Source organism: Anomaloglossus baeobatrachus, chromosome 2 (genome assembly GCF_048569485.1).
Source record: "Anomaloglossus baeobatrachus isolate aAnoBae1 chromosome 2, aAnoBae1.hap1, whole genome shotgun sequence".
Lineage (NCBI taxonomy): Eukaryota > Metazoa > Chordata > Amphibia > Anura > Aromobatidae > Anomaloglossus > Anomaloglossus baeobatrachus.
This window is the reverse complement of record NC_134354.1, coordinates 140,447,380-140,591,558: the sequence shown is the minus strand read 5'-3', so window position 1 is coordinate 140,591,558 and position 144,179 is coordinate 140,447,380. Positions and strand designations below refer to the sequence as shown.

At 48.1% G+C, this 144,179-nt stretch overlaps 2 protein-coding genes across 2 annotated transcripts in view; both read left to right on the top strand.

Annotated features, from left to right (window-relative positions):
* Nucleotides 1-42,060, top strand: part of EIF2S3 (eukaryotic translation initiation factor 2 subunit gamma) — an 83,070-nt gene extending 41,010 nt beyond the window's left edge. Inside the window, exons 6-12 of the mRNA XM_075335400.1 lie at nucleotides 12,167-12,325; nucleotides 20,796-20,930; nucleotides 29,431-29,525; nucleotides 29,964-30,108; nucleotides 30,790-30,959; nucleotides 31,070-31,242; nucleotides 41,647-42,060. Of these exons, the coding sequence (XP_075191515.1) occupies nucleotides 12,167-12,325; nucleotides 20,796-20,930; nucleotides 29,431-29,525; nucleotides 29,964-30,108; nucleotides 30,790-30,959; nucleotides 31,070-31,242; nucleotides 41,647-41,710 (941 nt within the window). The 3' untranslated portion in view covers nucleotides 41,711-42,060. The remainder of the gene's footprint in view (nucleotides 1-12,166; nucleotides 12,326-20,795; nucleotides 20,931-29,430; nucleotides 29,526-29,963; nucleotides 30,109-30,789; nucleotides 30,960-31,069; nucleotides 31,243-41,646) is intronic.
* A 28,002-nt stretch (nucleotides 42,061-70,062) lies between these two features.
* Nucleotides 70,063-138,353, top strand: ZFX (zinc finger protein X-linked). The gene is made up of 8 exons (XM_075335399.1): nucleotides 70,063-70,473; nucleotides 85,399-85,495; nucleotides 104,834-105,367; nucleotides 116,138-116,284; nucleotides 116,401-116,541; nucleotides 116,693-116,830; nucleotides 122,534-122,686; nucleotides 133,687-138,353. The coding sequence occupies exons 2-8, from the start codon at nucleotides 85,429-85,431 to the stop codon at nucleotides 134,877-134,879; spliced, it is 2,373 nt and encodes a 790-aa protein (XP_075191514.1). The 5' UTR covers nucleotides 70,063-70,473; nucleotides 85,399-85,428; the 3' UTR covers nucleotides 134,880-138,353.
* Nucleotides 138,354-144,179: the final 5,826 nt, after the last annotated feature.

Below are 144,179 nucleotides of genomic sequence, written 5' to 3'. Positions count from 1 at the left end.
AAATGGGAATATAAGTGAGATGGCACATTTACCGTATTTTTCAGACTATAAGACGCACCCTGGTTTTAGAGGAGGAAAATAGGAAAATAAAATTTTAAGCAAAAAATGTGGTCATGACACACTGTTATGGGGCGAGGATCTGCTGCTGACACTGTTATGGGGGTAATGTCCCCAAATTCTCTACTAAAGGTACCCCATCCTGGTAATGATCCTTGTATATGATCCCCATCCTTGTATATAGGTCTCCCATCCTGCTATATACCCCCATCCTTCTCTATACACCCATTTTTGTATATCTGTCCCTCATCCTGATATATACCCCCATCCTTGTATACATGTCCCTCATCCTGATAAATATCCCCCACCTGGTATATGGCCTGCATCCTGTGGCACAGAAAACCATAAACGTTTATACTCCCCTTTCCTCACTCCAGCAGCATCACTCACTCCAGCTGCAGCGCCGCTGACCTGTGTGGCGTCGGTCACCGTTCCCTGCAGCATCGCAATGACCTCCTGTCTGTCTGCCTTCTGATGTGTGTGGAGAGCGGTGTGCACAGTGATGACGTCATCGCTGTGTGCATCGCTCTCCACACACATTAGCGAGCCGGCAGACAGAAGGACATCGCGATGCTGCAGGGAACAGTGACCGGTGAATATACCGTACTTTTTCAATGCTCCCCGCGCTGATGATGATGCACGAGGGCAGTGAATATAGCCACACATGATCACTCCAGGCTGTAGTTGCCATGGGTAATCACGCAGGCTGGCTCCCTCGGCCATCATCCCGGCCACCTGTTAGCGCCGGCTTCAGCACTGAGAGATGATGGGCGGGAGGATGCATGCATATGAAATGAGCGGGCCCACGTGGTCACGTCAGGCGCTGCTACAGCCTGCACATGCCGCCGAAGACCCGCTCCACCGTAGGACCTTCATTCCCTGCAGCCATGCTCTACATTCAGACTGTAAGACGCATCCCCCACTTTCCCCCAACATTTGGGGGGGAGGAGTGTCTTACAGTCCGAAAAATATGGTAAATATTTGACCACATGAAAGGTGCACAGAGCACCTGTACTTATTTTGAATGGTCATGCTATGCTGAGAGACTTCTGTTAATGAGGAGATTGCTCTTTTTTATTGTGAACTTTGCCTCATATCTCCGTTAGGGGTTTTCTGCAGCTCTACCTGTCTCTCTGCTCTGGTCAGATGTCTTGTTTGTTACCTCAGTAGACCCTTGCTGAGGTCTGACTGCCTATAGGAGTACCATTGCTCGCTGGATTCGATCTGCCATTCCAGAAGATCAGTAGAAGAAGCCTCCAAGGTCATAGGCCTTTCAGTTGTTTATTCTTCCACCTTGTAAGGCCATTAGTCTTCAGTCCACATCTTTACAGAGTGCAGCGCTCTTAGCTCTACTAAATACAAAGCTAAGCCTTGGAAGAAGGGTACTGCAAGCAGCCATCACTTGGGTCGACAAACAGCCTTGCTGCATTATTAGTATTCCCTCCACATGGACTGCTTTGGGATGTCCCATGGTTTCCTTTTTACCACCATGAAGCATCTTTGAAATGAAGATTTTTGGCTCTTGCTATAAACTTTTTCCTTTTTAGTTTTCATTGTGGGACACAGAACCTTCTCTTGTTTGGGTAGCGTTTCTTTTGCTTATCCTACTGCTTTTGCAGTAACTGAATAGCTTAGTGCTGGTAGGGCAGATGTAGCCTGCTGGGGAGCAGCCAATACATTAATTTGTATATATTCAGTTAATATGGTTAAAGTACCACTCCAGTGGGTTTTGGGTTTTTTTGTGTTTGTTTTTTTTTTTTTTTCACCTCTGGAGTGGTGCTTTTAATCTTAGGTCTTTGTCCATAGTCTTATACTCTACCTCCAGCATCTTTACCTTTTTTTTCCGGTGTCACTCCAGTCTTGTGCGATCATCTTGTGAGCACAACTTATGACTGGCCAGAAGTCAGGAGATACGTCACAAGCGCCTAATGCATCTCTGAGAACCAGAACGAGGCCAGAACAGGCTCTCATAGAAATGCACTGAGTTGTGACCTCCAGCGCTGCATGTAGGTCATAAAGTGCCAGAGGCAGACAGGATTGACGGGGATAACAGACCTAGTCTCCCGGTACCTACCCGCACGCAACCTCAGATCCTCACAAGATCTCCTTCTCTACTCCTCTCTTATCTCCTCTTCCGACAATCGCGTACAAGATTTCTCCCGTGCCTCCCCCATACTTTGGAACGCTCTACTTCAGCATATCAGACTCTCCCCTACCGTGGAAAGCTTCGAGGAACCTCAAGACCCATCTCTTCCAACAAGCCTACAACCTACAATAGCCCTCAGTCCAGTACACCACTGTGCAACCAGCTCTGTCCTTACCTATTGTACCATCACCCATTCCCTGTAGACTGTGAGCCCTCGCGAGCAGGGTCTTCTCTCCTCCTGTACCAGTCTGTTTTTGTACTGTTAATGATTGTTGTATGTATACCCTCTTTCACTGTAAATCGGAATAAATGGCGCTATATTAATAAAATGGCGGAGGGTGAGCATGAGACTAAGGGCAGTGGTAAAATAGAAAAATGCTGGAGTGGTGCTTTAACATTAAGGTATCACTCTATCCAGTAACATGGAAGTTGTTGCTAAACCTTGGGAATCCTACCTGGAAGACCACCGCTTTTGTATGTACCATAGACTTCTCACTTTCGGTATAAAATATGTTCACATATTATAGCTGAATTAGCCACCTTAATAAATTCCCTTCTTCTGGGTGGCAATGGGTGAATCCAATGTAATGCTATATACTCGTATAATAAATGCCCAATAACAATCTTTCCAAATGTGTCTTGGTTGATTCCTTTACATAAGAATAAATGTCCGGGGGTCTCTAGTTATTGTAATTTCTCTATCGTTTCATTGGGGGACACAGGACCATGGGTTATGCTGCTGTCACTAGGAGGCTGACACTAAGTAAACATAAAAAAGTTAGCTCCTCCCTAGCAGCATACACCCCGAGCCGGAGGCGGGCTCAGATCAGTTTTTAGCTTAGTGTCGTAGGAGGCTGATGTGGGCCGTCTCGGCCCCCCTCAGCCATGTATTTTTTTGCGCTTTTTTCTTTTATTTCGGCGCCGCTCATCACTCTCATACCTGTCGTCTTCTTCTGTGCAGGTATTCGCTTCACTCATTCTCCGCAGCCCCGTGGGTACCGCTCCCCAGGGTCGCAGGGGCTTGAGACTTCGGGGCCCTCTCCCCCGCCCGTCCCCGTGGTACCACTCCCGGGGGTGCGCGTGTGGGCAGGTTGTTTTGTGGGCACCCCTGATTCGCCCTGAGGTATCACCCCAAAGGGCGTACAGGGGAGTACAGCAGGGATGGATCCTCCGCAGCGTGTGTGATAGGGGGCTGTCTACCCCCATCATGATGTCCACTACCCTGCCTTCAGCACGCTCTCCCCCGGAGCCTTCCTGGACGAGCAGCGCTGTTCACAGGCAGGGCAGGGAGCCCTGCCTGCACCGCATCCATCGCTGAGCCGGCGCCGCCGATTGCAGGTAGGACCGACTTCCCTGCTCTTTCCTCCGGCCCTCTCCATAAATTTAGTCCCCGGTCTCGGCCTAGTCGCTCCTGCGTCCTAGCCACGCCCCCCTGCAGCGCTATTGGCCGCCGGTCGTCTCCCTCTGTACCTCCCACTGCTCTGCCTCCTGGCTGATGGTGGGGGCTGTAAATCCTCCTGGTTTTTTCGCCCCGGAATCCTGCTCCTCCCCCAGCCTCCTCCAGCGTCCCCTCTCCATTTTAGCCTGCCTCTGGTCCCCTGAGGCTGCAGCGCGCCGGCGTTCTGAGTTTTTCTGGCCAGCTCATTCCTGGACTCCACTTCTGGACTGGTGGGCAGCACGCAGGACCTGGGTAAGCTCTGCTCCTAAGGAGTAGCCCTCACTAGGTAGCATTCTCTGAGTTTAGGGACGAGTTAACCCTCTCCTGTCTCCTTCCTAGCAGCCACCAGGGAGAGTACCTGTTTGCACCATGCCTAAGGCTAAGCCCACCCAATCCAAGCAGGCCCCCTTTGCACTATTTTTTGCATGCTCCTCCTGCAGCTCCAAATTTTCCCAGGGTCAGGACGCCCCACTATGCTCCGTCTGTTCTACAGACGCGCAGCCTCCGCAGAACTCCGCGGCCGACGTTTCTGATACCGCAGACGCCACAGCGCCATATGCTGCAGGGCCCTGCGTCCCGCCCCCCCCCGACTGGCTAGCGTCCCTATCCCAGTCCGTAGATTCCCTCTCTGAGGCTTCTCGGACCATCGCGCAAGCTCTACGCCTGCTGCCGACGCTCGCCCAGATTCCCGCAGACCCGGCGCAATTGCCTCCGGAGCAGGTGAGCCCCGTTGCAGGGTCCTCCTCTGCTGCTCAAAAACGGACCCGCCAGGTCTCGTCCTCAGACTCTTCCCAGGTTTCACCTTCATCCCCAGGTCCAGACCGTCAGTCCTCCAGGGAGGCTTCTGACTGCTCCGAGGATGATTCCGATGCGGTACCCCTGCAGGACTCAGAGCAGGCGGCCGATATCCGGCACATGGTAAATAGCCTGATAGAAGCAGTAAACCAGACCTTGAAGGTACAGGTGGACCCAGTCTCCTCCCAGATCTCCTTTAAGCGGGTGAAGCGGGCCCAGAACACATTCAGCGGACATCCAGAATTCACTGAGTTACTGCGCAGCCACAGGCAACAGCCGGACAGGGTATTTACCAGCGGTAAGTCCATCGATTTGCATTATCCCTTTCCTGAGGGTCTTAGAAAGGATTGGGCAGGTTCCCCTGTGGTCGACCCCCCCCCAATCTCCCGCCTGTCTTCTCACACAGTCCTTCCACTCACTAACGGTACGTCTCTCAAAGACCCCACGGACCGTACTATTGACAGGTTGGCCCGTTCCGCCTTCGAGGCAGCGGGCTCATCCCTCTCTCCGGCCTTCGCCTCGGTTTGGGTTGCGAAGGCCCTGATGTCCTGGGCGGACACGCTACGCTGCGGTCTCCGCGCCATTCCTGCCAATCCGGACCTGGTTCCCATCGCCTCGCAGATTTCCCTCGCGGGTGAGTACTTGCTCAATGCAGCCCTGGCGTCTGCAAGTTGCGCGACCCAGGCCGCCAGCAACAATGTGGCCATCCGTCGAGCCCTTTGGCTCCGGTCCTGGAACGCGGATGCGGCATCTAAGAAGTCACTAACTTCCCTGCCCTTCCTAGGGGAGCGTCTCTTCGGAGATAGGCTGGACCAGCTGATCTCCGATGCAACGGGAGGAAAGAGTACATCTCTCCCCCAATTGCGTCCCAAGCGCTTCCAGAATCGGCGCTCCACCGCTCGTTTCCGGCCCTTTCGCAGCTTCAGCTCCAATCCCCAGCCGCGGAAAAGCCGCTCTCCTCCGAGAGACAGGAAGACCCCGTCATTCAAGACCAATCCCGCCTGGCGTTCACGCCCCCGCCAGTCCACGAGATCCTCTTCCGGGTACCGCCGTCGTTCATCCAAGTGACTCGCGGTCGGCGCGCAACAGCGCCAGACTTGTGGGAGGGCGTCTGTCTCGTTTTCAGCATGTGTGGATCCCCCTGACCGCCGATGCCTGGGTCAGAGAGATCATCACATCAGGCTACAAAATAGAATTCGAGGCAAAGCCACCGAGACGTTTTTTTCGTATCTCACCCTCCCGAGTCTACCGCGCGGGCTCGCGCGTTCTTTCACTCCATAGACTCCCTCCTCCGAACCGGAGTCGTGGTACCAGTCCCTCCCGCAGAGCGTTTCAAGGGGTTCTATTCCAACCTTTTCGTGGTCCCCAAAAAGGACGGCTCTGTCCGTCCCGTCCTCGACCTAAAGCTTCTGAACAGGTCGGTGAGACCTCGGCCGTTTCGAATGGAGTCACTCCGGTCCGTCATCGCGTCCATGGAGGTAGGCGAATTCATGGCATCGCTGGATATTCAAGACGCCTATCTTCACGTCCCGATAGCCACCTCTCACCAACAGTTCCTCCGCTTTGCGATAGCGGAAGATCACTTCCAGTTCACGGCTCTTCCCTTCGGCCTCGCATCCGCACCCAGGGTCTTTACGAAGATCATGGCTGCTGCCATGTCCGTCCTGCATGCCAGGGGTGTCATGGTCATCCCGTACTTGGACGATATGTTGATAAAGGGCTCTTCCTTCGAGGACTGTCGTCTTGGGGTTCAGGTCACGATCGACACCCTTTCACGGTTAGGGTGGCTGATAAATCGGAAGAAGTCCTCTCTGATCCCGGCCCGTCAGATCACCTTTTTAGGCATGGTATTCGATACCATCCAAGGGCGAGTTTTCCTCACACAGGAGAAGATCTCCTCCCTACAACGAGGACTCCGCGCTCTCTGGCGTCAGCGCCAAGTGTCCATCAGGTTCGGCATGCGAGTCCTCGGTCGTATGGTGGCGGCGATGGAAGCGGTACCCTTTGCACAGTTCCATCTCCGACCCCTCCAGCTGGCCTTGCTGAAGAAGTGGGACAGATCTCCCTTTTCTCTGGACCGCAGGTTTCATCTTTCGCCGGAGACCCGCCACTCCCTCCGTTGGTGGCTCAATCAGCGCAACCTCGCATCAGGGAGGTCTTTCCTCCCGCTCCACTGGAAGATAGTGACCACCGACGCCAGTCTCCAGGGCTGGGGAGCAGTGTTTCGACATCACACAGCGCAGGGCCGATGGTCACCGAGAGAGAGTTGCCTCCAGATCAACATTTTGGAGATAAGAGCCATCCGGCTAGCCTTGCAGCAGTTTCGGCACCTCGTACAGGGTTGCCCGGTCAGGATCCAGTCGGACAATGCGACGGCGGTGGCGTACATCAACCACCAAGGCGGCACAAGAAGTGTCGGGGCGATGCGAGAAGTCAAGAAGATCTTGTACTGGGCCGAGTGTCATCACTCCCTGATTTCAGCGGTACACATCCCAGGCGTGGACAATTGGGCGGCGGACTTCCTCAGCAGGGAAGGCCTCGCCTCCGGAGAATGGTCCCTCAACCGGGAAGTCTTCAACCAGATCTGCGACAGATGGGGAGTTCCGGACGTGGACCTAATGGCCTCCCGGTTCAACCGTCAGGTTCCGCACTTTGTAGCACGGTGCCGCGACCGCTTGGCTTTAGGAGTCGACGCCCTCACCCTGTCATGGAGCCAGTTCAGTCTCCCGTACATCTTCCCTCCGCTCCCTCTAATTCCGAGGGTCCTCAAGAAGATCAAGGCGGAAGGGATACCGGTCATCCTAGTGGCTCCGGACTGGCCCAGGCGAGCATGGTTCGCGGAACTAACTCAGCTCCTCGCAGACGCTCTGTGGCGCCTTCCAGACCGTCCAGATCTCCTGCAGCAGGGGCCTCTCTTCCATCAGAACTCACAGGTCCTAAATTTGACGGCCTGGCCATTGAATCCTGGGTTCTAGCTAAGGCTGGTTTTTCCTCAAGAGTGATTCAGACAATGATTAGGGCCAGGAAGCCATCTTCATCAAAGATTTACCACCGCACGTGGAAGGTTTTCTTCAGGTGGTGTGAAGAGCAGAATATTTCTTCTCCTCTCGCCTTCTCCCTTCCTTCCCTATTGGCATTCTTGCAGTCAGGCCTAGATGCGGGTCTCTCGCTCGCAACACTAAAGGGCCAGATATCGGCGTTATCAATCCTGTTTCAGAAGCCACTGGCCGCTCGTTCACAGGTTAAGACCTTCATCCAGGGAGTTGCCCACCTGGCACCGCCGTACCGGCGGCCTCTAGAACCGTGGGACCTTAATCTAGTCCTATGGTCACTTCAGGGCTCCCCATTCGAGCCCTTGCGAGAATCTTCCCTTTCTCACCTGTCATGGAAGGTGGTGTTTCTTGTTGCCATCACTTCTATTCGCAGGACGTCAGAGCTGGCAGCTCTCTCTTGTCGTTCCCCCTTTTTGATTTTTCACCAGGACAAAGCGGTTCTCCGGCCAGATCCCGCTTTTCTCCCAAAGGTGGTCTCCCCGTTCCATCTTAACGAGGAAATCGTCCTTCCGTCCTTCTGTCCTGGCCCCTCTCACAGCTTGGAGAGGTCCTTGCACACCCTGGACCTAGTGCGTGCACTTAGAATTTATGTCTCCAGAACCGCGCCGTTCCGTAAGTCAGATGGTCTGTTTGTTCTCCCTTCTGGTCCCAAGAAGGGTGAATCGGCATCCAAGGCCACAATTGCCAGATGGATCCGTTCCGCCATATCAGAGGCCTATCGGATTCGGGACAAGTCTCCGCCGCGGGGGGTAAAGGCGCACTCTACCCGCGCAGTGGGAGCCTCTTGGGCGATTAGGCATCAGGCGTCGGCCGACCAGGTCTGCAAGGCCGCCACCTGGTCTAGCCTGCACACCTTTACTAGGTTCTACCAGGTTCACACCCAAGCATCGGCAGATGCTATTTTTGGGAGAAAGGTCTTGCAGGCAGCAGTTGCACACCTGTAATAGGGTGGCAGCATTCAATTATAGTGCAAGCCCGCCGAGGGAGGTTGTTGTTTTTCTTCCTCTGCGGGTTTTTCAGTATTCCCACCCAGGGACTGCTTTTGGACGTCCCATGGTCCTGTGTCCCCCAATGAAACGATAGAGAAAGTAGGATTTTTGTGTACTCACCGTAAAATCTCTTTCTCTGAGTCTTCATTGGGGGACACAGCACCCACCCTGCTTGGTTTTTTGGTTGATTCAATTGCATTTGCCGGCTATTTTTTCAGTGGTCTTATGTTCATAGACCTCTTGTTTGCACGGCTGCATTGTTTTAGTTACAACTTGTGTTTATGTATGGTGATTCTGGTACTCCTCCTACTGCTTGTGCACCAACTGATCTGAGCCCGCCTCCGGCTCGGGGTGTATGCTGCTAGGGAGGAGCTAACTTTTTTATGTTTACTTAGTGTCAGCCTCCTAGTGACAGCAGCATAACCCATGGTCCTGTGTCCCATAATGAAGACTCAGAGAAAGAGATTTTACGGTGAGTACACAAAAATCCTACTATTCCCTTCCAGCACTGATGGAGTGGTCGGCGCTCCCACAACATTGGATCAAGTCTGCTGGATCCATAAAACATTTAGCATCTGACCTGCAGTCAATTTTATTTTTCAAAAACTGAGTCCTATAGACGCTGTGTAAAATGTAGGTTTGTGAGAGAGAATATCACTCATTGTTCAGTGGTTATTTCTCCTATATCTCTTTCCTGTTTGTGCATTCTTACCAACGGCTATTTGTCTAACTGATATAATCCCTGCCTTTGGGCGCTCTCATAGAAAGTATGGCGTCCGTCTTTATAGCTTTGTTTTAATGCCAAGTCTCAGACATGTTGGACCTGATGATATTGAGGGGGTTTTGGTTTTTTTAGATGAAACTCCGCTTCTCATTACTTTTAAAGGTTGGTGTGACTGTAATTGAGCTATTTTGCCCACAGCCTTATCTTTCCATTCGATTAGTTATCCGAATCTGGGAAAATCGTGATATTGCCAAATTGGTGTGAACTTTGTGCACTCCCCTTATTTCATGGTTTCCCATGTATTGCACATGAGAATCATTGAGTGGTTTAGTTTTTGTTTGACTTCTCATTTCTAGGGAGGATGACAAATTCTCTCTTCTGAGATGGTGTTTTTAATATAGTCCTTGTAAGGCTATGTGCGCACTGACGTTTTTGCACTTCTCAAAAACGCTGCATTTTTGGCCGCAAAAAAAACACACGCGTGGCAAAAACGCATGCGTTTTTACCGCGTTTTGGTGTCTTTGATCACTGCGTTTTGCTGCGTTTTTCCAATGCATTGCATGGATGAAAAACGCAGGAAAGAATTGGCGTCCATTTTTTTTTATTTTTTTTATTTTTTTATTTTTTTTTTAGCTCCAAACGCAGCTAAAAAAAAAAGGTTCTCTGGGGACAGCAAAAAATGAAAAGTCATGGACTTTGCTGGGGAAGCAAAATCATGCAGTTTGGAGCCCAAAACACACCCAAAAAATGCTCAGTGCGCACATAGCCTAACACCTTCAATATTTTCCCTCATACCATCTCTTAAAATGTTGGTTTTGCACAGGCAAATAGTATTTCCACAGATTTGATAGGGCTAAAGGCCCATCAATACTTAGTTAAAGGGGTTTTCCACTTACCAGAAAGTGGATCCCAGACATAGTAAACTATCCAAAATAACAAGCAAAACATGTACTCGTCCTCTCTGGTGCCAGCGCTTTAGTGATGACAAGTCAAAGGTGCTCATCGCCGCTGCAGCCAATCGCTGAGCTCAACAGCTTGTGCCGTCAACTTTGGTCCAGTCACTGGGCTTAGTGTTGGAAAACCCCTTCACGACCGGCCAATTTTGCGTTTTCCGTTTTTTGGGGGGTTTTTTTGCCATTCTTCTTCCAAGAGACGTAACTTTTTTTTTTCATTTTCAGTCAATATGGTCATGTGAGGGCTCGTTTTTTGCAGAACAAGCTGTACTTTTAAATTAAACCGCGAGTTTTACGATATAGAGTACTGGAAAACATCAAATTCCAAATGCGGGAAAAATTGCAAAAAAAGTGCGATAGCACTATTGTTTTTGAGAGATTTCATTCACTGTGTTTACTGTATGGTAAAACTGTGTCAGTGGGATGCCTCAGGTCGGTGCGAGTTTGTAGACACCAAACATGTATAGGTTTACTTTAATCTAAGGGGTTAAAAAAATAATCAGAAGTTTGTCCAAAAAAAGTGGCATACGCTTTATTCCATATTCCGTAACCCGTAGTGTTATCATTTTTCGGGATCTATGGCTCAGTGACTGCTTTATTTTTTGCGTCTCGAGCTGACTTTTTTAACGGTATGACTTTCTCGCAGATGCTACATTTTCATCGCTGGTATACAATGGTATTTAGTGCAAAATTTGTGGCGACCAAAAAAATGTAATTTTGGTGTATGGAAATTTTTGTGACTATGCCGTTTACCAATCAGATTAATTGTTTTTATATTTTGATAGAGCGGGCATTTCTGAACGCAGTAATACCAAATGTGTTTTTTTTTATTTTTTATTTTTTTCAACCCTTTAATTTCCAATGGGGCGAAAGGGGGGTGATTTGAACTTTTAGGGGGATTTTTTTATTTTTAATTTATTTTACTAGGTCCCCTAGGGTACTATATGGATCAGCAGTCTGATCACTCTGCCATATCTGCTGATCACAGCTGTGAACACCAGATATGCTCATTTCCTGTCTCACCTAGCTCTCGGCCGGGTGAAACAGTAAGTGAGTCATGTGAGCTAGAGGAGTCCTCATATGACCCTGTGCTACCATGACAACCACTGGAAGTCATGTGATCACGTCACGTGACTTGCGGTATCGGGCGGTGAGTAAATGCTTTTATTGTGATTGATTTATAATGGCGCTGTCACTTATTGACAGCGCCATTTAAGGGGTTAAACTGCACGGGCGGATAACGATTCTGCTTGTACCTAGCAGGCACACGTCAGCTGTATAAATCAGCTGAGATGTGCGCCAATCAGCAGCAGGGGATTAACACTGTGACCACTAGGACATAATTTTACCGCCCGCGGTCGTTAAGGGGTTCACTCATTTGCAGCTAGCAATGTATAGGGAAGTAAACAGTGTTAAAAACAAAACAGTACAAAATCCAGCTTTTTGTTTTTAAGTGCTGGAGTAGCTCTTTAAATATAAACCCCCCTGTATTATACTCATTCTCCGGCGGCTTCATCTTTTTTCAGCGCCGCTCCGGTCTCGCAGTGCCATCTTGAAACCGTAGCTTCTGACTGGACGGTAATCAGTAGTTACATCACAAGCCAGAATGAGGCTACCATAGACTTACAATGAGTTGTGATATACGGAGCGCCTCATGAAACACTGGAGCTGTCGACAAGTCACAAAATGCCAGAGACCGATGGAGCAACACTGGAAAAAGATGAAGACTGCAGCAGAGGAGTATAATGCAAGGGTCAGGGGACTTGGATTTAAAGCAGCACTCCCATGGGGAAATAAACACTGGAGTGGTGCTTTATAATTAAACTCTATTGCAAAATATGTTCATGTGAATAATTGCCGCTAAAGGTGTCCATATTTTTTTTTAAGTACTTTTTGTGAATAATAAACTGTCTGATATCCTGTAATAGCACTGAACGTTGATTCCGTAACTTCCCCGACAGTCTGAATGTTATAAGCATTGACTTTCTCTTGTCTGATTTTTCCATTAAAGCTGGTAATGAATCCTGTCCTCAGCCCCAGACTTCAGAACATCTGGCTGCCATTGAAATCATGAAGCTAAAGCACATTCTCATTTTACAAAATAAGATTGATTTGGTCAAAGAAAGTCAGGCCAAGGAACAGTATGAGCAGATCCTGGCCTTCGTACAAGGTGAGTAATACAGAATCCCACCGGTGGGTGGCTATCTATATGGCGTCTATGGGAGAATGGAGGGTTGGTGTTCATTGTCCCCTTCCAAACTATATAAGGGTTGTCAGATGATTGACATAACTTTCTGCTGTGACCCCTGAGGATCCAGATTGCTCTGGTAGTCGGAAGTGTCTCTGCAGGAGATGACGGTGCTATCAAAACGTTACAGGACTACTGGTGACTGGAACAACACAAGCAATGTGACGACAAGCTGTTCCACTAACCTGACCGCTGCAGCCAGTCACATGCTTCAGCAGTCCTGTGACATCCAGACGGTGCATTAACCCCTTCAGCCCCCGGGCACTTTCCGTTTTTGCGTTTTTTTGTTTTTTGCTCCCCTTCTTCCGAGAGCCGTAACTTTTTTTTTATTTTTCTGTCAATCTTGCCATATGAGGGCTTGTTTTTTGCGGGACGAGTTGTACTTTCTTTTTCGCTCCTAATTGGGAGACCCAGACAGTGGGTGTATAGCTACTGCCTCTGGAGGCCGCACAAAGAACTACACTTAAAAGTGTAAGGCCCCTCCCCTTCTGGCTATACACCCTCCCGTAGGAGTACGGATTCCTCAGTTTTAGCTTTGTGCGCAAGGAGGTCAGACACGCACGCATAGCTCCATTGTTTTTAGTCAGCAGCAGCTGCTGACTATGTCGGATGGAAGAAAAGAGGGTCTATACAGACTCCCAGCATGCTCCCTTCTCACCCCACTTATGTCGGAGGTGTTTGTAAGGTTGAGGTACCCATTGCGGGTACGGCGGCAGGAGCCCACATGCTGATTCCTTCCCCATCCCTTTTTACAGGGCTCTGGGTGAAGTGGGATTTACCGGTCTCCAGGCACTGAGACCGGGCTCCATCTACAGCCCCTGGAGAAGATGCTGGATGGAGCGGAGTACATCAGGGACATGGCCCTGCTTCCTTAAGGTACTCTGTGTCCCCGTGCATTTGGCGCTCACACCGCAGCATGCTGGGTGTTGTAGTGCGCCGGGGGACATCAGCGCTGCGGCGCCTGTGCCATGGCCTCATTCAGCTTAGCTGAAGCAGGCACACTTATGGGAATCGGCCGCGCCGGCCGCTGGGACTGCGGCACGGCTGGCACTTGTAGTGCGCCGGGGACTTCAGCGCGGCCTGCGCTTTTACGGCGGCCGCGCTGATAACTACAGTCCCCGGCTTTTGCGGCCTGCTTCCGTTCGTTCCCGCCCCCAGACCTGCCAGCCAGGAGAGGGGCGGGACGCTGCCCACGTCTAGACTCGGTCGCGCCGGCCGCTGGAACAGCGGCGCGGCTGGCACTTGTAGTGCGCCGGGGACTTCAGCGCGGCCCGCGCTTTTACGGCGGCCGCGCTGATAACTCGAGTCCCCGGCTTTTGCGGCCTGCTTTCGTTCGTTCCCGCCCCCAGACCTGCCAGTCAGGAGAGGGGCGGGACGCTGGCCAGTGCATCAGCGCTGAGGGCTGGAGTCGTTTTTACATACTCCAGCCCTCACAGTCAGCACAGAGGGGACACTGTTCCCGCACTTTTGTTGGGGAACTCCCACGGACCGCCCCTCTCCACATAAGCCGGCAGCCATTCTTGCTGACACGCTGAGCTGCAGAGGGGAGCCGGGGAGACCCAGACAAGGCATTCTGCAGCCTCTTACCCGCTGTTCAGCGGGCGGTAAGCAGCCCTCAGGGCTCACCCCCTCTTGTGCTCGTAGTATTCTTAGTATTTTGTTGCTACAAATACTTGGTATTACATAGCGCTGGTCGCCCTTTGGCTATAGACTCTCTCACATGCAGAGAGCCAGCAGCATGTCGCCCGTAAAACGCAAGGGTGCCAAGGCACAGACATTATATGCTTCCTGCACCGCATGTGGGACTTTTCTACCGGCAGGCTCCACGGACCCCCATTGTGTGCAGTGCTCGGCCCCTGCGGCGCTTGCACAGTCGGGACCTCTGCTGGACGTGTCCCAGGGTGTACCACCTGTGAATGCTGTCCAGGTGACAGGAACTGAGTTTGCAGCTTTTGCTGACAGAATGTCTCTCACTATGTCACAAATTCTTGACACATTGCGAGCTAGGCCTGTACTTCAGACCATGGACACTGTGCATGTATTGCCCCCTGGTCCCCCTCAGCTCCTAGCTCCGGGACGGGCATCTACACCTCAGGGTGAAGACTCTGACTCGGACGATGGCCCCGGGCAGCCTAAGCGGGCTCGTTATGACGGGCCTTCACATTCATCTCAATGGTCTGGATCCCAGCGGGATGAATCTATGGGTGATGAGGCGGACGTAACTGATCAGGATTCTGATCCTGGGACCGCTCTCAATCTAGATACACCAGATGGTGACGCCATAGTTAATGATCTTATATTTAACATCAATAAGATGTTGAATATTTCCCCACCAGCTCCTCCTGTAGAGGAGTCAGCTTCGCAGCACGAGAGAATCCATTTCAGATACCCTAAGCGTACATTAAGCACTTTTCTGGACCACGCTGACTTCAGAGACGCAATCCAGAAACCCCACGCTTATCCTGAAAGGCGTTTTCCTAAACGACTTAAAGATACACGCTACCCTTTTCCCTCTGAAGTGGTCAAGGGTTGGACCCAGTGTCCAAAAGTGGATCCTCCAATTTCCAGGCTTGCAGCTAGATCCTTGGTTGCTGTTGAAGATGGAGCGGCACTTAAAGATGCCACTGACAGGCAGATGGAGCTCTGGCTGAAATCCATCTATGAAGCGATTGGAGCGTCATTAGCGCCTTCTTTTGCGGCCGTATGGGCACTCCAAGCTATCACGGCCGGGCTTGCGCGAGTCGACTCAGTCACACGTGCATTTGCCCCGCAGGTAGCACCATTGACCTCGCAAATGGCGGCATTCGCGTCGTACGCGATTAATGCTGTTCTGGACGCTACAAGCCGCACGGCAGTGGCGTCAGCCAACTCAGTTGTTTTGCGTAGGGCTCTGTGGTTGAGACATTGGAAAGCAGATTCTCATTCCAAGAAGTGCTTAACCAATTTGCCTTTTTCTCGTGACCGATTGTTTGGAGAGCGTTTGGATGAAATCATCAAACACTCCAAGGGTAAGGACTCTTCCTTACCGCAACACAGACAAAACAAGCCCCAACAGAGGAGGGGTCAGTCTGGTTATCGGTCCTTTCGAGGACAGGGCAGGTCCCAATTCGCCTCGTCAAAAAAGACTCAAAAGGACCAGAGACGTTCAAATTCTTGGAGGTCTCAGTCACGCCCAAAAAGACCAGCCGGAGGAACCGTTGCCAAAACGACGTCCTCCTGACTTGCGGTCTCCGATGCCCACACCCGCGGTCGGTGGGAGGCTGTCCCACTTTGGCGACATTTGGCTAGCAAACGTCAAGGACCGTTGGGTGAGAGATATTCTATCTCACGGGTACAGGATAGAGTTCAGTTCTCGTCCGCCAACTCGTTTCTTCCGAACTTCTCCACCACCAGACCGAGCCGATGCTCTGTTGCAGGCGGTGGCCGCTCTAAAGGCGGAAGGGGTGGTGACCTCCGTCCCTCTTCAGGAACAGGGTCACGGTTTTTACTCCAATCTGTTTGTGGTCCCAAAAAAGGACGGATCGTATCGTCCCGTCCTGGATCTGAAGTTGCTCAACAGACACGTAAAAGTCAGGAGGTTCCGGATGGAATCCCTACGCTCCGTCATAGCCTCAATGTCTCAGGGAGATTTTCTAGCATCAATAGACATCAAAGATGCGTATCTCCACGTGCCGATTGCACCAGAGCATCAGCGTTTCCTACGTTTCGTCATACACGACGAGCACCTACAGTTCGTAGCGTTACCCTTCGGTCTGGCAACAGCCCCCCGGGTCTTCACCAAAGTCATGGCAGCAGTAGTAGCTGTTCTGCACTCGCAGGGTCACTCGGTCATCCCGTATCTAGACGACCTGCTTATAAAGGCATCCTCTCAAGAAGCATGCCAACACAGTCTGAAGGTGGCGCTAGACACTCTCCAGACTTTCGGGTGGATTATCAACTTTCCAAAGTCTCATCTAACCCCGACCCAATCTCTGACTTATCTTGGCATGGAGTTTCATACTCTATCAGCGATAGTGAGGCTTCCACTGGACAAGCAGTGCTCGCTACGGACTGGAGTGCAATCTCTCCTTCAGAGCCAGTCGCACTCACTGAGGCGCCTCATGCATTTCCTAGGAAAGATGGTAGCAGCAATGGAGGCAGTCCCGTTCGCGCAGTTTCATCTGCGCCCTCTCCAATGGGACATTCTGCGCCAATGGGATGGGAAATCGACGTCCCTCGACAGGACTGTCTCCCTCTCTCAGACTGCCAAGGACTCTCTACGTTGGTGGCTTCTCCCCAACTCATTGTCACAGGGAAAGTCGTTCCTTCCCCCGTCCTGGGCAGTGGTCACGACAGATGCGAGCCTATCAGGGTGGGGAGCGGTGTTTCTCCACCACAGGGCTCAGGGGACGTGGACTCAGGAAGAGTCCACCTTGCAGATCAATGTTCTGGAAATCAGAGCAATCTATCTTGCCCTGCGAGCCTTCCAACAATGGCTGGAAGGCAAGCAGATTCGGATTCAGTCGGACAATTCCACGGCGGTGGCGTACATCAACCACCAAGGGGGAACACGCAGTCGCCAAGCTTTTCAAGAAGTCCAGCGGATTTTGACGTGGGTGGAAAGCAGAGCGTCCACCATATCTGCAGTTCACATCCCAGGCGTGGAAAACTGGGAAGCGGACTTTCTCAGTCGCCAGGGCATGGACGCAGGAGAATGGTCCCTTCACCCGGACGTGTTTCAACAGATCTGTTGCCGCTGGGGGTCGCCGGACGTCGATCTGATGGCGTCACGGCACAACAACAAGGTCCCAGTTTTCATGGCACGGTCTCACGATCACCGAGCGCTGGCGGCAGACGCCTTGGTTCAGGATTGGTCGCAATTCCGACTCCCCTATGTGTTCCCACCTCTAGCATTGTTACCCAGAGTTCTCCGGAAAATCAAGTCCGACTGCCAGCGAGCCATACTCGTCGCTCCAAATTGGCCAAGAAGGTCGTGGTACCCGGATCTGTGGCATCTCACGGTAGGCCAACCGTGGGCACTACCAGACCGTCCAGATCTGCTGTCTCAAGGGCCGTTTTTCCATCTGAATTCTGCGGCCCTGAACCTGACTGTGTGGCCATTGAGTCCTGGATCCTAGCGGCCTCAGGTTTATCTCAGGGAGTTGTTGCCACAATGAGACAGGCTAGAAAACCATCCTCAGCTAAGATCTATCACAGGACGTGGAAGATATTCTTAGCGTGGTGCTTGGCTCAAGGGTTTTCTCCCTGGCCATTTGCATTGCCAATTTTTCTTTCCTTCCTGCAGTCTGGGTTGGAAAAAGGTTTGTCCCTTAGCTCGCTTAAGGGTCAAGTCTCCGCGTTATCCGTATTCTTTCAGAAGCGCTTGGCACAGCTTTCTAAAGTACGCACGTTTCTCCAAGGAGTTTGTCATATCGTTCCTCCTTACAGACGGCCATTGGAACCCTGGGATCTGAACAAGGTTCTCCTTGCTCTTCAAAAGCCGCCTTTCGAGCCCTTGAAAGAGGTTCCCCTTTCTCGGCTTTCACAAAAGGTAGTTTTTCTTGTAGCGGTCACATCTCTTCGAAGAGTGTCCGAGCTGGCGGCGTTATCTTGCAAATCTCCCTTCCTGGTGTTTCACCAAGACAAGGTAGTACTGCGTCCAATTCCAGAGTTTTCTCCCAAGGTGGTTTCTTCCTTTCATCTCAATCAGGATATCACTTTGCCATCTTTGTGTCCGCATCCAGTTCACCAATTTGAAAAGGGTTTACATCTGTTGGACCTGGTGAGAGCACTCAGGATTTACATTTCTCGCACGGCGCCTCTACGCCGTTCGGATGCGCTCTTTGTCCTAGTCGCTGGTCAGCATAAGGGATCGCAAGCTTCCAAATCCACCCTGGCGCGGTGGATCAAGGAACCAATTCTTCACACATACCGTTCTGCTGGGCTTCAGATTCCATCTGGACTGAAGGCCCATTCTACCAGAGCCGTTGGTGCGTCCTGGGCGTTGAGGCATCAGGCTACGGCTCAGCAAGTGTGCCAGGCGGCTACCTGGTCGAGTCTGCACACGTTTACCAAACACTATCAAGTGCATACCTACGCTTCGGCAGACGCCAGCCTAGGTAGACGGGTCCTTCAGGCGGCGGTGGCCCACCTGTAGGAAGAGGCTGTATGACAGCCCGTTCATGTGGTATCTTTTTACCCACCCAGGGACTGCTTTTGGACGTCCCACTGTCTGGGTCTCCCAATTAGGAGCGAAAAAGAAGAAGGGAATTTTGTTTACTTACCGTAAATTCCTTTTCTTCTAGCTCCAATTGGGAGACCCAGCACCCGCCCTATCTGTTTTTAGGGTTTCGTTTTTTCGGGTGCACATGTTGTTCACGTTGTTTCTTAAGTTCTCCGATCTAGTTATCGGATTGAATTTGTTTTTGAAACTGTTATTGGCTTTCCTCCTTCTTGCTTTGGTACTAAAACTGAGGAATCCGTACTCCTACGGGAGGGTGTATAGCCAGAAGGGGAGGGGCCTTACACTTTTAAGTGTAGTTCTTTGTGCGGCCTCCAGAGGCAGTAGCTATACACCCACTGTCTGGGTCTCCCAATTGGAGCTAGAAGAAAAGGAATTTACGGTAAGTAAACAAAATTCCCTTCTTTAAATGAAACCATAAGTTTTACCATATAGTGTACTGGAAAACGGCAAAAAAATTCCAAGTGCGGAAAAATTGCAAAAAAAGTGTGATCGTACAATAGTTTTTGGGATATTTTATTCACTGTGTTCACTATATGGTAATACTGAGGTATCTCTGTGATGCCTCAGGTCGGTGCGAGTTTGTAGACACCAAACATATATAGGTTTACTTGTATCTAAAGGGTTAAAAAAAATTCACAAGCTTGTCCAAAAAACGTGGCGCACGTTTTGCGCCATTTTCCAAACCCGTAGCGTTCTCATTTTTCAGGATCTGAGGCTCAGTGATGGCTTATTTTTTGCGTCTCGACCTGACGTTTTTAACGGTACCATTTTTGCGCAGATGCTACGCTTTGATCGCCTGTTATTGCATTTTGCGCAAAATTTGCGACGACCGAAAAACGTAATTTTGGCGTTTGGAATTTTTTTGCCGCTACGCCGTTTACTGATCAGATTCATTGATTTTATAGTTTGATCGGGCATTTGTGAACGTGGCGATACCAAATATGTGTGTATTTTTTAACCCTTTAATTTTCATTGGGGTGAAAGGGGGGTGATTTGAACTTTTAGGGTTTTTTATTTTTTTTTTAATTTTTTAAAACTTTTTTTTTTTACTTTTTTTTTTTTTTTATTTTTATTTTACTAGTCCCCCTAGGGGGCTATAGCGATTAGTAATCCGATCGCTTTGCACTATCTGCAGATCTCAGCTACAGAGCTGAGAACTGCAGATTTGCTGCTTCACTTTCAATGCCGGCTGTATTCCGGCATTGAGAGGAAGTGAGTCATGTTAGCTACAGGCGTCATCACATGACCCTGTGCTACCATGGCAACCATTGAAAGTTACGTGATCATGTCACGTGACTTCCGGTGGGGGGCGGGGTAAGTGACTGTCATGGCGGCAGCCTTTTACATATCGCTGCCAGATTTTGGCAGCGAAATGTACGGGGTTAATGGCCGCGGGTGGAAGCGATTCCACCCGCGGCTAGCAGGCACACGTCACCTGTTGATAACAGCTGATATGTGCACGGATCGCCGCCGGCGGCAGGGGGCGGGGCTTACCGGCACACGATCCATGACGTACCCAGTACGTCATGGGTCGTTAAGGGGTTAATTGCTACCGGAGCAGCTTATAATAGATGCACTAAAGTAAGGCTATGTGCGCACGTGTGCGTATTTCATGCAGTTACGCTGCGATCTGCACCGCAGCGTAACTGCATGCGTCCTGCGTCCCTAGCACAATCTATGAAGATTGTGCATGAGACGTGCGCACGTGGCGTATTAGAACGCAGCGATTCGGCTGCTGCCCGAAGCGTGCGTTCTAAGAAGTGACATGTCACTTCTTTCAAGCGCTCTGCATGCTGTCTATAGGGAGAGGCAGCATGCAGAGCCCACGAATTCTGCAGGCACCAGGTGCTTTTGAACGGAGCTTTTCAGCTGCGCTCTGAAGCTGACCTTTTGTGTGCGGTGCAGAGCGCACACGTGCGCACATAGCCTAACTGCAAATATAACTAATTTTATTTTTAAATAATCCGTGCCAAAGGTGGTTGTTTTCTTTTTAACACTGGACTACTTTTTTTAAGGTCTTAGCAGTGTTACTTTTAGTGAAAAGCTTCTGGGACTCTTCAGAATATGGATGTAAATAATAGAATCTTCTCTTATACATAGATATCTCTATTAGTGTACGCTTCACCTTCTTCAGGAGTACTGTGATTACGACTTTTTCTGCCTCTACAGGTACAGTAGCGGAGGGTGCACCCATCATTCCAATCTCTGCTCAGTTGAAGTATAATATTGAAGTTGTATGTGAATATATTGTAAAGAAAATCCCAGTGCCTCTGAGAGACTTCACATCTGAGCCCAGACTTATAGGTAAGTCCTCAAATTCTAAAAAAAATGATGGCCTTTGGAATAAGAATAATAAGACCAAAACCATGCAGACATGAAAAAAAAACTTGGTTCTTTTAAAGGATTAAGGCTACATGCGCACGCTGTTTTGTTTTTTTTTGGTTTTTTTTGCTGGTTTTTTTTCTGCGTTTTTGGCTGCAGTTTTGTTGTTAGAACTTTATGACATTTGACTTCCCAGTAAAGTCTATGAGAAGTCAGATTTGCTGTGCACACATTGCAGTTTATTTGTCAGAAGTTTGTGACAAAAAAATGCAGCATGTTCTGTTATGATCCGGAACCATGGAAGACAACCATAAATCATTGGTAAAAGATGACAAGAGCATTGGCAACTAATCTGGCCGCCTTCCCCTTATTAACCATCACAACTAGAAGTAGCCGAGGGGTGAACTAACAACCTGTGCACCGCGAACCCAGACGGAGAACTAGCTATCCTAAAGGAAGGAAAGATGAATAACTCTCTGCCTCAGAAAATAGATAAAGAATAGCAAGCCCCCCACATTCAAAGACTGCGGTGATATAGGAAAACACAATACACAGATGATAGGATTAACAAAAGGTGAGGCCCTACTGACTAAATAGGACAGGACAGGAAAGGGACTGATGGTGGCCAGAGAAAAACCCTGCAAAAAATCCAACAACCTGATAGTACAAAAAGGCCCTCAGATCACTAGATCTGAACTCCGTTTTATACTAGGCGCTCTTGTCATACCAATGAACAGAAAGCAGGAACCATTACAAATTCAAGAAGCAACAAATACATGGACATATAGGAGTAATACTCCAAACATAGCTGCAGGGAGCTTCCCAGCTAAGCAACTGAGAGGGAAGATCCCTGCATGCAAATAAACTGAAAACCACCACAGCAAATGACAAACTCGGATAAGCACAAAAGGACCAAACAAAAATAAGAGCCAAGCACTTATCTGGGGTAGATGTGGTCTGGAGCAGGATGAAGCAGGCTGGTGAACAAAGAACTGACATCCGGCATAGCCTGCTAGCAGACCAGGGTTTAAATAAGCAGAGAGTTAGCAATGGAAACGCCCATTGCTCAACACACCTGGTCTCTGTCCAAACCATTCCTGGCCACAAGAGGGAGCCTCACAGCAGCCAAAGCATAACTGAGATTCACAACAATGTTCATTCTTCCTGCGTTTTTGTCAACATTTGTCACAAAAACGCATGTTGTGAAAAACGCACCTACAATTACAAGCATTTTTTGTGACATTTTCAGGCTCTCTGACAAGGTGCAGGTTTGGCTGCAGTTTGTGAACACAAAAAGATGCAGCGTGCGCATGTAGTCTTTAGATAACGAATGTTAAACTGGATCTTTTGCCCAAATGTGATGGTGGCAGTGAATCTGTGCTGACTCGTACCACTTTTATTAGGGAAATCAGTAGGGAAAATGTCATTAGAGGTAAGACATGTGCAGTCTACTCCGCTCAAAGAGAATTTCAAGCTGATAACCTTAAGGCTACATGCGCATACTGCATCTTTCTCTGACGCCTCATTGGGGGACACAGGACCATGGACACAGGACCATGGGTGTTTATGTTGCTTATCCATAGGAGGACACTAAGTAGATGCAAAGATGTTAGCTCCTCCCCTGCAGTATACACCCCCTGGCCCAGCCAGGCTACTTCAGTTTTAGCTTAGTGTTTATAGGAGACACATCTCTGCAGACTACTACAGCAAGAATTTTTTGTTTTTAGAGGGGGACGGTTCCTTTGGGGACAGATTTCCCAAAACCATCAACAGGCGGGAACGCGGAGTATCGCCTCCCCGTACCCCCTCCTGCGACGCTGAATCCTGGGCTGTTATTCACTGAACGACAGGTCTCATGGCACTGATTTTCCAGAGCCCAGAGCAGATGAAAACTTCCTCAGCCCTCTTGCAGGCTCTGAGTTGATACACGTTCTGCATCAAGTGTGACTAGGCATCAGACTGCCATCTCCATCAGACTGCTATCTCCCCAGGAGCTGAGGTGAGATCATTCCGATTTTTCCAGAGCACAGAGCAGATGAAAACTTCCTCACTCCCTCTGGCAGGGTCTGAGTTGATACAAGTTCTGCCAGCAGGCGTCAGAATCTGCACACTGGCTCCCTGACAGGAAATTGGAGCAAAGGTCACACTGACTGGATGCACATGGGCTGTGATTGCAGACTCCTGCATAGCATTCCACCTGTGGCGGGGGGAGGGGAGAGCTCCCAGGACTACACCTGCGGTACACTTAGAGGGTTTTTTTTCTGTCCACCATTGTTGTGCAGGGCTGGAGGGGGGAAGGGGGAGTCCCTTCCCTCCATTTTTTGTTTTTTTGTTTATTATATTTTCTCATGCCTTCTTGTCAGAGCTAAGCCCCGTCCCCTCCAACACTCGATAAGCCACGCCCCCCCCTCACACAGGATCTGCAGAGCATTGCTCCCTTTTGTTGTGATCAAAGCCTGTGGGCGTGTCTCAGAGCTGGCTTCCTCCTTCCCACAGGAACTGTGACACAGGAGGAGGGGGGGTAAGGGCTATCAGTTTTCTGGGTGAGTTATAGCCTCACTTGCATATTAGCTATGCAGAGCTTTGCTCCCTCATTACAATCAGTTTGTGGCTCATCAGCCAGGGGCTGCAGTCACATGTTTTATGCTCTGCACAACTACAGGAACAACTATAAGACGCTGATCTACTAGGGAATGATAGCACCTCTTCCTTCTGTGAGTCCGGTGCCCCTGTAGCTTACCCCCCACCACCACCACCGCAGCAACCGCTGCCAGCCCAGACCCTACGGCTCCCAGTCCCCCGGAATGGGCACAGTTCCCAGAACCTGGTGCTGGCTATGCAACATCGTCCTCACACCCCTCGGGGTCCCTGGACAGAACGCAGCCTGATGTCACCTCTATAGAGGGTCCTTCTGATAAGAATCAGCCCTCTGCTTCACCTGTTGCAGATCAGAAAAAGGACATGACCCCCATGGTTCTCCCTCTGGGGTACACAGATGGGGTTCTCCCACATGTTCCGCGGTCTCTGAGGAGCCGGAGGAAGGGGAATGATGTTTGTACCAGGATGATTCCTTGGTTTCAACCTCCCCGAGCGATCATGCTGCGATGCACTTATTGCAGCAATCAACCAAAACTCTGCATGTGGAAGATCTCCCATCCACTATTACTGACCCTGCGGTCTCCTTTTAAAAGGGTGAAGAAACCTCAAAAAAAAAAAGGGATTTTAACGCCGCTTCGGTATCCGTAAACTCATGGAGTCCCAGTACCCCTTTGGCTTAGCTGTCTCTAAGGGCTGGGCTGATCCGGACTCGGTGGACCCTCACCCGGCTTCCGCCTGCCTGAAGGACCACTCCTGTCTTTTACTTGATGGATCCTCCTTCAAGGAACCGACAGACAAGTGGAGCAGCTCGATCGCTCTGCCTCGAGGCCGCGGGTCCCTCTCCCTTTCCGTGTGGGTCGCACAGGCACCAGGACTACCAGTTTCCCTTAGACCGTCACAGATGTAACAGTTCACATTGCTGCGGCGGCAGAGTACCTCATGCAGGCCTCCCTTGGCGCTGCTACCTGCGCAGTTATTGCCGCCTCAAATACCATAGCCTTCCGTAAGGCCCTCTGGTTCCGATAATGGAGAGCAGACTCGGTCTCTAAGAAGCCTCTCACAGTACTCCTTTCCAGACCGATGGTTTGCCGATCATCTGGACAGGCTCTTTTTTTGTCTGATGCCACGGGAGGAAAAGAGTACCTCCCTCCCCCAACTCTAGCCCAGGATGTTTTCTACTAGACACGCAGGGCCCGACCTTCTCAGCCCTCCTCGAGTCCACATCGTCCTGGCAGTCTAGACAAAGACCGAGGAGTCTCGTCCTCCTCCATCTGGGCCGCCGCCTCGGACCACAAATGGGTGTGATACCCTGTGTCTTCCAGTTAACACATTGAATTCTGGACCCGATCCCCTGGTCAGTCTTTTCTCTCAAACCGCCCCCCCCCCCCCATCCTACCCCAAAGGCACCAAAACACCACGAGGCCTTCTCCTCAGCAGTCCACTCCGTCCAAACGGCGGGGGTGATGGTACCTATTCCGGACGGCGAGAGGTTCAAGGCCTTCTATTCCAACATCTCGTGGTCCTCAAAAAAGGACGGGTCAGTTCGTCCTATCCTGGACCTCTTACACCTGAGCAAACATGTGCACGTAAGGAGATTCAGAATGGACTTCCTAGGGTCCATTATTACCTTTTTATGGTCGAAGGAGAATTCCTTGCCTCCCTAGCTATCAGGGACACGTACCTGCACATACCCATCGCTCCAGCTCACCAAAAGTTCCTCCGCTTCGCGGTTCAGGACTTCTTTTTTTCTTTTCTTTTTTTTTTTTTTTTTTTTATTTGTGGCCCTACCCTCGGCTCTGCCACAGCACTAAGGGTCTTAACTAAGGTCATGGCAGCCGCCATGAGTGCCCTTCACGCCAGGAGAGTGGCTGTTCTGCCTTGCTTGGATGACCTCCTCATCAAGGGCTCAACCACCGTGCAGATCTCTGTGGGCACCCTATCCCGCTTAGGGCGGCTTCTGACTCCAGTCAAATCATCCCCGGTCCCGTCAAAATCCGTCACCTCCCTAGCCATGTCCCTGGACACTCTTCGGGGCTTGATATTTTACCCTCAAGACAAGGCGACTGCTCTACAACAAGCAGTACACTGCCCTCTACATACTCCTCTCGCTCCATACGATTCAGTATGAGAGTGCTAGGTAGGATAGCGGCGGCTATAGAGGCAGTGCTGCTCGCTTAGCCACACCACCGCCCACTGCAGCTTGCGCTTCTAGCTGCCTGGGACAAGAGCCTCTTTTCCTTGGACGAACTTTTCACCTGACACCTTCAGTCAGGTATGCGCTTTGCTGGTGGCTTCAGTCCTCTTCCATATCGAGAAGGAGTTTTTCTCCCCCAAGTGGACTGGCTACTCCTGACCACGGACGTCAGCCTCTTAGTCTGGGGAGCAGCGTACTGGCTCCACACTGCTTCGGGACGTTGGACACCCCAGGAGTCTTCCCTTCCCAGAAATCATCCTGAAAATCAGCGCGATCGTCTCGCGCTCAGGTCATTTCCCCCCTTCTGCTAGCAGGTAGTTTGATTCGGGTCCAATTGGACAATGCAACAGCTGTGGCGTAGGTCAATCGGCAGGGAGGTACCAGCAGCAAGACAGCTTATCTCGAGGTCCTTTAGGATCCTCATCTGGGCCGAATCGACGGTGGTCTGTGTTTTCAGCGTTACACATACCGGGAGTAGAGAACTGGGCGTCGGACCTTCTAAGTCGCCAAGGACTGGCTGCCGGAGAGTGGTTTCTCCACCCAGAAGTGTTCCCACACATCTGCACTCACTGGAGTACACCAGACGTGGATCTAATGGCCTCAAGGTTGAACACAAAGGTACCCGCGTTCTTAGCCAGGTCACGTGATCCACGGTCCATTGGCGCGGATGCTCTAGTCTCCTGAAGTCGTTTCAGTCTGCCGTACATGTTTTTCACCTCTGCCCCTGCTGCCGCGAGTAATCAGGAAGATCAAGGCAGGAGGAGTCCCGGTGATACTAATAGCACCGGACTAGCTCAGGTGCGCCTGGTATGCTGAATTAGTACAATTGCTCATGGCGCATCGTAAGCATCCCAGACCTGCTGACCCAAGGGCCCAATTTCCATCAGAACTCCAGAGCCCTGAAGCTGACGGCCTGGCCATTGAGACCTGGACTTTAACAAGAGCGAGATTCTCTCCTGCGGTCATCTCCACCATGTACAGTGCCCGAAAGCCAGCCTTCATCCCGTTTTTACCACCGTACGTGAAAAACTTTCCTTTCCCAGTGCAGGGAATCTAATGTCCAACCTATGCCTCTGGCGATCCAAAGAATTCTTTTTTTTTTTTTTTTTTTTGCAGTCAGGTTGCAAAAGGGGTTGGCCCTCAGCTCCCTTAAGGGGCAGGTTTCATCTCTCTCGATATTCTATCAATACCGCCTAGCTTGCAGTTCGTAAGTCAAGACTGTCCTCAAGGGTGTTTCCCATCTAGTTTCCCTGTATAAACGGTCGCTGGACCCATGGGACCTCAATCTCGTTTTGGACGGTATCCAGAGGTCCCCTTTTGAACCTCTTAAGGAATCTTCTCTTGCTCTTCTCTCCTGGAAGGTAACATTCTTAGTGGCGATTACATCCATCAGACAAGTTTCGGAACTGGCAGCACTCTTTTCGCGAACCCTTTCTGATCTTTCATCAGGACAAGGTGGTTCTACGTCCCCTTCCGGATTTTTTTCCGAAGGTTACTTCCCCGTTTCATATGAACGAGGACATTGTGCTGCCTTCCTTTTGTCCACATGTCCATGGGGTGGAAAGGGTTCTATATTCGCTAGACCTTGTGAGGGCTCTCAGATATTACGTACCTAGGACAGCCCCTTTAGGAACATAGCCTCCTTGTTCGTCATTCTTGAAAGGCCTAAGAAAGGAGAGGCAGCTTCATAGGCAACGCTGGCTCGCTGGATTCGCCCTGTGATCCAGAAGGTCTACCGCTTGCAACTCAAGCCCATTCCTAGTGGGCTGCGGACTCATTCCACGCGAGCAGTTGGCGCCTCTTGGGCCATTAGACATCAGGCTTCAGTGGAACAGAGGTGTAAGGCTGCGACCTGGTCTTGCCTATATACTGTTTCAGAGCATTACTGAGTCCATACCCAGGCTTCGGCTGAGGCGAACCTAGGTAGGAAAATTCTGCAAACAATAGTGGAGTACCTATCTCAGTAGGCGCTCCTGGCTATCTGGAACTGGTTCCTAGTCCTTGGGTTGCGTTGTTGTTTACCCACCCATGGACTGCTTTTGGACGTCCCATGGTCCTGTGTCCCCCAATGAGGCGTCAGAGAAAAACGGATTTTTGTGTACTCACCATAAAATCGTTTTCTCTTAGCCATCATTGGGGGACACAGCACCCTCCCTTTTGCCCTGTTGGGCCTTAGCTTTTTTCTGTCTCAGTACTTTTTTTGTTATGAGTATTCACTCACGTTTTTTGTTACTTGTTCTCCTACTGCTTGTGTACTAAAACTGAAGTAGCCTAGCTGGGCCAGGGGGTGTATACTGCAGGGGAGGAGCTAACATCTTTGCATCTACTTAGTGTCCTCCTATGGATAAGCAGCATAACACCCATGGTCCTGTGTCCATGGTCCTGTGTCCCCCAATGATGGCAAAGAGAAAACTATTTTACGGTGAATACACAAAAATCCATTTTTTTGTGTTCACAAACTGTAGCCAAAACTGCATGTTGTCAGAGAGAGCCTGGAAATGTCACAAAAAATGATTGTAATTGTAGGTGCGTTTTTGCTGCGTTTTCAGTGCGTTTTTCACAACATGCGTTTGTGCTGCGTTTTTGTGACAAATTTTGACAAAAACGCAGAAAGAATGAACATGCTGCATTTTTTTTTTTGTTACAAACTTTTGACAAAACGCTGACAAACTGCAATGTGCGCACAGCAAATCTGACTCCATAGATTTTGCTGGGAAGTCAAATGTCAAAGTTCTGACAACAAAACTGCAGCCAAAAACGCAGTGTGCGCATGTAGCCTTAAGGGAACCTGTCAAGTCCAATATGCACCCAGGACCACGAGCAGTTCTGGGTGCATATTGCTAATCCCTACCTAACTGTCCCTGTATCTAGTAGCATAGATTAAAAGATCTTTAAAAAAAATATTTCTAAAAATCTTTAATGTGCTAATGAGGCTAGGGACTAGTCGCAGGGGCATTACTTCCCTTAGTTAGTTGGCCCCCTTAGCATGTTGGCACACCCCTGGGGTGTACGAGCATGCTAATGAATGTGCAGCGTCAGAGACATGGTTGCGCTCATCTCTCTGCTGCCACCGCTGGTTTTCGCCTCAGTGCGCATGATCAGAAGTCCCTGGACTTCCAGTCATGCGTATTATGTACACAAGCCAGAGGAAAAGAACGCGATCAGCCACCCATGTACTAAAACAAGTGATGACCTTTATTAGACAAGTGAACAATGGTAGCAAGTAATACAAACAAACAAGGGGGCGCCATTCCAAAAGGGTAAACCTGAATATTAGTTAGCGTCAATGCTAGACAAAAAGTAATGACCCCAAAGTGTACTTAGTCTGTGCACTCACATAGGGAGAAATGATGAAGGTCCATTTAGGAGTAAATATACTTGCATAGAGGACCATTTAAAGTATTATACACTCACCTATATGAATCAGGGTAGACTGGTAGGAATGGCGTCCGCCCCAACGTCCATTTCGGCTGGACGTCCCCCCCCCCCCACTCCCCCCACCACCACCTCATGTTCAGGTTTGTAAATTTTTTGTCTAGTGGCATTGGATCAATGTATGATTTTTGGCTATGTGGTCCATATCTTTCTCTACAGCTGTGGTACAGTACAAGTAGCACAGCTCTATTGGCAGTACCTTGTGACCTCATTAGAAAGCTATTTTAACGGCCTCATATTTTTCTGTCATTTCAGTTATCAGATCTTTTGATGTGAACAAGCCAGGATGTGAGGTTGATGATCTTAAAGGTGGTGTAGCTGGAGGCAGTATTCTAAAAGGCGTATTAAAGGTATGGCTACTAGTATCTAATCCAGACTTGTACCCACTACCAGAGTAACGCTGGGACCCCAAATATGTGACATTAGTTGAGGTTTACGGTCTCATTGCCTGTGCATGTTGTAACGTGCCAAAATATTTATGACCTGGTTGTTTATACTAGAAAAATGTGTGGCATTTCCATAGGATAAAGGTTGTGTCATGGTGTGCACGCAACAAATGCAATAAACAAAAATAAGGCCTAACTGACAAATATTGGCAAATGGCAGACAGATGAACTACCCACAGCCCCCGGATGAGGGCAGGCCACCCACATCAGCCAATTATTGGCTTGCACTTTTTGAGCCTGATATTGTTCCATTTAGCCAGTTCAGCCATTGTAATGTGCTGTAATATTTTAAGGCTATGCTACAATTTGATATCTAACATATTTATTTCTTTTAATTCTTAGGTTGGTCAAGAAATAGAGGTTCGCCCTGGTATAGTTTCGAAAGACAGTGAAGGAAAGCTCATGTGCAAGCCTATCTTCTCTAAAATTGTGTCTCTGTTTGCTGAACACAATGATCTACAATATGCTGCTCCCGGAGGCCTTATTGGTAAGCGTCACTACAGCCAGAGATTTTCTACCTTCACCAATAGTGTGCTTATAGACTGCTAAATGTAGATTTAAATAAACAAAAAACAAACCTGCTCTTTACTGTGCCTGAATCCAGTGCTGTCTGTGCCGTTGCCCTGATCTCTGAAGTATTAATGTAACATTAACCGCGCTGCAGCTAAGCACTGATCTCAGCAGGTCTGCCAATGTTGCTGAAATCCATGATGGGCTGCAGCACTGTTGGTGTGATGGTCGTAGCAGCCAAACAAGAGAAATTAGGGCAGAGGCACAGACGCAGCACTAGACCCTGGGAGGGTAAAATTAACGCAATAAGAAGTGTAAGGTTAATATTGTTACGTGGCAGTAAAATACGGGTCCATCTGGTCTGTATAAACCCCAAGCCTCAGAGTATTTCATGTGTGCAGTATCCGTGGCTGAAATATCACTGTGAGACATATAGATTGGATAAGATCCATGTGATGATGTTATGGACGCATTACTGAGGCCGTTTGGAGACTAAAGAGCACTGTGATGTACCAAGTGACATTCAGTGGAAACTAAATTATGGTCCTTGACTCATGTGACAGCAATTTCTGTTGACTTAACCCTCTCTTTAGACTAGCATTGTAATGATTTATAACGTGCACTGAAGAATGATTTGTCTACTTTCCTTTTTATGCAGGTGTTGGTACCAAGATTGACCCAACTTTGTGCCGTGCTGATCGTATGGTTGGGCAAGTATTAGGTGCAGTTGGAGCGTTGCCTGAAATTTTCACAGAGCTGGAAATCTCCTACTTCCTCCTCCGGCGTCTCCTTGGAGTACGTACAGAGGGCGATAAGAAGGCTGCAAAGGTAAGGGCATAACCAGAACAAATGGCAAGCTTTCCAGGCTTGAGCTTCATTGTAGTGTGTCCATATTTGCATCTTTAATTGCTAAGAAAAATGTATATTTTGTCTTTCAGGTTCAAAAACTGTCTAAGAACGAAGTTCTGATGGTCAACATTGGTTCTTTATCCACCGGTGGTCGTGTCAGTGCTGTGAAAGCTGATTTAGGAAAAATTGTGCTTACAAACCCAGTGTGCACAGAAGTAGGGGAGAAGATTGCTCTTAGCAGAAGAGTTGAGAAACATTGGCGGTAAGATTAAATATAGTCAAAGTTGTTTTGGATTACTGTAAAAAAGAAAAAATGCATTTTAAATGGGCTTGGCACCTATAGCAACCATACTAGCACTGTACCTATCATTGGTGTAGTGCCTGAGAAAATAGCTTTAAAGGGGTGGTTCACTATTCTGCAGTAGTGACCACAAGTGTAAAACTGATAGGGAAGGCTTTTTCTAAATACGTTGATCAGCCAATCTTGCCTGTAAGCGGTGCTATTGCGGTCCGCTCATCCCCACGAAGTGACCCCCGAGGCTCTGTGATGTCAGGTTAACGGGACATCACCAGATCCCAGAGGTCACGGAGCCCAGGGGGACGGGGGGGGGGGGGGCCGCAATAACGCCGCTCACAGGCTGAAATGGCCGAACATGGTATTTAAAATAAGCCTCCCCTATCAGTCTTACAGAGGTGTTGTCACTATTGCAGAGTAGTGAACCACCTCTTTTTTTAATTGATATGCAAATGAGGAGGCTTTGGTTCACCGTTGGCCAAGAGTTTGGTGCTCCATTACGACACCCCATTTACATACTGGGGCCTTCCCCCCCACTTACCTGGAAGTGGTATAAACCAGCAATTAAAAGGTCGTGATTACTACAGTAATGTTTAACCCCTTCAGCCCCCGGGCACTTTCCGTTTTTGCGTTTTTGTTTTTTGCTCCCCTTCTTCCGAGAGGCGTAACTTTTTTATTTTTCCATCAATCTTGCCATATGAGGGCTTGTTTTTTGCGGGACGAGTTGTACTTTTAAATGAAACCATAAGTTTTACCATATAGTGTACTGGAAAACGGGAAAAAAATTCCAAGTGCGGAAAAATTGCAAAAAAAGTGGGATTGTACAATAGTTTTTGGGATATTTTATTCACCGTGTTCACTATATGGTAAAACTGATGTGTGGGTATGATGCCTCAGGTCGGTGTGAGTTTGTAGACACCAAACATGTATAGGTTTACTTGTATCTAAGGGGTTAAAAAAAAATCACAAGCTTGTCCAAAAAACGTGGCGCACGTTTTGCGCCATTTTCCAAAACCCGTAGCGTTCTCATTTTTCAGGATCTGAGGCTCAGTGATGGCTTATTTTTTGCGTCTCGACCTGACGTTCTTATTGGTACAATTTTTGCGCAGATGCTACGTTTTGATCGCCTGTTATTGCATTTTGCGCAAAATTTGCGGCGACCAAAAAACGTAATTTTGGCGTTTTTGAATTTTTTTGCCGCTACGCCATTTACTGATCAGATTCATTGATTTTATATTTTGATAGATCGGGCATTTCTGAACGTGGCGATACCAAATGTGTGTATTTTTTATTTTTTTAACCCTTTAATTTTCAATTGGGTGAAAGGGGGGTGATTTGAACTTTTAGGTTTTTTTATTTTTTTTTAATTTTTTAAAACTTTTTTTTTTCTTTTTTTTTTTTATTTTACTAGTCCCCCTAGGGGGCTATTGCGATCAGCAATCCGATCGCTTTGCACTATCTGCAGATCTCAGCTACAGAGCTGAGAACTGCAGATTTGCTACTTCACTTTCAATGCCGGCTGTATTCCGGCATTGAGAGGAAGTGACTCATGTTAGCTACAGGCGTCATCACATGACCCTGTCTACCATGGCAACCGCCGAAAGTCACGTGATCATGTCACGTGACTTCCGGTGGGGGCGGGGTAAGTCTCACTGTCATGGTGGCGCCCATATACATATCGCTGCCAAGACTTTGGCAGCGAAATGTAAGGGGTTAATGGCCGCGGGTGGAAGCGATTCCACCCGCGGCTAGCAGGCACACATATCAGCTGTTGATAACAGCTGATATGTGCGCCGATCGCCGCCGCCTGCAGGGGGCGGGGCTTACCGGCACACGATCCATGACGTATCTAGTACGTCATGGGTCGTTAAGGGGTTAATCACCTAGAGGGTGTATCATTTTATTTAGTATCTAGAAAAAGAACGTTGAGCGATAAAACGGGGCCCGTGATCTGCATTACCAGGCACCTTACTACTCTTGCGCCTACTTATTTGAATGGGTGCTTGCTTCTAGTACCAAATACAGCCATACAGATATAGATTGTGGTCAGTCTTCCAATGGAATAAGAACACCACTCCTTGTATTCATCATCAGTTGGGACACCAAGGTTTTAGTTTTTATTAAGGAGTTGTACACCCCTTCTTAATAAGCCTGTTTCCATATGCAACTAGCTAATCAGTGTGTCCATGCTGCAGTAACAACTATCCAGGATCTCTGTAAACCATCCTTTCCGTTTAGATCTCCAAAGCAAGATCTATTTGTTGCATCCCTGAAATAATAGTATAGAACCACCTCCATAACAAGACATATAAAGTCTAAAGAAATCAAAAACAGGTTAGCACCTTCTAACAAAATAAAGCAAGTGTGAATAGGTACAAGCTGCGACTGCATAATACACAAATAAAAGATAACAGCAGCACTCTGTAAGCGCTAAGATGTCTGCAAACCTTGAATATGGGAAATTTAACCTGCATTACTGCTATATAGAATTATAAATTTTAGGTACTTGATGCACAAAGTGGTCAATTCATGTGCGCCCACCAGCCACGACAAGGTGACCCTTTTTCCTTTAGGACCTTAAATCTAATACAAATCAAACATGCCTTTCCCGGGCCTAGAAATTCAAAGAGCAGGTAGGATTATTCACTAGCTAAAAACAGCATACCATGCTATGTTTATAAATACTAGGTTTAGGATCCTACTAGCGCAAGGTCGCCTTATTTTGGCTAGTGGGCACACACAAAATGGAGGTGCTTGGTTGACAAAGTGGTCATTTCATAAGTATTTCCTACATTGTAGTAATTCAGTTTTATAGTCCAAATATTCCATGTATACATTTGCATGTATTTCTTTTTCGCTCCTAATTGGGAGACCCAGACAGTGGGTGTATAGCTACTGCCCTCTGGAGGCCGCACAAAGAACTACACTTAAAAGTGTAAGGCCCCTCCCCTTCTGGCTATACACCCTCCCGTAGGAGTACAGATTCCTCAGTTTTAGCTTTGTGCGCAAGGAGGTCAGACACGCACGCATAGCTCCATTGTTTTTAGTCAGCAGCAGCTGCTGACTATGTCGGATGGAAGAAAAGAGGGCCCATAAACAGGGCTCCCAGCATGCTCCCTTCTCACCCCACTGTATGTCGGAGGTGTTTGTAAGGTTGAGGTACCCATTGCGGGTACGGCGGCAGGAGCCCACATGCTGATTCCTTCCCCATCCCTTTTTACAGGGCTCTGGGTGAAGTGGGATTTACTGGTCTCCAGGCACTGAGACCGGGCTCCATCTACAGCCCCTGGAGAAGATGCTGGATGGAGCGGAGTACATCAGGGACATGGCCCTGCTTCCTCAAGGTACTCTGTGTCCTCGTGCATTTGGCGCTCACACCGCAGCATGCTGGGTGTTGTAGTGCGCCGGGGGACATCTGCGCTACGGCGCTTGTGCCATGGCCTCATTCAGCTTAGCTGAAGCAGGCACACTTCCAGGAATCGGTCGCGCCGGCCGCTGGGACTGCGGCGCGGCTGGCACTTGTGGTGCGCCGGGGACTTCAGCGCGGCCCGCGCTTTTACGGCGGCCGCGCTGATAACTCGAGTCCCCGGCTTTTGCGGCCTGCTTCCGTTCGTTCCCGCCCCCGGACCTGCCAGTCAGGAGAGGGGCGGGACGCTGGCCACGTTTAGGAATCGGTCATGCCGGCCGCTGGGACTGCGGCGCGGCTGGCACTTGTGGTGCGCCGGGGACTTCAGCGCGGCCCGCGCTTTTACGGCGGCCGCGCTGATAACTCGAGTCCCCGGCTTTTGCGGCCTGCTTCCGTTCGTTCCCGCCCCCAGACCTGCCAGTCAGGAGAGGGGCGGGACGCTGGCCAGTGCATCAGCGCTGAGGGCTGGAGTCGTTTTTACATACTCCAGCCCTCCCAATCGGCACAGAGGGGACACTGTTTCCCGCACTTTTGTTTGGGAACTCCCACGGACCGCCCCTCTCCACAGACGCCGGCAGCCATTCCTGCTGACACGCTGAGCTGCAGAGGGGAGCCGGGGAGACCCAGACAAGGAATTCTGCAGCCTCTTACCCGCTATTCAGCGGGCGGTAAGCAGCCCTCAGGGCTCACCCCCTCTTGTGCCAGTACTATTCTTAGTATTTTGTTGCTACAAATACTTTGTATTGCATAGCGCTGGTCGCCCTTTGGCTATAGACTCTCTCACATTGCAGAGAGCCAGCAGCATGTCGTCCGCAAAACGCAAGGGTGCCAAAGCACAGACATTATATGCTTCCTGCACCGCATGTGGGACTTTTCTACCGGCAGGCTCCACGGACCCCCATTGTGTGCAGTGCTCGGCCCCTGCGGCGCTTGCACAGTCGGGACCTCTGCTGGACGTGACCCAGGGTGTACCACCTGTGAATGCTGTCCAGGTGACAGGAACTGAGTTTGCAGCTTTTGCTGACAGAATGTCTCACTATGTCACAAATTCTTGACACATTGCGAGCTAGGCCTGTACTTCAGGCCACGGACACTGTGCAATCATTGCCCCCTGGTCCCCCTCAGCTCCAAGCTCCGGGTCGGGCATATACACCTCAGGGTGAAGACTCTGACTCGGATGATGGCCCCGGGCAGCCTAAGCGGGCTCGCTATGACGGGCCTTCACATTCATCTCAATGGTCAGGATCCCAGCGAGATGAATCTATGGGTGATGAGGCGGACGTAACTGATCAGGATTCTGATCCTGGGACCGCTCTCAATCTAGATACACCAGATGGTGACGCCATAGTTAATGATCTTATATTTAACATCAATAAGATGTTAAATATTTCCCCACCAGCTCCTCTTGTGGAGGAGTCAGCTTCGCAGCACGAGAGAATCCATTTCAGATACCCTAAGCGTACTTTAAGCACTTTTCTGGACCACGCTGACTTTAGAGACGCAATCCAGAAACCCCACGCTTATCCTGAAAGGCGTTTTCCTAAACGGCTTAAAGATACACGCTATCCTTTTCCCCCTGAGGTGGTCAAGGGTTGGACCCAGTGTCCAAAAGTGGATCCTCCAATTTCCAGGCTTGCAGCTAGATCCTTGGTTGCAGTTGAAGATGGAGCGGCACTTAAAGATGCCACTGACAGGCAGATGGAGCTCTGGCTGAAATCCATCTATGAAGCGATTGGAGCGTCATTGGCGCCTTCTTTTGCAGCCGTATGGGCACTCCAAGCTATCTCAGCCGGGCTTGCGCGAGTTGACTCCGTCACACGTGCATTTGCCCCGCAGGTAGCACCATTGACCTCGCAAATGGCGGCATTCGCGTCGTACGCGATTAATGCTGTTCTTGACGCTACAAGCCGCACGGCAGTGGCGTCAGCCAACTCCGTTGTTTTGCGTAGGGCCCTGTGGTTGAGACATTGGAAAGCAGATTCTCATTCCAAGAAGTGCTTAACCAATTTGCCTTTTTCTCGTGACCGATTGTTTGGAGAGCGTTTGGATGAAATCATCAAACACTCCAAGGGTAAGGACTCATCCTTACCGCAACACAGACAAAACAGACCCCAACAGAGGAAGGGTCAGTCTGGTTATCGGTCCTTTCGAGGACCGGGCAGGTCCCAATTCACCTCGTCAAAAAAGACTCAAAAGGACCAGAGACGCTCAGATTCTTGGAGGTCTCAGTCACGCCCAAAAAGGGCAGCCGGAGGAACCGTTGCCAAGACGGCGTCCTCCTGACTTGAGGTCTCCGATTCCCACACCCGCGGTCGGTGGGAGGCTTTCCCACTTTGGCGACATCTGGCTGTCACACGTCAAAGACCGTTGGGTGAGGGATATTCTGTCTCACGGGTACAGGATAGAGTTCAGTTCTCGTCCGCCAACTCGTTTCTTCAGAACTTCTCCCCCACCAGACCGAGCCGATGCTCTGTTGCAGGCGGTGGCCGCTCTAAAAGCGGAAGGAGTGGTGACCTCCGTCCCTCTTCAGGAACAAGGTCACGGTTTTTACTCCAATCTGTTTGTGGTCCCAAAAAAGGACGGATCGTATCGGCCCGTCCTGGATCTAAAGTTGCTCAACAGACACGTAAAAGTCAGGAGGTTCCGGATGGAATCCCTACGCTCCGTCATAGCCTCAATGTCTCAAGGAGATTTTCTAGCATCAATAGATATCAAAGATGCGTATCTCCACGTGCCGATCTCACCAGAGCATCAGCGTTTCCTACGCTTCGTCATACACGACGAACACCTGCAGTTCGTAGCGTTACCTTTCGGTCTGGCAACAGCCCCCCGGGTCTTCACCAAGGTCATGGCAGCAGTAGTAGCTGTTCTGCACTCGCAGGGTCACTCGGTCATCCCGTATCTAGACGACCTGCTTATAAAGGCACCCTCTCAAGAGGCATGCCAACACAGTCTGAAGGTGGCACTAGACACTCTCCAGAGTTTCGGGTGGATTATCAACTTTCCAAAGTCTCATCTAACCCCGACCCAATCTCTGACTTATCTTGGCATGGAGTTTCATACTCTCTCAGCGATAGTGAAGCTTCCACTGGACAAGCAGTGCTCGCTACGGACTGGAGTGCAATCTCTCCTTCAGAGCCAGTCGCACTCACTGAGGCGCCTCATGCATTTCCTAGGAAAGATGGTAGCAGCAATGGAGGCAGTCCCGTTCGCGCAGTTTCATCTGCGCCCTCTACAATGGGACATTCTACGCCAATGGGACGGGAAATCGACGTCCCTCGACAGGACTGTCTCCCTCTCTCAGACTGCCAAGGACTCTCTGCGTTGGTGGCTTCTCCCCACCTCATTGTCACAGGGAAAGTCGTTCCTTCCCCCGTCCTGGGCAGTGGTCACGACGGATGCGAGCCTATCAGGGTGGGGAGCGGTGTATCTCCACCACAGGGCTCAGGGGATGTGGACTCTGGAAGAGTCCACCCTGCAGATCAATGTTCTGGAAATCAGAGCAATCTATCTTGCCCTGCGAGCCTTCCAACAATGGCTGGAAGGCAAGCAGATTCGGATTCAGTCGGACAATTCCACGGCGGTGGCGTACATCAACCACCAAGGGGGAACACGCAGTCGCCAAGCTTTTCAAGAAGTCCATCGGATTTTGACGTGGGTGGAAAGCAGAGCGTCCACCATATCCGCAGTTCACATCCCAGGCGTGGAAAACTGGGAAGCAGACTTTCTCAGTCGCCAGGGCATGGACGCAGGAGAATGGTCCCTTCACCCGGACGTGTTTCAGCAGATCTGTTGCCGCTGGGGGACGCCGGACGTCGATCTGATGGCGTCACGACACAACAACAAGGTCCCAGTTTTCATGGCACGGTCTCACGATCACCGAGCACTGGCGGCAGACGCCTTGGTTCAGGATTGGTCGCAATTCCGACTCCCCTATGTGTTCCCACCTCTAGCATTGTTACCCAGAGTTCTCCGGAAAATCAGGTCCGACTGCCATCGAGCCATACTCGTCGCTCCAGATTGGCCAAGAAGGTCGTGGTACCCGGATCTGTGGCATCTCACGGTAGGCCAACCGTGGACACTACCAGACCGTCCAGATTTGCTGTCTCAAGGGCCGTTTTTCCATCTGAATTCTGCGGCCCTGAACCTGACTGTGTGGCCATTGAGTCCTGGATCCTAGCGGCCTCAGGTTTATCTCATGAAGTTGTTGCCACAATGAGACAGGCTAGAAAACCATCCTCAGCTAAGATCTATCACAGAACGTGGAAGATATTCTTAGCGTGGTGCGTGGCTCAAGGGGTTTCTCCCTGGCCATTTGCATTGCCAACTTTTCTTTCCTTCCTGCAGTCTGGGTTGGAAAAAGGTTTGTCGCTTAGCTCTCTTAAGGGTCAAGTCTCCGCGCTATCCGTATTCTTTCAGAAGCGCTTGGCACAGCTTTCTAAAGTACGCACGTTTCTCCAAGGAGTTTGTCATATTGTTCCTCCTTACAGACGGCCATTGGAACCCTGGGATCTGAACAAGGTTCTCATTGCTCTCCAGAAGCCGCCTTTCGAGCCTTTGAAAGAGGTTCCCCTTTCTCGGCTTTCACAAAAGGTAGTTTTTCTTGTGGCGGTCACGTCTCTTCGAAGAGTGTCCGAGCTAGCGGCGTTATCTTGCAAATCTCCCTTCCTGGTGTTTCACCAAGACAAGGTAGTACTGCGTCCAATTCCAGAGTTTTCTCCCAAGGTGGTTTCTTCCTTTCATCTCAATCAGGATATCACTTTACCATCTTTGTGTCCGCATCCAGTTCACCAATTTGAAAAGGGTTTACATCTGTTGGACCTGGTGAGAGCACTCAGGATTTACATTTCTCGCACGGCGGCTCTACGCCGTTCTGATGCGCTCTTTGTCCTAGTCGCTGGTCAGCATAAGGGATCGCAAGCTTCCAAATCCACCCTGGCGCGGTGGATCAAGGAACCAATTCTTCACACATACCGTTCTGCTGGGCTTCCGATTCCATCTGGACTGAAGGCCCATTCTACCAGAGCCGTGGGTGCGTCCTGGGCATTGCGGCATCAGGCTACGGCTCAGCAAGTGTGCCAGGCGGCTACCTGGTCGAGTCTGCACACGTTTACCAAACACTATCAAGTGCATACCTACGCTTCGGCAGATGCCAGCCTAGGTAGACAGGTCCTTCAGGCGGCGGTGGCCCACCTGTAGGAAGAGGCTGTCTGACAGCCCGTTCATGTGGTATCTTTTTACCCACCCAGGGACTGCTTTTGGACGTCCCACTGTCTGGGTCTCCCAATTAGGAGCGAAAAAGAAGAAGGGAATTTTGTTTACTTACCGTAAATTCCTTTTCTTCTAGCTCCAATTGGGAGACCCAGCACCCGCCCTATTTGTTCTTAGGGTTTCGTTTTTCGGGTGCACATGTTGTTCATGTTGTTTCTTAAGTTCTCCGATCATGTTATCGGATTGAATTTGTTTTTGAAACTGTTATTGGCTTTCCTCCTTCTTGCTTTGGTACTAAAACTGAGGAATCTGTACTCCTACGGGAGGGTGTATAGCCAGAAGGGGAGGGGCCTTACACTTTTAAGTGTAGTTCTTTGTGCGGCCTCCAGAGGGCAGTAGCTATACACCCACTGTCTGGGTCTCCCAATTGGAGCTAGAAGAAAAGGAATTTACGGTAAGTAAACAAAATTCCCTTCTTTATTGTATACAGGGTGCTACTGTATTCTTTGTTCTCTAAGACATATAAAGTCAGTTCTTTATAGACAGCAGTAAATTGGGATATTTTTTGGGGGTTTTTTAATTAATTCACTTTTTTTTTTTTTTTTTTTGCAAAGAAAATTAAAAAAAAATTAAAAATGTATTTTTCTTTTAAACTTTATTAAATTTTGATATGACAAAAAACAAATGTACTAAAAACAATATCCTTTACAGATTTTACCCAACAAATCCACCCACCCCTCTCTGTGATTAATTTATACTAAGGACATTTCTCATGCACGCTGAATTGGCTGCATTGGTTTATTTCTTTGTGTTATACAAACACCATTCTGCTCCTTTAATAGAAGAAGAAAATGTTTGAGTTTCCCTTAAGGCTGCTTTAGACATAACAATATCGCTAGCGATGCCACTCATTAAAGCACCCGCCCCCGTCGTTTTTGTGTCACGGGCAAATCGCTGCCCGTGGGGCACAATATCGCTAGGACGCGTCACACTACTTACCTTACAAACGACGTCACTGTGACCGCCGAACAACCTCTTCTTTAAGGGGGCGGTTCGTTCGGCGTCACTACGACGTCACCATGCAGGACACCAATAGCAGTGGAGGGGCAGAGAGGAGGCGCTGGATCGTCACTCCCACCTCGTTGCCGGAGGACGCAGGTACGTTGTTCGTCGTTCCTGGGGTGTCGCACGTAGCGATGTGTGCTGCCTCAGGAACGATGAACAACCTGCGTCCTGAACGAGCAACGATATTATGGAAATGAACGACGTGTCAACGATATGGTGAGTATTTTTGATCGTTAACGGTCACTCGTACGTGTAACACGCAACAACGTCTCTAACGAGGCCAGATGTGCGTCACTAATTCCGTGACCCAACGATATCTCGTTAGCGATGTTGTTACGTGTAAAGTGTCCTTTAGACTTCCGCTTAGACCAAGTTGAGCCCGTCCGAGCGAATGATTGCTCATTACGCACATAAAGCTCCCAAGTATGGTGGTGCTCCCTCATCACTAGTGAAAACCTCCATATACTGAGAAGATTCACATTGTTAAGTGATTGCAGAACAATCGGGGTCTCGTAGAGTGATCTCCCTGTACATTTTCTCCTCCTCACCATGTGGAAGTTCCTTGTTGCTCTCGGCAGTGCAGCCTTCATGGGTGTCCAGATATCATTACCCTGATCACTTTTGTATTTTGCCATTTTATACATTGTGTTGACATCTTGTTTTTTTTTTTTCTCTTCTTCCCTCTGCAGTTTGATAGGCTGGGGTCAGATAAGAAGAGGAGTGACCATAAAGCCGACCATAGATGACGACTAGAGACAAACACCCCGATGCTGCTAAAATGTTTTTTTTTTAAAAAAAGAGACACTTGCTTTATATTTATTCGGCAAGTGCTACCTACACGGATAATTAACTCTTCATGCGCCAGAAGTCTAACATTTACAGGCCCCGATTTCTAATTTATAACTGAGCAGGCTCTCGGCACAAGAACACTTGATGCTGACCAGACACCGCCTGCCGCGTAACACTCACATTGTATGCTTTTCTTACAAAGTATAATACCAAACGTTTTTTTTTTCCCTTCTTATTTTGCCTGAGGTGGTCGGAGCCCTCAGGAATTCTCATCAATGAATGAATGTCCTCAGAATAAACTTAAAAAGACCAAACGATTTGTTATCCTTATTAACTGGGTTTAATGCAAAATGTCAGTACAATGGTTTTATTAGAATATAGTTTAGGCCACTAAATGAAGAGATTAGCTATAAACCAGATAAATGTGAGTGAACAAGAAAAATCATGAGTGGTGACCATTTGTGTCAATGGGGCCCTTGTAACAAATGGCCCTGAATCCACAAGACCTGGAGCTTTTCTTTGCTCCTCTAACAATGAAAACCCCTAAGGGTCTGTGCCCACGGGACATTGTACCTGCGGATATATCCGCAGGTTTCCCGCAGCTGATCCTCGGAATCCGCAGCTATCCATTGCTGCGGGGTTCCAGAGAAATATCTGTGGTAAACCTGCGGACATTCGTGTGACTTGTCTGCGGAACTCCCTGCCTCTATCTCCGTAGTGGAGAGCCGGGAATTCCACAGGTATTTCCTCAGGAATAATTGACATGCAGTTGCGTGCGGCTGTGGGAAATCCGCAGCATGTTCCGCAGCCTCACATACCGCAGCATGGACACAGCACTCCCCATGTCCCATAGGATAACATGGGGAGTGTCTGTACTTGCTAAAACCTGCAGATTTATCTAGAAAATCCAGATAAATCCGCAGGTTTTCTGTGGCAAAATCCGCGGGTACATTTTCTCGTGGGCACAGGGCCTTCTAGTAAGTTCTGTTCTCTGAATAAATGTCATTTCTTATGAAAATGGATAATGGATGTAGGTCTCCTCCTTAACTTGTTACCTAGTTACAAAGCTTGTTTCTTCCACACAACCATAGAAGTCAATGGGAGAAATGTATAAATCCCTTTTTAAAGCCTCATTCACATGACCATGTTGTATCTTTGTGAGGTTCTTGGGTTGTTTTTTTCCCCCTCGATACAACACATACCTATCATCTATAGTACGATTTGTGTCCACTTTTTTCCAGTAGCACCGATGACAAGGATCAATACAAGTCTATTGAGTCCGTGAAAAACACGTACGACACACTGAAGGCACCAGTATGCTGTCAGTGTTTAACATGGAAAAGTATAGGAGAAGCCTTGTAATTTATTTCTTTATCCATCCGTGAAAAACACTGATGGTGAAGACGGACACACTGATGTACAATACTCATTGACGCTGTATCATTGTTATTAAACAGACTTGTGAGGCCTCGGGCAGCTTCTGGCTTCAAAAATCTTGACATTTGTCACTTGTTTTTCCCGTAAAATTTTCAAAAGTTTGCAAAGCTTTTTCACAGGTTGTCCCCTTCCATTCTGTGACAGACTTGTTATACACTATAAAACTGGCATACGTTGATGATGAAATCTACACAAACCACATATGTGGTTTGTGTAGATTTATTTTTTGTGCAAAGACTGCATTTTTGAGATGTTCATTAGTTTAGTTAAAGGTTTGATGGTGGCATATGAAATGCCAATGTTAAAGGGAATCTGTCACCAGTGTTTTGTTCCCCCTATCTGAGAGCAGCATAATGTAGAGACCCTGATTCCAGTGATGTCACTTACTGAGCTGTTTGCTGTCATTTTGATAAAATTAATGTTTTCTCTGCTGCAGATCTAGCAGTTATACAGAGCTCATGAATATGCTGGACTACCTGGCAGCACTCCAAGTAGTCCTCTAATGATGATCTACATCTGATTAAACAGTGATTCTATCAAAACTACACTAAGCAGCTCAGTAAGTGACACATCGTTGGAGTCAGGATCTCTACCCCTACATTATGCTACTCTCAGATTAGGTGGCAAAAATCTGGTGACAGACTCCCTTTAAGTTCACCAGGATGAGTCCTCCCAAGATAGTTTTACTATGGCCATTTGGCTGCACTAAGGTAAAAAAATTTTTTTTTTTTCCTTCTTATTCATCAAATGGGTAAAATAAAAAATGTGATTTATAAAAATGTGAAAAATCCTCTCCTAAAGTAAAGGATTTTTTAATGCTATAGTTTATAGCTTGTTGCCAAGCAAGCTGGCCACCACCTGTAGTCTGAGGTGCTGAATTCCTAGTCGAGGAACGAGTGCTTGCAAGTAGTGATGAGCGAGCACTCCCATGCTCTGGTGCTCTATACTCAAAACAACCAGTTGGATGCTCTCGGGTGGGTGCGACGCGAGTATAATGGAAGTCAATGAGGAACTCTTGCATTTTTCTGGGAAACTGCTCATTATGAGAACCGCACACTTGAGCATGGTACTGATCACTACTTGCAAGCTCTTTCATGTTACAGTTTGCAAGAGTTTTATCAAGTGATTCACAGCCCCTGCGCTCCTTCGATGATGCCTCACACAGCAGTATGCAAGAACGCACAGTTTGGGTCAGCTGCTAATTTGAGCTGTCAATCATCAGGGGTGCACCCTCCCCCCACACAAGCAGGAAGACATGAGCGATGCACCACTGAAGATCAATTATAAGAAAACCCTGTTTACCAAAGAGCAGATTTGGGAAGATGTCACCCCAGTAATCACATGTGGAAAATAGAATTAAGAATCTTCAGTCAGAAAATAAAATTGAGAAAAAAAAGTTTGTTTCTGGTCTTAATAATCATAAACCTCTAGGAGCTGTTTTGGCACGTCTGGGTTCACTCTTAAAGGGAACCTGTCACCAGTGTTTCGGCCTATAAGCTGCGGCCACCAAGTGGGCTCTTATATACAGCATGTTAGAGTGCTGTATATAAGAGCCCAGACCACTGTGTAGAACATAAACACTTTGTAGCGTGACCGTTAGGTGAGTACTATAGTGGTGTTTGGCCATATGGGCATCTCTGTTGTCGGCGCTTCCTGTTTTGGCCATCTTTCTCCTCAGGGTACGCTCACACGAGCGACAAAAACGGACGAGAGCAATGCGAGAAATTCTCGCATTGCACTCGGACCAATACTAGTTAATGAGGGAGAGCTGTTGGTCAGCTTTTCTTGCATCCAGATTCTGGATGCGAGAAAAGCGGCAGCATGCTGCGATTTGATCCAGAATACGTCCGAGGCTCGCCAATACAAGTCAATGGGTGCGAGGAAAAATCGGATGTCACACGGACGGCACACGGACCATCCTAGTGACATCCGTTTTTCTAAATACAATCCTATCATGTAGCACAGAACACTGTAAATTCTCCTGTACATGACTGTAAATGAGTAACAGCTGCTGTGCAAAAAAACGGATTGCATACTGACAGCACACTGATGGCAAGTGAGAAAAATTCGTCCGACTCTCGCAAACGAGAATGGGACCGTTTTTTAATACGTTCGTGTGAGTCCAGCCTTATTCTGAAGCTTGTGTGCATGACGCATCCTACGTCATACACACTCACCGGTCCTGCGCAGGACCTCAATGTCGGTGAGTGTGGCTGACGTAGACGCGTCATGCACCCCGGCTACAGAAGGAGGACGAGATGGCCGAAAGAGCCGGCATCTGACAACGGTAACACCCATAAGACTCAAATCCACCACAGCGTGACCGTTAGGTAAGTATTATAAAGTGTTTTTTATGTTCTACACAGCGGCCTGGGCTCTTATATACAGCATTCTAACATGCTGTATGTAAGAGCCCACTGGTGGTGGCCGCAGCTAATAAGCCAAAAAAACGGTGACAGGTCCCCTTTTAATGATGAGTGAGTTTCGAAATACTTGTACTCACTACACTCATAACGAGTACTGTCTAATACGTATGCGTTCCGAACAATGTGTGCCATGCAAGTCAATGGGGAAAGCTCGCAATGTAGCGAGTAACCAAATGCCATACTATTCGCTACTCGCACGAATAGTACGGCATTTGGGTTACTTGTTACATTGGGAGTATTTCCCATTGACTTGCATTGCACACATTGTTCGGAACGCATACGTGAGTATTAGACCGTACTCATTACGAGTATAGCAAGTACAAGTATTTCAAAACGCACTCCTCATTAATCTTACTAAAGCCATTGGCCTATCACACAAGTATCTCCACTGACTGCATTCACTCAGCCGTATTTTCTGTCCAAGTGCTATCGTGGGAAAAAAAACAAACAAATATTCGGACCAATGTTAGTTATTAGAGATGGTCAGATGACACACGGGGATGGAATGTCCAAGTGAAAATTGCGATATGTACTATGTATTGAATATGCTTCTCATAATCTTCAACGCAGTGTGTTCAATAAAATAGTCTTAAGGGGGTGTTACACGCAGCGATATCGCTGGTGAAAGCGCCCGCTTCCATCATTTGTGCGTCACGGGCAAATCGCTGCCCGTGGCGCACAAAATCGTTTGGAGCCGTCACACGTACTTACTGGCCTAGCGACGTCGCTGTGTCCGGCGAATCGCCTCCTAAAGGGGTGGTTCGTTCGGCGTCACTAAGCAGCCGCCCAATAGAAGCGGAGGGGCGGAGATGAGCGGGACGTAACATGCCACCCACCTCCTTCCTTCCACATTGCCGGCGGCCGCAGGTAAGCTGTAGTTCATCTTTCCCAAGGTGCTGCCTCGGGAACGACGAACAACCTGCGAGATCAACAATCAACGATTTTTTTGAAAAGGAACGACGTGTCAATGATGGACGATAAGGTGAGTATTTTCCATCGTTAACGGTTGTTCCTTGCTGTCACATGCAACGACGTCGCTAACGATGCCGGATGTGCGTCACGGAATCCGTGACCCCGGTGATATATCGTTAGATACGTCGTTGCGTGTAACGGGGCCTTTAGTGCCTGTATGGCATTGCATTTTCCTCATATAGCAAAATCCTGCTCATTCTTCCTCTTTAAATTTATATTGACTTGCTATAAATGTAGAGGGGGAAAAAAAAAAAGACCTGGACTGCACATCCAAAAATCATACATTGATCTATAACGGCTGAGCAAAACTGTACAATAATGAACATGAGGTTCTTAATTTACCATTCTAAGGTGACTATAGGAAGCCCACTGCCACGTCACAGTGCCCTGCTCAGTGGCTCCCTGACCCACTCTGCACCTGTTAGGTCAGGGACACTAGGTGACGTGGAAGTGGACTTCATATAGTGTGATCACAATGTTACACTAAGAACCTCATGTTGATTTTTGCATAGCCACAATAGATCGATGTATGATTTTTATATTATATTTATATAGGTTTAGGGAATAAAAAAAAAAAATGAATGTGCTTCTTTGATAGTTGTCTCCGAGAAATGTTCTGCCGCACTGAATGTAGTTAGGGCATGGAAATGATCAACATCCGTTGCTGGAATCCCCCTTTGAAAGTGCTGACTAGTAATGTCCCATATGTGCGCAATGGCAGAGTCCTGAGACGCTGCAGGCCATGGTAGCACGTTAAGGCCACGTAGCCTGCTCACAATAGTACAAGCAAAAGGCGGCCTGGCGTTGTGTTAAAAAAGAACTCCTGAAACACTTGGAAAAAACAACTACATCATTGGTCCTATGACCAAATCAATGTTCGCCTCTTCATGGCGTTGTCCACACGGTCTCGTAAAAATTCAAAGAATGGCGCTCAATAGTCCATTGTACTGCCAGTGGTATTAGAAATCACACACCAAGCCTAAGGAATCAAATGGAGTATAAAAAACACATCAGAAGGTGTTTGCACAAAATTGAGCAAGAACAAGACCTCCAAATACAGATGTTCAATTCACCTCACGGCACTGCTCTCAGCGGCTCATGGTGCAGAGCGGGATAACAATGGAGACTGGAATGGAGGTCTATCAAGAAATAACGTCTGGAACACCATTCTGAGTCTGAACTGGGTGCATTTAGGTTTTTGCACCCAGTTCAGACTCAGAATGGTGTTCCAGACGTTATTTCTTGATTGATTTGTAGTTTTGCGTTTGTGAACCCGGCCCCACCCACACCTATTGCCAGTCCACATTATACGCATAAATAGCCTGGGTCTCAGCTTCCCATACACGGTAAGTTTTTTTAACTGCATGAGAGGACACACACAAGCTAGGGACCCCAACGTAGAGAAATACTTTGGCGTAGTGTTGGGGCTCTATTGCATTGATCAATTCAATAGCTAAATTTCTCTTTATATGTTCATGGCAGTAATGCAGATTCCATTTTTCATACTTTCATTCTTACATATAGCTATTAGATTGTTCATGTCAGTATTCACACAGCAGTTTCTGCTTTTCATATATTCCCTTTACATAGTCACTGGTGTGCATACCTTCTCTCCATATAGTGGAATGGAGGTCTGTCCTCTGCAGGGATGAGTCCTGCTTTTGTATTGGATGCAATGATAGAGATTGGTCTGGATACATTGGCAATGCCATGAAGAGGCCTTTAATGAGTAAATGTTAGTGTTATAACATAACAAGGCCATATATTGCTCTGGCTACTGTTAGCAGACTTCTTCACAACTGTAAAATTGTTTCGCAATCGCAAAAGAAGCTGCCAGCAGCTGATTTTGATGCGTTGTATGCGGAAATACATTGAGTGGCAGAACATTCCTCAGACATTTAATAACCACTGATTTTCATGCCAAGAGGATGTATGTATCTCTGAGCATGGCACTTATAATTGCTACCGAAATAAATCGAAATGAATTGAAAATCTGTTTCCATTTTTTTCACATTTGCATATCACTAGCATGTTTATCGATTCTGTGATTTCCAAAATTCATAAACTTTTCTTTTTTGATGTTGCCATTTCAATGTTCGCAAGTGTAAAATGTCAGTATTTTATTGCTCTATATAAATAAATATATCAAAACATACATGTGTATGTTTTGTATGGTTTTAATAAGAGGTTAGTGAGAAAATGTAGACAAGAAATCAAATTTTATAGGTTGGTATTTTTAGGCTAGGATAATACAGCAACTTTGAAAATATCGCTCTGTGCAGACAACTGCCTCATCCCAGCATAATACAGGTGAATAGGGCGGCACTACAACCTCAGATAGCAGGACCATTCACCTGAATTACGCTGTAAAGTAGTAGCTGCGTAGGACAATCTCTGGATTCGCTTCCTGTGTTGTGGTCAAAGTAGCAGCGTAGCTTTAGCTATTTCATTGTATTCCCTGTGTAGTGCTCGACTACTGTATGGTTCATCTGAGGGTAGTAAGAAAGGAACCCAAGAAGAGGTGGTTGAGTTGAGGATCTATTAATGGGGTTATCTGGCTTGTTTTGCCTTTTTCTTGTCATTACACTATTGGGCTACATTGGGGCAGGTAAGTAGATAGTGACTACTTACCTGCCCTGCTGTTAGCCCCTCTCCCCCGGCTCAGAGTGGTCATGTGACCGCTCCTGCCGCGATTTTACTGCCTCCTGTGATGTCACGACGACAAGTGCAGAAGCTTATGCTCACCTTGTAGATGGGCATCACAGCCGACGTTATGTAGCCGCTCTGCTGGGCAGGTACAGTGCGTGGTGTCCCTGCCCCCCCTTCCCTGCACGCTCCCACACACCCCATAGTGCAGGGGTCTCACTGTCTGTACACTGCATGCAGCCCCCATGCTACTGGCAGCGAGCAGGCTAATGGCTCCCTTGCTGAACGCTGCGCTGCCTGTGCTGTGGGCCCGTGCAGTCAGCGCTGTATATCAGATGACTTATTCACTAGTGCTGCGCAGATGGGAGCGCTGTATACAGCAATGATTAGCCGCCGGCCAATCAGAGGCCAGCAGCGGATGATTGCAGCAGCTGTATACAGAGCTCGGCTCTGCCCAGGAATATGTCATCTGATATAAAGCGCTGTCAACTGCGGCCCCAGATACTGCTTGTGGCATGCAGGCCCCTTGCTGATCGCAGCCTCATCAGGGGGCTGTGCAGTTAGCGCTTTATAACAGATGGCAAATTCCTTGGCACTCTGCAGAGCCAAGCTCTGTATACAGCTATGATCAGCCAGCGGCCAATCAGAAGCCAGCAGCGGATCGCTGGAGAAGCTGCATAGAGAGCGCGTCCCTGCAGAGTGCCTGGAGATCAGTCCTCTGATATAAAGCGCTGACTGCACGGACCCTGCACCAGCAGCGATCAGCAAGGAGGAGGCTGCGGCCGCAAAAGGCAGAACACGGCACCGAGGGACGAGGACAAGTGAGAAGGATTTGTGTTTGGTTTTTTTGTGTGTGTGAAGAATGGCAGACTATGGGGCAATTCTACAGGACAAAGCATTACTACAAGAAGAGGAGCCCAAGGGTACATTACTACAGAATGAGCATAAGGAAAGGGGACACTACTATAATATGGGGACAGGGATGGGCACAATACTATAGTATGGGGACAGGGATGGGCACAATACTATAGTATGGGGATATTACTGTAAGATGAGCACATTACTATAGTATGGGGAAAATTACTATAAGATGGGCACATTACTATAATATGGGGACAGGGATGGGTACATTACTATAGTATGGGGACAGGGATGGGTACATTACTATAGTATGGGGACAGGGATCGGCACATTACGACATTATATGTGAGGTGATTGTGCTGTCACAGATTAGAGAAGCAGGATCACTGCTCTGTACTACCAATGATTGGATATACAGAGCAGTGATATCTCATCTGTGCAGCACAATCACCTCACATCAACCGCACATAATATAGTAATGTGCCTTTCTGTGCTGGAGCGATGAGAGGTCAGTGCTGGGGCAGAATACGGACAGCTAATGAGTGTGCAGAGGGCGGGGCCGGACAGTGAGGCCGGGCGGTGCCAGCTGTGACTGTGAGGCTTGGCATAGGAAGATGTCATGTTGGGTTGAGCTGCAGAGAATAAAGGTATAATTCAAGAGCAACAAAAGCTAGAAAACAAAAAAAATAATGTAGGGATGTTTTATAAGACAATACAGCACAGATTAGCTTAACACAATGTTGGCGTTTATATCGAACAACTCCTTAAAAGGTCAATGTCATTGCAAACAATGATTTAAAGTATAACCATCATTTTAATTTTAATTTCATAAAACAGTAGTACACATTAAAATCAGCAACTTTGTAACATATCTTATCAGTAGTAATGGGCATTTAGGTGCTCAAGACGCTTGATCAAGTATCCTGCAAAGAGGACGCCATGCTCAAGTCCCTGGCATCCATGTTTTGCTGCTTTTTTCAGCCCCTAAATATTCAAGAATTGCCTGCCAATCAGATGGCTACTGGCATTACTGTGATTGGCTGGCCGCATCGCGACATCGGGTCTATTTAACACCTGGTAAACGCCATGCTCGGCGCACTGTACCCGGAAATAGTGTAGGGAGAGTTTCTGCTGGGGAAGGGACAGAGTGTTATAGCGTCACAGTACCTGCTCGTGCAACATTAAAGGAACCTGTCAGGTACAATATGCACCCAGAACCATGAGCAATTCTGGGTGTATATTTCTAATCCCTGCCTAGCAGTCCCTGTATCTAGTAGCATACATAAAGAGATCTTTAGAAAACTTATTTGTAAAGATCCTTTATGAGATGCTAATGAGCTCAAGGACTAGTCGCAAGGGCGTTATTTCCCCTGGCTAGTCCGATCTCTTAGCATGTGAGCACACCCACAGGGGTGTGTTAACATGGTATTCAATGCCCATTGCCCAGCATCATCAGCGGTGACGAGTGTATCTGTGTCCGTTGTCACCGCTTCAGAATGCCGGATTTAGGGTCAGTGCGCATGATCAGAAGTCCCTTTGTCTATCTATGTATCCTAGCTTTTTAAGCTGCGTGCTCACAATCAGGGTTTGAAGCATTTTGGAAGTAGTGAGTTTTCGCTACATCCAAAATGCTGCTATGTACAGTACAAGCACAGTGGATGGGATTTATAGAAAACCTGCAGTGGCCCAAACGCTGATCGTGGCCACAAACTGCTGCGTTTTTTGAATTGGACAACACTCGCATCATCGTAGGAGGGCTGGCACTGCGTCCTAAATGCAGTATCGCTAGATCCCGTACACATAACCTAAGTGAGAAATTTGGTGCTACAGCAACATTTTTGTGAAAAAAAAAATGTTTTCATTATGACAACCTATTACTATTAAATTATGTGAAGTACTTGTGGGTTCAAAATGCTCACTATACCCCAGACTAAAATCCTTGAGGAGTCTAGTTTCCAAAATGGGGTCACTTGTGTGAGGGGGTTATGATGGTGGGATATGGTGTACTGTGTATCATGTTCTAACAAAAAGGGGGGGAGGCAGCACTGCCTAAGAACGGCATGCAAAAAAATATTTTTTTTTAGTGTAAATTCACAATTATTCCAACTATACTATAATGCAAATTGAGACTTTTAGCAAATGATAGATCAATGATTTGAGCCGCCCCTGCCAACGTTAAGGCAAATCTCTATAGGGGGGTCCTACTCTATATTTATATTTTCAATGTGCCTTACGGCTAACTAATTAAATTAAAAGCAGAACCATATTAAAGCACACATATACCTGTTAGGCTATGTGCGAACGTTGCGTAATTACATGCAGTTACGCTGCGCTTTGTAGCGTAGCGCAACTGCATGCGTCTTGCGTCCCCTTCATAATCTATGAAGATTATGCAGGAGCCGTGCGCACGTGGCGTATTAGAGTGCAGCGCTTCGGCTGCTGCCCGAAGCGCGCGTTCTAAGAAGTGACATGTCACTTCTTCCGTGCGCTTTGCCTGCAGCCCCTGCTCTGTCTATGGGAGGAGCTGCAGGCAGAGCGCATGGAATCGGCTTTTTTTTTTTCACTACGGACATTTCTGCAGCGATTTGAAGCGCACGTGTGCTCTTCAGATCGCTGCAGAAATTTCTGCAGGGCCAGTACGCAACGTGCGCACATAGCCTTACATGTCAGAACCGCTCACATGCTGCAAAGACAGGCTAAACTGCAAATAAAGGCAGTCCACGTCCCAGCACGTGCAGCTAAGTGCTGCACACACTGGGACAATGTCAGAACTAGCCCTCACAGTGCCCACCCAGCAGCCATGAATAAAGTCGGAACAGGCCCAAGCATATGGTGCTTAAATAACAATGCCTGTGGAAAAGGGCAAGGTAGCTGTGTGTGAACAGACACCAAATTATATATATGTAGATAGAAACAGAAGGAATATGCAAAACAAAAGTCAGGCATGCACGGCATGGCGGCGGTCAGCCACAGGTGAGACAAGGCTGAAAGTTGGTCTCACGCTTTAACAGGCGGATACTGGATAGTGAACTATTGTCATTCAGGAAAAAAATAGTGCCCAGTTTTTCCCTTCTATTAATTGGATATATTCATGGTTCAGTTATACCAGTTCTGTCAGGAGGAATTAGCCCAAATTCCTACCAACTATTATGAGAACCTTGTGGAAGAATATCCAAAACAGTTCACCCAAGTCATACAGTTTAAGGACTCCTTCACACATCCGTGAAAATCACGCATGTTTTTCACGGACGTGTCAAAGGTGTGTATGACTCTCCGTGTGCCGTGTTTACGGCACACGTGTGTTCTCCGTGATAACACACGGAGAATGGGAACTTTCTGCTCACCTGTCCCTGGCGTTGCTGTCCGTGGTCCTGATCTGCGGTCTCCGGTCCTGCCGACTCCCCACTGCTGCAGCTTCCAGCCTGCAGTGGAGTGAATATGCAATGAGCATAATGAGCGGGGGTCGGAAGCAAGTGACAGCACCGGCAGAGACATCAGTGCTGGAGAAGGTGAAGGTGAGTATAGAAATTCATTATATGTCACAGACACGTGTTTTCTCCGATGCGTGTCACACGGATTCCATCCGTGCAGTCCGTGTGACACCCGTGATGCCAGAGAAAAACGGACATGTCTAAGTGTGGAGCACATGGTCCATGGCAAAACACGGACGTGAGCGCAGACCCATTGATTTTAATGGGTCTACGTGTGCCCGTGTCTCTGGCATGTGAGGAAACGGACCAAACATGTGCCGGAGACACGGACATGTGAAGGAGGCCTAAGGGAAATGCCACCAGATACTAATGAAATGTATATAAACTTTTGACTTTTCAGGAAGTGATAAAAATGCCTTAAAACATTCTCTCTCCCATTATTCTGGAATTTGGCAAATATAAATAGTTTTGGGGATCCTGGTTGATCTAAAACAGAAAAGGTTTATTTTGATTTCATGTCAGATTATTTTATTTTTTTTCCATTTTATACTTTGTAATTTTAGTCCCTATATGGGAAATTACCTTTTCCTTTCGTCACGACAGCACCCACGAGAGAGGGATCCGCCCCCTTCAGGACAGGAAACCTACAGATAAAAAAGGGGCAGTCCCCCTCCCTCATCAGTTGGTTTCCTGTCCTGAATGGAGAGGAACCTACAGTACCTGGGTCCGGTTGAGTCCGTGCGGTCTCCGTGGGAACGGCGGAGCTCTAGGTCCAGAAGCACGGTCGGTGGAGCTCCCCTCGTGGACTCCGTCCTCCAGTGCGCCTCGTCCTCTTCCCCTTGGTTCGGCTTTGCCTCCGGGGTAATGACGCCGGCACCTGCGCGCGCCTGGCTCTGTGAGACGGCAGGGGGGACCCTGCCGTGTCCGCGCGCTCTCTGCTGCCGTGACCCGGAAGTGCACTGGAGCGCTTCCGGGGGAGTGGACCGGGCAGGTTCCTTGGAAGGCCGTGGATCCCTCCTTCCTGTGCCGGACGCGGGGTAAGTTGCTGTACGGTGCTCGGCGACCGGCGCCTCTCTGTGGAGCGGGCTGCGCCTCCGGTTGCACGGCGGGTGCGCTGTGTCCGGGGCCGCGTCCCCGCTCTGTCTCCTCGGCGGGGTCCCGGTGATGCAAGGAGGATCGTCCCGGAGTCCCTGCCTGCGCTAGTCCTGGGTCGGTACGTGGCTTCGGGCCGGGCTGTGTGGCTTCTTGATCAAACTTTGGAGCTGGTTTCTGCCGCATGGCCAGGGGCCCCTGTAACCCCTGTGTTTACCTGGCACCCTGTGCCTCCGTGGACTCATGGCCCCTGTAAGGCTTCTGTAGACTCCGGGCCACGGTAACCTCTGTGGACTCCTGGCCCTCGTGGCCTCTGTGGCCACCGGGCCCTCGTGGCCTCTGTGGACTCCTGGCCCTTGTGACCTCTCTGAGACTCCTGGCCCTCGTGCCCTCTGTGGACTCATGGCCCCTGTAAGGCTTCTGTAGACTCCGGGCCACTGTAACCTCTGTGGACTCCTGGCCCTCGTGGCCTCTGTGGACTCCGGGCCCTCGTGGCCTCTGTGGACTCCGGGCCCTCGTGGCCTCTGTGGACTCCGGGCCCTCGTGGCCTCTCTGAGTCTCCTGGCCCTCGTGCCCTCTGTGGACTCCTGGCCCTCGTGGCCTCTATGGACTCCTGGCCCTCGTGGCCTCTGTGGACTCCTGGCCCCTGTGGGCTCCTGTGGGCTCTATGGACTCGTGATGGTCCCCTGTGGGTTCCTGGCCTCTGTAGGTTCTTGGCCCCTGGGGCCTCTGTGCCCTTCTGGTCCCTGTGGCCTCTGTGTCCTCCGGGCCCCTGTGTGTTCTGTATGTCCTGGCCCATGTGGCCTGTGTGTTTTTTCTGGCCTCTGGGTCTCCTGACCTCTGTGGCTCCTGAGCCTCCTGGTCTCTGTGGCCTCTGTGTCCTCTGGACCTCCTGTCTTCTGGTCTCGGGTCCTCCGGGCCTCGGGCCCTCCCAGCCTCTGAGCCTCCTGGCCTTTGCGCCTTCGGTCGTAGTGGCCCGGGCCTCCTGGCCTCGGGACTCTGTGTCTCTCGGCCTCATGTTTCCGGGCCGCGTGCTTCCTGGTTTGTGCCTCTGTTCCTCTATGTTGCCTGCCCTTGGTCCCTTGTACCTCATGGCCTTGGCCCTCTGTGTTGCCTGCCCTTGGTGCCTCCTGACCTGGGGCCGCTGTCCATCCTTGCCTTTGCCCACTGTGCTTCCTGGCCTTGGGGCCGCTATACCTTCTGACCTCGGGCCTCTGTGCCTTCTGGCCTCGGGCCTCTGTGACTTCTGGCCTCGGGCCTCTGTGCCTTCTGGCCTCGGGCCTCTGGGACTTCTGGCCTCGGGCCTCTGGGACTTCTGGCCTCGGGCCTCTGGGACTTCTGGCCTCGGGCCTCTGTGCCTTCTGGCCTCGGGCCTCTGTGCCTTCTTAGCCTGGGGTCTGTGTACCTCCTGGCCTCGGTGCCTCCTGCCTTCGGGCCTCTGTGTGTACTGTCGCTGCGCCTTGGGCTCCTGGCCACGCGCCTCGGTTGCCTCCTGGCCTCATGCCTCCTGCCTCGGTGCCTCTGGCCTCTCGGGTTCCTGGTCTCTGTGGCTCCCTGGCCTCTGTGTGGCTCCCTGGCCTCTGTGTGGCTCCCTGGCCTCTGTGTGGCTCCCTGGCCTCTGTGTGGCTCCCGGGCCTCTGTGTGGCTTCCGGGCCTCTGTGTGGCTTCCGGGCCTCTGTGTGGCTTCCTGGCCTCTGTGTGGCTTCCTGGCCTCTGTGTGGCTTCCTGGCCTCTGTGTGGCTTCCTGGCCTCTGTGTGGCCTCCTGGCCTCTGTGTGGCTTCCTGGCCTCTGTGTGGCTTCCTGGCCTCTGTGTGGCTTCCTGGCCTCTGTGTGCCTTCCGGGCCTCTGTGTGCCTTCCGGGCCTCTGTGTGCCTTCCGGGCCTCTGTGTGCCTTCCGGGCCTCTGTGTGGGGTCCGGGCCTCTGTGTGGTTCCGGGCCTCTGGGCCTCCTGGCCCCGTGCCTCTGTGCCTTCTGGCTCGGGCGTCTGTGTCTCTTGGCCTCTGTGCTTCTTGATCTTCAGTGCCTCTTGGCTTCTTGGTCTCTGTGCCGTCTTGGCCTCTGTGCCTTTCTTGGCTTCTGGGCCTTCCGGCCCCGTGCCTCTGTGCCTGCTGTGTCCGGCCTCTGTGCCTCTTGGCCTATGTGCCTCTTGGCTCCGACCTTGTGCCTCTGTGCCTCTTGGCCTTTGTGCCTCTTGGCCTTTGTGCCTCTTGGCCTTTGTGCCTCTTGGCCTCTGTGCCTTCTTGGCCTCTGTGCTTTCTGGGCATCTGTACCTTCTTGGCCTCTGTGCCTTCTTGGCCTCTATGCCTTCTTGGCCTCTGGGCCTTCCTGGTCTATGTCCCTGCTGGCCTGGGCCTCCTGACCCTGTGCCTCCTGGCTCCGGCCTCTATGCCTCTTGGCCTTTGTCGTTTTGGCCCTTGTGCCTCTGTGCCTCTTGGCCCCTGTGCCTCTTGGCCTCTGTGCCTCTTGGCCTCTGTGCCCTTTGGCCTCTGTGCCTCTGTGCCTCTTGGCCGCTGTGCCTCTTGGCCTCTGTATTTCTTGGCCTCTGTGCTGTTTGGCCTCTGTGCCGTCTGGCCTCTGTTCCTCTTGGCCTCTGTGCCGTTGGCCTCTGTGCCGTTTGGCCTCTGTGCCTCTTGGCCTCTGTGCCTCTTGGCCTCTGTGCCGTTTGGCCTCTGTTCCTCTTGGCCTCTGTTCCTCTTGGCCTCTGTGCCTCTTGGCCCTTGTGCCGCATTGCCTCTTGCCTCTTGGCCTCCGCTCCGTGCCTCTGTGCTTCTTGCCCTCTGTGCCTCTTCGCCTCTCTGCCTCTTGGTCTCGGGGCCTCTTGGCCTCTGGCCCTCTTGGACTCTGGGCCTCCGGGTCTTTGGGCCTCTGGGCCTCTTGTCCTCCGTGCCTCTGTGCCTCGGGGCCTCTTGGCTTCGGGGCCTCTGTACCGCTTGGCCTCTGTGCCGCCTGGTCTCTGTGCCGCTTGACCTCTGTGCCGCTTGACCTCTGTGCCGCTTGGCCTCTGGGCCCTTGGCCTCTGGGCCCTTGGTCTCTGTGCCTCTTGGTCTCTGTGCCTCTTGGTCTCTGTGCCTCTTGTGCTCTATGCCTCTTGGGCGCTGTGCCTCTTGGACGCTGTGCCTCTTGGTCTCTGTGCCTCTTGGTCTCTGTGCCTCTTGGCCTCTGTGCCTCTTGGTCTCTGGGCCTCTGTGCCTCTTGGGCTCGGGACCTATTGGGGTCTGGGCCTCTTGGGCTCTGGGCCTCTGGGCCTTGGGGCCTCTTGGCCTCTGTACCTCTATACTTCTTGGCCTCTGTGCCTTGGGGCCTCCTGGTCGTATGGGCTTGCTTCTTGCGGCGCTCCTGGTTGGTCCTTCCTGCCTTGGCCTTGCGCCGCTGCCGCCTTGCGCCTCCCTGGCCTTCCACCTGGCCTGGCGCCTTGGGCTTCCTGCTTCGACTCTGCGTCTCTTCTCCTCCTCGTCCGTTGCGGTGCTATCTCTTCGTCGCCCTTGCTTCTGCGGGGCGTGTTCGCGCCTCTCCAGCTCTGTCCGTTGGTCTTTCCTGCCTTGCGGTGTTCCGGTCCGATTGTTCTTCTGCCGAGCGGGTGTCTTCGGTGTTTTTCTTCCCGCGCAGGCTGTCTTCTCCGTTCTTCGTTTCGCTGCCTGTTCGTGGGGGGGGCTCTGTCCTCGTCTGTGTCGCTAGGTCGGCCCCTTGGCGGAGGGGTTGGTCTTTGTTTTTTGTTCTTTGTCTTTCAGGATTCCGGCGGTGATCCTCGAGTAGCGTGCCGTCCCTTGTCCCGATGGCTGTGGGATGCTGTTCCCCTCTCGTCTGTGGTGCTGCGGGTTCCCCTGGCCTCCTCGGTGTCGGATCCTTCTCCTGGGTGGTTGCCTCCTCCTTGGATGGATGTGGCCTGTCTCTCCTTCGGTGGTATTGTACGGCTGTATACTGATCCTCTCCGTCCGCTTTTCCGGTCTTTGCCGGCTAGCCTTTGTTCTTCCGCTGTCTTCCGTTGGAGGCTTGGCCCTTCGCGTGGTTTTTCCCTCCCTCTGAGTGTAATCTCTCTCAGTCTCTCGTGGGTGCTGTCGTGACGAAAGGAAAAGAGTACATTACTTACCGGTAATGGGATTTTCCTGAGTCCACGACAGCACCCTTTACACCCCTACCCTTTCTTGTTTGTTTGTCACCATTTGGTGTCCTGGGGTCTGGTTTTTTTTGTGCATTCATTGGCGGTTCCTCTCCCGGTTCTCTGCAACCAACTGATGAGGGAGGGGGACTGCCCCTTTTTTATCTGTAGGTTTCCTGTCCTGAAGGGGGCGGATCCCTCTCTCGTGGGTGCTGTCGTGGACTCAGGAAAATCCCATTACCGGTAAGTAATGTACTCTTTTATTGCAATGCACCACCAACGCAATACATTAATATACATTGCAATACATTACATCTGTCAGTGCTGAACTGACACAAGCCTTTGAAAGGTACCTAGGGTCACAATCAGGCCTTCGCAATGATATCAGAGGGCACTGATTGGGTGGTATAGGAAGCACACTCCCTCTCCCATCCCATGCTGCGATTAATATTAATATCGATCGCAGTATTTTGGGGGGTTAAAAAGCCAGGAACAGCGTAGGACCTATCCCAATCATGTAAGCCGAGCTCCCAGCGGCGATCACATGGGCAAAGCTCCTGTGCCCCACACGATCGCTATGATGTACCCATGTGTCATAGGTCGGGAACCCCTTCCCAACCATGAAGCATGGGTACATAAGTCGTGAAGGGTTTGAATGCATTGTATTCCCTAATAATACTGCTCTTAGTCTGAAATTAGTGTAGGGTTAGCTTCTGGAGTAAGGTCCTGTGCGCACTGGAAAATGGAATTTTCTTAAGAAAATTCCGCAGGGTCTAAAAGATTACCGCAGCCCTCGGTAAAAAAACGCGGCAAACCACACCCGAAAACCGCATGCGGTTTGCTGCGGTTTTACCGCGGGTCGGTACATGTGTTTTAATGCATTCAATGCTATAAAGCACATTGAAGAAAAAAAAAAGTAATTTCCTTCTGAGATAGATCGTAGATAGATAGATAAATAGACAGATAGAAGAATAGATAGATAGAGGACAGATCAATCAACAATCAATCAATTTCTCCCGAGTGGTAATGTGTTATTCACATTACCGGCCGTGGGACATGACCTGTGGTTACCTCTCTGCAAGCTCGTTGCGAGGCTGCATTCAGTACAGTGTCAGACGCGGCTGCAGCAGTCTGCAAGCATCGTGGGACATCGCTGTGGATTATGCCTGAGCTGTGTGTTTGGGGGGGGGGGTTAATAAAGTGGTGAAAGAGGGGGCTTTTATGTGTTTTATTTAAAATAAAGGATTTTTCGGTGTGTGTTTATTCACTTTACTTACAGGTTAAACATGAAAGCTGTCTCATAGACACTGGCATGATTAAAGCCTGGACTTAGTGGCGGCGATGCACTGCCATTAACTCATTATTACCCTGGTTGCTACCGCATCACGGCAGTCAGGAAGAGCCAGGGACACTCCGGGACTGCCGCATAATGGATGCAACAGTCCCGGGGCAGCTGCGGGCTGATATTCTCGGCTGCGGGAGGGGGGGAGGGGGCATTAACCCTGGCCCTCACCCTCCCCAGCCTGAGAATACCGGGCCGCCGCTGTGTGCTTACCCAGCTGGACGGTAAAAATATGGCGGAGCCCACATTTTTTTTTTATATGTCCGTTTGATTTGTATGTGTGTTCTATATGTCTGTGTGTGAGTGCGATGTGTGTGTGTTCTATGTCTGTGTGTGAGTGTGACGTGTGTGTTTACTCTCTGCACGGCTTCCTCTTCCTGTCATAATGACATCACTTCCATGCAAGACGCAGGGTAGTGATGAACATTATGTCCTGAAAACGCGAAATACCGCAGGGAATAACGCAGGAAAACGCAATGAACCGCACTGCGTTATTCCCTGCGGGATTTTCCGATTACATTGCAGTCAATGGAGTAAAATGCCGCAGTGACGTGCGGAAAAGAAGTGACATGCAATTGTTTTTGCTGCGGGAATCCCGCAGCAAAACATGCAGCTGTCAATATCCGCATAGTGCGCACAGCTTTTTTTTTACCATAGGATTTGCTGGTGAATCACTGCAGAGATGTTATGAACATAACATGCAGCGAAACATGCAGCAAAACCGCAGGAAATCCGCGGCAAAAACCGCTAAGTGCGCACAGGGCCTAAGGGTTCCTTGCGTCCTTGCTTCTGCCAGGTACAACCAACAGTCCATTTCAGGGCTAATTTAAAAACATTCTATTCTTTAATAATACTGCTCTTAGCTGTGTGCCTAATTTAAAATGCACAAGGCGTGATGTAAGGGACGAGGAAGTGGACGTCCTGCTGATGGTGGTGCACTCAGAAGCCGTAGGCCAGGGCAAGCAGGGCCTGCTGCAAGAGCACACCAAACACATGCAACATCTAGACCTGGTCTTATACCCCCTCATCCCCACTCCGGAAGGGGGCGGGGGCTGGGACTGGAGTGAAAAATCCCCATACAAAGAAACAGACAGTGAGGAACTAAAACTCTAACTCACAGCAGTCACTCACAGAGGTAAAGACAATAAGTGCACAGGGGGGAAATAAAGTGAAGGAAGGAAATACACAACAGGGGGATCTCCACAACACACCAAGATAGCATACAGCAGTGCTCCAGCCGCTGAATCACCATACACCAAGAACGGTATCACTTTTGCTATATTTGGCATGGAAGAACAGGATCCACCATCTTGTAAAGGGTGGAGGAGGCTGTGATAGGCCTTCTGTAACCTGTGACCTTAGCAGCAACTCACAGGCCAGCAGGAATTAACTCCTGCCAGACCGATCACAAAACTGGTCGACGCCCGCCTCTAAGTCTAGGTTCACATTTCCATTGTTTTAAATCCGTCAGCAATGGATCAGTTGTACTTTAGATGTCAACTGACACAACGGATGTGTTTTTCACAGGACTCCTTTCACAGGGACGAGTTGTAGTTTTAAATGAAACCATACGTTTTACCATATACTGTACTGGAAAACAGAAAAAAAAATTCAAGTGTGGAAAAAGGAAAAACTGCAAAAAAAGTGCAATCGCACATTAGTTTTTTGGATACTTTATTCACCATGCTCACTGTATGGTAAAACTGATGTGTCGCTGTGATGCCTGAGGTCGGTGCGACTTTGTAGACATCAAACATGAATAGGTTTACTTTCAGCTAAGGGGTTAAAAAAAATTCACAAGATTGTCCAAAAAAGTGGCGCACATTTTGCGCCATTTTCCGAAACCCGTAGCGTTCTTATTTTTCGGGATCTATGACTAAGTGACGGCTTATATTTTGTGTCTCGAGCTTACGTTTTTAACTGTACAATTTTTGCGCAGATGCTACGTTTTGATCACCTGTTATTGCATTTTACGCAAAATTTGCGGCGACCAAAAAACATAATTTTGGCGGTTGGAATTTTTTTGCTGCTACGCAATTTACTGATCAGATTAATTGATTTTATATTTTGATAGATCGAGCATTTCTGAATGCGGCGATACCAAATATGTGTATATTTTTATTTTGTAACCCTTTAGTTTTCAATGAGGCGAAAGGGGGGTGATTTGAACTTTTAGGTTTTTTTATATTTTTTTACTTTTTTAAAAAAATTTTAACTTTTTTTTTATTTCACCAAGTCCCTTAGAGGGCTATATGGATCAGCAATCTGATCGCTCTGCCATATCTCCAGATCAAAGCTACAGAACTGAGACCTGCAGATATGCTGCTTTACTTTCAATGCCGACACTATTCCGGCATTGAGAGCAAGTGACTCATGTTACCTACAGGCGTCATCACATGACCCTGTGCTCCAATGGCAACCACTGGAAGTCACGTGATCACGTCACGTGACTTCCCGATTGGGGCGGGGTAAGTCATCATAATGACGGAGCGCATATACATCTCGCTGCCAGATTTTGGCATCAAGATGTAAGGGGTTAATAGTCGCGGGTGGAAGCAATTCCATTCACGACTAGCAGGCACACGTCAGCTGTTGAAATCAGCTGATATATGCGCGGATCGCCATGGCAGGCCGCGGGGATTAACCTCACACGATCCATGACGTACCTAGTAAGGGTTAAAAAAAATGATATACCGTAAATTTGGTATTAGTGCAACCGTACTGACACGAAGAACAATCCTGTATTATTACTTTTACCAAACAGTGAACGACATTAAAAAAAAAAATATCGCAAAAAACAATTCCTGAATTGCTGTTTCATGTTAATTCTACCTACCAAAAATGAGAATTAAAAATGATCCAAAAATGTTATGTGCCAGAAAATGGTACCAATAGAAACGTCAACTTGTCCCGCACAAACAAGACCTCATATGGATGGTTCTCCAAACGTGACATTGCATCTGCTATCTATTCTAGACCATTGTGCGCTCTAAAATTCAAATGGCACTCCTTCCCTTCTGAGCCTTGCCATGTGCTCAAATAGTAGGATTAAACCACATATGAGGTATCTGTGTACTCAGAAGAAATTGCAGAATACATTTTATGGTACATTTTTTCCTGTTACCCTTGTCAAAAAAAGCTACCTGGTTGAAACAATTTTGTGGTAAAAACCTATTGTCTTATTTTCATGGCTCAACATTATTAACTTCGTTGAAGCCCCTGTGGGTTCAAGGTGCTCACCAAATATTTAGATATATTCCTTGATGGGTCTAGTTTCCAAAATGGGGTCACTTGTGGGGAAGCTCCATTGTGTAGACACCTCAGGGGCTTTCCAAACGCTACATGGCCTGTGCTAATGATTCCAGACAATTGCAGTATGCTTTAAAAAAATTCAAATGACGCTCCTTCCCTTCCAAGCCCTGCCGTGCGCCCTAAATAATTGATTTTCACCACATTTGAGGTATCGGCGTGCTCAGGAGAAATTGCACAATACATTTTACAGTGTATCTTTTCCTGATACTCTTGAGAAAATGCAAAAATTGAGGTTAAAGTAACATTTCTGTGGGAAAAAATAAAATTTTCATTTTTTACTTCCATGTTGCTTTGGTTTCTGTGAAGAAACTAAAGGGTTAATAAACTTCTCTGATATGGTTTTGAGTATTTTAAGGTGTGACGTTTTTAGAATGGTGTCACTTTTGCGTATTTTCGGTCACTTAGGTTTCTCAAAGTCACTTCCAATGTGATGTGGTCTTAAAAAAATGGTTTTGTTAATTAGTTTGGAAAAATTAGAAATTGCTGATGAACTTTCAACTCTTCTAACTTCCTAACAAAAAAAGTTATGTTTCAGAAATTGCGCTGGAGTAAAGTAGACATGTGGGAAATATTATTTATTAACTATTTTATATAACATAACTTTCTGGTTATTAAGGGTATAAAAATTGTTTCAAAATTGCAAATTTTCACCAAATTTCCGATATTTTCACAAATAAACGCAAAATATATCGTCTTAATTTTACCCCTATCATGAAGTACAACATGTCACGAAAAAATATTCTCAGAATCACCGGGATCTGTTGAAGCATTCCAGAGTTATAACCTGTCAAAGTGACACTGGTCAGAAATGAAAAAATTGGCCCAGTCATGAAGGCAAACAGGCTCTGGTGAGAAAGGGTTAAAGAAAAAAATAACAGGTCTGTGAAAGCCAGATTCTTGCTGGTTGGTAGGTGATCAAATACTTATTTCATGCAATAAAATGCAGATTCATCATTTAAAAATGATACAATTTGATTGTATGGATATTTTTGGGGATTCTGTCTGTCACAGTTGAAGTGTACCTACGATAAAAATTACAGACCTCCCTATTCTGTGTAGGTGGGAAAACTTGCAGTGTATCAAATACTTAATTTCCCCAATGTGTATGCTGTACTATATATTAATTCCATATACGTGTGTATTATATGTTGTTCTATGGATTATATTCAGAATTGGTGTACATTATATGCTGTACTAGATTGTCTTCAGTATTAGTGTAGGTTATATGCTGTACTATAGACTATATTCCATACTAGCTGTACTACCCGGCTTCACCCGGGTTAATAACTGTTGTTAACAAAATAGAATTTATCAACAAAAATGTATTCTGCACACAAAAACCACAAAACAAATAGATAGAAATGTAATTATTAAAAGGCAGAAACTAAACTAATAGAAGCATTTCACAACATACTGTATATTTCAACACCACAGATATTCCACACAGATTTAACTAAATTGGCCAAGTAATGTGCTCCGTCTGTCTCTTTCCAGGTCTGTCTCTTTCCCTGTCTGCCTGTCTCTTTTTTGTCTGTCTCTATCTCTGTTTCTTTCCCCATCTGTCTCTTTCCCCGTCTGTCTCCCCGTCTCTTTCCCTGTCTGCCTGTCTCTTTCCTTGTCTGTCTCTATTACTCTGTCTCTTTCCCCGTCTGTCTCTATCAAGGTCTGTGTCTTTCCCCATCTATCTTTGTCTGTCTCTCTGGCTGTCTCCTCCTTCCCTTTCCCTGTCTGCATGTCTGTCTGTCTTTCCAAGTCTGTCTCTTTCACCGTCTGTCTCTTTCCCTGTACGTCTCTATCTCTCTGTCTCTGTCTGTCTCTATCCGTCTCCCCACCGACATCTTATTACCTTAAATATAAGCTTCTTATACTATGAATGTCTTTTGTTCCTATAGCAACCAATCACAGCTCCTACTAATAACCTGTAGTTCCAGGGTCCATTTACTTTAATGGAGGCATATTTTTGGAGTAACTGTAAAGCACGGGGTTAAATTTTCCTGTTAAAACATAGTCTACGACGTTCCCTGGGTCAAGTGAGGTGTCTGTGCAAAATTTCGTGATTGTAAATGCGACGGTGCGGATACACTTTTCGTTTCACTTTTTCCCCATTATGTAGATAGGGGCAAAATTGATTGGTAAATTGGAACGCGCAGGGTTAAAATTTCGCCTTATAACATAGCCTATGACGCTCTCGGGGTCCAGACGTGTGAGTGTGCAAGATTTTGTAGCTGTAGCTGCGACGGTGCAGATGCCAATCCCGGACATACACACATACATACAGTGCCTACAAGTAGTATTCAACCCCCTGCAGATTTAGCAGGTTTGATAAGATGCAAATAAGTTAGCGCCTGCAAACTTCAAACAAGAGCAGGATTTATTAACAGATGCATAAATCTTACAAACCAACAAGTTATGTTGCTCAGTTAAATTTTAATAAATTTTCAACATAAAAGTGTGGGTCAATTATTATTCAACCCCTAGGTTTAATATTTTGTGGAATAACCCTTGTTTGCAATTACAGCTAATAATCGTCTTTTATAAGACCTGATCAGGCCGGCACAGGTCTCTGAAGTTATCTTGGCCCACTCTTCTATGCAGATCTTCTCCAAGTTATCTAGGTTCTTTGGGTGTCTCATGTGGACTTTAATCTTGAGCTCCTTCCACAAGTTTTCAATTGGGTTAAGGTCAGGAGACTGACTAGGCCACTGCAACACCTTGATTTTTTCCCTCTTGAACCAGGCCTTGGTTTTCTTGGCTGTGTTCTTTGGGTCGTTGTCTTGTTGGAAGATGAAATGACGACCCATCTTAAGATCCTTGATGGAGGAGCGGAGGTTCTTGGCCAAAATCTCCAGGTAGGCCGTGCTATCCATGTTCCCATGGATGCGGACCAGATGGCCAGGCCCCTTGGCTGAGAAACAGCCCCACAGCATGATGCTGCCACCACCATGCTTGACTGTAGGGATGGTATTCTTGGGGTCGTATGCAGTGCCATCCAGTCTCCAAACGTCACGTGTGTGGTTGGCACCAAAGATCTCGATCTTGGTCTCATCAGACCAGAGAACCTTGAACCAGTCTGTCTCAGAGTCCTCCAAGTGATCATGAGCAAACTGTAGACGAGCCTTGACATGACGCTTTGAAAGTAAAAGGTACCTTACGGGCTCGTCTGGAACGGAGACCATTGCGGTGGAGTACGTTACTTATGGTATTGACTGAAACCAATGTCCCCACTGCCATGAGATCTTCCCGGAGCTCCTTCCTTGTTGTCCTTGGGTTAGCCTTGACTCTTCGGACAAGCCTGGCCTCGGCACGGGTGGAAACTTTCAAAGGCTGTTCAGGCCGTGGAAGGCTAACAGTAGTTCCATAAGCCTTCCACTTCCGGATGATGCTCCCAACAGTGGCGACAGGTAGGCCCAACTCCTTGGAAAGGGTTTTGTACCCCTTGCCAGCCTTGTGACCTTCCACAATCTTGTCTCTGATGGCCTTGGAATGCTCCTTTGTCTTTCCCATGTTGACAAAGTATGAGTGCTGTTCACAAGTTTGGGGAGGGTCTTAATTAGTCAGAAAAGGCTGGAAAAAGAGATAATTAATCCAAACATGTGAAGCTCATTGTTCTTTGTGCCTGAAATACTTCTTAATACTTTAGGGGAACCAAACAGAATTCTGGTGGTTTGAGGGGTTGAATAATAAATGACCCTCTGAATAAACTTTTCACAATTTAAAAAAATAAATAAAAAAAGAAATAACATTCTTTTTTGCTGCAGTGCATTTCACACTTCCAGGCTGATCTACAGTACAAATGTCACAATGCCAAGTTAATTCCGAATGTGTAAACCTGCTAAATCTGCAGGGGGTTGAATACTACTTGTAGGCACTGTACACACACACACACACACACACACACATATTCAGCTTTATATATTAGATCAGTGTAAATTAAATGTCGTATTATAGATTATATGCTGCTCTAGAAATTATATTCCGCATACACGTAGGTTATATGCTGTAATATAGATTATATTCCAGATTAGTGTCAATTATATGCTGTTCTGTAGATTATATTCCGTATTAGTGTATTTTATATTCGGTATTAGTGTAGGTTATATGCTGTACTATAGATATTTCATATTGGTGTAGATTATATACAGTGTTACAGAAAGTATTCGGCCCCCTTGAATTTTTCAACCTTTTCCCACATTTCAAGCTTCAAACATAAAGATAAAAATATTAATGTTCTGGTGAAGAATCAACAACAAGTGGGACACAATTGTGAAGTTGAATGAAATTTATTGCTTATTTTAAATTTTTGTAAAAAATAAAAAAAACTGAAAATTGGGTCGTGCAATATTATTCATCCCCTTTACTTTCAATGCAGAAAACTCACTCCATAAATTCATTGAGGATCTCTGAATGATCCAATGGAGATTAAAAAGAATTCCCTCATGACATCCAGGTAAAATGGCCGAGAGTACGCGTTTCGAACATGTTATTCTTAGTCTGTCTCTGACTCAAGGCACCTTGTATTAGTGTAGATTATATTTCGTTTTAGTGTAGGTTATATGCTGTATTATAGATTATATTTAGTATTAGTGGCATTATATGCTACACTATAGATTATATTGTGCACACAGGTTATATTCTGTACCATAGATTATATTCCGTATTAGGCTGCGATCAGGTTCACAGTGTTTTGGACGCAGCATTTTTTCAAGCACAGTGGATACGATTTATAGAAAACTTCTGCCCATTGTGCTTTTTTTTCCCGCAGTGTAAACTGACCTGCGGTGCAGCTTCCCGATCTGCAGTACAGTGGAACCTCGGTTTACGAGTAACTCTGTGTGCGAGTATTTCACTATACAAGCAAAGCTTGCTGTAAATTTGTAACTCAGTTTACTAGCAAATACTCACCGCACACACTTCCGGTTCCGTACTTTCACCGCGCTCTGACCCGCTCTTGCAGTCCACACAAACACACACATACATATAATGCTCACCTTACCCTCCGTTCTCTCGACGGCCTCCTGGTTCTTGTAGTTCGCCAGTACAGGATGTGTATCGGGTAACCATCGCGATGATGGGGGAACTTCCGCTGTCAGCCGTTACTCAAAGGCAGCGCGCTGACCAATCAGAGGCAAGCGGCTCATGCTTTTGACGTCAGCGCTCTGGCAGTGGAAGCACCGGCATCAGTCGCGATGGTTACCAGATACACATCCTGTATCGGCGAACTACAAGAACCAGGAGGCCTGCGATGGAACGGAAGGTAAGGTGAGCATAATATGTGTTTATACGTGTTTGTGCATGTGTGGAATGGCACAATAGGGCACCAGGATGGGACATTGAACAAGTTGTGGAACGAATTGTCTGAGCTTGCATTATTTCTTATGGGAAATTTTGCCTTGCTAGACGAGTAACTTGGTTTACAAGCACACTCCCAGAACAGATTGTTCTCCTTAACCAAGGTTCCCCTGTATGTCAATTCTTTGCTGCGGAGATGCAAGTGTAACAGAGACCTCAACTGCCCGAGCCCGGATTGTGGGCATGAGCAACTGTGGAGGAGAATCGCGGCCCGCAGGTCAGGACCCACCGTGTCCGGGACACAGCGGATCCTGATCATGTGATCATATCCTTAGTGTGTCATATATGCTGTACTATACATTATATTCAGTATTAGTGTACATTATATGCTGTTCTAAAGATAATTGGTGTTAGTATAGATTTTCTGCTGCACTATAGATTATATCCCATATTAGTGCAGATTATAAAGGTACCATAGATGATATTCGTTATTAGTGTAGATTATAGGCTGTACTGTAGATTATAATTGGTGTTAGTATAGATTTTATGCTGCACTATAGATTATATCCCATATTAGTGCAGATTATAAGGGGTATCATAGATTATATTGGTTATTAGTGTAGATTATATGTTGTACTGTAGATTATATTCCATATTAGTGCAGATTATAAGGGGTACCATAGATGATATTCGTTATTAGTGTAGATTATATGCTGTACTGTAGATTATATTTGGTATTACAGTAGATTATAAGGTGTAGTGTAGATATTAGTGTAGATTATATGCTGTACTGTAGATTATATTCCATATTAGTGCAGATTATAAGAGGTACCATAGATGATATTCGTTATTAGTGTAATTATATGCTGTACTGTAGATTATATTTGGTATTACAGTAGATTATATGGTGTAGTATAGATATTAGTGTAGATTATATGCTGTACTGTAGATTATATTCCGTATTACAGTAGATTATATGGTGTAGTATAGATATTAGTGTAGATTATATGCTGTACTGTAGATGATATTTGGTATTACAGTAGATTATATGGTGTAGTGTAGATATTAGTGTAGATTATATGCTGTACTGTAGATTATATTCCGTATTACAGTAGATTATATGGTGTAGTGTAGATATTAGTGTAGATTATATGCTGTACTGTAGATTATATTCCGTATTACAGTAGATTATATGGTGTAGTATAGATATTAGTGCATATTATATGCTGTACTGTAGATTATATTCCGTATTACAGTAGATTATATGCTGTACTGTAGATTATATGGTGTAGTGTAGATATTAGTGCAGTTTTATGCGGTACTATGGGCTATATTCCGTAGCACTGTAGATGACACTGTATTATTGCAGCACACATAGTGTGGCCCGCACATGCTGGGGACACTGCCGCCCACACTCCCAGCCATGGAGCCGGTCTGTGCCCGTTTGCCGCCTAGCAGTGCGGTTTCCCCCCGCCCGGCACACATGGCCGCCCGTCCTCCCTCAGGCCGCGGCCTCCTCCGCCTGGGCCCGGGCCTCTGTGGTGACAGCCGTGTGCTCTGCGGCCTCCCCCTTCCGCATTTTCCTGAGGCTCTGCGGCAGTGACGTCTCCGCTGACGGCGGCCCGGCCAGGAGAGCGGCGGCTTTTCCTCTCCCTCCTTCCCCCCTCTCTTTCTCTCTCAGCCATCGCTCGGCCCCTCCCTTTCTGCCTGTCGCACTCGCTCTCTACCTTCCCCCTCCCTTCGAATCAGCCATCGCGAACAGGCCTAACGGACCAGGAGCCCCGGTGCCGGTGCACGGAGGGAATCTCTGCAGCGTTCTCAGGTAAGGCCGCGGCCGGAGCGTGTGCGGAGGCCTGGGCGGGAGAAGAGCGCGGTCTGGGGGAAGCTACAAGGCCGAGGAGGCGGGCGGCGGTGCTGCAGGCTCGGCGCTGGCTGCGGAGTGTACGAGGACCCGGAGCGCCGCCGCACGTCCTCGGTGTAACGCTGCGCGGCGCCGGTTACCTGTGACGCCGTTGTGCGGTGGCGCAGGCCGCGGCCTTGTACGGCCCGTCTGTAGGCCTGCGCCCGACCGCCCGCCCTGCCAGGCCTCAGAGGAGGCCGCAGCTAGGCCCTAGTGGGGGCGGCGGCGCGGGCATGACGGACGGGTGCTCGGGTTCGCCTTCCCCGCCTTATCTCACACGACACGTATTAATGTGCAGGGCACTGTGACCGGACGACGTTCTGCCCAGTCATCACACAAGGATAAGCGTTCATTAACTGTATGTGCTGCGGTGAGAGCAAGATGGCGCCGGCCCACATGCGGCGTGAGGGGAGCGCCGCCATCTTGGATCACTGAGAGAGAACAGGCGGCGGCGGAGGAGGGAGAGCGGCCCGATCACAGGCGGCCTGTCCTGAGGCGGGACCGAGCCCCGGACACTCCCTCCTGTCATGTCTGCTGTCATCACTGCCAATGTATACAAGACATGTCTGATCCCCGGGGCCCGGCGTACAGTGCTGTGTATATAACACCCGGTGTACAGTGTACAGTGCTGTGTATATAGCGCCCGGGGCCAGTGTACAGTGCTGTGTATATAACACCCGGTGTACAGTGCTGTGTATATAACACCCGGTGTACAGTGCTGTGTATATAACACCCGGTGTACAGTGCTGTGTATATAACACCCGGTGTACAGTGCTGTGTATATAACACCCGGTGTACAGTGCTGTGTATATAGCGCCCGGTGTACAGTGCTGTGTATATAGCTCCCGGCGTACAGTGCTGTGTATATAACACCCGGCGTACAGTGCTGTGTATATAACACCCGGTGTACAGTGCTGTGTATATAACACCCGGTGTACAGTGCTGTGTATATAACACCCGGTGTACAGTGCTGTGTATATAGCGCCCGGTGTACAGTGCTGTGTATATAGCTCCCGGCGTACAGTGCTGTGTATATAGCACCCGGTGTACAGTGCTGTGTATATAACACCCGGGGCCAGTGTACAGTGCTGTGTATATAACACCCGGTGTACAGTGCTGTGTATATAGCGCCTGGCGTACAGTGCTGTGTATATAGCACCCGGCGTACAGTGCTGTGTATATAACACCCGGTGTACAGTGCTGTGTATATAACACCCGGTGTACAGTGCTGTGTATATAACACCCGGTGTACAGTGCTGTGTATATAACACCCGGTGTACAGTGCTGTGTATATAACACCCGGTGTACAGTGCTGTGTATATAACACCCGGTGTACAGTGCTGTGTATATAGCGCCCGGTGTACAGTGCTGTGTATATAGCTCCCGGCGTACAGTGCTGTGTATATAACACCCGGTGTACAGTGCTGTGTATATAACACCCGGTGTACAGTGCTGTGTATATAACACCCGGTGTACAGTGCTGTGTATATAACACCCGGTGTACAGTGCTGTGTATATAACACCCGGTGTACAGTGCTGTGTATATAGCGCCCGGCGTACAGTGCTGTGTATATAGCTCCCGGCGTACAGTGCTGTGTATATAGCACCCGGTGTACAGTGCTGTGTATAGAACACCCGGGGCCAGTGTACAGTGCTGTGTATATAACACCCGGTGTACAGTGCTGTGTATATAACACCCGGTGTACAGTGCTGTGTATATAACACCCGGTGTACAGTGCTGTGTATATAACACCCGGTGTACAGTGCTGTGTATATAACACCCGGTGTACAGTGCTGTGTATATAACACCCGGTGTACAGTGCTGTGTATATAGCGCCCGGCGTACAGTGCTGTGTATATAGCTCCCGGCGTACAGTGCTGTGTATATAGCACCCGGTGTACAGTGCTGTGTATAGAACACCCGGGGCCAGTGTACAGTGCTGTGTATATAACACCCGGTGTACAGTGCTGTGTATATAGCGCCCGGCGTACAGTGCTGTGTATATAGCTCCCGGCGTACAGTGCTGTGTATATAGCACCGGGTGTACAGTGCTGTGTATAGAACACCCGGGGCCAGTGTACAGTGCTGTGTATATAACACCCGGTGTACAGTGCTGTGTATATAACACCCGGTGTACAGTGCTGTGTATATAACACCCGGTGTACAGTGCTGTGTATATAACACCCGGTGTACAGTGCTGTGTATATAGCGCCCGGCGTACAGTGCTGTGTATATAGCTCCCGGCGTACAGTGCTGTGTATATAGCACCCGGTGTACAGTGCTGTGTATAGAACACCCGGGGCCAGTGTACAGTGCTGTGTATATAACACCCGGTGTACAGTGCTGTGTATATAGCGCCTGGCGTACAGTGCTGTGTATATAGCACCCGGCGTACAGTGCTGTGTATATAGCACCCGGCGTACAGTGCTGTGTATATAGCACCCGGTGTACAGTGCTGTGTATATAACACCCGGTGTACAGTGCTGTGTATATAACACCCGGTGTACAGTGCTGTGTATATAACGCCCGGTGTACAGTGCTGTGTATATAGCGCCCGGCGTACAGTGCTGTGTATATAACACCCGGTGTACAGTGCTGTGTATATAACACCCGGCGTACAGTGCTGTGTATATAACGCCCGGCGTACAGTGCTGTGTATATAGCGCCCGGCGTACAGTGCTGTGTATATAACACCCGGCGTACAGTGCTGTGTATATAACACCCGGTGTACAGTGCTGTGTATATAACACCCGGTGTACAGTGCTGTGTTTATAGCACCCGGTGTACAGTGCTGTGTTTATAGCACCCGGTGTACAGTGCTGTGTATATAACACCCGGCGTACAGTGCTGTGTATATAGCGCCCGGCGTACAGTGCTGTGTATATAACACCCGGCGTACAGTGCTGTGTATATAACACCCGGCGTACAGTGCTGTGTTTATAGCACCCGGTGTACAGTGCTGTGTATATAGCGCCCGGGGCCAGTGTACAGTGCTGTGTATATAATACCCGGTGTACAGTGCTGTGTATATAACACCCGGGGCCAGTGTACAGTGCTGTGTATATAACACCCGGCGTACAGTGCTGTGTATATAACACCCGGCGTACAGTGCTGTGTATATAACACCCGGTGTACAGTGCTGTGTATATAACACCCGGTGTACAGTGCTGTGTATATAGCACCTGGGGCCAGTGTACAGTGCTGTGTATATAGCACCTGGGGCCAGTGTACAGTGCTGTGTATATAACACCCGGGGCCCAGTGTACAGTGCTGTGTATATAAAACCCGGGGCCAGCGTACAGTGCCGTGTATAGAACGCCCGGCGTACAGTGCCGTGTATAGAACGCCCGGCGTACAGTGCCGTGTATAGAACGCCCGGGGCCCGGCGGATGGTCCTGTATCTGAGTGATATCTAATATATAAAGCTGAATGTGTGTATGTATGTGTGTATGTCTGGGATTGGTATCTGCACCGTCGCAGCTACAGCCACAAAATTTTGCACATTCACACTTCTGGACCCCGAGAGCGTCATAGGCTATGTTTTGAGGGGAAATTTTAACCCCGCGCTTAAGTTATTCACCAAAAAAAACCTGCCTCCATTAAAGTGAATGGAGCTGGGAGCCACAGTGCAGCCAGAACTTCAGAAGAATGCGCAGCCACGCCCGTATATGGAATATTGGCGTGTCACAATGCAGCCAGGGAAAGAGGCAGACACAGACAGGGTAAGAAACAGACATAGGGTAAGAGACAGACACAGACTGACAGAGAAAGAGACAGACAGGTAAAGAGACAGACAAAGAGACAGTGGGAGAGACAGACATAATTACGTTTATATCTATTTGTTTTGTGGTTTTTGTGTGCAGAATACATTTTTGTTAATACATTCTATTTTGTTAACAGCAGTTATTAACTCGGGAGAAGCCGGGTCGTGCAGCTAGTATATTATAAAGTGATATATACTGTATATTCACCCCCGCACCAGAGCTGGTCACATCCTGCCACACAGCCAAACTGTCATTCCTGTCGATGGAAGGGAGAAATCTACAATTCTCCATCACAGACACGACGTTGTACGGGTGTAGACGCAGCAAATGCATAAGTGATATTATTAAAAATATATACATAAATCTTTCCAACCTGTGGGACCTTCACCAATTGCAAGAATGAGGTCCCCAAAGTGTCTTGTGTGACTAGTGAGGATGTGTACCCGTCTCTGCCATAGACAATGAATTTAGCTGTGAAAATTCATTTAGGGGATGTGGGGGCCTTGGCTGGATTGGATAGGTGAGAGTTGGGCAAAAATATTCAGTACCCTGATCCAATAGTCACAATCAAAGGCTGTGCCCACCGGCACAGAACCCTACAAGGCTCTTGCCAGCTGCGGCATCTTTGGCATATGTTCTGATTAGGCCCGTTTCACACATCCGCACACTCCAGTACAGTGCAATGGCATTGCGGCAACCTCCGGTCACATGCTGCCATGTGACCGGAGTACAGTATTAGGCTATGTGCGCACGTGTGCGCTCTGCATCGCACACAAAAGGTCCGCTTCAAAGCACAGCTGAAAAGCTCCGTTCTGAAGTGCCTGGTGCCTGCAGAATTCGTGCGCTCTGCATGCTGCCTCTCCCTATAGACAGCATGCAAAGTGCACGAAAGAAGTGATCTGTCACTTCTTAGAACGCACGCTTTGGGCAGCAGCTGAATCGCTGCGTTCTAATACGCCACGTGCGCACATCTCCTGCACAATCTTCATAGATTGTGCTGGGGACACAGGACGCATGCAGTTACGCTGCGGAGCAGAACGCAGCGTAACTGCATGCAATACGCACATGTGCGCACATAGCCTTACACTGTACTGGAGTGTGCCGAATCCAGCGAAATGCCGGATGTGTGAAATGGGCCTTAGCATACCCTGCAGCATCATTGCATTGTGGTGTAACGCATACAGTGCCTACAAGTAGTATTCAACCCCCTGCAGATTTAGCAGGTTTGATAAGATGCAAATAAGTTAGAGCCTGCAAACTTCAAACAAGAGCAAGATTTATTAACAGATGCATAAATCTTACAAACCAACAAGTTATGTTGCTCAGTTAAATTTTAATAAATTTTCAACATAAAAGTGTGGGTCAATTATTATTCAACCCCTAGGTTTAATATTTTGTGGAATAACCCTTGTTTGCAATTACAGCTAATAATCGTCTTTTATAAGACCTGATCAGGCCGGCACAGGTCTCTGGAGTTATCTTGGCCCACCCCTCCATGCAGATCTTCTCCAAGTTATCTAGGTTCTTTGGGTGTCTCATGTGGACTTTAATCTTGAGCTCCTTCCACAAGTTTTCAATTGGGTTAAGGTCAGGAGACTGACTAGGCCACTGCAACACCTTGATTTTTTCCCTCTTGAACCAGGCCTTGGTTTTCTTGGCTGTGTTCTTTGGGTCGTTGTCTTGTTGGCAGATGAAATGACGACCCATCTTAAGATCCTTGATGGAGGAGCGGAGGTTCTTGGCCAAAATCTCCAGGTAGGCCGTGCTATCCATCTTCCCATGGATGCGGACCAGATGGCCAGGCCCCTTGGTTGAGAAACAGCCCCACAGCATGATGCTGCCACCACCATGCTTGACTGTAGGGATGGTATTCTTGGGGTCGTATGCAGTGTCATCCAGTCTCCAAACGTCACGTGTGTGGTTGGCACCAAAGATCTCGATCTTGGTCTCATCAGACCAGAGAACCTTGAGCCAGTCTGTCTCAGAGTCTTCCAAGTGATCATGAGCAAACTGTAGACGAGCTTTGACATGACGCTTTGAAAGTAAAGGTACCTTACGGGCTCGTCTGGAACGGAGACCATTGCGGTGGAGTACGTTACTTATGGTATTGACTGAAACCAATGTCCCCACTGCCATGAGATCTTCCCGGAGCTCCTTCCTTGTTGTCGTTTGGTTAGCCTTGACTCTTCGGACAAGCCTGACCTCGGCACGGGTGGAAACTTTCAAAGGCTGTCCAGGCCGTGGAAGGCTAACAGTAGTTCCATAAGCCTTCCACTTCCGGATGATGCTCCCAACAGTGGAGACAGGTAGGCCCAACTCCTTGGAAAGGGTTTTGTACCCCTTGCCAGCCTTGTGACCCTCCACGATCTTGTCTCTGATGGCCTTGGAATGCTCCTTTTGTCTTTCCCATGTTGACCAAGTATGAGTGCTGTTTACAAGTTTGGGGAGGGTCTTAATTAGTCAGAAAAGGCTGGAAAAAGAGATAATTAATCCAAACATGTGAAGCTCATTGTTCTTGTGCCTGAAATACTTCTTAATACTTTAGGGGAACCAAACAGAATTCTTGTGGTTTGAGGGGTTGAATAATAAATGACCCTCTGAATAAACTTTTCACAATTTAAAAAAAAAAAAATAACATTCTTTTTTGCTGCAGTGCATTTCACACTTCCAGGCTGATCTACAGTCCAAATGTCACAATGCCAAGTTAATTCCAAATGTGTAAACCTGCTAAATCTGCAGGGGGTTGAATACTACTTGTAGGCACTGTATATGACTGCGCCAGGGTCAACTAACAAGAAGCGCCAGGGATGCCGGCAAGTAGGAGGAGGACGTTTGCTCAACTCTAGTGATAAATGTTTGTGACAACACCTTTAAACCCCCATTCAAGCAATTTTCTTTATTTCACCGTTGGGAGGTGGCTCTTCAAATCTACCCCCCCTGTCATATACTCACCTTCCTACTGTTTCATCTTCTGCGCAGCCATCCCGGGCGATCTCCCTCAGTTTCTGACCTGCCGACAGCTCCCGTGTTTCATGGAGCACTGGATGTCTCAACTCAATGCATCTCCATGGGCGCCTGTTTCTGGCCTCGTTCTGGCTATCATAGAAATGCATTGGGAGCTTGTGACGTAACTTCTGACTTCAGGCCTGTCAGAATTTACTGTACAAGATGGCGCAACAGGACCAGAGAGGCACGGAAGGTAAGTATATAACATGAGGCAGAGAACTTAGATTTAAAGCGCCATTGCAGTGGTGGAAAAATAAACGCTGGAGTGGTGCTTGAAGGGGAACCTGTCACCTCCTCATCTGTGGAGCGGTCCGTTCCGACGGGCATCGCTGATCTTGATGCAGTGCTTCCTCTATCCTTGCGATTGCTGTCCTGTTTTGTGTGGATAACGCGTCCTACATCATCCACACAGTGTCCTCCGTTGCGCTCCTATGCACATTCTCTCTGCCATGCTAAGAGCAGAGCTAAGTACCATAATGTACGAGGAAAGGTCAAAGAACAGCCACGCATGCGCACTACAATGCTTTGCTCTGGCCCTCAGCATGGCAGAGAGAAGTGCGCAATGGAAGCCTCTGTGAATGAAGTAGGACGCATCGTCCACACAACGCAAAAAGGAGGACGGCGATCACAAGGATAGAAGGAAGCGCTGGACTCGGACCAGCACCACCCATCAGACCGGACCGTATTGGACCGCCCCGCAGGTAAGTAGGTGACAGGTTCCCTTTAAAAAGGACTTGTCAAAAGGGGCCAATATTTGGTCTTTAATCCTGCTGCTCCTGTATATTGTCTTTCTATCTTTTAAAGGGAGAACCTATCAACAGGTTTTTTTGCTTTTACATAGAGATGAGCGGACCTGTTGAAGTTTGGGCTCTGCAGGTTCAGCCGAACTTTAGATAAAGTTCTGTTAGGGACCTAGACTTGACCGGAACCCCAATTAAGTCACTGATTGGGCAGTTCGGGTCTGTGACCACATATAGCCAGTCATAAACAGCATTTCGCTGGAGGGAGGGCAAGATTGTTTTTGTTTTGTACAGCCTACATCTGATACGGTAACGCTGACCCCCAGTGAGAGCCATTCAAACACTGCAAGTGGCTCACACTGAGCTCACTCCAATGGTTTGCATACATAAAGCATCCGAACTTGAACACTGTTTGTTTGTTTTTTTTGTTTGTTTTTGTAAAGTCTGTTTGTTACGAACACTGAACTTTACTGTTCAGGTCCGTTCCGCTCCACTTATAAACCCTGCACATCACATTTGAAGGGTTATTCCCATCTCCAAGATCTTAGGCTAAGTTCACATTTCCGTTGATTTGTATCAGTCACATGCGTCGCTTGACGCATGTGACTGATGCGCTGTTCAACGCTGTACAACGGATGACAAAGAACAGAATTCTTTGTCGGATTCCGTTGTGTGCGGGGGGCGGAGTTCTGGGGCAGAGCCGAGCGGGGGGCGGGGCCAGGCGCTGAGGATGTCAGTGGAAGTGCTGCGGTCTGCATGGCTGGGGACAGGTGAGTGTATCTGTGAGTGAGTGAGTGTGTGTATGTGCATGTATGTATGTATGTATGTATGTATGTGTGTGCACATGCAAAGTGCGGGAGGGGGCGGAGCCGAGCGGGGGGCGGGGCCAGGCGCTGAGGATGTCAGTGGAAGTGCTGCGGTCTGCATGGCTGGGGACAGGTGAGTGTATCTGTGAGTGAGTGAGTGTGTGTATGTGCATGTATGTATGTATGTATGTATGTATGTATGTGTGTGCACATGCAAAGTGCGGGAGGGGGCGGAGCCGAGCGGGGGGCGGGGCCAGGCGCTGAGGATGTCAGTGGAAGTGCTGCTGTCTGCATGGCTGGGGACAGGTGAGTGTATCTGTGAGTGAGTGAGTGTGTGTATGTGCATGTATGTATGTATGTATGTATGTGTGTGCACATGCAAAGTGCGGGAGGGGGCGGAGCCGAGCGGGGGGCGGGGCCAGGCGCTGAGGATGTCAGTAGAAGTGCTGCGGTCTGCATGGCTGGGGACAGGTGAGTGTGTGTATGTGCATGTATGTATGTGTGTGTGTGCACATGCAAAGTGCGGGAGGGGGCGGAGCCGAGCAGGGGGCGGGGCCAGACGAGGGTGTCAGTGCTTGTCTGCATGGCTGGGGACAGGTGTGTGTGTGTGTGTGTGTGTGTGTGTGTACATACATGTGCGGAGTGCGGGAGGGGGCGGGGCCGAGCGGGGAGGTGTCGGCCTCCCTGCACACGTAACCAGCCTAAATATCGGGTAACAGCAAAGCACCCGATGTTTACCTTGGTTACCCGATATTTACCTTGATTACGGGCCTACACCGCTTAGCGCTGGCTCCTTGCACCGTAACCAGGGTAAATATCGGGTAACTAACCAAAGCTGGTGACGTGTGCAGGGAGCCAGAGAGCATGCGCAGCGAAATCCGACGGATCTCGCTGCTCAAAAAACGTTACATGCTGCGTTCCTCCCGCCCGGCGGTCAGTCGTTCCACGACTGATCAGTCGGGCGGAGGGTGCAACGCAGCATCATCAGTCACAATCCGCTGCTCATACAAGTCTATGGGAGCAGCGGAATCCGCTAAACGGATTCCGCTGTTTACAAGAGCAGCGGATTGTGACTGATAGATTTTAGCGGAAATGTGAACTTAGCCTTATATGTAGTAGGTATAATAATATGAAATATCTCCAATTAGAATTGAGGTATAGTTCTTCTGATTCACTATGTTCAGGGCATTGCAGAACCTTCGGTATCCATGGTCATGACCACGAGCAACTAACTGTGACTATATGCATGATCGTAACCATGGATACCTAAGGTCCTGCAATGCCCTGAACATAGTGAATCAGAAGAACTATACTACATTTCTAATTGGAGGTATTTGCCAATATTATTATTACACCTACTACATATTGGGATGGGATATTAGAGATGGGAATAACCCTTTTAAGATCATGTGAATGAGATTTCTGCAAATCCTTTATATTCTCAGTTACAACCTTATACCCACTCATATAAATTAAAAAGGCCATAAACCTAGGCAATATACATCAAAAACAGAGCAAACATAGTATTGGGCTAAACAGTTTAACCCCTTCAGCCCCGGGGCACTTTCCATTTTTGTTTTTTGCTCCCTTTCTTCCGAGAGCCGTAACTTTTTTTTTATTATTCCGTCAATCTTGCCATATGAGAGCTTGTTTTTTGCGGGACAAGTTGTACTTTTAAATGAAACCATAAGTTTTACCATATGGTGTACTGGAAAACAGCAAAAAAATTCCAAGTGTGGAAAAACTGCAAAAAAAGTGTGGTGACACAATAGTTTTTGGGATGTTTTATTCACGGTATTCACTATATGGTAAAACTGATGTGTGGGTATGATGCCTGAGGTAGGTGCGAGTTTGCAGACTTCAAACATGTGTAGGTTTACTTGTATCTAAGGGGTTAAAAAAAATTCACAAGCTTGTGTAATAAAAGTGGCGTACATTTTGCGCCATTTTCCGAAACCCAAAGAGTTCTCATTTTTTGGGATCTATGGCTCAGTGATGGCTTATTTTTTGCGTCTCGAGCTGACGTTTCTAATGGTACCATTTTTGCGCAGATGCTATGTTTTGATCGCCTGTTATTGCATTTTGCATAAAACTTGCGGCGACCAAAAAACGTAATTTTGGCGTTTGGAATTTTTTTTGCCACTACGCTGTTTACCAATCAGATTAATTGATTTTATATTTTGATAGATCGGGCATTTCTGAACGCGGCGATACCAAATATGTGTATATTTATTTATTTTTTAACCCTTTAATTCAATGGGGGGAAAGGGGGATGATTTGAACTTTTAGGGTTTTTTTTATTTTTTTAAACTTTTTTTACTTTTTTTTTTTTTAGTTTTATTTTACTAGTCCCCCTATGGGGCTATAGTGATCAGTAATCCGATCGCTCTTATCTATCTGCTGATCACAGCTATACAGCTGTAAAGAGCAGATACAGTCACTTCCTGTTTCTCTCTGCTCCAGGCCGAGGGAAAACGAAAGTGAAATGTCATAGCTGCAGGCGTCATCACATGACCCTGTGCTACGATGGCAACCACCGAACGTCACGTGATCACTCTCATGACTTTCGGTGGGGGCGGCGGTAAGTGAAAATCTTCATCGTGCGTATATACATCTTCCTGCCAGACTTTGGCAGCGAGATGTAAGTGGTTAATGTTACGGGTGGAATGCGATTCTACTCGTAACATGTAGGCACACATGTCAGCTGTTGAAAACAGCTGATATGTGTGCCGATCCACGCCGCATACCCGCTGTTGGGGGCGGGGCTTAACGGGACACGCTCCATGATGGATATATCCGTCCATGGTCGTGAAGGGGTTAATCTTAAGTAAAATATATACAATTAGATTTTTAAAACACGGAGGCTGCTGTGTAAATGTGGACAAACTACAGATATTCCCACAATATTATGATGTAAGGTAAGTATGTATTATTAAAAATATAAAAATATTAAGCACAGAATATATTTGATTTTAGTGGAATGACTACTGTTTGCGGGATACTATTATCCCTGTTTAATCCAGTAATGTAAGGTAATATTCTGGTGTGACGGTAATAAGCTGTAAAATCATGTACATTTAGTAAGATGAAACAATAAAGAAAATAGACTGAAGACAATGGGCTTGTGTCCGCAGGCCTCTATACTGCTAACACGGGGCATAGACAGGAGTCATTTTGTACGTTTCCTACTCATAGACATTGTGTTCCTTTCTGTCAAACATCTCTTGGAGCTTCTCAGCAATAGAGCACACATGCCAATAGAGCACACATGCCTTGTTTTATTATTAATATATATATATATGTGTATATATATATATATATATATATATATACACACATACTTCTATGTATATATTAGCACAGCACACCATGCAGGGTCATGTGTTTTTGCCTTATGATGGACACCTTTTAATGGCTTCTTTACAGCTCTGTAGAGACATGTAGGGTAACATACCTTTCAAGCACGTTGGTGGTCCAGGATATATGAGAAAGTGAAACTTCAAAAGTAGTTTGTCAGTACAGAATAAGGCTCTGTGCCCACGTTGCGTATTTGCATGCAGTTACGCTGAGTATTGCACTGCAGCATAATGCATGCGTCCTGCATCCCCAGCACAATCTATGAAGATTGTGCATAATCCATGCGCACGTTGCATTTTAGAACACAGCAATTTGAATGCTGCCAAATCCCTGCATTCTAAAAATCAACATGTCACTTCTTTTGTGCGCTTAATTAAAATTTTGCAGTTGTGATACCTTTTTAATATCTAACTACAATAAAATCTGATGATGTTACAAAGCAAGCTTTCGAGACACCTCGGGTCTCTTGATCAGGCGTGGTATGCCATGCCTGATGAAGAGACCTGAGATGTCTCGAAAGCTTGCTTTGTAACATCATCAGATTTTATTTTAGTTAGCCATTAAAAAGGTATCACAACTGCAAAATTTTAATTTTGTTTCTCTCGCTGAGAGCAATCGATCATTTGTGTGTGTGCATGAGATTTCAGAAATCTCATAGACTTTGCTGGGAGTGTAAAAAGCAGCTTTATATTCGCATGGATTTGCATAAAACCAATGCAAATCTGCAGCTAAAAAACACAGCAAAAACTTGCCAAAAAAGCCCTGTGTGAACATAGCCTTATACAGTATTCTTGAATACCGTATATAAGAACCCAGGTTGCTCTGTATAACGTAAACTAGACATTTATAATACTCATCAAGGGGGCGGTCAAGTCCGATGGGTGTTGCTGCTCTCGGTCCAGCGCCTTCTCCATCTTATGCCACCACCATCCTCCTGCCCAGCTCTGTGTGCATGGCGCACAGCCATGGATCACCACATCTGACAGCTGGAACTTTTGCCTCCTGATGATCCTTATATCCATAAGAAGGGGAAACGCGTCGAGGCGATATAGAAATGATCATCTGAAGGGAAGTAACTGCATCTATAGTCCCTTCTCCTTATATATTTTTGTGCAATCTGTACGATAAGCTATGGTAATTAGAAATTTACCTTATCACCTTTTTCAAAAGATGGCATCTTGATTATCAGTAAACGCTCTGTAATATATTAGTGAATATTTCATCTAAACTGTAGGATGTATATGTGCAGGTGCATCTTTTAGAATCATGTGTGACTTTTGAAAAACTGTTTAGAAATTGTTCACCTTTGAGGCAGGGTGTATTAAGGGAAAGCCGACGTGGAACGGGGGCGCCCAAAACAGTTACGGCGTCAAACCCTCCGTTGGTAGGTAGGAGTGAGTGTGTATAGGGTGAGATAGGGACCCCATAGAGATTGTCTCCCCTTCCACTTTACTCCGCCCCCATGGTGCCATTTATACTCATTCATTTGATATTCAGAATGCATTGAGGATTAGTCATTTAGGTCCCTTTTGCGCATTCTTCGTGCAGGTTGTACAATATTTGCATTTAATCTGATCCATGAATGTTTTGAATTATTTTTGAATTCTAAAAAATTGTTTAGTATTCATTCACCTTGAGGTAGGGTGCATAAGGGTAAGCAAGCGTGGAACGGGGGCGCCCAAAAAAGTTACGGCGTCAAACCCCCCCGTCGGTAGGTAGGAGTAAGCATGTATAGGGTGAGATAGGGACTCCATAGAGACTGTCCACCCCTTCTACCCTATGGTGTAATGAATGCTTTTTGATATCTAGGGGGCATCAAGGAATAATTAGCTTTCTAAAGGGGGTATATGCTACACACACACCAGTATACATTTCCCCATAGTTAAGAGCAGTTCCCTTGTTAGAGGGATCCCATTTGGTAATGCTCTTTTTTGCTTGTATGCCCCTGTGTGCTCACAGTCACTGGGTGTATTTTAACTAAATTTAGATATTAATAAAGGTTACATTTTATTCTGGTAATTGAGGTTCTTTATATTTTTGTCTCTAAACTCAATTCGATTGAACTGTTTTTGATAAGATTTCATGACGCGTCAGTTACACACAGGCCTCCATTGCACATTTTGATCTGCCCGGCTGAGGGCAGATCAAAGTACTGTAGTGTACTTGCGTGGGCCGACTTTGACATCAGCAAGTAATAGAATGCAAATAAAAAAAGCCATATCAGATGCCTTGTTTTTGAAATATAATCTTTAATCACTTTGTTATTGAGCTCTCCCAGGCTATGAGGCCCATGCTACCTGGAAGATAACTCCACCTGCTGCCTTATCTTCCAGGCAGCATCTTCCCCATAGCCTGGAAGAGCTCATTTACATAGTGATAAAAGGCATCTAATATTAGACAAAGTAGGCCTTTTTATCAGAATTCTGTAACCTTTATGCCAAATATAACAGTTTAAAAAGGTCAAAATGATGACAGATTCCCTTTTAAGGGTGCAGCCAGGTGACGTCACTGGCTTCATGTCACCAAAAATCCTTGTGACATAATCTTGTTTCTTAAGCATGCATGCAGTGACCTGTCACAGGCCATGCTGGCACCGTACCTATCTAGCTTCACCCTAAATGATGGCAGTAGTGTCCAACAAGCGTTTCCTAAAACAATCACTCGATCAGAAGGGAGGGCCTGTGGACCACTTTCTGCATGGAAATGCACTTCAGCATTAGGGAATATGCTGGATTAAGAACTGCACTTTATTCATGCCACTGCTAAATACCTAACAGAAAGGTATGTTGGGACACTATGGCTTTACTAGCCAGCGCTGTCAGCTATGTTTCACTGTCAAAACTGCTGAGCGATTACTTATAACCTGCGTCTCCAGAGATGCTCTGCCACCTGATCTGACTGCAGACATGGAGAAATGGAGCAGCATGCTGGGCAGTATAATTTCCATGGCCCTGCAATATAATGCTGTACAGTACTTCATATGATCTTAGCAAACACATTGCCCAGATGTCTCTCCACACGTAAGACATCGAGTGAGAAAGTATCCCTGGGATATCCACCTTACCATCCTCTTGTATTTAGGAAATGTACATTATTATGTTGGAGATGTCATGTTTTACACACTTTTGTGTTTGAATTATTTTGGTAATTTGTTCATTTCTGATATTTTACAGAATAAAATCGGCTAATGATTGTTCAGAGTCATGGAAGAAGATGTGGCCGAGCTTGCACTGCGAGCAACAGAACCGCATGCTTTTTTTCATACTTCAGGTACTTTAAGGTTTACATGAATGTGTTATATCTCCCATACATGACTACATGACATGTATATAATCTCTGTATAGTAATCAAAAACATTTACTATTCTGTGGATGAAAACATGAACAAAAGTGATTATTAAAACAGCAAACAAACGTTTGTAATGGAATATTTACATGCGCTGACGGTCATTTCCTATATTTTCACCCATCCCTGTTCTGCAATTGTCAGTCATTTGCTGTAGCATTGTGTTACAGAGGAGATGGCTTTGCTCTGCTCTTCTGAAAAAATGTTGAGACTAATCCATACATGTCACATAGCCTATGGCCACACACATCACTCAACAAATGTCCTAATTAGACACATATACAATCATATGTACAACTCCTTATTTTTCTCACTCCTATAGTGTGATTAAAGAGTGAAGATCTCCTACCCCACAATATGGTAGTATGAGGGCACCTCCACTCCCCATTTGGTAAAGGGGATGATGTCTACATTTCTCCTTAGGGCAGTGATGGCTAACCTATGACAAGCATGTCAGTGGTGACACGCCGAGCCATTTTTGCTGACACGCGCGGCAGGGCAGGCAGCCGCATCCTGATCTATAAGACAAGCTGTGGCCACCGGTGATTTAACTAGAACTACATGTGCGGCTAAACTGTTCTGAATTGACCGGCCAGGGGGCCCGCACATGTAGGTTTTTTTTTTTTTAAATCCGATCTTTTTTATTAAAGGTAAGGAGTTATGTGTTTTTATTTTTATATGAATAATAATAGTGATTATGGAATCGAGTTTTTAATACAAAATTAAATTCACTGTTTATTTAGTTTTTTATTTAATTTTAGTTTTACTGAAGCACTGGGGGCTGTCATCTTGGATTTGCTGTGTGTAACGACAGGTACCTTAAATACGGCAGCCCCTGTGCCTAACATAGTTGTCTGGCTCCAGCCCTATACTTAACACCCCCCCCGCTCTGTGTGCTCACCTTAGGTCTCTGCTCCTACCAGTTCAGTGGGGCACAGTATACTGAGGAGCGCAGTATACAATGGGGTGCGGTATACTGAGGAGCACAGTATACAGCGGAGTACAGTATACTAAAGAGCGCGGAATAGAGTGGAGTGCGGTATACAGCGGAGCACAGTATACTGAGAAGCGCAGAATACAGCGGGGCGCAGTATACAGCGGTGTGCAGTATACATTGGGGCGTAGTATACAGTGGAACACTATGCCATTGGTCCTCAGTGATACTTTAGACATTAGGATCACTTTGCGGCCACCAACAAAATGGCTTCGCACTGGGATCCTTAAATTAATTCTCTCTTATACTTTTGGAAACACCCAGATTGGGAGGAGGAGGTGACATCACACACAGGAGAGCAGATTCCACCCACTTTTACTGCAGTTGTAATGTGAGCTAGTTCTACAGTAGGATTTCAGCAGCTGCTCCTCCTAGTGTTTGAGTGGGAAATATCAAACTTTTAAAATATTTGTTTTATATTTTGTTTAATTAAAAACAAATAATATTTAAACATAACATTAAAACATTAATACTTTACAGTTTTTCAGTTATTGAATTTTTTTTTTAACGACACCTCTTTAACCCCTTCACGACCATGGACGGATCTTTCCATCATGGATCGTGTCCCGGTAAGCCACGCCCCCTGCCGCGGGCAGGCGGCGTGGATCGGCACACATATCAGCTGTTTTCAACAGCTGACATGTGTGCCTACATGTTCTGAGTGGAATCGCATTCCACCCGGAACATTAACCCCTTAGGTCTCGCTGCCAAAGTCTGGCAGCGAGATCTATATGCGCACGGCCATGTTTTTTACTTACCGCCGCCCCCTCCGGACGTCACGTGAGTGATCACGTGACGTTCGGTGGTTGCCATCGTAGCACAGGGTCATGTGATGACGCCTGGTGCTACGAAGTTTCACTTTCATTCTTCCTCGGCACGGAGCAGAGGAAAAAAGAAAGTGACTATTTCTGCTGTTTACAGCGGTATAGCTGCGATCAGCAGATAGCGATCAGCAATCGGATTGCTGATCGCTATAGCCCCCTAGGGGGACTAGTAAAATAAAATAAAAAAAGTAAAAAAAAAGTTTAAAAAAATTAAAAAAAAAAAAACAAAAAACCTAAAAGTTCAAATCACCCCCCTTTCCCCCCATTGAAAATTAAAGGGTTAAAAAATAAATAAATATACACATATTTGGTATCGCCGCGTTCAGAAATGCCCGATCTATCAAAATATAAAATCAATTAATCTGATTGTGGCAAAAAAATTCCAAACGCCAAAATTACGTTTTTTGGTTGCCGCAAGTTTTACGCAAAATGCAATAACAGGCGATCAAAACGTAGCATCTACGCAAAAATGCTACCATTAGAAACATCAGCTCGAGACGCAAAAAATAAACAGTCACTGAGCCATAGATCCCAAAAAATAAGAACGCTACGTGTTTCGGAAAATGGCGCAAAACGTGCGCCACTTTTATTGGACAAACTTGTGAATTTTTTTTAACCCCTTAGATACAATTAAACCTATACATGTTTGGTGTCTACAAACTCGCACCGACCTCAGGTATCATACCCACACATCAGTTTTACCATATAGTGAATACCGTGAATAAAACATCCCAAAAACTATTGTGCCATCACACTTTTTTTGCAATTTTTCCACACTTGGAATTTTTTTGCTGCTTTCCAGTACACCATATGGTAAAACTTATGGTTTCATTTAAAAGTACAACTTGTCCCGCAAAAAACAAGCCCTCATATGGCAAGATTGACGGAAAAATAAAAAAGTTACGGCTCTCGGAAGAAGGGGAGCAAAAAACAAAAACGGAAAGTGCCCCGGGGCTGAAGGGGTTAAACACAGGTAACAGGGTACAAATTAGATATAAATGGGCATTATATAACACATATGTACTTGTATCATAATAAGTTGAACATCATCATATTATGCAGGGCTACACAGTTACCCCTCGTACATATTTATGATACTATTTCAATTTTCCATAAACTAACCAATTAAACAACTTAACTTTTAAGGTAACAAAGAATCGTTAAGGATAAGATTTGTAGCACTATATCTGTCCCATTTAACACTCATTTCTTTATCGTTCCTTTGGGAGACCCAGACCATGGGTGTTTAGCTTCTGCCTCCGGAGGACACACAAAGTACTACACTTAAAAGTTTAGCTCCTCCCTCTGAGCTTATACACCCCCTGGTAGCCAGTCCTAGCCAGTTTATCGCTTTGTGTTCAGGAGGTCATACATCCACACATGCATTCTCATCTGATTTGTTTGACTTTTGGAAAGAGTTTGAAGAAAAGCGGGTCCATGTCTGGACTCCCAGCATGTCCCTTCTCACCCCACTGTGTCGGCGGTGTTGTTAAGGTTGATTTACAAGGCTGAAGCCTTACATGCCGCGCTCCTTCACCATCCCTTCTGGGCTCTGGCTTGAAGTGGGAGCCAGCACGGTCTCCATGCCTGGCAGGAGTCCGGTCTCCATCCACAGCACCTTGAGGATTCTCTTGGACTGGAGCACTCATCCCCAGGGACATGGCCCTGCGTCTCAGCAGCTAAGTACCTGAGACGTTTATGTTGGGGGTCCCGGTTCTTTATTGTATGGGGAGAGTATGCTGTATGTGATTGTTTTTAACTTTTCACTTTTCCGGCGGGTTCTCCAGCTTTTGCCAGAAGAGAACTGCGCCGATGGTGCCTGCTTGTCGGCCTCGCCGATTAAATTTAGGCCCCGGCTTCGCCAGAGGCCTAGTTTTGTTTTCCTGCCCTCGCATGTCACTCATGCAGAGGGACAGGTTCGGCTCCTCCCGGCGGCCGTTCTACACAGGGGAGGGACACTCCCCACTGCTGGGGCATCCCTCCTTCCCTGCAGGTCTCTATAGCCCTCCAGTTACCGCTCTTTTATAGGAACGCCCCATTTCTCAGGCAGAGTTCACTCTGCTCTGGGACATCCTGCATTCTGCATCTCTGCTGAGGTGCTGCGCACTGGGGGACCGGGCTTTGGGATCTGGAGGGCACACAACACCGCGCTCAGCGGTCCGGTAAGCCACAGCCGGTCTCCGGTTGTGGACCTATGTATATTCTCCCTGGGGTTCATTCTCTGCAAAGCCCCCACTCCAGCAGCATGTCTCACACAAGGAGCAAGGCTCCAAAGCTTTATGCTGCATGCACTGCATGTAAGCTCCTGCTGCCTGAGCCGAGCAGTTATCCACACTGTGATGGTTGCTCTAACTTGGCGGTGCCACAGCCTGGAGTCTCACCCCCAGTGGTCTCTCAGGCTGCTGCTGCTGCACCTGTGACTGAACCCCCGGCCTGGGTAGAGTCCTTTTCTAGGTCCATATCCCAGTCATTTGCTGAGTCCATAGGACTTTTGTCCAGGACTTTGATGAATATGCATCAGCCCCCCTCACAGGGTGCCTCTAATACTCTTGACAGAGGATTCCTATCCTCTGACCTCCGTCCATCAGAGCTCACGGAGGATTCATCATCTGATCCCAGACCCCGTCCTTCTAAGAGAAGGCGCAGGGTTTTCTCCCCCTCCCCATCCCACGGCTCTGTCTCAAGAGCTGACTCTCAAGATGAGGAGGATGCCCTCACTGGGGGCTCGGAGGCTATGTATCCCTTCGATTTCTCTGAGGGTGACTCGGACCTTAGTGATTTGATTGCTTCTATTAATTCTGTGCTGGATCTCAATCCGCCAGTGTCAGAGGAGCAACTCTCTTTGGCAGAAAAACATCAGTTTACCTCGCCTAAGAGAGTGAAGAGTGTGTTCTTTAACCACTCCAGTTTTCAGACCGCTGTGACCAAACCCAGGGCCTGCCCTAACAAACGCTTTCCAAAGCGTGGTTCTGATGACCGGTTTCCATTTCCACCTGAGGTGGTCAAGGAGTGGTCTCACTCCCCAAAGGTAGACCCCCCGGTGTCTAGGCTCTCAGCCCGGACCGTTGTGTCGGTGGCTGACGGCACCTCACTTAAGGATTCCACTGACCGTCAGATTGACCTTCTGGCCAAATCTGTGTATGAAGCTGCGGGGGCCGCGTTTTCCCCGACTTTTGCAGCAGTGTGGGCTCTCAAAGCCATCTCTGCTTCTCTAGAGGAGATGCATTCCCTCAACAAGGAATCTATGCCTGAGATGGTTACCTTTTAACTGCTCAGGCTTCAGCTTTTTCATCTTATGCCATGTCTGCCATGCTAGAGGCTGCTCACCGCACTGCGGTGGCTTCAGCTAATTCTTTTGTTATCCGCAGGATTTTGTGGCTTCGAGAGTGGAAGGCAGATGCTTCTTCCAAGAAGTTTCTTGCTGGGCTCCCTTTTGCTGGTTCACGGCTGTTTGGTGAACAGCTGGATGAAATCATTAAAGAAGCTACTGGCGGGAAGAGTACTTCCATGCCACAAACCAAGACCAGGAAACCCGTCCAGGGTAGGAATCAATCGAGGTTTCGTTCCTTTCGTTCCTCCAACTGGTCATCCTCTAAGCCTTCCGCCTCGTCCGCTAACTCAGCCAAGGATCAGAAATCCAACTGGCGCCCAAAAGCGTGTCCGCAGAAGACCGCAGGAGGTTCTGCCACTAAGGCAGCTTCCTCATGACTCTCGGCCCGCTCCAACCACGTCCTTAGTCGGTGGCAGGCTCTCCCACTTTGGCGACGCTTGGTTAAAGCAAGTCTCCGATCAGTGGGTGAGAGACATCATATCTCACGGCTACAGGATAGAATTCTCTTCCAGCCCTCCAAACTGATTTTTTCTCTCAACTCCCCCCTGCTCCAAGGCCGCCGCCTTCTCGCAGGCCGTGGCGTCCTTGCTGGCAAACTGAGTGATTGTCCCAGTTCCCGCTCAGGAACGGTTCAGAGGTTTTTACTCAAATCTCTTCCTAGTTCCAAAAAAGGACGGTACCTTCCGGCCCATCCTGGATCTCAAGCTTCTCAACAAGCATGTTCGGGTGCGGCATTTTCGCATGGAGTCCCTGCGATCAGTCATTGCCTCTATGACCCAAGGGGAGTTCCTGGCGTCCATCGACATCAGAGATGCCTATCTACATGTGCCAATCGCAGTGTCACATCAGCGTTGGTTACGTTTTGCGATAGGAGAGGATCATTTCCAATTCGTGGCTCTCCCCTTCGGGTTAGCCACGGCCCCTCGGGTATTCACCAAGGTCATGGCGGCAGTGATTGCGGTCCTGCACCCCGAGGGGTTGGCAGTGCTCCCTTACCTGGACGACCTTCTGGTCAAGGGTCCATCCAGCGCAGACTGTCAGCGGAGTGTTTCGCTAACTCTCGCCATCCTAGCCCAATTCGGGTGGATTGTCAATCTTCACAAATCCACTCTGACTCCGACCCAGAGGCTCACGTACCTAGGGATGCAGTTCGAGACTTTGCCGGCACTTGTGAAGTTGCCCTTAATCAAACAGCAGTCTCTCCGGCTAGCGGTGCGCTCTCTCCTGAGGCCCCGCCGTTATTCCCTCAGGCGCCTGATGCAGGTGCTGGGTCAAATGGTGGCTTCCATGGAGGCGGTTCCCTTTGCCCAGTTCCATCTGCGTCCTCTGCAGCTGGACATCCTCCGCTGTTGGGACAAGCGGCCTTCCTCCTTACAGAGGTTAGTGGCTCTGTCGCCACGGACCAGGAGCTCTCTTCAGTGGTGGCTTCGACCCCTCTCCCTGTCCCAAGGGCGCTCCTTCCTGGCTCCGTCCTGGGTGATTCTCACCACGGATGCAAGCCTATCCGGCTGGGGAGCGGTACATCTCCACCACAGAGCTCAGGGCACTTGGACTCCGTCCGAGTCAGCCCTTTCAATCAATGTGCTGGAAACCAGAGCTGTGCTTCTAGCTCTCCTAGCCTTTCACCACCTGTTGGCGGGCAGGCACATTCGAGTCCAGTCAGACAACGCGACAGCGGTTGCCTACATCAATTCCCAAGGTGGGACACGCAGCCGCCTGGCAATGTTGGAGGTCCTACGCATCCTTCAATGGGCGGAGGACTCCAACTCCACCATATCCGCAGTCCACATCCCTGGCGTAGAAAACTGGGAGGCAGATTATCTCAGCCGTCAATCCGTGGACGGTGGCGAGTGGTCCCTGCACCCGGCAGTGTTTCAGTCAATCTGCCGCAAATGGGGCACTCCGGACGTGGACCTAATGACATCCCGTCACAACAACAAGGTTCCGGTTTACGTGGCTCACTCCCACGATCCTCAGGCCTTCGCCGCGGACGCTCTGGTTCAAGACTGGTCCCAGTTTCGTCTGTCCTACGTGTTTCCCCCTCTAGCTCTCTTGCCCAGAGTCCTGCGCAAGATCAGAATGGAGGGCCGTCGAGTCATCCTCATTGCACCGGACTGGCCCAGGCGAGCTTGGTATCCGGACCTGCTCCAACTGTCCGTGGAGATGCCGTGGCATCTTCCGGACCGTCCAAACCTGCTCTCGCAAGGTCCGTTTTTCCGCCCGAATTCTGCGACACTCAAATTGACGGCGTGGCTCTTGAGTCCTGGATTTTGACGGCTTCTGGTATTCCTCCTGAAGTCATCTCCACTATGACCCGGGCCCGTAAGTCTTCTTCCGTCAAGATCTATCACAGGACTTGGAAAATTTTCCTGTCCTGGTGTCGCTCTTCCGGCCATTCTCCTTGGCCATTCTCGTTGCCGACCCTTCTTTCTTTTTTAAAGTCCGGTCTGCAGCTAGGACTGTCCCTTAACTCTCTCAAGGGACAAGTCTCAGCTCTATCAGTGCTGTTCCAGCGGCGTATCGCCCGGCTGGCTCAAATCCGCACCTTCATGCAAGGGGCGTCTCACATCATTCCGCCTTATTGGCGGCCCTTGGATCCCTGGGACCTTAACTTGGTCCTCACGGTATTGCAGAACCCCCCCTTTGAGCCTCTTAGGGAGGTTTCTTTCTATCGTCTTTCTCAAAAGGTGGCCTTTCTAGTTGCCATAACTTCTCTCAGGAGAGTCTCTGATTTGGCTGCGTTCTCCTCGGAGTCACCTTTTTTGGTTTTTCACCAAGACAAGGTAGTTCTCCGTCCGACTCCGGACTTTCTTCCTAAGGTGGTCTCTCCCTTCCACCTTAACCAGGATATTTCCTTGCCTTCCTTCTGTCCGGCCCCTGTTCATCGCTTTGAGAAAGCGCTGCATACTCTAGATCTGGTGCGTGGTCTCCGGATTTATGTGGCTCGCACCGCTGCGCTTAGGCGGTGCACATCTCTTTTTGTGCTAACCACAGGGCGGCGCAAGGGTCTCTCTGCTTCTAAGCCGACCTTGGCCCGTTGGATTAGATCGACCATTTTGGACGCCTACCAGAGTACCTGGTGCCTCCCCCGCCGGGGATCAAAGCACACTCGACCAGAGCTGTCGGTGCCTTTTGGGCTTTTAGGCACCAGGCTACGGCTCAACAAGTCTGTCAGGCTGCCACTTGGACTAGCCTGCATACCTTTTCGAAGCACTACCAAGTGCATGCTCATGCTTCGGCAGATGCGAGCTTGGTCAGACACATCCTTCAGGCGGCTGTCGCCCACTTGTGAAGTTAGGCTCCGCCTACTTCTTAGTTTTTTCTGTTTATTCCCACCCAGGGACAGCTTTGGAACGTCCCATGGTCTGGGTCTCCCATAGGAACGATAAAGAAAAAGAGAATTTTGTTACTTACCGTAAATTCTTTTTCTTATAGTTCCGTATTGGGAGACCCAGCACCCTCCCTGTTGCCTGTTGGCAATTTTCTTGTTCCGTGTGTTATCACCGGCTGTTGTCGTGGACAGAGTCTCCGGTTGTTCCGGTTCTTACTCTGTTCTACTTGTGGGTGGCTATTCTCCTTCAGCTTTTGCACTAAACTGGCTAGGACTGGCTACCAGGGGGTGTATAAGCTCAGAGGGAGGAGCTACACTTTTTAGTGTAGTACTTTGTGTGTCCTCCGGAGGCAGAAGCTAAACACCCATGGTCTGGGTCTCCCAATACGGAACTATAAGAAAAATAATTTACGGTAAGTAACAAAATTCTCTTTTTTTTAACCATGTCACTCCATAACATTTTTCTAACCATGTCCACCCCTCCTTCTTGCACATGCAGTTCTAGTTAAATCACCTGCGGCCGCGGCTTGTCTTATAGATCAGGATGCGGCCGCCAGTAATTTCAGTGTTCTGTACCTTTTAATCAGTGTCCTGAATGAGGCGTGCTTACATACCACGTAGTACGTAACACGCCTCTCTAACCCAGGGGTCTCAAGCACATGGCCCCTGAGCTTCTTGCGGCCCACAGGCCCCCTGACGATAGCGGTCCTATGCCAGTGGCCGCAGCCATCTGCGTTTATTTCAGATCTTTGAATTCTGCCGCTGCACACAGGAACTCTCTGCAGAGCTTCACCAGTGGCAGCCGCTGGCCAATCAGAGGTCAAGAGGTCTGAAGTAAAGTGCAGATGGCTGCGGCCCCTGATCATCAAGGGGGCCTGCTGTCCACAAGAAGCAGGAAAGAGGTCACCAAGGGAACAGAGGACAGGTGAGAGAAATCTTTTTTTTTTTTTTTTTGTATGTGTATGTGAAAACGGTATAATGGGGCATCAATAGGGGACATTACTACATGATGGGGCATTGCTAAAAGATGGGGACAAGGATGGGCACAAGAATGGACATATTACTACAAGGGTGGCAAGATGGCCACATTGCTACAGGGGACAAGGATGGGCACATTACTACAGGATGAGAACAAGGATGGGCACATCACCACAGGGGACAAGGATGGGCACATTACTACAGGATGGGTACATTACTACAAGATGGGCACATTGCTACAGGATAGGGACAAGGATGGGGAAAATTACTACAGGGGACAAGGATGGGCACATTACTACAAGAAGGGCACATTGCTACAGGATGGGGACAAGATGGGCACATTACTACAGAGGACATTACTGCTGGGGTGGAGGGGGAGAGGAAATAATCATTATCTCCTCTTCCCCCCCCAGCAGTCACTATCTGCTCTCCCCCTCAGCAGTCATTATCAGCTAACATTTTTTTATTAGAGCTACAAATATCACATAATTATTGTTTTTTCTGAGAAGTGACACTACCCGAGTTATGCTTGTTTTTTTAAGAGTTTTCACACACCAAATTCAAAAGGTTGGCTATCACTGCCCTAAGGTGACTGGGAAGCAGGGAATACAAGGCTGGCTGCTACTCCCTGACACAACAGATCCAGGCACTAAAGCTTTTCATGTTGATAACCATCCCAAGCACCAAGAATATTCAATGGTTTGTACATTACTTGAACAACCTCCTTCTCATTCCCCGTGTTTGGCGCCGTTAAAATAAAAAAAGCCTATACTTCTCTCCCGTGCTAGTGCCATTCCAGCAGTGTCTTCACTCGCTCTTCCGGGGCTCATGTGAGGCTGTGACGTCACGCGAGCCCCACTTTCAATCACCTTTAGATGTGTAACTAATTAACAGGAACAGAGCAGCCACAGTCCTCACTTCCTGTTGATTACTCATACATCTGAAGGTGAGGGGAGAGAAGTCAGCGTTGATTGGACATGGGACTCGCTCGAGCCGCGGGAGAACTTACTCTGGAACGGCGTCTGCACGGGACAGAAGTATAAGCCTTTTTTTATTTTAATGGAGCCAAATATAGGGAATGAGAGGGGGGTTGTCCAAGTAGTGGACAACCCCTTCAAGCTTGGTGCTATAGCTTTTTATTGACACCAAGGTATAAGCATAATGGTTTATAATCTGGAAGCAGCAAGCAGTTAAAGGCAAGACACATTCAATGTGGGGGTTTTTTGGCAGTGAAAGGGTTAAAAGACAACCACAAAAAGTTCTTTCTAAAAGGTAATATTTAGTTTTAATAAATATTTGGAAAACATTTTTAAGCCCTTATCAACATATGATGTACTGGTATGTCTTATGCTGGCACCCTAACTTGGATGTGGGTTAGCAATCCAAGCCCGCATCTTTACCTGCAGCTGATGGCTGTAATATTCAGCCATCATCTGCCTTTAACATCCGCACATGGAGCAGAGCTCCGCTCTTAGGCACGTATTTAACAGAGTAATAGCCAACTGCTCATTGGCGCTCCCACGACACGGGGTTGCCATGATTAGAAGGGATTTGCTCAGTACCCCCCTGTCATGATGGTATTCCTGTGAAAACCAGCCCATGGCTGGTATTAATAGGAGACCCTGATTTTTATTCTACACGGCAATAACGTGGTGTTGCTGTATAAAGCACAAGTGATCGGATGATCGCTGGTTCAATTCCCCTAAAGGACTAAAAAATACATAAAAAAAAATTGTAAATAAGTACAAATGTTCCAGTCGCCCTCCTTTTTCCCAACTTAAGAATGAACAAACAAAAATTGAAAACATATGCATATGTGGTATTGCTGTTTTTAAAAGGTTGATCTATCAAAATATCAAACAAAGTAATCCGATCAGTAAACTGTGTAATGAGAAAAAAAGTTAAACCGCCAGAATATTTTATTTTTTCTCTTTTTTGGCCGCCGCAACAGCGCAAAAAAACATTATTAAAAGGGCGACAAAAGTATCTATTTGCCCCACAGTGGGCATCAATAAAAACCTCGTCTCAGTGCTCAAAGAACAAGCCCTCACACAGCCCCGTATCCTGCAACACCAGTGAAATTTATTTTTTTTTTATTTTTTTTAATATTTGAGTGCTTTTTTTTCTTTGTCGCTCCATTGGGAGACCCAGACAAATGGGTGTATAGGCTATGCCTCCGGAGGCCGCACAAAGTATTACACTAAAAGTGTAAAGCCCCTCCCCTTCTGCCTATACACCCCCCGTGCTCCCACGGGCTCCTCAGTTTTTATGCTTTGTGCGAAGGAGGCAGACATGCACGCACAGCTCCACAGATTGGTCAGCAGCAGCTGCTGACTATGTCGGATGGAAGAAAAGTGGGCCCATATAGGGCCCCCAGCATGCTCCCTTCTCACCCCACTCTTGTCGGCGGTGTTGTTAAGGTTGAGGTATCCATTGCGGGTACGGAGGCTGGAGCCCACATGCTGTTTTCCTTCCCCATCCCCCTTAGGGCTCTGGGTGAAGTGGGATCCTATCGGTCTCCAGGCACTGAGACCGTGCTTCATCCACAACTCCTGAGGAGCCTGCTGGATAGGAGCCGGGTATCGTTCAGGGACATGGCCCTGCTACTTGGAGGTACTCTGTGTCCCCGTGGGGACCGCGCACAGCAACACTCCAGCATTGCTGGGTGTGCTAGTGCACCGGGGACAGCGGCGCTGACCGGGTTAAATGTGCCATTACACACTGCAGCGTCGCTGAGTGTGTTTGTGTGAGGGGACTACCGCACTGACCGCCGCTGCCATGGTTAACACTGCGGCGCGGCTGGGACTTGTAGTGCGCCGGGGACTTCCGCGCCGGCCGCGCTTATACGGCGGCCGCGCTTATTACTCGAGTCCCCGGCTTTTGCGGCCTAGTCTTTTTTCCTCCCACCCCCAGCCCTGACAGGCAGGGGAAGGGCGGGACGCTGTACAGGACGAGCAGCAATGAGGGCTGGAGCATGCTTTGCATACTCCACACCCCTCACTGTGCACAGTGGGGCACCAGTTCCCGCACTTTCTGGGTCACGCCCACGGCTCCCTCCTCTCCTCAGGACGCCGGCAGCCATTCCTGTCAGCTCCTCGGACGCTGCAGAGGGGGACAAATTCTGGGGGACCCAGGCAGGGATTCTGGTGGCCTCACAACCGCTTTAAGCGGGTGGTAAGCAGCACCTCTGGTGCTAGCCCCATTGTGCAGAAGTGTAATTATAAATTATATGTTTATGGTATATACTTTACACTGTATGGTGCACAGTTGATTTCTGGCTATATACCCTATTGTGTTGCTCAGGGAAGACAATAGCATGGCGCCCACAAAGGGCAGGGGTGCCAAAACACAGGCTTACTATGCTGCCTGCGCCGCATGTACGACCCCGCTACCGGCAGGATCCACTGACCCTCATTGTATACACTGCTCGGCCCCTGCGGCACTTACTCAGCCGGAGCCTCTGCTAAGGGGGGCCCAGGGGGAACCACCTGCTGACACTGTCCAGGTGACGGGGACGGAGTTTGCAGTCTTTACGGATAAACTCTCTGAGACTATGGCTAAGATACTAGAAGCCTTGCAGTCCAGACCGGTATCTCAGCACAGGGACACTGTTGAATCATTGTTCCCTGGCCCCCCTCAGTTGGACCAACAATGTCCCCCCGGGGTGTCTCATAGATCCCAGGCTGAGGGCTCTGACACAGACCCCAGCCCCAGACCGACTAAGCGAGCTCGCTGGGAAATTCCCTCGACATCATCATATTGTTCAGGGTCTCAGCGGGGGGAATCTCTGGTTGATGACGCGGAGACAGCTGATCAGGATTCTGATCCTGAGGCCGCTCTCAATCTTGATACTCCGGACGGGGACGCCATAGTGAACGATCTTATTGCGTCCATCAATAAAATGTTGGATATTTCTCCCTCAGCTCCTCCGGTGGAGGAGTCAGCTTCTCAGCAGGAGAAATTCCGTTTCAGGTTTCCCAAGCGTACACCAAGTATGTTTCTGGACCACTCTGATTTCAGAGAGGCAGTCCAGAATCACCATGATTGTCCAGATAAGCGTTTTTCTAAGCGCCTTAAGGATACACGTTATCCCTTTCCCCCTGACGTGGTCAAAGGTTGGACTCAGTGTCCCAAGGTGGATCCTCCAATCTCCAGACTGGCGGCTAGATCCATACTTGCAGTGGAAGATGGGGCTTCACTCAAAGATGCCACTGACAGGCAGATGGAACTCTGGCTGAAATCCATCTATGAAGCTATCGGCGCTTCTTTTGCCCCAGCATTCGCAGCCGTATGGGCGCTACAAGCTATCTCAGCAGGTCAAGCGCAAATTGACGCAGCCACACGCACGTCCGCGCCGCAGGTGGCGTCCATAACCTCTCAGACGTCGGCATTTGCGTCTTACGCTATTAATGCTGTCCTGGACTCTGCGAGCCGTACGGCGGTTGCATCCGCCAATTCGGTGGTACTCCGCAGGGCCTTGTGGCTACGGGAATGGAAGGCAGATTCTGCTTCCAAAAAGCGCTTAACCAGTTTGCCAATTTTGGCGACCGATTGTTTGGCGAGCGTTTGGATGAAATCATCAAACAATCCAAGGGAAAGGATACATCCTTACCCCAGCCCAAACCGAACATACCCCAACAGAGGAGGGGGCAGTCGAGGTTTCGGTCCTTTCGGGGCACGGGCAGGTCCCAATTCTCCTCGTCCAAAAGGCCTCAGAAAGATCAAAGGAACTCTGATTGATTCATGGCGGTCTAAGTCACGTCCTAAAAAGACCACCGGAGGTGCCGCTACCAAAGCGGCTTCCTCATGACTTTCGGCCTCCTCAATCCGCATCCTCGGTCGGTGGCAGGCTCTCCCGCTTTTGCGACACCTGGCTGCCACGGGTAAAAGACCGTTGGGTGAGAGACATTCTGTCTCACGGTTACAAGATAGAGTTCACCTCTCGTCCCCCGACTCGATTCTTCAGGTCATCCCCGCCTCCCGAGCGAGCCGAGGCTCTTATGCAGGCGCTGGGCACTCTGAAGGCAGAAGGAGTGGTGGTCCCTGTGCCTCTTCAGCATCAGGGTCACGGTTTTTACTCCAACCTGTTTGTGGTCCCAAAGAAGGACGGGTCTTTCCGTCCTGTCCTGGACCTGAAACTGCTCAACAAACACGTAAAGACCAGGCGGTTCCGGATGGAATCCCTCCGCTCCGTCATCGCCTCAATGTCCCAAGGAGATTTCCTTGCATCGATCGATATCAAAGATGCCTATCTCCACGTACCGATTGCTCCAGAGCACCAGCGCTTCTTGCGCTTCGCCATAGGAGACGAACACCTGCAGTTCGTGGCACTGCCGTTCGGCCTGGCAACAGCCCCACGGGTTTTCACCAAGGTTATGGCTACTGTAGTAGCGGTCCTCCACTCTCAGGGTCACTCGGTGATCCCTTACTTGGACGATCTGCTGATCAAGGCACCCTCTCAAGAGGCATGCCAACACAGCCTCGACGCTACTCTGGAGACTCTCCAGAGTTTCGGGTGGATCATCAATTTTCCAAAGTCAAATCTGACACCGGCCCAATCGCTGACATATCTTGGCATGGAGTTTCATACCCTCTCAGCGATAGTGAAGCTTCCGCTGGTCAAGCAGCGTTCACTACAGACAGGGGTGCAATCTCTCCTTCAAGGTCAGGCACACCCCTTGAGGCGCCTCATGCACTTCCTGGGGAAGATGGTGGCAGCAATGGAGGCAGTCCCTTTCGCGCAGTTTCACCTGCGTCCTCTTCAATGGGACATCCTACGCAAATGGGACAGGAAACCGACGTCCCTCGACAGGAACGTCTCCCTCTCTCAGGCGACCAAAGCTTCCCTTCGGTGGTGGCTTCTTCCCACTTCATTATCGAAGGGGAAATCCTTCCTACCCCCATCCTGGGCGGTGGTCACGACGGACGCGAGTCTGTCAGGGTGGGGAGCGGTTTTTCTCCACCACAGGGCTCAGGGTACGTGGACCCAGCAAGAGTCCTCACTTCAGATCAATGTTCTGGAAATACGGGCAGTGTATCTTGCCCTGAAAGCGTTCCAGCAGTGGCTGGAAGGCAAGCAGATCCGAATTCAGTCGGACAATTCCACAGCGGTGGCATACATCAACCACCAAGGCGGCACACGCAGTCGGCAAGCCTTCCAGGAAGTCCGGCGGATTTTGATGTGGGTGGAAGCCACGGCCTCCACCATCTCTGCAGTTCACATCCCAGGCGTGGAAAACTGGGAAGCAGATTATCTCAGTCGCCAGGGCATGGACGCAGGGGAATGGTCCCTTCACCCGGACGTGTTTCAGGAGATCTGTTGCCGCTGGGGGGTGCCGGACGTCGACCTCATGGCGTCCCGGCACAACAACAAGGTACCGACGTTCATGGCACGGTCTCAAGATCCCAGAGCTATAGCGGCAGACGCCTTAGTTCAGGATTGGTCGCAGTTTCAGCTCCCTTATGTGTTTCCTCCGCTGGCACTGTTGCCCAGAGTGTTACGCAAGATCAGGGCCGACTGCCGCCGCGTCATCCTCGTCGCTCCAGACTGGCCGAGGAGGTCGTGGTACCCGGATCTGTGGCATCTCACGGTCGGCCAACCGTGGGCACTACCAGACCGACCAGACTTGCTGTCTCAAGGGCCGTTTTTCCATCTGAATTCTGCGGCCCTCAACCTGACTGTGTGGCCATTGAGTCCTGGATCCTAGCGTCTTCAGGATTATCTCAAGAGGTCATTGCCACTATGAGACAGGCTAGGAAACCAACGTCCGCCAAGATCTACCACAGGACGTGGAAAATTTTCCTGTCGTGGTGCGCTGCTCAGGGTTCTTCTCCCTGGCCGTTTGCCTTGCCCACTTTTCTGTCCTTTCTTCAATCTGGACTGGAAAAGGGTTTGTCGCTCGGCTCCCTTAAGGGACAAGTCTCAGCGCTCTCTGTGTTTTTCCAGAAGCGCCTAGCCAGACTTCCACAGGTACGCACGTTCCTGCAGGGGGTTTGTCACATCGTCCCTCCTTACAAGCGTCCGTTAGAACCCTGGGATCTGAACAGGGTGCTGATGGTTCTTCAGAAACCACCATTCGAGCCAATGAGAGATATTTCTCTCTCACGCCTTTCGCAGAAAGTGGTTTTCCTAGTAGCAGTCACTTCACTTCGGAGAGTGTCTGAGCTAGCAGCGTTGTCGTGCAAACCCCCTTTCCTGGTGTTTCACCAGGACAAGGTGGTTCTGCGTCCGGTTCCGGAATTTCTCCCTAAGGTGGTATCCCCCTTTCATCTCAATCAGGATATCTCCTTACCCTCTTTTTGTCCTCATCCAGTTCACCAATGTGAAAAGGATTTGCACTTGTTAGATCTGGTGAGAGCACTCAGACTCTACATTTCTCGTACGGCGCCCCTGCGCCGCTCGGATGCACTCTTTGTCCTTGTCGCTGGCCAGCGTAAAGGGTCACAGGCTTCCAAATCAACCCTGGCTCGGTGGATCAAGGAACCAATTCTCGAAGCTTACCGTTCTGCTGGGCTTCCGGTTCCCTCAGGGCTGAAGGCCCATTCTACCAGAGCCGTGGGTGCGTCCTGGGCTTTGAGGCACCAGGCTACGGCTCAGCAGGTGTGTCAGGCGGCTACCTGGTCGAGCCTGCACACTTTCACGAAACACTATCAGGTGCATACCTATGCTTCGGCGGATGCCAGCCTAGGTAGACGAGTCCTTCAGGCGGCGGTTGCCCACCTGTAGGAAGGGGCCGTTTTACGGCTCTATTACGAGGTATTATTTTACCCACCCAGGGACTGCTTTTGGACGTCCCATTTGTCTGGGTCTCCCAATGGAGCGACAAAGAAGGGAATTTTGTTTACTTACCGTAAATTCCTTTTCTTCTAGCTCCAATTGGGAGACCCAGCACCCGCCCCTGTTTTTTTGTGTACACATGTTGTTCATGTTGAATGGTTTCAGTTCTCCGATATTCCTTCGGATTGAATTTACTTTAAACCAGTTTATAATTTTTTCCTCCTTCTTGCTTTTGCACCAAAACTGAGGAGCCCGTGGGAGCACGGGGGGTGTATAGGCAGAAGGGGAGGGGCTTTACACTTTTAGTGTAATACTTTGTGCGGCCTCCGGAGGCATAGCCTATACACCCAATTGTCTGGGTCTCCCAATTGGAGCTAGAAGAAAAGGAATTTACGGTAAGTAAACAAAATTCCCTTCTTTTTTTTACCACCTAAACAAAAGAAAGATTACGCATGTTTGTTATTACCGGAATTGTACTGACCTGGAGAATCACATTTCCAGGTCATTTTTACTGTAAAATGTACAATGTAAAAAAAAAAACAAAACAACATTCTGCTTTTTTCACTATTTCATTATTCTAGGAATTTTTCCCGCTTTCCGATACGTTACATAATAAAATGAATAGAATAGGAACAAACAAACAAACAAAGAAACAACTCGTGCCGCAGAAAACAAGCCCTCGTACAGCTGTGTTGACCGAAAAATAAAAAAAGATGGCTCTTGGAAGAAGGGGAGGGAAAAATAAAAGCAGAAAAATCCCCCGGTCTGTAAGGGGTTAATAGCCTGTCCTTCATAAGTTCCCTTGTCCTGATGCCAGTGCTTCTAGCTCTGACAGTTCACTGCTGTCATAGGGACCTCTCTGCGGTTCATTAAACAAGGGCATGTTCCTCCATATTTAATATGGTATCAGATTAGTAAACTTACTGTACAGCCAGAGTAATTATTCAGAAATTAAAGGCCCTGTGCCCACTGGAGCTTGCTTCTGCGGATTTTGCCGTGGAAAACCTGCAGATTTATCTGCATTTTCCAGATAAATCCGCAGGTTTCAGCATGTACAGACACTCCCACTTTTACCCTATGGGACATGGGGAGTGTCGGTGTTCACGTTGCGGAATGTGCGGTTGCAGAATATACTGCGGATATCCCGCAGCCGCACATAACTGCATATCAATTATTCCTGCGGCATTACCTGCGGAAATCCCATGCTTTGGCCCATACTTACCTGCCTTGATAGCAGACACCCAGTCATTTTCCCTCGGTGTACAGGAGCAGGAAGGAGGTGGGCGGGGCCTGCACGAGCTCCGGTCATGTGACAGCCAGAGCTAGTTCAGGCCCGCCCACCTTCTCCTTCACAGTGTAAACACGGCCGGAGACGGGAGAGAAGTGCTGCGTGATGGAGGTATGAATGCCCCGATCACTCAGCACTTGTTCTGCATTGAGGATGCAGTCCCGAAGCCATGGTACTGTATCCTCAATGCAGAATGCCCACAGCATATCCGCAGGACATTCCGCAAATAAACCGCAGCATGGAAACAGACAAAGTTGTGCTGCGGTTTTCTGGGAGCTCCTGCGGATATAACCGCAGGACACTTTCCCCCGTGGGCACATAGCCAAAGTCCAAGGAAAAATACAAAATGATCATGTATCCTATTATATAAGAGTAAATAGTAGTAGTGCATGTAAATAACATAGGGTACTTGGTTGACACTGTGTTTTATTAAAAAGCCATCCCTCAGCGACAGTGTGCCCATCAGTCTTGCTCTAGTATTAATATCTTACCATGCGTCAGTTACATCAATGTGAATAAGGGCAGAGAAGGACGGGGCCCAACTGCAGCCCCCTGTCCATGAGATGCTACATAGATGACATGCCTAGCTCAGAGGGAGGGACCACATTCTTATTTGTACAGGGTACAAAAAATACAGGAAACATAAAAAAGTAGCCAGATCATAAGTTGGTATAATCAGATGTGTCTCGTTGATATGAAATATTGTCTGACTTTTTTGTTTTCATTTCGCTATGTTCTAGAAACAGGAACGCCTCACCTCAACGGAAATGAGATAATTGTGGAAATCCAAGAGACTGTCTTTGTGGCAGACGGAGACGGAGGTATGGCTGTTCAAGGCTTTCACGATGATGCAGACTCTGTTGTTATTCAGGACGTAATTGAAGATGTGGTCATTGAGGATGTGCAGTGTTCTGATATTTTGGATGGAACACGGGTATCGGAGACCGTAATAATACCGGAGCAGGTCCTGGAGGATGAGATTGGCCCCGAGGAACAAGAACTGGCAGATGTGTTATCCAATTGTCAAGTTCCTGACAATGTCTTGGACTCTGATTTAGTGCAAGGAACATTGACTGTCACCAGCAGTAGAAATGCTGTCCATCCAAATCACATAGTAGAGCACATGGCAGAGGATGGTCTTGGTGATGACATGATTTCAGAAGAAGTCCTTGTGGCAGACTGTGCTTCAGAGGCTGTGATTGATGCTAATGGCATTCCAGTGCAAGGTCCTGATGGGGAAGAAGTCAATTGTGACGACTACCTTATGATATCTTGTAAGTTACTTCACCCGTTTATTTTCACATTGATATAGCAATAAACTGTAATATTCCATTGGCTCATTATAACAATATAATAGCCATTTCTTGTGTTGATGACAAATTTGACAGCGCTCCAAATTTTGATTGTTTAAGGCCGCTTTACACGCTGCGATATCGGTCCCGATATACAACACAAAGTAGCAAGTCGTAAAGGGTATAGTAAGCCAGCTCACCCAATGTTGCAGCCCTTGTGGACGGAGCACGGAATTGCTTTGACAAGTGAGAAGAGGCCAACTAACGTAATTATACAAATCAGCTAAAAATCCAATAACTTTATCAACAAATTCTTAAAATACAGAAAACAGATTCATGTTAAACCCAACAAACTACAGCTTGTGTGCAGCAATGGCCCATGGCTATGCTTTTTGTAAAAAAAAAAAAAAGGCCTTTGTCCAAGCTGATTTCTCGTTAATCCGAGCGCCCATATAGCCCTCCAAGTTGATAAGTTCATGGGGGTGTATTCCTGGTTATGTGATCCAATGATTCCAGATGTTTCTGAATGTGTGCACTAAAGACATACATCCCACAAATATGGACATATACACCCCTAATTATAATCCCAATCTATTCTAAAGCTGCCACATATTATATACAAAACACAATATATTATTGCACGGAAAATGTATATCATATCATATAAATATAATGAAACACAAATATATTTGGTTTTCATGATGCGAATATATCCCTAATGTTCTTAAACAAACCTCTGAGGTCTTTACAGAACAGATGTAGTTACACTGAGAATACATTACACTCAGGTGGACTCAATTTACTGATTGGATGAGTTCTGGAGTAAATGTGTCTCTCAGGATTATGTTTAGTGGCATAAGACTACAGATGCTGAATAGAAAGGAACATCACAATTTTCAGATTTGTATTTTTAAAATATTTATAAAACCATATGTGTATATATAATGAACAACGACAGAGCAGAGTCGAGCAATAACGTGAGCAATCCAGGATGCTGTTAAAAAATTTCTTTCATTTTATTCTTAAATCCATTAAAAAACAATGATCCAAGCAGTTCAAAGCAGCAGTAACGCAGGAAAGTAGTGTAGATGGGACTACACATTTCAGCGGTAAAACCCGCCTTCTTCACGGTCTTGACCGGTCTTGACCGGACAACGAAGTTAACCAGGTCAGCTGAAGTTCCAGGTGATTCACAGGAGTGAGCTGGTCTACTCTGTTTGACATATATATATATATATATAATATCCACAAATCCTAGAACAGAATGCGGCAACTCACTCCATCGCGTGCAAAAAATATCCTTTATTCTGCGTTATTGCAGACAAAATACAGGAGCATGGGGAGAGAGGGGGTGCAGGGGACGGTGAACGGACGACAGCCTGTTTCGCGCTGACACAGGCTGTCGTCCGTTCACCGTCCCCTGCACCCCCTCTCTCCCCATGCTCCTGTATTTTGTCTGCAATAACGCAGAATAAAGGATATTTTTTGCACGCGATGGAGTGAGTTGCCGCATTCTGTTCTAGGATTTGTGGTTATGGACTTGTGTTGTTGCTGAGCACCGCTCCACCAGGCATCTTCAATCCAGGAGCAGTTAAAGTCCAGAAACATTGATTCCATGCAACTGTGAGTACGGCTCCACTGTTTGGCAGATTTTGCTCTGCAGTGCCCGATCTTGATAATTTTTATATATATATATATATATATATATATATATATATATAAATAAATATATATATATATATATATATATATATATATATATAATAGGGTTTTCCTCTGTATTAGACTTGATTTTTTTTCTTGAATATCCTGATGGAGACTGAGTTCTCTGAAACGCGTTGACCTGAATAAAAGAAATGTAAGTTAATCAATATCTGGACCTTCTGGTGACAGCGCGGCATACACTCTGTTTCTCTACTCTGGTATTGACTTCTACATACCCGGGGCTGCAGCGGCCGCCATTTCTGAAGCGTGATTAGGAGTTGTGATTGGCACAACCCTAATAGATGAGTTTATTCACCTTTACTTTTTCGCTCATAGGGTAAGACCCTATTCTACGCTTTTATCCGTAGTTTCGTATACTACTTGGTGTTAGTATATCACAGAAAATCCAAATAAGATGCACTTAATTTTGGGTGTAATGTGAAAAAATGTGGAAATATTCACAGAGTATGAATACTTTCTCAAGGTACTGTAACTACCTGCAATGTATATATTATAGTGTTCTTATGGCTGGAATATGGAAATTTACTATATTGGGGTGTTCAGCTTGGCAAAATCTTGTTTGTCTTTTGGATGAATAAAAAGATTAAATCTAACACTTTACCCCTCTTCACCACCCGACGATTTTCTAGTTTTCGTTTTCACTTTTCCTGCCCTTCTTCCAAGAGCCATGACTTTTTTTTATTTTTCAACATAGTCATATGAGGGCTTGTTATATGCAGGACAAGTTGTACTTTTGGGGTTCTGGCGGGGAGCTCCATGCCTGAACGCTTTTACATCCCACTATCCGAGATATAGCAGCGAGATTTAACTAGTTAACAGGCGCAGGTATTAGCTGCAGGTCATCAGACCAGCTGACGTGCGGGGAAACATGCAAGTTTACATTAAAGAGACACACGGCCTTGGATGTATAATATACATTTAATGTCGTGAAGGGCTAAAATAATTTGAGTGCATCGGTCCCAGGGTCTTGTCAACTCCATTTGTTCATTGATTTTGACTCAGGTTAGCGCTTCCTCCTCTGTCAGTGAGTTCTTTGAATCAGGGTTGTTTTCTGGCAGCCCACTTGACTCTCTGTATCAGCCAAGACGGAGGAGGGATCATATTAGCTATTTAAATGAAGCGTACAGCGAGCCCCCTTCAAGCATATTACTGAGAAGGTCTCTATTGTGTATTAACGAATGCACAATAGTTGACTGGACTTTGGAATCTGTGCTAAAATCTTCATATAGAGACTTTTTTCTTACACTTTATTGACTAAATAATAGTAGATCCTGTGTGGTTTTTCCATGTGCTCAGCCAGCACCGTACAGTCAATGTGTTCATAACAGCAGCGACTAGAGCTTGCTCCACTCACTGAAATTTATCCACTTAAATGCGTCTGTTATTCAGTGGCATATAAATGGCACAATTGCTGGTGCATGCTCACACCTCCCTCTGTCACCTTTCTGCCGCCCACAGCGTAACTTCCGGATGCTGATGGGTTGTCTTGGCAGCTGGGGCAGGCTGAAGACCCCATTGCTGCCATTTTAGTCTGTCAAGTGCCCCAAATAGACTGAAAACATAAAAAATGGTAAAATAAGCTTTGAATTGCCTACCTTTTCTTTATCGTTCCTATGGGAGACCCAGACATTGGGTATATAGCTTCTGCCTCCGGAGGACACACAAAGTACTACACTAAAAAGTGTAGCTCCTCCCTCTGAGCCTATACACCCCCTGGAGAACCAGATCTAGCCAGTTCATTGCTTTGTGTTCAGGAGGCATACATCCACACATGCATTCTCATCTGATTTTTCATTTTTGGAAAGAGTTTGAAGAAAAGCGGGTCCAAGTCTGGACCCCCGGCATGTCCCTTCTCACCGCACTGTGTCGGCGGTGCTGTTAAGGTTGATTCCAAGGCTGGAGCCTTACATGCCGCGCTCCTTCACCATCCCTCGGGCTCTGGCTTGAAGTGGGAGCCAGCACGGTTCTCCATGCTTGGCAGGAGACCGGTCTCCATCCGCAGCCCTTCAGGATCCTGCTGGACGGAGCACTCATCCCCAGGGACTTGGAACCCTGCGTCTCAGCAAGCTAAGTACCTGAGACGTTTATATTCTGAGGGTCCCTGTACTTTATTATGGTGGGAGAGTGTGCTGAGTGAGTTTTCTGACATTTCCGGCCGGTTCTCTGGCTGTCGCCTGAGAACCGCGCCGATGGTGCCTGCGCGCCGGCCGCACCGCTCAAATTTAGGCCGCCGGAGGCCTACTTTCAGTTTCACTGCCCTCGCATGTCATTCATGCAGAGGGATAGTGCGGCTCCGCCCAGCAGCCGTTCTGCACAGGGGAGGGACACTCCTCTCTGAGTACATGTCTCCTCCCCTGTAAGTCTCTTTGGCCCTCCAAATCCCGCTCTCAGAGCAGGTCCCCCCCTCTCCTCGCTCCAGCGCCATTTTATCAGCGTTTTCTCTGCGATCAGCACTGGCTGCAGCATCCCTGCTGAGGTGCTTGGGGGTCCGGGCTTCGGGATCTGGAGGGCACACAACACCGCTCCAGCGGTCTGGTAAGCCACAACCTCTGGTTGTGGGCCTCTGTATATACTCTCTGGGGGTCACTCTGGCAGAGCCCCCACTTCAGCAGCATGTCTCACACGAGGAGCAAGGCTCCAAAGCTATATTCAGTATGCACTGCATGTAAGCTCGTGCTGCCTGAACCGAGCACATACCCACATTGTGATGCCTGCTCTAACCTGACAATGCCTCAGCCTGGAATCGCACCCACAGTGGTCTCTCCGGCTGCTCCGGCTCCTGTGGCTGAACCCCCGGCTTGGGTAGAATCCTTCTCTAGGTCAATCTCCCAGTCTTTTGCCGACTCCATGGGACATCTGTCCCGAACTTTGCTGAACATGCATCAGCCCCCTTCACAGGGTGCCTCTGCTGCTAGGGCTCTCTCAGAGGAGCTCACAGAGGATTCTTCATCTGGTCCCAGACCCCGTCCTCCTAAGAGGAGACGTAGGGCTCCCTCCCCTTCCTCGTCCCGCGGCTCTGTTTCAGAAGCTGACTCGCGGGACGAGGAGGATGCCTTTACAGGGGGCTCGGAGGCTACCTCCATGTGCCCCATTGATCTGTCCGAAAGTGACTCAGATGTTAGTGATTTGATTGCGTCCATTAATTCTGTACTGGACCTCAATCCGCCAGTATTAGAGGAGCAACCCTCTCTGGCAGAAAAGCACCTTGCCTAAGAGGACAAAGAGTGTGTTCTTTAACCACTCCAGTTTTCAGGCCGCTGTGACCAAGCCTAGGGCCTGTCCTGACAAACTCTTCCCAAAGTTCCGTGGTTCTGATGACCGTTTTCCCTTTCCACCTGAGGTGGTCAAGGAGTGGGCTCATTCACCAAAGGTAGACCCCCCGGTGTCTAGACTCTCAGCCCGGACAGTTGTATCAGTGGCTGAGGGCACCTCTCTTAAGGATTCCACTGACCGCCAGGTTGACCTTCTGGCCAAATCTGCATATGAGGCGGCAGGGGCCTCGTTCTCCCCATCTTTTGCAGCAGTGTGGGCTCTCAAAGCCATCTCTGCTTCTCTAGAGCAGATGCATTCCCTCGCCAGGGAATCTATGCCCGAAATGGTTGCCTTAACTTCCCAAGCTTCCGCTTTTTCATCCTATGTCATGTCTGCCATGCTGGAGGCTTCTCACCACACTGCGGTGGCTTCGGCTAATTCCCTCGCTATCCGCAGGATCTTGTGGCTTCGAGAGTGGAAGGCAGATGCTTCTTCAAAGAAGTTCCTTGCTGGGCTCCCTTTTGCTGGGTCCAGGCTATTCGGTGAACAACTGGATGAAATTATTAAAGAAGCTACTGGCGGGAAGAGTACTTCCATGCCACAAACCAAAACTAGGAAACCTGTCCAGGGTAGGAACCAGTCGAGGTTTCGTTCCTTTCGTTCCTCCAACTGGTCGTCCTCTAAGCCCTCGGCCTCGTCCACTAACTCAGCCAAGGACCAAAAATCCAACTGGCGCACAAAGGCGCGTCCACAGAAGACCACTAAGGCAGCCTCCTCTTGACTATCTGTCCGCGCCAGCAACGTCCTTAGTCAGTGGCAGGCTCTCCCACTTTGGCGACGCGTGGTTTCAACACGTCTCCGATCAGTGGGTGCGGGATGTCATCTCCCACGGCTACAGGATAGAATTCTCTTCCAGCCCGCCAAACAGATTTTTTCTGTCAACTCCCCCCTGTTCCAAGGCCGCCGCCTTCCCTCAGGCCGTGGCATCCTTGCAGGCCAACGGAGTAATTGTACCGGTTCCCGGCCGGGAACGGTTCAGAGGTTTCTACTCAAATCTCTTCCTAGTCCCCAAAAAGGACGGTTCCTTCCGGCCCATCCTGGATCTCAAGCTTCTCAACAAGCATGTTCAGGTGCGGCATTTTCGCATGGAATCTCTGCGGTCAGTCATTGCCTCAATGACCCAAGGGGATTTCCTGGCATCCATCGACATCAGAGATGCCTATCTGCATGTGCCAATTGCAGTTTCTCACCAGCGTTTTGCAATCGGAGAGGAACATTTCCAATTCGTGGCTCTCCCCTTCGGGTTAGCCACGGCCCCTTGGGTATTCACCAAGATCATGGCAGCAGTGATTGCGGTTCTGCACCTCCAGGGGTTGGCAGTGATTCCTTACCTGGACGACCTTCTAGTCAAGGCTTCATCCAGCGCAGACTGTCAGCGGAGTGTCTCGCTCACTCTTGCCACTCTAGCCCAATTCGGGTGGCTGGTCAATCTGCCCAAATCCACTCTGACTCCGACCCAGAGGCTCACGTACCCAGGTGATGCAGTTCGAGACTCTGCCGGCACTTGGGAAGTTGCCCTTGATCAAACAGCAGTCCCTCCAACTGGCGGTGCGCTCTCTGTTGAGGCATTCCATCAGGCACCTGATGCAGGTGCTGGGTCAGATGGTGGCGTCAATGGAGGCTGTTCCCTTTGCCCAGTTCCATCTGCGTCCTCTGCAGCTGGACATTCTCCGCTGTTGGGACAAGCGGCCTTCCTCCTTGCACAGGTTAGTGGCTCTGTCGCCACAGACCAGGAGCTCTCTTCAGTGGTGGCTTCGGCCCCTCTCTCTGTCTCAGGGACGCTCCTTCCTGGCTTCGTCCTGGGTGGTCCTCACCACGGATGCCAGTCTATCCGGCTGGGGAGCGGTATGTCTCCACCACCAAGCACAGGGCACTTGGACTCTGTCCGAGTCAGCCCTCTCGATCAATGTGCTGGAAACCAGAGCAGTGCTCCTGGCTCTCCTAGCTTTTCACCACCTATTGGCGGACAAGCACTTCCGAGTCCAGTCAGACAATGCGACAGCGGTTGCCTACATCAATCACCAAGACGGGAAACGCAGCCGCCTGGCAATGTTGGAGGTACAACGTATCCTTCAATGGACGGAGGACTCCAAGTCCACCATATCCGCAGTCCACATCCCAGGCGTGGAAAACTGGGAGGCAGATTATCTCAGCCGTCAAACCGTGGACAGTGGCGAGTGGTCCCTGCATCCGGCAGTGTTTCAGTCAATCTGCCGCAAGTGGGGCACTCCGGACGTGGACCTAATGGCATCCCGTCACAACAACAAGGTTCCGATTTACGTGGCTCGCTCCCACGATCCTCAGGCCTTCGCAGCGGACGCTCTGGTTCAAGACTGGTCCCAGTTTTGTCTGTCCTACGCGTTTCCCCCTCTAGCTTTCTTGCCCAGAGTCCTGCGCAAGATCAGAATGGAGGGCCATCGGGCCGTAGAGGTGCCGTGGCATCTTCCGGACTGTCCAGACCTTCTCTCACAAGGTCCGTTTTTCCGCCAGAATTCTGCGGCTCTCAGATTGACGGCGTGGCTTTTGAGTCTTGGATCTTGACGGCTTCTGGTATTCCTCCTGAAGTCATTTCCACTATGACTCTGGCCCGGAAGTCTTCCTCGGCCAAAATCTATCACAGGACTTGGAAAATTTTCCTGTCCTGGTGTCGCTCTTCCGGCTATGCTCCTTGGCCTTTTTCCTTGCCGATCCTTCTGTCCTTTCTACAGTCCGGTCTGCAGCTAGGACTGTCCCTCAATTCTCTCAAGGGACAAGTCTTGGCTCTGTCAGTGCTGTTCCAGCGGCGTATCGCCCGGCTGGCTCAGGTCCGCACCTTCATGCAGGGCGCGTCTCACATCATTCCGCCTTACCGGCGGCCCTTTGATCCCTGGGACCTCAATTTGGTCCTCACGGCCTTGCAGAAACCCCCCTTTGAGCCTCTTAGGGAGGTTTCTTTGTTTCGTCTTTCACAGAAAGTGGTCTTTCTAGTGGCCATAACTTCCCTCAGGAGAGTCTCTGATTTGGCTGCGACTCTTCGGAGTCACCTTTTTTGGTTTTTCATCAAGACAAGGTGGTTCTCCGTCCGACTCCGGACTTTCTCCCTAAGGTGGTTTCTCCTTTCCACCTTAACCAGGACATTACCCTGCCTTCCTTTTGTCCGGCTCCTGTTCATCGCTTTGAAAAAGCGTTGCATACTCTGGATCTGGTGCGGGTGCTCTGGATCTATGTGTCTCGCACCGCTGCTCTTAGGCGGTGCACCTCTCTTTTTGTGCTAACCACAGGTCGGCGTAAGGGCCTCTCTGCTTCTAAGCCGACCTTAGCCCGTTGGATTAGATCGACCATTTCGGACGCCTACCAGTGTTCTCAGGTGCCTCCCCCGCCGGGGATCAAGGCACACTCGACCAGAGCTGTCAGTGCCTCTTGGGCTTTCAGGCACCAGGCTACGGCTCAGCAAGTCTGTCAGGCTGCCACTTGGACTAGCCTGCATACCTTTTCAAAGCACTACCAAGTGCATGCTCATGCTTCGGCAGATGCGAGCTTGGTCAGCTGTCGCCCATTTCTGAAGTTAGGCTCTGCCTACTTCTCAGTTTTTCTGTTTATTCCCACCCATGGACTGCTTTGAGACGTCCCAATGTCTGGGTCTCCCATAGGAACGATAAAGAAAAAGAGAATTTTGTTTACTTACGTAAATTCTTTTTCTTATAGTTCCGTATTGGGAGACCCAGCTCCCTCCCTGTTGCCTGTTGGCAGTTTCCGCGTGTTATCACCGGCTGTTGTCGTGGACAGAGTCTCCGGTTGTTCTGGTTCTTGCTCTGTTTTTACTTGTGGGTGGCTTTTCTCCTTCAACTTTTGCACTAAACTGGCTAGATCTGGTTCTCCAGGGGGTGTATATGCTCAGAGGGAGGAGCTACACTTTTTAGTGTAGTACTTTGTGTGTCCTCCGGAGGCAGAAGCTAAACACCCAATGTCTGGGTCTCCCAATATGGAACTATAAGAAAAAGAATTTCCGGTAAGTAAACAAAATTCTCTTTTTTTTTCCTGTAGAAATAAAAAGAAATTAAGACATTTTATATCCATGTGCCCTTTCGAGTCAGATTTGTAAACACATCTGGAAAATGCCATAGAGGAACAAAAAAACACATAAAACACCATAACTGAGACGGGGGGGGGGGGGGGGAGGTTTAGGCAAAAAAGACAGTGTTATAAAGTTTTTTTTTTATGTGGTCACAGCGGCCTGGGCTCTTATATACAGCATGTTAGAATGCTGTATATAAAAGCCCGGTGGTGGTGGTGGCCGTGGCTTATACACCAAAAAAGTGGGGACAGGTTCCCTTTAAGAGCTCCATCAACTGGAAAAACTTACAGGAATGAAAAAAAGGAAAAGAAAAAACAGAATACAATGGTGGATAGGACTTTAAGGCCTAAGCCACACGGCGAGAAAATCGGTGCGAGTGGAGTGCGATAAAACATCGCATTCCCCTCGGACCAATTCTAGCCTGTGTGTCAGCACACATGAGCGATTTATTTTCTCAGCCCTAATCGGACCGAGAAAACAATTGCAGCATGCTGTGACTGTAATGCGAGACTCTTTCTCTCGCACCCATTCAAGTGAATGGGGCGAGAGAAAAATCGCACTGCACTCGCGGTACACCGGTGTACCAACAGTGCAATGCGAGAATGGCAATAGCAGACTACAGAGGAGAGAGGGAGAGAAATCCCTCCCTCCCCTCCTGAGTGCCAGCCCGCCCCCGCAGCTGAGGTCTGCTCACATGATCAGACCTCAGATGCAGGCACACTCGTATGACACTCGGCTCCTGCTGTGCTGCCAGCACGAGCCGAGTCTCATGCGAGCATCGCAGTAGTGCCCCATGTGGCCCCAGCCTAAGGAAGAGTGATGCATCTTCAAGTCAAACTGAAAGGTCACAAAGCGCATACAGCAAGGAGAGGTCAATCTGAGTCCCAAAAAACTCCAAATACTGGTAGGATTGGAAATCCAATAATTCCATCTTTTGTATAGTGCAAGGAAAGGGTTCTTTCCAGTTAGAGCAGTCAGACTGTGGAATACCCTACCACAAGAGGTAGTAATGGCTGATACTATAATGGGTTTGAAAAAAGGGCTGGATGATATCCTCAGTACAAACAACATTGTTGGTTATAAATGACTTAGTGACAAAATGTAGAACTGGTGGAGGAAGGTTGGACTAGATGGACCTAGGTCTTTTTTCAACCTAAGTAACTATGTAACACTAGTTGATCTTCTATCAACTAGTGAACAATTTTAGAAAAACCTGTGAGGGTATGGTAAGCTAACCTTTCATTATCTGAGGGCTTTTTCACATTTATCTGCTTTTTATCTAAGGCATTTTCCAGAGAAGAAGCCATCACTGCATCACCTCTATTATTGACTTCTTCTATCACGCATATTATTAAATGGCACATCCTGGTTGATAGGTGTGGATTCTGATAAAGACGGGCCGCAGAGACATATTTTTCACTGAGGAGGAGTAAGAGGCCTGAACAGTTGTCTGCATGTTGGAATAGCGGATTCTGTATCTGCTGTCCTTCATTGCATAGCTGGTCATTAGGGGAGCATATATGATATCGTATGTTGTGTAGCTATGTGCTGCTTGTAAGAAAATAAAACTGCCTTCTTTTAAGACTATTTTCATATGCTACAAGTATTGTAATCTGTGAATTTGCTTGTAATGCATATTTTACTATATTATAACTGTTTAGTGGACGATGCTGAAAAGATTGATGAAGATGGTACAGGAGAGATCACTATGGGCTGTGAAGTGGATGGAGACCCAACGAAGTTAGATGGCTCATGTCCAGAAGTCATCAAGGTGTACATCTTTAAGGCAGACCCTGGCGAAGACTTGGGTATGAAGGTTTCATTTCATTGTGGAATTCATTTTATTATTAATACATGAAGCTGTGTGTGTCTTTGTATGTATGACTTCATTTATTGTCAAGTAACATTAGTAACTTCTTGTCAGGTGGCACTGTAGATATTGTCGAAAGTGAGTCTGAAAATGACCCAGGAGATACACTTCTCGATCCTCATACTGCTGCTCGTCTTCTTCCGCGTGAAAAAATGGTTTACATAGACGTGAATGACTCTCACAATGACGATTTGGGTGAGTTCACGAGCTAGCGTCATACTCCTCCCCTCTGAGGGTGTATTCTGGAGGTTCTTTACTGGAGGCAGCTACTTTTAGTTTCTTGTTTTATCTGCAGTATTTCGTTTGCTTTGGTTTGCAGATACAGGTGTGTTTTTTGTTTCTTCAGATGTAGCTGAAATTGCTGATGAAGTATATATGGAGGTGATAGTTGGAGAGGAAGATGCTGCAATAACCCATGAACATCAGCTGGATGATGCCGAACTAAGCAAGACTTTCATGCCAGTTGCCTGGGCCGCAGCTTATGGTAAAGTCATGCGTGTTGCATATTTTTTGACTTAATTTGCACTGTACACTAAGTGGCCAGTTTATTATGGTCATCTTTCTAATACTTTGAGTTTTGTTTTTGTCTTCCCCGTATGGTGTATACATCATTGTACAGAGTGGGCCATTTATATGGATACACCTAAATAAAATGGGAATGGTTGGTGATATCCACTTGCTGTTTGTGGTTTCCCACTCTTTTTGTGCTAATTGCTTAAAGCATTTGATGAATAAGCTCCTATATCCCTTACCTCTCTAGTGTCTCATAGAATTTGATTGAAAAATGAATGACATCTTGGCAACCTTCACTTTGTGAAATAATTTATGTCCTTTTTGTTTTGTCTTTGAGTTAAGTTTTTAATATCAATAAAATGTAAATGTTATAAACAGAAAAACAGGTATATGCTATCACAATATATAGGAAGAGGGGGAAACTTTTCAAGATGGGTGGTGACCATGGCGGACATTTTGAAATCGGCCATTTTGGATCCATCTTTTATTTTTTCCAATGAGAAGAGAGTCCTGTAACATCAATCTTATTGAGAATTTCACAAGAAAAACAATGGGGTGCTTGGTTTTAATGTAACTTCCTTCATAACTTCCTTCCTTCCTTCCTTCCTTTAATGTAATATTCCTTCATTAGTTATTTACAGTTTTATGACCACTTATAAAATGTGTTGAAAGTGCTGCCCATTGTGTTGGATTGTCAATGCCACCCTCTTCTCCCACTCTTGACACACTGATAGCAACACCGCAGAAGAAATGCTAGCAGGGGCTTCCAGTATCCATTGTTTCAGATGCTGCACATCTGGTAACTTCACAGTATAGACAATTACTTGGTGCACCATCCCATTATAGGTGTCAGGTCCGAGCATTCCTACATGAACAGTGTCCTGGAAAGTGGATTGGTCATTGTGGGCAAGTTGAATGGCCACCAAGGTCTCCCCATCTGACCCCTTTAGAATTTTATCTTTGGGGTCATCTGAAGGCAATTGTCTATGCTGTGAAGATACCAGATGTGCTACATCTGAAACAACGGATACTGGAAGCCCATGCTAGCATGTCTTCTGCGGTGTTGCTATCAGTCTGTCAATAGTGGGAGAACAGGGTTGCACTGACAATCCAACACAATGGGCAGCACTTTAAACACATTTTATAAGTGGTCATAAAATTGAAAATAACTAATGAGCGAATACAGTGTAACCAAGCACACCATTGTTTTTCTTGTGAAACTCTCAATAAGTTTGATGTGTTACATGACTCTCTTCCCATTGAAAAAATAAAGTTGGATCTCAAATGGCCGACTTCAAAATGGCTGCCATGGTCACCATCCCATATACTATTGAGCTAAAAACAAGAAGTTGATATCACCAACCATTCCCATTTTATTTAGGTGAATGCATATAAATGGCCCACCCTGTACTGTACTGTACTGTTTTTGTTTTTATGATTATTTGTTCTCCTTCTGTTTACCCTTGTAAATCTAACAATCTTTGTTAAGCTCCAGCATTTAAAGAGAATCTGTCATATCTAAAAACAAAAAAATGCTCTTAACTTGTGTATATGGGGTTAATCAGCAGACTAATGGCTTAATGACACCGTGCAACCTCCACGCTGATGGCCCCGCTGCGCAGAGGACATGATCTTTATTCCTCACAGCGTCCTCATCTTTCATTCATAGAGGCGCTGTTTCACTGCTCAGTACATAGTGTGCAGCGCCTGTAACCGCGCCCCGGGGCTGACTGACAACCAGCTCAGCATCAATTTAGAACAAGCTGTCAGTCAGTGCCAGGGGTGTATTTACAGCCGCTATTCACTATGCACTGAGCGCTGACTGAAACTGAGCCTCCCTGACTAAAAGCCTGAGACTGCTGGGAGGAATAAAGTTCATAAAAAACCCTACTAACCTGCAGATATGGGATTAATCTGCATGTTAATAATGTTCTGATGCTGTGCAGTCACCGGACTGAGATATCCGCTGTCCGGAAGAAATTAACTTTATTCCTCCTGGCAGCCTCGGGCTTTCAGACATTGAGATGTGCTGGCATGCATAGTGAGCGGCATCTGTAACCACAACCCAGCACTGACTGATAGATGGCTGTCACTCAGTGCTGGGGAAAGGCCGGCTGTCAGTCAATGCCCCACTCACTATGCACAGAGCAATGACTGAAGCCGTGCCTCTTAGACTGAAAGCCACAGGCTGTTGGGAGGAATAAAGTTCATTTCCTCCAGGCAGCGGGGCTCTCAGTGCGGCTGTCGCACAACTTCAGAACACTATTAATCTGCAGCATAAGGCTATATGTGCACACTTGTAATGACCACAAAAGTGAGCTTTACACGCAACGACATCACTAACGAGATGTCGTTGGGGTTGTGGTATTTGTGATGCACATCCGGCCTCATTAGCAACGTCGTTGCGTGTGAAACGTAGGAATGACCGTTAACAATCAATATTACTTACCTAATCGTTGATCGTTGACCGGTCGTTCCTTTCCCGATTACCGTTGCAGGACGCAGGTTTTTCGTCGTTCCTGCTGCAGCACACATCGCTACATGTGACACTGCAGGAACGAGGAACATCTCCTTACCTGCGGCCGCCCGCAATGAGGAAGGAAGAAGGTGGGCGGGATGTTACGGCCGCTCATCTCCGCCCCTCTGCTTCTATTGGCCGGCTGCTTAGTGATGGCGCTGTGACGCCAAACGAACCGCCCCCTTAGAAAGGAGGTGGTTCGCCGGCCACAGAGACGTCGCTTGGCAGGTAAGTATAGTGTGACGGGTCCTAGCGATGTGCGTCACGGGCAGCGATTTGCCCGTGACGCACAACCGACGGGGGCGGGTGCTTTCACCAGCAACATCGCTAGCGATGTCGCTGTGTGTAAAGCCCGCTAAAGATGCATGTTTTCGCCCCCTCCCCCCCAAAAAATGCACCGCAGCAAAAATTCATGCGTGTTTTCTGCGTTTTTGCCCAATGCGTTTTTAAGTCAAATCTAATGACTAGAAGAGCTTAAAAATCCTGGCAAAATCGCAGAAAGAAGTGACATGCTGCATCTGTGTGGCCACCATAAAGACACAGCCAAATAAAGCTGCAATGTGTGGAGAGAAAAACTGAAATCTCATAGACTTTGCTGGGGAAGGAAATGCATGAGTTTTGGCACCAACACTGCACCCAAAAAAAGGTGCCAAAAGATGCAGCTTGCGCATGAGGCCTAAATTGGACACTGGCTGCACTATTGAATAGCTGCGGGGTTTGAGTAAATAAATGTAAGTTGTGTCTCTCGTGACCCGTCTGGGGTTGGTCCCCAGCCGCTTATCCTAACTCTGATCTTTTTGACTGACAGCACCAGCCCTTTTTTATGTACACACACAGTCTGCACTCGGCTTTTCAAAGCGCTTTCTCTGAAAACTCTGCAGCATTTGAGAGTAAAACATAAATGACTGAATTAGCGTAGCCAGTGTCCGATGTTATGCCGCCTGTGGTTTCCGCAGCATGAATCTGATGACAGGTTCCCTTTTACTAGCCATTTACCGATTCTGTTTTCTTCACCTCTGTAGGAATGTCAGCAGCTCATTTATATGAGCAATAGTTTTCCACAGTCAGCCCACATTCTGTCACATCACATCTATTGCTCATTATGTCTTACTAGAAATGCTGGTAGTCTCCGAATGTTTTTGTTACCCTTTTTATATCTTCCAGTGATTTCATTTTCGTAGTAGTATCCCTTTCCTTAATAGAAGTCTGTCAGCCCCAAACTGAAATGAAACTATTTATACCTTCATAAAGGGAACTTTGCCCATACAAAAATCATTCTTGTACTGTAAAATCATTCTTGTACTGTAGATTTTTAGTAAATATGTTTTAGAGAAACCGTTTTCTTACATATGTTAATGAGGGGGCCTTAGTGCATCCTTGTTGTGGGCAGGACCTCGGTGTATCTTTCCTCTACTCATGGTGATTGGCAGTGCTAGTGTTGGAGGGCTGCCTTATCTAGCTGCTCAGCCTGCACATGCTGTGGGGGCCGAGCGACTGCAGATCAGTTAGGCAGGGGCTGAGGGTTCATCCTGTGTATAGCAGCTGCTTGCTACTTACAGGACTTCAAAGCACCAGTGACCAAAACTAATAGCAGATGAATGAGAAGGGGCACATACTAACTGTGCACGTGCTCACCCCCTCCATGTCTATACAGGTGTGTGATCCTGCCTCTCTCTATAGCAGCGGCTTACTATACACAGGATCACACAGCAGCACATGGCCACTATACACAGAGGAGGGAGAGGAGAGCACGGATACTTTGACTGTGTGCGCATTTTCATTCCTCGTCTTCCACTGCTACTTAGTATGTGTATTCTTCTGTGTACAGCTTCTATTATTATTATTATTTATTATTATTATTATTATTTATTTATTTATAGAGCACCATTAATTCCATGGTGCTGTACATGAGAAGGGGTTACATACAAAATACATATACAAGTTACAGTAGACAGACTAGTACAGAGGGAAGAGGGCCCTGCCCTTGCGGGCTTACATTCTATAGGATTATGGGGAGGAGACAGTAGGTGGGGTGTAGATTGGGCGGCAGCTCCGCACGGTGGTCGGGCGGCAGTGAGTTCATTGTAGATTATAGGCATTTCTGAACAGGTGGGTTTTCAGGTTCCGTTTGAAGTTTGCAAGGGTAGGGGATAGTCTGACGTGTTGAGGCAGCGAGTTCCAGGAGACTGGGGATGCTCGGGAGAAGTCTTGGAGTCGGTTGCTTGAGGAGCGAATGAGAGAGCAGGAGAGAAGGAGATCTTGGGAGGACCGGAGGTGACGTGTTGGAGTGTAGTGGGAGATTAGTTCAGAGATATAGGGAGGAGATAGATTATGCACAGCTTTGTAGATCAGTGTTAGTAGTTTGGATTGGATGCGGTGGAAGATTGGGAGCCAGTGGAGAGACATGCAGAGAAGAGAAGCGGGGTGGTATTGAGGAGAGAGGTGGATCAGACGGGCAGCAGAATTAAGGATGGACTGGAGAGGGGCGAGCGTGTTGGCAGGGAGGCCACAGAGGAGGGTGTTACAGTAATCGAGGCGGGAGATTATGAGGACATGCACTAGCATTTTTGTAGATTGTGAGTTGAGGAAAGTACGGATTCTGGAAATATTTTTGAGTTGAAGACGACAGGAGGTGGTGAGGGATTGGATGTGTGGTATGAAGGACAAGGCAGAGTCAAAGGTCACTCCGAGGCAGCGAACTTTGGGTACTGGCGAGAGCCTGGTGTTATTTATTGTAATAGATAGATCAGGTGGAGAGTGTAGGTGAGATGGAGGAAAGATGATCAGTTCAGTTTTGGCCACATTGAGCTTTAGGAAGCGAGAGGAGAAGAAGGAGGATATAGTAGATAGACATTTCGGGATTTTGGACAGCAGAGATGTGACTTCTATACACAGGAGAGGGGCGGAAAGGTGCACTGAAGCCCCTCATTTATGTATGTATTACATTGTTTTTCTCTAAAACATATTTATTAAAGTGTTCAATAAAATTAATTTTTTTAGGTGCTGTGTCCTTGTATGAAGATCTAAATACTTAAATTTGACTTTTGGGGGTGGCAGACTTTCTTTAGAATGTCAGTCCGATCATATTAAACTGTCCCACATTGTGATTATTTGATGACTTGTCAGATCTACTTGAATTTTGACTTTCTGTTGTAGGGAATAGCATGAATAACAGCTTGGAGGGTGTGGAGCACAGGAATGGCACTGCCAGCGCCCTATTGCACATAGATGAATCTGATGGACTGGACAGGCTAGCAAAGCAAAAACCAAAGAAAAAGAGAAGAGGGGAAAACCGTCAGTACCAAACAGGTATGTTTCTGATTATATGCCGGTTCTTATGACCGTTTTTTTATTGAGATTGGACAATATCTCTATAGCGTCTTTGCTTATTAGGGTATGTGCACACGTTGAGTATTTGGCTGCAGAAACTTCTGAACCATTTTTGCATCTCTTGCCAGGAAAAATGGAAGTGTATGCCCCATTTTTGATGCGTGTTTGCATGCTTTTTTCAAATTAACTTCAGTGTGTGAAAAAAACACTGAAAGAGTTAACATACTGCAGATTATTTTCTGCACCAATTCTGTGAGGAGAAAATACTCAGTGTGCACTGCACGTCAGGATTCTCATTGACTTTGCTGGCACTTAAAAGCACAACATGACCACACTACCTTAGGGTATGTGCACACATCAGGACCCACTGCGTCCTGGACTTGGCAGGTCCTGACCTGCGGGGCCTCAAATCTCTTCCGCAGGAGACCGCAGCTGCTCGTGCCAACGATCCGGGCTTGGGCAGTTGTGGTCTCTCGCTGTGTTTTCCCTGCTGAGAACGCTTGTGTCTCCACAGATAAAAATTGACATGCTGTGGCTCGGGAAGCTGCACCACAGGTCAGTTTTTGCTATGGGAAAAACAAGCACAGTGGGCATAGGATTTCTAGAAATCCCATACATTGTGCTTCTACTGTACAACGCAGAGTTTTGGATGCAGCGAAAACACGCTTCGTCCAAGGTACTGTGAACCCTGATCGTGGGCACGCAGCGTTAGATAGGTTTTTAAGAGTGTAAGCATTTGTGTCAATCATTGTGAAACTCAAAAAAAATCTCAAGATTTGACATTTTTTGTAAAATTATTTTATGGTTCAGCTTCCAGTCCTCTGTACCCAACAATTATAGATTACAGTGGGTACGGAAAGTATTCAGACCTCTTTAAGTTTTTCACTCTTTGTTTCATTGCAGCCATTTGGTAAATTCAAAAAAGTTCATTTTTTTCTCATTAATGTACACTATGCACCCCATCCTGACAGAAAAAAACAGATATGTAGAAATTTTTGCAAATTTATTAAACAAGAAAAACTGAAATATCACATGGTCATAAATATTAAGACTCTTTGCTCAGTATTGAGTAGAAGCACCCTCCTTTTGAGCTAGTACAGCCATGAGTCTTCTTGGGAATGATGCAACAAGTTTTTCACACCTGGATTTGGAGATCCTCTGCCATTCTTCCTTGCAGAGCCTCTCCAGTTCCGTCAGGTTGGATGGTGAACGTTGGTGGACAAGTCTGAGGTCCAGAGCACTCTGGAAGAGGATTTGTTCCAGTATATCTGTGTACTTGGCCGCATTCATCTTTCCTTCAATTGCAACCAGTCATCTTGTCCCTGCAGCTGAAAAACACCCCCATAGCATGATGCTGCCACCACCATGTTTCACTGTTAGGATTGTATTGGGCAGGTGATGAGCAGTGCCTGGTTTTCTCCACACATACCGCTTAGAATCATCTACAAAAAGTTCTATTTTTGTCTCATCAGACCAGAGAATCTTATTTCTCATAGTCTGGGAGTCCTTCATGTGTTGTTTTTTTTTGCAAACTCTATGCATGCTTTCATGTCTTGCACTGAGGAGAGGCTTCCGTCGGGCCACTCTGCCATAAAGGCTCATCTGGTGGAAGGCTGCAGTGACAGTTGACTTGGTGAAACTTTCTCCCATCTCCCTACTGTATCTCTGGAGCTCAGCCACAGTGATCCTGTGGGTTCTTCTTTATCTCTCACCAAGGCTCTACTCCCACGATTGCTTAGTTGGATGGATGGCCAGGTCTAGGAAGAGTTCTGGTGGTCCCAAACTTCTTCCATTTAAGGATTATGGAGGCCACTGTGTTCTTAGGAACCTTGAGTACTGCAGAAATTCTTTTGTAACCTTGGCCAGATCTGTGCCATGTCACAATTCTGTCTCTGAGCTCCTTGGGGAGTTCCTTTTTGACCTCATGATTCTCATTTGGTGTGACATGCACTGTGAGCTGTGAGGTCTTATATAGACAGTTGTGCGCCTTTCCAAATCAAGTCCTATAAGTTTAATTAAACACAGCTGGACTCCAATGAAGGAGTAGAACCATCTCAAGGAGGATCACAAGGAAATGGACAGCATGTGACTTAAATATGAGTGTCTAAGCAAAGGGTCTGAATATTTATATATTTTAGTTTTTCCTGCTTAATAAATTTGCAAAAATGTTCGTTGTTTTTTTTTAATTTACGAAATGGCTACAATGAAACAGTGAAAAAGTTAAAGGGGTCTGAATGCTTTCCATACCCACTGTAAGTCCACACTCATATGCCAAAACCTAAAATGTTTGGTTTTAGTGCGAATGTAATAAAGCTGCGTTCATGCGTTGCAGCTACATCATGCTCGTGGTTTTCCAAATTTGGGGTACCACAATTACAGCACATGAAGGCAAGAAAAACACTGGCTGCAAAGAGGCAATGTAGCCTTACTATTTTGGGTGAAGTAGACGTTTTAAATTTTGGCTTGAATATTAACATTATTTCTCTTGAACAATTCATACAAAGAGAAGTTCTTTTAGGGTCTGTGCACACAAGTCTTTTTGCTTACTTTTTGGATCAGCGCTCCCAAGTTGTTTAGGAGGGTTTTTACCATATCGAATATATCCAAAAATACCTGAGAAAATACATCTGCAAATAAAGGCTTAAACGCAAGAAAAGTAATACTTCATGCAAGCCACTAGATGTCCTATTTGATTAGGTTTCTCTCTTTCTCTCTTTCTAGAGCTTATGTTGAAAGATATCCATGGATGAATCGATATTTAGCAGTACTTAGGCTACGTTCCCACAATCAGTTTTTGGCGCTGCAGAATTTCTGCACCATCTCCACATCTTAGTGTACTTACATTTTTTTAATTGCATTGTTGTGTGCGTTTTTGATGCTGCTTTTTTTGTCTGTTTGGTGTGTCATCTTTTAAGCTTTTCAGCACCCTTTTTATTTGTTCCTAGTCAGTGTGCCCTTGAAGCCAGTTGTATGCTTCCCAGTACACTGCACATGAATGGAAGGGCCGACTAGTCTGGGGAAACAATGCCCCTGAGACTAGTCACAGGCCTAATTAGCATAGGGACAGTGAGGGTTAGAAGTTGTTTATTTTAAACATTAATAGTTTTATACAGGGCTGGTTAGGGAGGGAATTTGAGCATACAGCAATGAATTCTACTTGGTTGGGGAGGAATAGGGGACCTGACAGATTCCCTTTAACCCCTTCATGACCATGGACGGATATATCCGTCATGGAGCGTGTCCCATTTAAGCCCTTTTCCTATTAAGCCGAAATTCCTTTCGTTCCTCCAACTGGTCGTCCTCTAAGCCCTCGGCCTCGTCCACTAACTCAGCCAAGGACCAAAAATCCAACTGGCGCACAAAGGCGCGTCCACAGAACAATGACCCAAGGGGATTTCCTGGCATCCATCGACATCAGAGATGCCTATCTGCATGTGCCAATTGCAGAGTCTCACCAGCGTTGGCTACGTTTTTCAATCTGAGAGGAACATTTCCAATTCGTGGCTCTCCCCTTCGGGTTAGCCACGACCCCTCGGGTATTCACCAAGGTCATGGCAGCAGTGATTGCGGTTCTGCACCTCCAGGGGTTGGCAGTGATTCCTTACCTGGACGTCCTTCTAGTCAAGGCTTCATCCAGCGCAGACTGTCAGCGGAGTGTCTCGCTCACTCTCGCCACTCTAGCCCAATTCGGGTGGCTGGTCAATCTGCCCAAATCCACTCTGACTCCGACCCAGAGGCTCACGTACCTAGGGATGCAGTTCGAGACTCTGCCGGCACTTGTGAAGTTGCCCTTGATCAAACAGCAGTCCCTCCAACTGGCGGTGCGCTCTCTGCTGAGGCCCCGCCGTTATTCCATCAGGCACCTGATGCAGGTGCTGGGTCAGATGGTGGCGTCAATGGAGGCTGTTCCCTTTGCCCAGTTCCATCTGCGTCCTCTGCAGCTGGACATTCTCCGCTGTTGGGACAAGCGGCCTTCCTCCTTGCACAGGTTAGTGGCTCTGTCGCCACAGACCAGGAGCTCTCTTCAGTGGTGGCTTCGGCCCCTCTCTCTGTCTCTGGGACGCTCCTTCCTGGCTCCGTCCTGGGTGGTCCTCACCACGGATGCCAGTCTATCCGGCTGGGGAGCGGTATGTCTCCACCACCGAGCACAGGGCACTTGGACTCCGTCCGAGTCAGCCCTCTCGATCAATGTGCTGGAAACCAGAGCCGTGCTCCTGGCTCTCCTAGCTTTTCACCACCTATTGGCGGGCAAGCACATCCGAGTCCAGTCAGACAACGCGACAGCAGTTGCCTACATCAATCACCAAGGCGGGACACGCAGCCGCCTGACAATATTGGAGGTACAACGTATCCTTCAATGGACGGAGGACTCCAAGTCCACCATATCCGCAGTCCACATCCCAGGCGTGGAAAACTGGGAGGCAGATTATCTCAGCCGTCAAACCGTCGACAGTGGCGAGTGGTCCCTGCATCCGGCAGTGTTTCAGTCAATCTGCTGCAAGTGGGGCACTCCGGACGTGGACCTAATGACATCCCGTCACAACAAGGTTCCGATTTACGTGGCTCGCTCCCACGATCCTCAGGCCTTCGCAGCGGACGCTCTGGTTCAAGACTGGTCCCAGTTTCGTCTGTCCTACGTGTTCCCCCCTCTAGCTCTCTTGCCCAGAGTCCTGCGCAAGATCAGAATGGAGGGCCGTCAGGTCATCCTCATTGCTCCGGACTGGCCCAGGCGAGCTTGGTACCCAGACCTGCTCCATCTGTCCGTAGAGGTGCCTTGGCATCTTCCGGAAGGTCCAGACCTTCTCTCACAAGGACCGTTTTTCCGCCAGAATTCTGCGGCTCTCAGATTGACGGCGTGGCTCTTGAGTCCTGGATCTTGACGGCTTCTGGTATTCCTCCTGAAGTCATTTCCACTATGACTCGAGCACGGAAGTCTTCCTCCGCTAAGATCTATCACAGGACTTGGAAAATTTTCCTGTTCTGGTGTCGCTCTTCTGGCCATGCTCCTTGGCCTTTTTCCTTGCCGACCCTTCTGTCTTTTCTACAGTCCGGTCTGCAGCTAGGACTGTCCCTCAATTCTCTCAAGGGACAAGTCTCGGCTCTGTCAGTGCTGTTCCAGCGGCGTATATCGCCCGGCTGGCTCAGGTCCGCACCTTCATGCAGGGCACGTCTCACATCATTCCGCCTTACCGGCGGCCCTTGGATCCCTGGGACCTCAATTTGGTCCTCACGGCCTTGCAGAAACCCCCCTTTGAGCCTCTTAGGGAGGTTTCTTTGTTTCATCTTTCACAGAAAGTGGTCTTTCTAGTGGCCATAACTTCCCTCAGGAGAGTCTCTGATTTGGCTGCGCTCTCTTCGGAGTCACATTTTTTGTTTTTTCATCAAGACAAGGTGGTTCTCCGTCCGACTCCAGACTTTCTCCCTAAGGTGGTTTCTCCTTTCCACCTTAACCAGGACATTACCCTGCCTTCCTTTTGTCCGGCTCATGTTCATCGCTTTGAAAAAGCGTTGCATACTCTGGATCTGGTGCGGGCGCTCCGGATCTATGTGTCTCGCACCGCTGCTCTTAGGCGGTGCACCTCTCTTTTTGTGCTAACCACAGGTCGGCGTAAGGGCCTCTCTGCTTCTAAGCCGACCTTAGCCCGTTGGATTAGGTCGACCATTTCCGATGCCTACCAGTGTTCTCAGGTGCCTCCCCCGCCGGGGATCAAGGCACACTCGACCAGAGCTGTCGGTGCCTCTTGGGCTTTCAGGCACCAGGCTACGGCTCAGCAAGTCTGTCAGGCTGCCACTTGGACTAGCCTGCATACCTTTTCAAAGCACTACGAAGTGCATGCTCATGCTTCAGCAGATGCGAGCTTGGACAGACGCATCCTTTAGGCGGCTGTCGCCCATTTGTGAAGTTAGGCTCCACCTACTTCTTAGTTTTTCTGTTTATTCCCACCCATGGACTGCTTTGAGACGTCCCAATGTCTGGGTCTCCCATAGGAACGATAAAGATAAAGAGAATTTTGTTTACTTACCGTAAATTCTTTTTCTTATAGTTCCGTATTGGGAGACCCAGCACCCTCCCTGTTGCCTGTTGGCAGTTTCTTGTTCCGCGTATTATCACCGGCTGTTGTCGTGGACAGAGTCTCCGGTTGCTCCGGTTCTTGCTCTGTTTTTACTTGTGGGTGGCTATTCTCCTTCAGCTTTTGCACTAAACTGGCTAGATCTGGTTCTCCAGGGGGTGTATAGGCTCAGAGGGAGGAGCTACACTTTTTAGTGTAGTACTTTGTGTGTCCTCCGGAGGCAGAAGCTATACACCCAAAGTCTGGGTCTCCCAATACGGAACTATAAGAAAAAGAATTTACGGTAAGTAAACAAAATTCTCTTTTTTTACAGCAAAATTTCCACTTTAAATGCAATTCTGTGCTGAAAGTCTGCACAGAAAACTCAGCATACCAAGAGAAATTGACATGCTGCAGATTGGAAAAACGCACCACAGGTGAATTTATGCACCGTAGAAAAGAAAGCACCTTGGACTTAAGATTTTTATTAATCTCATCCACTTTGCTTGTACTATAAATCGCTGCATTTTTAATGCAGCGGAAAAAAGAAAACGCAATAAAAACTCATCATGGGCCCATACCCTTAGGGTGCATGTCAACGATCAGTTTTCACAGCGTTTTGGACGCAGCATGCATAGTGGATGGGGTTTTTAGAAATCCCATGCCCACTGTGTTTGTTTTTTCTGCAGCAAACACTGACCAGCATGTCAATTGTTTGCTGCAGAGTAACAAGCGTTCTCCACAGGGAGAACAGAAGAGAGAGGCCGCAACTGCCTGAGCCCAGATAATGGTCACAGGCAGCTGCGTTCTCCTGCGGAGGAGACTCGCGGCCCCGCAGGTCAGGACGCAGCGGGTCCTGATCGTGAGCACATACCCTTACAAGTTCACATTGCTGTCACCATAAACATTCCTCAGTGCCAGTCATCCTGAGCAGCAGACTGTTCAATTGTGGAGAATTTACATTGGTAGAATCTGACAAATATGTTCTTTTCTTATAGGGAGGGATATTGAATTAATAAAAAAAAAAAAAGAAATTGTATCAAGAAAACATTTTTGGTTTAATAGTAAAAATGAAACTGAGATCCTGTTACCTGACGATTATGACATGTTGCCTGTAGTGTGTGTTGTGTGTATGTACAGGGTGCAATAGAGACTGTTTTCTTACTCAAACACATATATCTGATGGTATTGATCTGTTAATATCTATATATATAATTGCCTTATTCTGTCTGTCTGTCTGTCTGTCTGTCTGTCTGTCTGTCATGCTCCAAAATTGTGTCCTTACGGTGACACAAAGCTGATTGGCCGCTGGGCTCGCCATGGCCCCGCCCCCCCACACGGATTGGCCGCTCACCCAGGCTGCGCCCCCACACGGATTGGCCAGCCGCTCGCCCAGGCTCCGCCCCCCCCACAGATTGGCCTCTCGCCCCGGCACCCTGCAGGCATTGGCAATTCAGCCACGCCACGCCCCGCCCCCCTCACGCAATGCACGTTAGCTCTGGCCCCACCCCCTCCCTCCCCCCGCGCATTTCTCTAACTGACACGGCTGTCACGGAGGTGAGTACGGTACTCCCTATCCCCCCCCAACCCCCCCCCCCCCCCCCCCCCCCGGCCCCCGCTCCCAAAGGGGTGGTGTGGATACTCGCATGGTTACAAGCGCTGTCACGGAGGTGAGTACTGTACTCCCTCCCCCGGCCCCCGCTCCCACGGCAGTGGTGGGAGTGGTGTGGATACGTTGGTAACCATACTCGCATGGTTACAAGCCCATCAAGGTCCTGCTGCGCCGGAAGGTCCACACGCACACACACAAACATACACACACATCAGATCACACTCACACTCACTCTCATACACACCTCACACACACCTCACATCGCATCCACATACTCACGACATCCTGGGATATCGCTTGCTTCTCGGCGGCGAAAATGTGCTGTTGTGATCTTCCAGGACCTGACGGAGGATCACATGGCCAGAAGCATGTGATATCCCCGGATGTTGTGAGTATGAGCGCGTAAGTGCGATATCGTCAGTGTCTGTGTGTGTGAGTGGATGCGATCGAGTGTGTGTGAGTGGATGCGATCGGGTGTGTGTGAGTGGATGCGATCGGGTGTGTGTGTGAGTGGATGCGATCGGGTGTGTGTGTGAGTGGATGCGATCGGGTGTGTGTGTGAGTGGATGCGATCGGGTGTGTGTGTGAGTGGATGCGATCGGGTGTGTGTGTGAGTGGATGCGATCGGGTGTGTGTGTGAGTGCATGCGATCGGGTGTGTGAGTGTCGGCAGAGGAGCAGGGCGTGCTGGAGGAGGCTGGGAGCAGAGAGGCTGATCATGGGGAAGAGGGAAATGCTGATGCTGAAGGAGGCTGGGATGGGAAAGCTGGGAAGAAGGAGGCTGGGAGGAGAGAGGCTGATCCTAGGGAAGGCTGGGGAGAGGAGGCTGATGCTGAGGGAGGCTGGAAGGAGAGAGGCTGATGCTGAGGGAGGCTGGGACGAGGGAGGCTGATGCTTAGGGAAGCTGATGCTGGAGGAGGCTGGAAGAACAGAGGCTGATGCTGGTGGAGGCTGATGCTTGGGGAGGCTGATGCTGGGAGAGACTGGGACAGGAAGGCTGATGCTGAGGGAGGCTGGGAGAGGGAGGCTGGGAGGAAGGAGGCTGGGAGGAGAGAGGCTGATCCTTGGGAAGGCTGGGAAAGGGAGGCTGATGCTGAGAGAGGCTGGAAGGAGAGAGCCTGATGCTAAGGACAGAGACGCTGATGCTGGGAGGAGAGAGGCTGATGCTGCGGGCAGAGAGGCTGATGATGCGGGTAGAGAGGCTGATGCTGGCGCAGCATGGCGGATGGAGCACGTTTGGTAATGCGCAGCATGGCGGATGGAGCACGTTTGGCAGTGCGCAGCATGGCGGATGGAGTACGTTTGGCAGTGCGCAGCATGGCGGATGGAGCACGTTTGGGAGTGCGCAGCATGGCGGATGGAGCACGTTTGGGAGTGCGCAGCATGGCGGATGGAGCACGTTTGGGAGTGCGCAGCATGGCGGATGCAGCACGATGGCGAGTGCGGAGTATGGCGGATGGAGCATGTTTGGGAGTGCGCAGCATGGCGGATGGACCACGTTTGGGAGTGCGCAGCATGGCGGATGGAGCACGTTTGAGAGTGCGCAGCATGGGAGATGGAGCACGATGGGGGGTGCGCAGCATAGGGGATGGAGCACGATAGGGAGTGCACTGCATGGGGGATGGAGCACGATGAGGAGTGCCCAGCATGGCGGATGGAGCACGTTTAGGAGTGCGCAGCATGGCGGATGGAGCACGTTTGGGAGTGCGCGGCATGGCGGATGGAGCACGTTTGGGAGTGCGCAGCATAGATGATGGAGCACGATGGGGGGTGCGCAGCATAGGGGATAGAGCACGATGGGGAGTGCGCTGCATGGGGCATGGAGCACGATGGGGAGTGTGGAGTATGGCGGATGGAGCACGTTTGGGAGTGCGCAGCATGGTGGATGGAGCACATTTGGGAGTGCGCAGCATGGCGGATGGAGCACGTTTAGGAGTGCGCAGCATGGGAGATGGAGCACGATGGGGAGTGCGCAGCGTGGCGGATGGAGCACGATGGGGAGTGCGCAGCATGGGGAATGGAGCACGATGGGGAGTGCGCAGCATGGCGGATGGAGCACGTTTGGGAGTGCGCAGCATGGCGGATGGAGCACGTTTGGGAGTGCGCAGGATGGGAGATGTAGCACGATGAGGGGTGCGCAGCATAGGGGATGGAGCACGATGGAGAGTGCACACCTCCCCCCAACACACACACACACACGCGCGCGCGCGCACTGCACAACACACCACACACACACACTGGAAACCACAAACAACTGCCCTACACAGACACCCACACACAGACAACGCTGCACACACAAATATACGCACATACCGCACATATATATAACAAAAATCATACATGAACTACACAATACGTAAATTCTAGAATACCCGATGCGTAGAATCGGGCCACCTTCTAGTCTTTCTATATGTGTATAGATTTACTTGTGTACCAAATCACATTTTCTCCTCCCTTTATAGTGAAACCGATATTGTCGTCAGTTATTCACATCAGTGGCTGCGGCTTCCTATACGGAGTCTGAGCTCACAATTTCATAAACATTCAGGGAAAGCAATTAATGCACTAAAGCACTTTCAGTATCCTATCACTATAGAGAGTGAGCTGTAAAAGTGGCACCAAAAATGGATGGCTTTCTTTTAAAGGGAACCTGTTATATGATAACGCTATTAACCCACACATGTAGTGTAAGGAAGGTGGGGAGCTGCAGTCCTGAAAGTGCAGCACCCAGCTGAAAATGAACTTTCTTCCTCCCTGGAGCTGCTGGCTTTCAGGCCTGCCGGTGTGGCTATAGTCCCCAGTCACATCAATGTGAGCTCACCGTGGCGGCACTTTGACAGACTACTGGGCACTGATGCTCTGTTTATCTGGCTGTCAGACATAGTGTCGGGATGTACTCACAGCGGCTCCAGGAAGGAATAAAGTTAATTTTCTTCCAGGAGCTGCACTTTACGTAGAACAGCCGGGACTTTTTCTAACTGTATTAACCTGCAGCTCAGTCCCATATTTGCAGGTTAATAGCGTTATCTGACCTGACGGATCCCATTTTAAAACATGCAGCATTGAATGTATAATTCTTTAGCAGCAGTTAATGTCTGCGGGCGATTCCTCGGCTTAGAAAGTAGAAGCAATGATGTCATCGTCTCTTGTCTCATGATATTGTGTGTGCTGGAAATCCCCAAGCATCAGAAATATGATTCAGTCTCTCAAAACCGCACAAAGATTTGGGGATATCAGAAAGAATGTGACTTTATTTTAACTAAACTTTTTCCTTTCAAACCTCTTCATCAGTGACATTAATATGTGTTTGTTTTTTAGCCATAATTATTGGCCCTGATGGCCACCCACTTACTGTGTACCCATGTATGATCTGCGGCAAGAAATTCAAATCCCGAGGCTTTCTGAAGAGGCACATGAAGAACCACCCCGAACATCTGGTGCGTAAGAAATATCGCTGCACTGACTGTGATTATACCACCAATAAAAAAGTAAGTCTACACAACCACCTGGAGAGTCACAAACTGTCTGCTGTAGTTATTAAAACGGAGAAGGAATTGGATTGCGATGAATGCGGAAAAGTATTTCTACATCCGAATGCTTTGTTTGCCCACAAGCTGACACACAAGGAAAAGGCGGGCAACAAAATGCACAAGTGCAAGTTCTGTGATTACGAAACTGCTGAACAGGGCTTGTTAAATAGACACCTTATGGCCGTGCACAGCAAAAGCTTTCCACACATCTGTGTGGAGTGTGGGAAAGGTTTCCGTCACCCATCAGAATTAAAGAAGCACATGCGCACTCACACCGGCGAGAAGCCATATATCTGTCAATATTGTGACTACAAATCTGCTGACTCCTCCAATTTGAAAACTCACGTTAAGACAAGGCACAGCAAAGAAATGCCATTCAAGTGTGAGATCTGTCTCCAGACATTCGCAGACGCTAAAGATTTGCAGGCACATGTCATCCTGCATCAGGAGATCAAAAGTCACCAGTGCCTGCATTGTGACCACAAGAGCTCTAACTCCAGTGACCTGAAAAGGCATATTATTTCTGTACACACAAAGGACTATCCTCACAAGTGTGAAGTCTGTGAGAAGGGCTTCCACCGGCCCTCAGAGCTTAAAAAGCATGAAGCTGCACACAGGGGTAAAAAGATGCATCAGTGCCGGCATTGTGAGTTCCAAATTGCGGACCCTTTTGTGTTAAGCCGCCACATTTTGTCTGTACATACTAAGGAGTTGCCATTCAGGTGCAAACGCTGCCGTAAAGGCTTCAGGCAGCAGCAAGAACTGAAAAAGCACATGAAGTCTCACAGTGGTAAAAAAGTGTATCAGTGTGAGTACTGCGAGTACAACACCACAGACGCTTCCGGCTTTAAACGCCACGTCATCTCCATCCACACCAAAGACTATCCCCACAGATGTGACTACTGCAAGAAAGGCTTTCGCCGGCCATCCGAAAAGAATCAACACACAATGAAACATCATAAAGAGGCTAGCTTAGTTTGACTTGGTCTATTGTGGTCGTTTGCAGAGTATTGCTAAAATATACCCGTTCTTGTAGAGATCTCTGGTCAGGTTTTTTGTTTTTTTTTTGTTTTGTGTTTTTTTTTTTTGTTTTTTTATGGTAATAATCCATGTGCCTCTAGACTAATAATTATTTTTATATTCAAGTCCTTCTCTATGTTTAACAATTTCACAAAGTTGTAAATACAAGGAGAGCGCTGGATACTTGTGTTCAGGTCATTTGTCCAGAGTTCTCTGCACTTGTATCTTTGTAAATTCCCCCATTAGTATCAATTCCTCTTACTCCATCGTGACCCGCTTTGCACACATCACACGGTGCACTTTTTTTCACAGGGATAACTTGTCGTGGATTCTAAAGAAATAAGTTTAGAGAAAACACTTTTCCTTTTTGGATCCACACCTGGTCTTAGCTGGAAATGTATATTAAACACTGAAATCTATGAGTAAAGCTTTTAAATGGGGTTTCCAGAAACTTAAATTGATAATTTTAGTCTTAGGATAAGACTCAATTTTTGATCTTTGGTGGGTCCCACATCCAGACCCTCAGTGATCAGAAAAAACAAGGATGTGCAGGGGATGTTAATTGACACAGTGATATCCATACCCATGGGGCTGTGGCTTAAGTCATTCAATTGCACGGGTGGGATGTGACCAGACTTGGGGCCACTTTGCACACAACAACATCGCAAGCCGATGCTTGCGATGCCGAGCGCGATAGTCCCCGCCCCCGTCGCAGGTGCAATATCATGTGATTGCTGGCGCAGCGAACATTATCGCTACGGCAGCTTCACATGCACTCACCCGCCCTGCGACGTCGTACTGGCCGGCAAACCGCCTCCTTCCTAAGGGGGCGGGTCGTGCGGCGTCACTGCGACGTCACACGGCAGGCGACCTATAGGAGCGGAGGGGCGGAGATGAGCGGGACGTAAACATCCCGCCCACCTCCTTCCTTCTCATTGCAGCTGGGACGCAGGTAAGGAGATGTTCCTCGCTCCTGCGCCTTCATACACAGCGATGTGTGCTGCCGCAGGAACAAGGAACAACATCGTACCTGTCACTGCAGCGAAATTATAGATTTCCCAGACACTACACCGATATTACGACGATTTTGCGTTCGTTAATCGTATCATCTAGGATTTACACACTACGATGTCGAGTGCGATGCCGGATGTGCGTCACTTTTGATTTGACCCCTCCGACATCGCACGTGCGATGTCGTAGTGTGCAAAGTGCCCCTAAGGTCATAAATGCGTGTGTTCTATGGCAGTGAATTCCCTATTTCTACACTTTCTGATCCTGGAGATTTTGGCGTTATGACCCCCAACTATTCACACATTTGAGGATTAATTATTAAAGGGGTTGTCCACTTCCCACAGGTAAAATAAAAATAGCCTATACTGACTGGCCCGTTTCCAGCGGTGCCGGGGCTCGTGAGCCCCGCGTCCAATCAGCGCCGTGAGCCCCGGGAACGCGAGCCCTGGAACCGCACCGACTGCGGAGATGAGTATTGGCTTTTTTATTTTGCCTGGGGGGAAAAATTATCCAGGGGGAAGCCTGTGGAATCAGAAGGGGTTGTCGTAAAAGTGTACAACCCCTTTAATGTAGATTTCCATACAAATTCTTTACACGTGATGCAAGGTCATTATCTGAAGTGCTGTAATCTGCCCAATAATGGAAACTTCCTTTTGTCTATAGTTACAAAATTAAAGCAAAGTTTACCAGCGAGATCTTGTTGATCCATTTTCACCTATTCATTGGTATTTCCCACATGACCCCTGTAGGGGAAAGTATTTACTAATGTAAAGTAGTAATCATTGTCCTCATTTTGGGTTGGCAGATACTTTCTTTCCATGGGTTCACTAGGTTTGTGGCTTTTTTTTTCCCCTTCATCTGCCGCGTAGACTCTGCTATTCACTTGTAATTTGGATGTTATTGAGGATCCTTTTTAAAGAAAAAAAAATCTATTTCAGATTATATTCCCAGTATTTTAAAGATGTTTTTTTTTTTAGATGTTGTCTTTTTAAAATAGTAATGAAAATCTTATACTTCACAAAAAGCAACTTCAGGTTGGGAAACAAAATACTTTATTGTAATATAGACAAACGAAATGGGAGAAATCCTTACAATGAAAGTATTGATGGCTATTTTGTATAAAATGTTGACAACTGATTAATTTTATTTGCATCAGAAGATATATTGTCAGAAGCTATGCAGTGCAATTCCGCAAAGAGCAATGTAGATATATTCACTTATTACTTAATGAAATAGATGGCACGCCGTTAGCAGTGTACCGTATGTAACGAGCATATGTACTTCTTGTCTGTCCTGTCAATTAATTGGCACAGAATTTTATGGAGATTTTTAAATGCTGTTTACACTTGTGATGTTTGGCTTTTTTTTCGGGCCTTTTTTTTTTTATTTTAAATTTGGGTCTTAAATTATTGAAAATTTGCACTTTTTAATATAACTGCTAGTGTTTTTTGCTGCATGCAGACTGCAAATAGCTTTGGGAGAAAATTGGACTAGTATTGCAAACAAAAAATAAAATAAATAATTGATTAAAGTCCCATTAATGTTTGCATCTTTGTGGATAGTGTAAAATGTTAATGGCACTTTCTTACAACGGACGTTTGTAAGTTATCGTGGTCCGCTCCTTATGCTTTATATACAGTCAAGATGTTTTATTTCTTTGCACATAAGACACTAAACTTGTAAAAAAAAAAAAAAAAAAATGTCCTATGCTAAATGTTAGGAGAAAATTCATCCATGTAGTATGAGAAGTGCTTGATACCAATGTGAAGGTGGGGGACGGGACCTCCCTGTCAGCTCTTACTGTAAGTAGGGCTTTTCTTCACTTTGACGTTGCTTGTGAGTTGCCAGAATGTATTACATTAGACGTATAGTTACTGAAATTGCTCCAAAGCATACAACAAATAAATCCATGCAGTGTTTATTACTCCCAACATGAATTCAGTTCTCCTAAATAGAATATAATCAAGGCTTCAATTCACTTTTTGTTACAAGAACGGGGGTGTATAGATGTACATTTTTCTGTTTTTAAAGTTTTTTTTGTTTTGTTTTTTTTTTTAATACATCATTCATCTGGCTTTTGTAAAGAACTCGTCTGTATAAAGAGGTTGTAGCTATTGTTCATAATTTGTTGGGGTTTTTTTGTTTTGTTTCCATGGTTTTAGTTTCAGATGAAATGTTTGGTAAATGATCCCAAATTTCAAGAGGTACAGGTTGTTTGTTTTTTGTTTTTTTTATTTTGATTCCTTTGTACAAGAACATAATGTAAATTATTCATTAGACATGGCCTGTAAAATATTTTATTGTCTTTATTCTGTGTACAATTTTGTATAAAAAGTAAAGCAAAATCAATATAGGGATGTGAGATTACATTGTAATTGTGCTCTTGATAATGTGGTAAAATAAAGATCAGAATATTTTCCTGTTGTTGATTTGGTCACAGTATTTTTATTTTTTTTTGGGGGGGGGGGGAGAAAACCAAAATCATCTAATTGCTGTTCCTTTCACTAGTAAAAATGCCTATAACAGCTGAAAAGGATAGGTCATCAATATCTTGGTAAGTGAACAACCCCTTTAATCATGAATGTGTTGATATTTTCTGCAGGTTTTTAGAAATGGTGATTTTGGATAATAAACTTGACCTTTTCAGATGTAATACAGACCAGAAACTTTGAACTGCAGGCGTTTTTCAGGAAATACTCCTATTTTGGGTAGACATTCGTTATCTAAATGGTTTTGGAAGACATTCAATCCAGAAGTGTTGTTTGCACCCTTTTGATTTCTTTATCGCTTCATTGAGTGACACAAGAGACCATGGGTGTATGTATGCTGCTGCCACTAGGAGGCTGACACTATGCAAAAAAAGGTTAGCTCCTCCCCAGTAGTATACACCCACCAATTGGTACGGAGATCCTCAGTCGGTCAGAAAGCAGTCAGAAAAGCTACAGTTAAGAACGGTTAATAGTACAACATCAGTTAAACAATAGAACACCAGGGAAGGTGCTGTGTCCACCATGGGACCTGAGGTTAGTTTCTCCCCACGTTATATACACCTACCAAATGCATGGAGATCATCAGTTCAAATTTAGTGTCCATAGGAGGCAGACACTGGGCTGCATTCAACCCTGTCTCTACCCTTTTAGGCTTCTATTTGTTTGGTGTTATTAAAGATTTCCCTTTGTTTTTCATCTACAACTACTTTGGGGCGACTAAATGTAATTGGTCACCCTGCTCTCCCACCTAGAGACCGGTTGCACAATGTGTGGTTGCGCCACCAGTGTCGTCCTCCGTGCCTGTCCGGCAGGACCCTATCCCCTCCAACACATCAATAGTGTTTGGGGCATCCGCAGTGCGGGACAGGCGGATAGTCCTTGCCTCCCTTTCCCCACACACTCGCCCCCACCCCCCTCCTTTCAGAGCCTGACATGTACGGTAGGGAAGATGGAGATGAGCATGGTACCTACTAGCACCCAATTATCAATGTCCAGGACTACTGATCACTCGTCTTCCTCATTTATTCTTCAGTATAGAACACTGCCGGGGCTTTCAGGATAGGCATCTCTTCTCTCTGTCCTTGGCCATGAGGGGCTGTACACACACGATAATTCCCTGAGGTCCCTAAGGTGCTGCACTCTTTCACTGCCTTTGCCCTTTGTTCCAGTCTCTGTGCACTTTCTTACTCACCGTACAGATGCCCTCAAGCGCCTTTCCTGATATACAGCCGACACGCAACACCTGCATCCTCCACAAAGCAGCTGCAGCTGTTGCACAGCTTCAGCACCACGATTCAAGATGTGTGAACTTGGGTAAGCTCTGCCATCTAGAGGCAACTGCTTTCCCAGCATCTATCCCTCTGGCACCCTCCTTCTTTTTTTTTATACCTAACCTCAGGGAGTCTCGCTCTCATTCTCAGGCCCTTGTTCTGCATTTTGCCTGTGTTTCTCCACAAAGCAGCTGCAGCTGTTGCACAGCTTCAGCACCACGATTCAAGATGTGTGAACTTGGGTAAGCTCTGCCATCTAGAGGCAACTGCTTTCCCAGCATCTATCCCTCTGGCACCCTCCTTCTTTTTCTATACCTAACCTCAGGGAGTCTCGCTCTCCTTCTCAGGCCCTTGTTCTGCATTTTGCCTGTGTTTCTTGTCGCAAGTAGTTTCCCTCCGGTCAGACATCATCCCTCTGTGAAAACTGGAGCTCATCCACCATGCCACTACTGGAGCCCCCCTTCCCCCGAGTGGGCCACAGTTCTCTCCCAGTCTGCAAATAACTTAACCAAGCTCCGTAGATTACGCAGGAGGTCCAAGAAGCAAGCGTGCACCAGTTCATCCTCCAGATCTCCTACCCCTTCCACATCCTACAGGATTGCGTTCTCAGACATTCCGGCAGTTCAAGACTGATCAGGGTTTTGAACTACTGGACAGGACTCTGAAAGGACTAGGAACTAACTCAATCCTGCCAGTCTGTTCCCTTCAAGAAGTTAAAGAGACCTCCACAGGTTTTTCACCAACCACAAAGAATTCAATGAAAGTTTTGCAAAGGCGTGGAAACACCCGGAAAAGAATTTCCAAAGACTTAAGTGCACAGGCTCTTTGCGCCGGATTTTCTCCGTAGGCGGTCAGAGTTCCCCTCTGTGGGTTCCCCATTGTCTCGACCCTCCTCTGGTACTAGCCTTCTGCTCTCTTGAGCCTCACCCAAGAACCCATCAGACAGAAACAGTCTCTAGCCACGTCGGCTTTAGAGGTCTCTGGATTGACTCTGCCCGACCTTTGCTTCCTCTTGGGTCTCCAAGGCTTTTTCTGCCTTGGCTAAGCTACTCTGCCAGAGTATTCTTTCAGGCGCTCCCTCCTCCTAGCTAGTGGATCTCACAGATCAGATTGACCACTCAGGCAAATGCCTTTTTACAGCTTCTCTTGATGCTGATGCAACATCTCTATGATCCGCAGGGCGTTTATAGCTGAAGGCATGGAATGCGGACTCAATATCCAACAAGTCCCGGTCTCCTCTTCAAGGGCTCCAAAATCCTCAGAGAAAAACTGGATATATTTATCCTAGAAAACGTTCCTTGCTTTTCCACTCCTTTTGCCAATTCTCTGTCACAAGTAACAACCATCAGAACAGGTCTCCGGCACGTCAGGAAAAGAGAAGACCCTCCTTCAAGCCAACCCCTCCCTGGAACCCCTGTAGACAACAGAGCAGGCCTTTCCAATCCAGATCAAATAAATTCTCTTCTGTGTGACTGGATACCCCCACCTGGGAATTCTCTCGGGGTGGGTGATTGTCTCCTCCTGTTACGGTATGTGTGACTTTCTGTAATGGACAAGGCTTGGGTCCAAGACGTCATCCGTTATGGCTACAAGATGGTTTTCTTCACTCCCTCACATTTTTTCGAATCCCAACCACCAACGGATTCCTCTCTCATCCCGATCTACTTCAGGGCCTTTCAGTCCCTCCTCAACTTCGGGGTCGTTATTCCCATGCGCGCTTTTCGGGGTTTTAGTCTAACCTATTTGTGGTCCCAAAGAACATGGTTCTGTCTATCCCGTCCTAGATCTCAAAATATTGAGCAGGCGCGTCCATCTCTGCCATTTCCACTCTGTGATAGCCTCCATGGAACCCGGTGAGTTTCTTTGTTCAGTAGACATCCAGGATGCCTATCTGGACATCCCCATATTCCCGTCCCATAGGTTCTTGTATTTCGCGATTCACGGTTACCCCTTCCAGTTCACAGCTGTGCTAGTCAGCCTATCCACAGTGCCCAGGGATTTTTACAAAGGTAATAGCAACGGTGATGGCCGTTCTTCAGACCCGGGGCATTCTTTTCATTCCTCACCTAGACAACGTTCCGATCAAGGCTTCATCACCCTCAGGATGCTGCACGAGTATGCAGATCACTCTGGATACCCTTACTAATATCTGCTGGATCGTCAACAGTTCAAAATCGACTGATTCCAGCCCAATGCATCACCATCCTGGAAATGACGTTGGACCCCACATGCACAAAAGTCTACCCGAAGAAAAGCACTCTGCCCTTCTAAAAAGAATTCGGACTCGGACACCCCTCTCCATGCTCTGATTCTGCATGAGTCTTCTAGGCAAGATGATCGACGGAATGGAGGTACAGTAGAACCTTGGTTAACGAGAACAATCCGTTCTGGGAGTGTGCTTGTTAACCAAGTTACTCGTTCAGCAAAGCAAGATTTCCCATAGGAAGTCATTGCAATGCAGACAATTCGTTCCACACTTGTTAAATGTCCCATCCTGGTGCCCTATTGTGCCATTCCACACACGTACAAACACGCACAAACACAAATTATGCTCACCTTACCTTCCGTTCCCTCGACGGTCTCCTGGAACTTGCATTTCGCCCGTACAGGATGTGTATTGGGAAACCAAGGCGACCGATGCCGGACCTTCTGCATCCAGCGCGCTGACGTCAAAGGCAGGAGCCGCTTGCCTCTGATTGGCCAGCACACTGCCTTTGAGTAGCGCCTGACAGGGGAAGTTCCTCCTTCGTCGCGATGGTTACCGGATACACATCCTGTGGAGGGGAGGATCTTCCCCTGTCAGCCGCTACTCAAAGGCAGCGCGCTGGCCAATCAGAGGCTCCTGCCTTTGACGTCCGCGCGCTGGAAGCGGAAGGTCCGGCATCGGTCGCGATGGTTACCCGATACATGCAAGTCCCAGGAGGCCGGCGAGGGAACGGAAGGTTAGGTGAGCATAATGTGTGCGTGCGTGTTTGTGTGTATTTGTGCGTGCTTGTGTGTGTTTGTGTGGACTGCGGGTTAGAGCGCGGTGGATGCACGGAACTATAAGTGTGTGCGGTGAGTATTTTGCTCGTACAGCAAAGCTTTCTCGTAAACAGAGTTACAAATTTACAGAAAGCTTTGCTCGTTAAGCGAGGTTCCACTGTAGTTCCTTTCACTCGGCTCCACACTTGCCCTCTTGAAGGCTTCTTGCTATCAACATGGGACAGGTCTACTCATTCCTTGGACTGTCTAGTGGAACTTCCTATCTTGATCAAGAAGTCCCTGGATTGGTGGAGGCGCTCTCGCTTCATCCTTCATGGAAGATCATTCTTACTGATTCACTGGAAGATTAGAACGACTGACACCAGCTTCCTCAGCTGGGGAACAATATTCCAAGACCTCACAGTTCAGGGACAGTGTAATGCTCAGGAATCGTCTCTTCCAATCAAGATCCTGGAACTCTGAGCAATTTGCCTGGCTCTCTTGTGCTAGCAGCATATTTTACTCTGATCCACATACATCAGACAATGCGATAGCCATAGCCTACATTAACCACGAAGGAGGGACACGAAGCTGGGCAGCGAGGGAAGAAGTGTGTCAGATTCTTTCTTGGCCCAAACAGAACGCACCAGCAATCTCAATTGGGATGCCAACTTTGTGAGCCGATAGGGTCTCGCCGCGGGAAAGTGGTCCCTAAACCTGGCTATCTTCCAACAGATTTGCCTCAGATGAGAAATCCCCATTGTGGACCTCATGGCGTCCAGGTGGAACCACAAGGTTCTTGGTTTGTGACCAGATCCCGAGATTCCCTAGCGATCGAGACCGACGTCCTGGCATTTTCATGGTCTCAAGTCTCTATCCCAAACTTGTTCCCTCCGCTTCTACTAATTCCCAGGCTGATCAAAAATTTCAAGTCGGAAGGGGTACCAGTAATACTGTGACAATAGGGTGTGTAAGGAAAAAAAAATCACAGGGGCATCTCTTTCACCAGAATTCTCAGCTGCTCAGTTTAACGTCATGGCTTTTGAAGTTACAGTTCGAAGATCATCTTGTCTCTCTCATCAGGTCATCCAGACCATGATCAAAGTGAGGAAGCCTTCTTCATCTCGCATATATCGTTGCACATGGAAGGCTTTCTTCCAATGGTGCGAATCTAGTAAGTCAGCCCCCATGATTTTCTCCTTGGCCACCCTTTTGTCAAGCCTTGATTCCAGTCTGGCTGGCTGTTCTCTCAAGGGTCAGGTATCGGCACTCTGCATTCTCCTGGCATCTCTTTTCCAGGTTAGGACCTATTCTCCAGGGAGGTCGCACAATACCACCTAACCATCCTCCAGTGGAACCTTGGGACCTTAATTTCATCTTCAACGTTCTTTAGGATTCTCTTTTTGAGTTTCCTCTAGCCTTTCTTACCAGGGCCCAATATCTCAGCTCTGGAAAGCTGCTACCTGGTCTTCCATTCATACATTTACAAAGTTCTAGAGGGTTCACACCTACGGCTCGTCGAATGC

What these genes read in the sequence shown, in the direction of transcription:
- ZFX (XM_075335399.1), top strand. Translation starts at nt 85,429, where the DNA reads ATGGAAGAAGATGTGGCCGAGCTTGCACTGCGAGCAACAGAACCGCAT. An exon ending in TGCTTTTTTTCATACTTCAG is followed by an intron (nt 85,496 to 104,833) that starts GTACTTTAAGGT and finishes GCTATGTTCTAG; the next exon opens with AAACAGGAACGCCTCACCTC. An exon ending in CGACTACCTTATGATATCTT is followed by an intron (nt 105,368 to 116,137) that starts GTAAGTTACTTC and finishes ATAACTGTTTAG; the next exon opens with TGGACGATGCTGAAAAGATT.